General features: G+C 41.4%; 2 protein-coding genes and 2 long non-coding RNA genes across 7 annotated transcripts; 2 read left to right on the forward strand and 2 right to left on the reverse strand.

The window, feature by feature from the left end:
* Positions 1-990: 990 nt before the first annotated feature.
* Positions 991-15,515, reverse strand: ESD (esterase D). 2 transcript variants are annotated; one of them, XM_065678235.1, is made up of 9 exons: positions 15,413-15,515; positions 13,127-13,202; positions 12,100-12,188; positions 9,934-10,032; positions 7,170-7,294; positions 6,412-6,531; positions 4,642-4,740; positions 2,238-2,405; positions 991-1,216 (listed from the first exon to the last, which is right to left on the reverse strand). In XM_065678235.1, exons 2-9 carry the CDS (start codon positions 13,192-13,194, stop codon positions 1,136-1,138), a joined length of 849 nt encoding a protein of 282 aa, XP_065534307.1. In that variant the 5' UTR covers positions 13,195-13,202; positions 15,413-15,515; the 3' UTR covers positions 991-1,135. The 2 variants fall into 2 exon arrangements, with proteins under 2 accessions (XP_065534307.1, XP_065534308.1); XM_065678236.1 differs by lacking the exon at positions 15,413-15,515 and adding an exon at positions 14,982-15,203.
* An 8,884-nt stretch (positions 15,516-24,399) lies between these two features.
* On the reverse strand, positions 24,400-57,788 carry HTR2A (5-hydroxytryptamine receptor 2A). 2 transcript variants are annotated; one of them, XM_065678237.1, is made up of 3 exons: positions 57,156-57,788; positions 52,232-52,432; positions 24,400-29,492 (listed from the first exon to the last, which is right to left on the reverse strand). In XM_065678237.1, the coding sequence occupies exons 1-3, from the start codon at positions 57,568-57,570 to the stop codon at positions 28,693-28,695; spliced, it is 1,416 nt and encodes a 471-aa protein (XP_065534309.1). In that variant the 5' UTR covers positions 57,571-57,788; the 3' UTR covers positions 24,400-28,692. The 2 variants fall into 2 exon arrangements, with proteins under 2 accessions (XP_065534309.1, XP_065534310.1); XM_065678238.1 differs by lacking the exon at positions 52,232-52,432.
* A 748-nt stretch (positions 57,789-58,536) lies between these two features.
* LOC136013816 (uncharacterized) lies at positions 58,537-106,812 on the forward strand. The gene is made up of 3 exons (XR_010612400.1): positions 58,537-58,726; positions 94,792-94,886; positions 106,792-106,812. It is a non-coding gene; the product is annotated as an uncharacterized LOC136013816 (long non-coding RNA).
* On the forward strand, positions 73,060-76,422 carry LOC136012784 (uncharacterized). 2 transcript variants are annotated; one of them, XR_010611961.1, is made up of 3 exons: positions 73,060-73,415; positions 73,841-73,915; positions 75,282-76,422. It is a non-coding gene; the product is annotated as an uncharacterized LOC136012784 (long non-coding RNA). The 2 variants fall into 2 exon arrangements; XR_010611960.1 differs by lacking the exon at positions 73,060-73,415 and having other exon boundaries at positions 73,598-73,915.
* Positions 106,813-144,179: the final 37,367 nt, after the last annotated feature.

The following is a 144,179-nucleotide window of genomic DNA, read 5'->3' on the forward strand; positions in this document are numbered from 1 at the left end:
CCTCCCTGCAACACAATCTAGCAGGGGCCAGAGAAACAGGCGAGCATTCAGTGTTGCTTACAAAAACAATCCTACAGCTACCCTAGAATTTCCTCTGGCAAGAGGGAGCCAGGGTTTGAGCAAGGATGAAGGTTCAACTGAACAACGGGCAAGCGGAATTTACAAGTAATTGTGTGAACGTGAGGTTGACAGCTCACTGGAACAAGCTGTGTTTGTTATAATGGTTTCAAACATCATTTAGTTCCAATGTTCTTGTCCCACACAAGGTAGCAGGCAGAATTCTACCACTGGGAACTAGCTCAGGTCTACAACTGTCAGGCCTGCAAAAATCCTGTTATCTTTTGTCAAATAAGCAACACTCTTTTCCATAATAAGAGAGCATCTAGAGACAGGAACTGCCTTTTTTTTATCTTCAGATGTATTTATCAGTTTCCTTTCAGTCCTGTTAAGTCTAAGAAAGCCAGAAACACAGCACTCAGCAACAATCAAAGGCAAGTGGAGAAAACAACCCCTCCTTTACTACAGCCTGCTTCCTTCAAATGGTTTTTAAGAGGTCTTTTCTTTAAGTATCATCCTTGAAATGCTCTTCAGATCATTTGTTTGATGTTAATAACACACTGGCCAGCAAACCACACTGCACAGCAAGATGTTGTCTGTATGCTCCACCACACATTGTCCTTGGTATGCATTTACACAGGCCAAGGAAAAATAAAGCAGCCACTTCACATTAATGAAGTGGCTTCATTGGCTGTGCCACTAATGACTTCCTTCAGCATTAAGCAATGAAGTGAACCCTGGTATTTAATTAGCTGAAGAAGGACACTTGTTATTCATCTTGAGGTCCCAAATGCACACCTACATTCATAGCTTGAAACTAACTCATCGGCTCATTTCCATTCTGACCTAGAATGCAGCATGCACCTTCATGGTGTTCGGGGATTTTTCAGAGCATGCAAGAACATTCAAAATACTTACTCTAAAGCACACACAGCAAATTAAGTGGGGCTTTTATTTTCCTTAGCAGTACAATCAGAGGAGCTCCATTTTACAGACACTACTCCAGCAAATGATTTTTGTTTAGTTCATCTCTATCCCTTGATTTATAATGGTCAGATGATGCTCACATCCAGAGGATTCAAGCATTGAGGTATTTTGCATGGTGCTTGATATGGTCATTAATAAATGTAGCAATGAAAAAATAGCTGTGATCGTAACCCTAGAAAAAAAACAACAGTAAAGAAATCAGCAAATACACATAGTTCGTGATATAGCAATCATGCTAAGCTCTCTAGGGAAGTTAATGTATCTCCTGGTTTGATCTGTTTTAAGAACTCAAAAATACCTGTATTATATACAGAAAATGCCAAGGATACCTAGCAGATGAAATACCTAGAACACTAGGAAGCTGAAGAAACAGAAACTACCCTAACCTGCCCCAATCTGGGCATGTGAATCAGAGCTGGATAACAGCATCAGCTGCAGAGCAAGGTGTAATCTGAGAGAACAGTTCCCCCTCACCAACATTGACCTACTCATAAAACACATGGTATAAGTAGAACATAGCTCAGGCATGAATTAGTGCTCCAGCACTATGCTATAGTGGCATGTAAACCTCTGAATTACCCCACTCTGTCAGCACTTTCTCTTCTGGTGCAATCCCTCACTCTCTACAACCAGGATCCTCTGGGTCAGGCTGGAAGTTGTCAGTCACTTACAGACTCAAGTGCTGTTCTAGGTCACTCTACCATAGGAAAAAGAAATCCTTCCACCTGGCTCTTTAAATGAATTTAAGATTTCAAGCAGTTCCACACCTTTCCCAATCTACACAAACACATGCAAACTAAATCACAAAGGTTTATGCTAAACACACTACCCACAATACAGGTGAGGAATCCAGCAAAAGCACATCTGTCACTTTGCTCATACAGTGACTGTGATGCTTATGAAAAAGCATTACTACTGCTTCTTCAGGCGACCACCGAGGGATCAGCTTCTCCAAACTAGAGTCGGGACCCCACCTAGTGGTGAAATGCAGCTGAACCTGATGGATACTGCACTCCCGGATAGCATGTATTAAAGAAAACGTCACTTGTCACCCTCTTTTGCACAGGTAGGACAGACTCACAGGTTAAGTGACAGCATGCCCCGCTAAGAGACACTCCCTTCACTACTTGCCACACAGACCCAAAAATCACAAACCAGCAACCTGACAATCAAGCACTGGAGAAGCAACTTGCCTGCTGTAGTCTAAAGACTACTGGGACTTTCTGCTCCGTGCAGGCAGCGATGAAGTTATCAGGCAGTAACTGGCCCGCTGATAGGAACTGGTCATCTTTGCCTTGATCAATCAAGATGTCCAGGGGGGAGCCTGCGTAGGACTTCACTAGTTGTGTAGCATCATATGCCTGCAGAAATACACATACGTTAGATTGGATTAAATTTGCTGACTGCAAGAAAAGGATGGCATATAGAGTACTGGGTGATACTGATCAGGACATCAAATTACACTTCTGAAGAGCAAAAAATTGAGAAAATTCTAGACAACTGAAAAGTCATACCAAATATGAGCTAAGTACTTACCAAGCTAGCAGTTTGACCAAACAGAACATCCAGGCCAGGGCTAAATTCATACAGAACACCACCAATATCATCTAGTACTGATTCATAAGCTTGTACAGAAACTAGATTCTGCCAAAATAACTTGCCACCTTGATGGAACTATTTTGGCAGCTAAAGGTCAAAAGACCGTATGAAGATAGACTGAGAAAGTTGGGGCTGTTCAGCCTGGAGAAGAGAAGGCTGCATGGAGACCTCATAGCAGCCTTCCAGTACCTGAAGGGGGCCTATAGGGATGCTGGGGAGGGACTCTTCATCACGGACTGTAGTGACAGGACAAGGGGTAACGGGTTAAAACTTAAACAGGGGAAGTTTAGATTGGATATAAGGAGGAAATTCTTTCCTGTTAGGGTGGTGAGGCACTGGAATGGGTTGCCCAGGGAGGTTGTGAGTGCTCCATCCCTGGCAGTGTTCAAGGCCAGCTTGGACAAAGCCTTGGGTGTGATGGTTTAGTGTGAGGTGTCCCTGCCCATGGCAGGGGGGGTTGGAACTAGATGATCTTGAGGTCCTTTCCAACCCTAACTATTCTATGATTCTATGACTGGTGTAACACAACTACACTCATAGAAGGCACTGAACCTGAAGGTTACCAAGATAATTTGACCAAGAAAACTTTGTACAACTGAGAAACAAAGTGCCATGCATAGCATAAAGACTATTAACACACATGCATCAAAACGTAATTGTGAGTGGGGAACATGTTTCCTGCAGGGTCCTGTGCTTGTCATGTTCAAAATAAAAAACCCTTAAAAAGGCAGAGAAGTGTTTAAGGCACTGGACAAGACAGATCACCAACAGACAGCAGAATGCAAAATTCTACACCAAGGCATCAGAGCCATGCTTCCAAAATGCCACCAGATCCAGAAATGACACTGCAACAGAAAAGGGAGCTTGGACTCAGCCAAGCACTGTGGCCATGTTATGAAACGATCATTGCACATACCTACCTGACAATGTGAAGCAGAAATACAGAGATCAGAGACTGTACATCTGTGCCAATGGCAGGCTTAAGTCTATTCCTGATGCCTGCTGTTGATCTACTGGACTAGATTTGCAGAAGAGCTCCAAAGCAAGTTAAGCAGCCAGAAAACTTTTGGGTTTATTCATAATGTTAAGCGTAAACAAGTATAATCAGCATTTTCTAAATATACAAACTACTCTATTACCTGTGAAAGCTGCTTTCCATTCCTGTAATGCTTTAATCTGACCTTGATGTCTTCCTAAGAGGGATTTTGATCTAATTTACAAGGGATTAAACTGCAGCTTGTGTTTATTCACAAGGAATTCAGAATACCTGGTCATGAAGATCCCCTCTAACTTAATTCCAGCAATGCAGTGCAATGTTTATGCTGAGACGAGAAATACTGAAAGGCTGCCCACGTAACACAGTGACATGCACACAAACACTCTTCTATCATAGCCATTCATATATGACTACTTGTATTTCAAAATTCAGGCCCTCGAGCTAACACCCAGTGTCACCTGGTTTCATCCTGTTCCACAGGATACCAAATTCCAAGTACCCAATGGCCTCCTCCTCTATCTGCCTCCAACAGACTGACCTTGTAGATGCTGTGAAGTTCATCAGTCTCTACTGATCTCTTGTAGCAGTCCCTCTTTCCTCTTTTCAGGCTCCTACAAAACCCAGCTGTTTCATATATTGTGAAGTTTTGAGAGACAGGCTGTACCCTACATCTCTTTAAAATATCTCACTGCTTTCATGCATTACAGAAAGTCTCAGACTGTTCGTAATTCTTGTTAGCCCAGATTTAAGACCTTCATAAAAAAGGGAGGAATATAGTCAATTTGACAAGAGCCTTCTATCTCATTCCATTTGTTACAAGCACCATCAGGCAATAGCAACTCATACTCACCAGAAACATGCAATGCTTATCCGTGCTTAGGCGTGTAGTAAACCAGCAGTACCAGCTCAGGGGCACACTAGAGTTTTATTCCAGACTCCTGCTGTGATATATTTACCAGAGCATTCACGTGTTATTAAAGGACTGTGGCTGCAACACATACCTCCCACTTGCTTACGTCTGATCCCAGATATCCACCAAGGGCTTTCTTCCCCCACTGACACTGAATCGGGTTGCAGATAGGAGCAAATGCTGACACAGACTATTCAAAAAGAAAATATGAAAAAACCCTGTATGAGTTCAGAAGAGCGATTTCAGGTAACTAAGAAGCAAATGAAAAGCCTTTCCAAAAATGGTTTAAGTCACTGCCAGAACCCAGGACTCCCTCGACACTCCAGGCTAGGTATGCTACCCATTACCCTACTTACCTCTTATTTGTTCTTTCTAGGCCCATAGTTTTGCTTTCCTTTTTGCACATTAGCCAAGCTACAAAACACAGAGCTAGATGCCCCATTCTTTTCTTTGTTGGGAAGTGTTGACTTAAATTCTCTTAAGCAGCAGAAAAGGATCTCAATTCTACTGCTGTGTCAGCATGCTCAGAGTGTGACCATTTCACGTTCAACTGTATTTTGGCAGAGCATAACAAAAGCCTGAGGCATGGTGCTGCTCAGCCAGTCTAACCATGCAACAGTGTCTCATGAATTCGGGTACCTCCAGGATAAGGGGTCAAAAGTGCATTTTGGATCACAACTCCATATGCTGGTGTCAGAAGCCCAAGACCTGTTCCTACATCATTCTTTTTGATTTGTGCATGGGACATCAAAATTTCTACTCATGATTGCAAGAAAAAGCAATAAACCACCCAAGCCACTGCCAGCTCTCCTGGATTTTGCTATTTTCAATTTAAAGTTTCATTCTTTTAGATAATACAATCAGCAGTTAAGTGCCAACAGTGAAAATGGACATTTCTGAACTATTGGCTCCACAAATTAAAACGTGAGACAAAATAAAGCTTTATCTTACATTTAGCTCTCTTACAATGCCAAGCCAATGACACTGAGCAAATACTATGTTATTTTCAAAAATGCAGCTGCATTTTTGCAGCAGCTGACCACAAAGTGCAGGGCCTGGACAGCCCATGGAAGGACTGATCCACATAGGTAGAGCCCCTCATCACCCAAACATCAGTGCCCGATTTGCCCTCAGAAATGCATTTTACATAAGCTTATACCCAAAGAGAGCAACAAAATTTCTCTCAACCCTCCTGAGTGCGAGGAAAGGCAAATCAGTTCCAGCGTGTGCGATTTAGGTTCAAGCAGAATACAGATGAACACAACTTCAGATACCTTGAATATACTGAAAATCAATCTTTAGGAAAGCTGACATGCAGATCTTTGGAGGAGAAAGAACTGGGCGGGGGGTGAAAGGGAGAATCTCCTCCAGATACTATTCCATGTACAGTTTGGGTGCTTAACAGTTACACAATTGGAGTTCACAGACTCTGTAGTAAATTCCAAGCAAACACACATATAATGATTTGCTGGTAATAGAAGATCCAGAATGAGCAAAATAAGATTTGCAAAGATAAAGCACAGCACACAACCAGACTTCTGGTCAATACTGGCAGCATAAATCAACTCCAGAGCTAGAAGAAGCCTGTTTACATTTAAATTTAACAACTGGTTTGGAAGACCTGTAGCGTCATCCAAAAGAAAGTGGCCTTTTGTTAACTTTGAAATTTGAAGGGTTTTCTTAATTTCCCTGATACTCACACTCCAGAGTGTTTTCCATATTCTAATAATAGGTATCAATGGACTGCCACAAGTAAAACTATTTATACACTTAACAGTATAACACAAGTTGGTACTATGATTTTTTTCTTCACTTCTCTAGAAACCTGTATAAGCCTCATAAAAGCCGCATTATATCTTACTTTGTACTTTCCAGGATTCTTCAGAGCAAGAATAAGAGCTCCATGTCCTCCCATGGAATGCCCAAAAATGGACATCCGTTCAGGGTCAGTTGGAAAATTGGCATTTATTAGTTTAGGCAGCTGTAAAGGAACAACAGTGTAATAAAAAAGTTAGAGAAACTCGAATATGTTCAGAGGAAAAAGCAGACAACTAACTAATGTGTTTTAGTGCCAGAAAGCCACTGAAAGCAAAGGCACTTCTTTGTTTCTAGCCTGACATTTGTGATGATGGTCTGAAAGCAATTTGAAACAGGACTGTAAAATCAAAATGAAGCAATTCATCTGAAAATAGGTACCTCAAAGTATCTCTGTAGAAATCTATCACAACCCTGTAACACGGGATGTGGGAATTTCCTAATAGTCCTATTTTAATAGGCACAGAAATATGTATGTGTTCCTGTAAGTGATGAGAATGGCCCACATGCTCCCTATATTCCCATCACCTTTAGTTTGAATCCAGACCACACAAATCCCATGTAAACTGGACTCTCACCTTTCTTATACCTCAAGGATCTCCTTTTACACCTACTTAAAGAAAAGCAAACAACCCAACAACAAAACTACCACCCAGTCTTCCAAGACAGGCAGTATGAACAGTTTAAATGAGCAATCCAACTGAAGTACTGGGGCAGTGAAATGCAGTGGGTTGCTTCAGAAGCAGCAGAGATTACTTCTTTATCTTACCCAACAACACTAGGAGAACCCAGCAGCAAAGTTACCTCATCCTTTATGTAGGAATACATCCTATAGTTTGTTTTCCAAGGCTCTTCAGTGGCATCCACATAAAAACCAGCACCGGTGCCAAAATCCCAGCTTTCATCTTCTCCCTCAATATTGCAGCCACCTACCATGAAAATTCTTTCTGTAGTTACTGTCTTTCATAGAATCATGGAATGTTTTGGGTTGGAAAGGACCTTAAAGCTCATTTAGTTCTAATCCCCTTGCCATGGGCAGGGACACCTTCCACTAGACCAGGTTGCTCAAAGCCCCATCCAATTGGTCCTCAATTGGAGAAACTGCCATAAACATCAGAGACTCTGGACACAAGTTTCTCAATCAACATGACTCTGCTCCTCCAACTATAAGACAATTCAGATTTTCATTTGTTAATACACTATTTGCAAGTTTTATTTCAATAACACTTTCAAAATGCTTATATATTACCTACAGATATACCCAGCTTTCAACTTCTTTCAGTATCCCTTAATAGATAAATATAACATACAGATCTCTCCTAAACTAATTCTGTAAAGCTTCGCCCAAGGTACCCAGGGACTTACTCAAAAGTTGTTACTTATTAGTTGGCGGTATCAGCTTGTTTCAGTTAATAGACCTCATCCTATCAAGTACAAGAAATTGAAAAACAGAAACTGTTTCTTTCCCCTGGAAGGACAGAACCATACCTCACCAAATGGTGCGTCCAGACCAGTTTATGTGCTACAAATAAAGTCTGTTACACCTCCCTTTTTAAGGTTCAACAGCGTAATAACACTTCCTGTTCCTATCATTTTTAAAGTATATAACTCTATATTTTCCACCATTTGTCTCATTGCTCCCACCTATAATTTCCCCATAAAACTTAAGTAATTTCTTCTGTGACTAACTGCAGGGTTGCATCCTTTTTTTCCAAGGCTACACTTTCAAACTAAATTTGCAGATGTCTCCTTGAAAGTCAATACAGCCCATTTAGTCCTCTCTTATTCTCCCTTTGATTATCCTGTGATTTATCAGCTTGGTTTGCAGAACAGAATGCAGTATTTCAAGGTGTATGTGACAGGAAATAATGGCCTCCCCTTCTCCAAAATCTCCCTAGTTTCTGCTATCCCAAATTACATGGTCTTTCACTACTGTCAGATTACACTGCAAACCCACATGTAATCTGACAATCCCTGACAATTTGTGCAGAAATACCTGCCACCCTTTCACAGTGTGAAATCAGATTTTTACAAGGACCAAAGCTGAGTTTGCTGCAGTGATGTGCCCTTGAACACTGAGTGATTTTGTAACTTAACAGTCCAGCAGTCACAGGGACTAGGGATGCTTACACAGCATGCTGGATATAAAAAAGTCTACCTTTGGTTCTTTGGGGGTAGACAAAAACTCAGAAAGTCCTGGCAGACAATGAAGGCAATGCTGATTCTGCTAAACAAAACTTAAGGGTAGCCTTGAAAAAATAAATTTTAAAAGGAAATAACAAAATCCTGGTCAGCACACCTGTCTGGAAAAGCAAACCGCTACAAAGAAGGAAAAGTAAAGTCTATCAGGTCTGACAGAGGGTTTGTAATGACAGGTACTCCAAGCTTTCACGCAGTCTTTTTCCCCATCCAGATACATCTCCTAGCTTCTGGAACACAATTCTTACGTAGTCCTAACTACACAGTTAAAAAGCACTTATAAGCATTTTCACTACATATGCTCCGGTCTCTTAATTTGTGATTACATTTGAACTGCTCTTCACTTGTTTCTCCAGACAGCTCACAGCTTTAAGAACATTTGGGGTCTCTGAGCTAAAACCTAAGTGCATAACATGAAACACATACTGAAATCCATCTAAATAGCTGAGCAATGCTGATCATTGCCTGCTAAAAGGCAAGAGAGAAGCTGGAAAGAGGGTTTTAAAAGAAAATGAATAAGGCAATGAACTATGCAAATTAAGTTGCACATTGAGAGTCAACCTACACAAATAACACTAAACACAAGTCCCAGTATAATTATCCAATGTGTATTTTTGGGTTTTGAACTGACAGAACTTCAAAAACTACATATGAAAACTATTTTCTGGAAAGAACATAAATTCATTTCCGTATTACTCCATGAGACTTCAGCTGAACCCAGCAAATACTAAACATAATACCCTGAATCTCCAAAAGACTGTAACTGCAGATCCACTATTTTCAGTTTTCCCATAGCACACATAAGCTCAGCCTTATAGAGGTAACAGCAAATCACTTAAAAAGGCTATTCATCAGTAGCCTGTTGCAGCTGCAGGGGGGAAGGGCTCCTGGTTTGCTTCTGTAAGTATTGGAATCCTCTGAAGGCATGTATTTAATCAGCTTTAGAAGACAAAATATAATAAAGAGTAAACATTATATCTTTGCATGACAACACAGTTCTGCAGACTCTTTTTAGTCTCAGCAAGTCACAAAGTGCAGGCTAGTGTCTCTGATAGCACATACCTTGTTTTCCCTTTCTTCCCTCTCCTCATTCCTGCTGAACTCAATGGCCCTTTTGTTCTAGTTTCAGTGCCATGACAATAAAAGAATTTCAAATGTCAGACCTTCACTACCACATTATTAAGACAAAGACATACAGCTAGATAATACCACAGACAATATAACCTAGCAAACAGTACAAGAGGAGAGGTCATTTTCTGACTCAGATGGGCAACCTACTTTGTAGTAAACTGCAGCACTCCAATCTTTTGGGATGAAGACAGGGTATTTCAGTGTAACAACTGTTACCATGCCTCTTGTTAAAACTTACGTGGGCTTGTGTCTGGCGCGACTACAATAAGGCCATGTTCAGCTGCAGCTTGCTGAAAACCAGCTTTCGTTATAAAATTCTGCTCTGTACAAGTTAACCCTAGAGAAATAAAAACAGCATTGGTTGCACATTGCTCACAGTATCCCAGTTTCAAAACCCTCTTTCACAGGATGAATCAGAGAATGAATAATCATAGAATGGTTAGGGTTGGAAAGGACCATAAAGCTCATCCAGTACCAATCCCTCTCCCATGGGCTGGGACACCTTCCACTAGATCAGGCTGTCAAAGCGCTGTCAAAGCTGGCCTTGAACTTGGCAGGGATGGGGCAGCCACAACTTTCTTGGGCAGCCTGTGCCAGTGACTCACTACCCTCACGGTAAAGAATGACTTAGAATAGTTAGGGTTGGAAAGGACCTCAAGATCATCTAGTTCCAACCCCCCTGCCATGGGCAGGGACATCTCACACTAAGCCATACCACCCAAGGCTTCATCCAACATGGCCTTGAACACTGCCAGGGATGGAGCATTCACAACTTCCCTGGGCAACCCATTCCAGTGCCTCACCACCCTCACAGTAAATAACTTCTCCTTATATCCAATCTCAACTTCCCCTGTTTAAGTTTTAACCCGTTACCCCGTGTCCTGTCACTACAGTCCCTGACGAAGAGTCCCTCCCCAGCATCCCTATAGGCCCCCTTCAGATACTGGAAGGCTGCTATGAGGTCTCCACACAGCCTTCTCTTCTCCAGGCTGAACAGCCCCAACTTTCTCAGCCTATCTTCATACGGGAGGTGCTTCAGTCCCCTGATCATCCTCGTGGCCCCCCTCCGGACTTGTTCCAACAGTTCCATGTCCTTTTTATGTTGAGGACACCAGAACTGCACACAATACTCCAAGTGAGGTCTCACAAGAGCAGAGTAGAGGGGCAGGATCACCCCCTTTGACCTGCTGGTCACACTCCTTTTGATGGAGTCCAAGATACGGTTGGCTTTCTGAGCGCACACTGAAGCCAGCTCATGTTCAGTTTCTCATTGACCAACACCCCCAAATCCTTCTCTGCAGGGCTGCTCTGAATCTCTTCTCTGCCCAACCTGGAGCTGTGCCTGGGATTGCTCCGACCCAGGTGTAGGACCTTGTACTTGTCATGGTTAAACTTCGTGAGGTTGGCATCAGCCCACCTCACAAGCGTGTCAAGGTCCCTCTGGATGGCATTCCTTCCCTCCAGTGTATGAACTGAATCACACAGCTTGGTGTCATCAGTAAACTCGCTGAGGGCGCACCCAATCTCACTGTCCATGTCAGCAACAAAGATGTTGAACAAGACCAGTCCCAACACCGATCCCTGAGGGACACCACTTGTTACCGGTCTCCAGCCGGACATTGAGCCATTGACCACAACTCTTTGCATGCGGCCATCCAGCCAGTTCTTATCCACCAAGTGGGCCACCTATCAAATTGATGTCTCTCCAATTTAGACACAAGGATGTCGTGTGGAACAGTGTCAAACACTTTGCACAAGTCCAGGTAGATGACATCAACTGCTCTACCCCTGCCCATCAGTTCCGTAGCCCCATCATAAAGAATTGTATTTAACTTGTATCTCCCCTGTTTAAGTTTGAACCTGTTACCCCTTATCTTATCACTATAGTCCCTGATGAAGAGTCCCTCTGGCATCCCTGTACATACCCTTCAGGTACTGGAAGGCTGCTATGAGGTTTTTGACAGAAAAGGTTTTGAAAATCAAGAGGGACAATTTGGCTGGCTCCCATGGGCTAGACTTTGTTCCCAGTCATGTTAACTGAAGCAGTCTGTCACAGACAAACAGAAGCAGGAGGTGTCCCACTCAGAAGGCCTTTAAGGAGAACCTTAAATATATAGATGCTTTAGAACAAAAAGAATGTACGTTCTCGAACAAAAAGGGAGAACATTTTGAACACTGAGCATTTTCGAACACATCCCAGTAGGCTACCCCTGAAGCCAGCTACATCCATCTTTGTCACAAAACACTTAAAGTAAATGTGTGCTCCAGGAGACCATCATCTGTAGACTGCAAGAGCTGACACTGTAGTACCTCTACATTGGATTTTCAGTGACAGCAGCACAGTAGCTTAAACTTAGTAACCTGAAAAAGATAACTTGAAGCAGATAAAATTCCTGTTACTTACCAGAGAGCCAATACAGCACAGGACACTTTGCAGTTTCTGCTTTTGGAGGCAAGTAGATTCCAAATTTCATTTTGCATTTTAGCTCTGCACTGTATTAATAAAATATTCCTTGTCATCACCACTACTAAATCAACAAGGTCACTAACATTAAAAAGAGAAAGTTGAATCAATGCATTTTGTCCAAAGAGAGATTTGTTCGGTGAATTATGACTAAGTTAAACAAAGTGAAAAGCAATTTTAAAAGTCAGCCTTAGCCTTCTGAACTGACAACAGCTAACCTTCTGTCCTGGTTTCAGCTCGTTCTGAATATACTTAAAACAGAGACTTACAAATAAGCCACATTTTTGCAGTGCTGCTAACTGGGAGCAGTTATAAAACTGAATTATGAACCCCAGCAATATTTAACTTGAGCTTTGTCTATTAAACTGGAAAGTTATTTGTACCACATGACTTACAGAACATACCCTGCACAGCATGTCCCAGCAAGATAAGTTTTCAACCTGCTAAATCTACAGATTTTTTGTATTAATTGTCCAATTAATACTAAAGCCTAAAATTTTCAATAAAATCTTATCTAAGCACAAATAATGACTTTTATTTTGAATCAGAAATGCAAGATTTTCTGTTCGCCTTCACCAAACAAGAATCTATCTACTGTGTCTATCTGCCCACAGTATTCTTCAAAAGTGCACAGAATTGAAATACCCAGTAGAGTGAATGGAACTTGGTAAACATGGTGGTTCTCTGTGCTCCAAACAGAACAAACCAAAACAATGGAGCTTCATTTTCAAAGGTGAAAATACTGGCTTCCCATCTCATGTCTGCAGTACTAAGCATACTAGACACATGAAACATTAACACAGAAACAAGAGAACACAGCCAAAGTAGCAGTATACAGGATTCCTTACTGAAATACTGCTATTGGTGAGAACACACCATCTCCCTGCAGGCTGAGAACACTTACAGGAACCATAGTATGGATTCACTGCCCCATGCTAAGCATCTAGTTTGCTTTTGTAGTGTTTACCTGTCATGTTCAAAGACCTTCTGGAAGCCCTCAAAGCACCGGTTGCTGGAAACCTGTTTCAGTGCCATGGCTTCAACTGCAAATCAAAAAACAAGAAAGGAGAAGTTAAATTTGAAAATAAAATATTTCTGGACTTAGCATGAGTTATGAGAACACAAAAGCTGAATACAACTTAAAGCACCTGCAAACACTTTCTGATGTTTCATTAAACTTTTATTTCCCCACAGAAACAGAGGGGAGGGTGAGCTAAACTCTTGCAAGCAGAACTGACAAGCCTTTCTGCTTTCCTACAGATCCATATCGCCAATCACTTTTACTTCTACAGTAACCATAGGTTGCCCCTTATCTACCAATGCTGTGAAACAAGGGGGACAGAAAATCACAAAATGGAATATATAAACCTTTAGAATCAGTTTTAAGCAATGTTAAGTTTGATGGCTTTGTAACAGTAGCAATGGAAAATTACTAAAGTGCATGATACATAGAAAAAAAATAGAGTGCAGCTAGAGAACACACTGAGTATTCTCGTACAAGATAAATTGTTATAGTTGACAGTTTTAAGAAAAACAGGCTAGAAGAACAGGACACAGGGATAAGGAGTATCTGGGAATGGCAGGTGTCCAGGATGGGCTACAGTTAAACTAACTGATAAGTAGGAGGATAGGAGGATTATTATGTCTCCTGTGCTAACGAACCAATTAAACTGGTATGAGCATCTACTGCGCATGCTCCAAAGGCTGCCAGAAGTGATGAAGATTGTTGGAAGAAGTAAACAACCCTCAGAGACCACCACCACAATTCTGTACACATGCGGGGAACTTTCTGGAAAATGACGTAATGTATGTATGCCCAGGGATTATATAAGAACAGCTTGTGGAGCAACAGGGAGACACACGTTAGGAGGAGCTATCCCCCGTGTCTCCCGGCGCCGCAATAAAGAATACCTGCTTGTCAGCTTGAAAACTTTGTTGGCAAGTTTGTTCCTGGAGTTTTCTCCGAATCAGCTGTTACTGGACAAGAAACTTCATGTGCTCTGGTTAGCCTGTAGCTGCCCATGTCAGTGTACAGGTTTAGTATTGGGTCTAGTGTATAGAACATCTGTTTATTCCTTGAAAGTGGAATGTGGGTTAGGAAGTACCTCAGAGTATATAGTAATGGACATAGTACATGCATTGAATGTATTTCCTAGCATTAATGTAATGGGGCAGATAAATTAAAGTATAATTATACATAAGGAAAGGTAGAGGGGGAAGTTAAAGAAATGTTGGGGGGACATGGCATTCTTGTAGCTAAGATTTGCAACTTTTGAGGCCATAGACCTTGTAGAAAAGCCAAATGAAAATCACTACCACTTATGCTGTACTTTTTTCAGTATTATGTTTTGGTTTATGTGGCCAGGCTGCTACTTCTATGATGATCCTGCAGGAGACAAACCTGCCCCACCTCCTCTTCACTGTGTGTGCCAGCATCCAACCCCTAACTACCACAACAATGAGGCCTGTAATCATCTTTGACAGAATTACCCCGCTAAAAGCCTGGGGGATGGCAGAAGCACAGGCCTCACAGAGAACCAGAAGGCTTATTTCCAAAGGAAACAGTATGAAAAATACAAGCAAATGAAGCGTTATGGGAGTTTAAAAAGATCTGGTAGCACGCTCATAGCGAAATGCCAAGGAAACTCGGGAAGCTTGGCACAAATGGAGATGCTGTTGGTTTGCATGGCCAGTAAGGCCAACTGGGCAGCTGAAAGGGGAAGAGGCCTGAAGGGTTGGCACACAAGAAAACCCTGAGGAGAAACCAGGTATCCTCAGACCGGGTAACAAATGTCGAAATGAAAACGTTCCCTCCCTCATACCTGAGCACTTCTTTGGTGCAAGAAACGTCGCGCCCTACGGGCAGCCCTTAGGGCCTGTTCAGTGTCTCCTACCAACCCCGCGGGGCTGGAGTCGAGGAGCGCAGAAGAGCCTTACACCCATCCCGACGGCAGCAGCGAGCCGGGGCCGCCGGAGCAGCGCGCAGGTTCCGGTCTCGGCTCGCCCATGCCGATTTCCACACAACCATTCCTGCCCGCTGCATCGAAGCGCTCCCCTGTGCCTCCATTTTCCCCGCTCGGCTCGCGGGTACACCCACAGGCAGCTTTCCCTCCCCCTCGGCCGCCTGCTGCCCGGGCCTCAGGGCCCACAGGGGCCTCTCGCCGCGCCTCGCTCTCCCCGCAGCGAGACCCCAGCCTCCAAGCTCCCTGCCCCAAGCTGCCCCGGCGGCCTCCTCCCTCCCCTGCTCCCTTACCGAAGAGGAGCAGCGGAGCAGAGCGGCGGTCAGCGCGTACGCGGGGACGGCCCCTGTGCAGGCAGGGCCTCCCACTGCCCCTCCCGCGCTCCCGGCCCGCCTCCAGCCCGCAGCGGGGGCCTGAGGCAGTTGCTTGCGCCGGGCATGGTGTCTGGTGGGCTGCGGGCTCCGCTGAGCTTCAAGTGCACATCCCCTGGGGAGAGCGGGAGGGCTGCTTTGTCCGGAGGGCCGCAGGTGCTGCTGTCCTCCTCCTCAGGCGCTTCTCCGGCCTAGGGGGGAGGAAGGTATGGCTTCCAGCGGCCCTGGCACCTTTGTGGGTCCGGTCTGCAAGGGTTACCTTCCCAGGTCTAGAGAGGAAAATCTTGAACTGTACAATAAAGAAATAAGAAGTTAGTCCAGAGGAACTGATAATAGTGAACCATCCAAAACACCAAGTGTTTCTGTTAGAATTATTTTCCCTCGACCACCGAGACCTAAATGGGGGAGAAAAGTTGTCAAAGTGCCTTGAACTTTGACCACTGCATCACTAAATTTTAAACTTTTTAACTCCCATTGTTGGAAAGAGCAGAATTTTGTATGATAAAACAATTGTATAAAATAGTAAAAATTATTATGTTTGAGAAATTTATAAATTAATAGTGAGGTTTTGTATATTAGAAAATGCTGTGACTTCGTGGTTTTGTATCACGGCGGTTCTAATGTTGCAATATATCACAGCTGTCTTGTACCCAATGCTACAAAAACATAGCATAACCAAATATGGTAAAAGGAGTATAAAAGGATTTAGAAAAGTATGTACTGGAGACTATACCCAAGTGGAACCTGTGTATAAGATAGCTGGAAGAGCATACCAGAAAGAAGATAAGAGGGTGCTAACGTTTTGAATATACTCAAGTGGGGGAAAGGTGAAAAGGACAACCTGAGTAAGACTCTTACTTCATCGGAACGACCACCAGACGACCACCAGAGGGGGCCGCGCAAGCGCAGAAGAGGCTGATGTCGTAATAGATGGGTATGGCAATCCCTAATGCATATGTATTAGTTAAATGTTGTAACCTATGATGAATATGTATTAACTGTGAAACTTTTAGGATATAAATTGCGGACGCGATGTGACGAGGTCGAAGCCAGATTTGGGCGAGTGCCCCTGGTTTCCCAGCGCTGCAATAAAGCACCTCATATAACCATCCCGGTGGTTATGTGTTTATTCTTACGCTAACACCATCAGCACTTCAACATTTTTATAGCAGCTGCCAGCTGATGGATTTTATAATAAAACCAAATTCTAGTTTAAGTAGTTTTTGTCATGACACCTCACTTGGAAGATCATCAATAGAATAAATACTTGGCAGTGCTTTCATCCTATTTATAACCCAAATTCTTCCCACTTCCTGCTGTTAAAGGGTTTGGGGGTTTTTTATATGCACTTAAACATGCCCTCTGGTCTCCAAAATTGTGCCTTCGGCAAAGCTCTCTCACTCTTTTTAGTCTGGTACTATGTACTACCTTAGTGTTAATTATTTTTTCCTGTAACATTTTACAGTCTGATCATCTGTTACTTTGCTGATGTGACAATAATTAGTCTATTTTTAATTCCTAATTCTAGCAAGGAGCAGTACCAACACTTGTCACCCTGTTACTTTCTACTCTTCAGATCCATTTGGACTGTGGCTGCTGGACCCTGGATCTGGGCTACCCATCCTGCCTTCCTGAGTAGCTTTTCTATCCTGTCTCTGTACTTGGATGTAGCTAGTACAAATAGTCTGTCTCTGAGCTGTTTAAGCTTTCTTCTCACAGTTTTTCTACTGCAAGCCAGGTTTAATTAGTCATTAATCTAGTTAAAATGTGTTTCTTCACTCATATTTTTCAAATGATCTTCAAATGGTTCCTTCCATCTCTGTATGTGTTCTGTAACAAACTTTATATCTTACTCTCTCTAGTAAGATACTGCCCAATTAGTTACTTGATCTAAGCTTTAGCCAGTCTGTTTTCTCTCTCCTCTATGTATACTTAGCTGTCATTACACACATCTTACTTTCCATGGTACCTGCAATAGTTTTTAGGTATAAAACCTGTCTACTTCAGCACTGATGCAGATTTTGATGTGTTCCTGTCCACATCTCCTAGATAACCTCTGTCCAGTTTGCTCCCATTTCAGTGACATACTCAGAAGGATCCATCTGGCAGCCTGTCGATGCGTTTGCCTGGCCTCCCCACATCTCTGTGACATAAGAATATCATAAGAATATAACTGTTGTGTTGTAAGTCTTTTCAGTGAAAAATGGCTGAAGTAAATGTGTAGGTAAATAATGTGAGAACTGTGTTGCAGCCATCCAGTGAGCTGTTTTCATGGAAATTAGTATGTGTTGTGTGTAAGATTGTGTGAAGTGGAAAACACACTGGGACAGTGTTGAGGACAGTATAAGACAGAGGGAGCCAAGCTGGTGCAGTGGTATAGATCTTTCTAGTATCTTTGGTTATGCACATTTGTTTAACCTTAATGCCATTTCTGTATCCTTTGAGACAGTGTCTGCAGCTGTCACCAGTGACTTCAGTTTGGTATCATTCTGCCTATCATTTCAGACTATAAAAACCAGATGTGAAATGGGCTTCCTGTTCTTCATCATTAAATGGCTTCTCCTTACATGGTACAGCAGAGCAACCAGTAGAAATAAGGATATTAAAAGAAAAAAAACAAACAAACAAACAAACAAAAAGATGAAAAAAGATGTGTACTTACTTTGGAAAATCTCTTGGCTTATGTACTCTTGCCTTACAAATTGTTGTTGTATTCCAAGTATAACACTTCTCCAGCATACTTTCTCTATGTTCCCTTGTACAGACAGTACTTTCAATTGTTTATTACTGATCTACTCCAGTGGTGAGATAAGATTTCACATCATCTACCTGGCATTTTTTTTTTTTTTGACATGTGTACAAATGGCTTCTTATTCTGTCAGAGAGCTTTTGTCTTTTCACCACACTTTCATCATCCTTTCTGTACTTGGAGAGACATACTGTTAACTTCAACCCACTCGAACACATTTGCTGTAAAGCTTCCAGCAAGAAACTTCCACATTGTAGGAAAGCAACCTGTGTCTTAAGTCTATTATACTAAATTTTTTTTTCCTATTTCCTTTGCAATAAGTATAGTCCTTCCCTCAGACATGCATCTGTGTACATGCTTTTCCAATGTTTTAGTTGCAGGAGTCTTCTACCTAATAGCTGTGGATTCCTCTGCTAGTGCTTTTCAGTCATTTTTTCTCCACTTTTTGTATGTGTTCTTATCTTCACTTTGGTTATTCAGAGCACTGAATTCACACTACATTGTATTTTGCCAGGAGATTATTTTTATGTTGTTCTTTTCTGTAAATAACTTTTCCACTGCTCATTATAATAATTGTTCATAATTAAATGATTTATGATTCTAATGGCATATATATATATAAATTGTTTTAAACTGTCTTGTACCATGCTAGTTATTTCCAAACAATATATATGGCTGGTAACATTATATTTTTATATTATATTCCAAGCAACATATGGCTGGTTTTATCTCTCCATATATTTCATGCTGACTGTATTGACACAATCTGCTTCGCGTCTTCACCATTTCAAAGGAGAAACTTTTTCCAGGGAGGAGGAGAATGTGCTGCCACTTCATTGTTATTGATTTATTTTTGTATTTCCCCTTCTTTACCACATCCATCTATGTTATCTTTTCTCTTAGATGGAAGTTAGATCTTCCAAAGTTTCTTTTCTTTCACTCTGTACTCTCAAGATTTCACCTGGGTGCAACTTGTCATGTCATTTACTGTCCCTTCAAAGCAGTTCCTTACTTTTTCCATGACTTGCCAGAGATGCTTCTTAGCCAACAAAACCCATGGAAGAGACTAAAGACTACACCCACCAAATCATCCCAGAAGCCATTTCCAGGTAACCAAAGAACAAAAAGGTGATTGGGAATCTTTAGCAAGGGCTTTGTAACAACTTCTCTTAGTATGCTTGTCTCCTCTTAGCAAGATGAGTCATAATAAGGTGGGTGGAAAACTGGCTGGATTGCTGGGCTCGGAGGGTATTGATCAGCAGTACAGAGTCCAGCTGGCAGAGTGATACACCTTAGGGATCAATACGAAGGACAAGACTGTTTAGTATCCCTATTAATGGCATAGATGATGAGATGGAGTGCAATCTGAGATATATATAGCAAAGAAAAAAAGATATTGTATTCCCTACGGTAACAGAGATGAAGAGAGAAGGATAATAGATCTCCGTGAGGAGACTTCAAGTCAGAAATGTATTTTGGAGTTTAGTAAAAGAATGCAAGATGCAGTAAGGAAGGAAGATGCTGTTCTGCACTATTGATAATAAAGGTCATTGAAGAAAAAGAGAAAAAAACTTACTTCCATTGACAGTGACCAGGTCCACAATGCAAATCACTGTCCAAAAAAACATTGAAGCAAACCTTCTGACTTGACGAGTCCGCTGTCTACAAGATAAGAAGGGAGGAAAATATTTTCTACACCTTATATGTGGAGAACAGAGATAAAGATTTCCTAAGTCCAGCTATGCTGAGTATTACTCCTGTGGAAACTTCATCCATAAATTTATGTGTGCAATTCAAAATACTTTGGTGGAGTCCAGACCAGTATCTGGACTAGTCTGCTTCTAAATCCTGAGATTTTCCACCTTCATTTGATCTGAATAGTTCATTGCTTTCACAAGCCTATTTCTGAAGTAGATATCCTGCCTTGGATTAATTTTCAGCCCCCTCTGTGCTGCTTCCCAAATGACTACTGTTTCATTCTCAGGGGGAGTATCAAAGAGGAACTTTGGGATAATCTTTCTTTGAATCATTCGGGTTCTCACAACTGCTGTAAGTCAGCTCAGAAAATGCCTTTTAACCTGCTTTTGCTTCCTACTTTTGCTGGTTACTCAAAATACGTAAACCTGACTCATTTCAAACACACAAATCTCAACTGCATTGCTAAGAAGTTGTTGGTTGAGGGGTGTTTTTTAAATGTCAATAAGAACTGCAGATTCCTAGATGTCATCTGGTAACCTCTGTTCCCTCAGCACTGGGAAGCAGAGGCATACAGGTAGGGGACCCTCACCCATGCCCTCAAGTTCTGGGCTCTGCTCATCTTTCATCACCCACCTACCTGGGCAGATCAGAAGATGGCACAGTTCAATCTTTTCACATTCCTCCAGGTGATAGGTGCTCAAAAGAGCCATTCAACAAATAGTCTATGCTCTCCCTCAAGGACCCCAAATGTGACTGTTAATAGTCCTCTTATATTGGGAAATTTGTCCCCTGTCCACATCTTGGGCTTAGCCTCAGCTATATCAGCCTCAAGTATTTGGTTTTGAAAAGCAACATTCCATGGCTACATTTTAGCTATTGTTAGTTGTGAATTAAGCTATTTTATACTCATGGGGTTTGAAGGCTGGGGTTTTCTCCAGTAGCCAATTCAAAGGGTAATTTTTTCCACTTGCCTTCAATGTTCATTTTAGGCTGCCTCTTTCCATTACCTTTAGAAGCTCTGTCAGTTGGCTCAGACCTGGACACCTAAATAACAGACCCATAGCAGTTACAAGCCTTAATGACTCCATGAAAAATGAGTTTTTCAATTTGCACCCCTTTTGCTTTTTCTGCAAAGAGACAGGGATCACCCAGACATCTTTGTTATTTCAAATTATTCAGCAGCAGGCACCTAACAAAACAAGTGTGTCATAAATGTGCTTGGAAACTCAGCAACCATCATTTTAACTACTGTTTTCTTTGCTTCCATTTCCTGCGGCAGTTGTGTGATTGCATGAACACAATTTTTATAATTGGGTTCTTGAGAGCAGTGCTGATGTGTTAAAGGATTTTCAGACTATCAATCTTTTTATTGCCACTGAACACTTAGAAAGGAAACAGCGAACTCACTAATATTTGTATTGTGATTTAAGAATTAGCAAATTATCTCCTTGAAATTTTTTAGGTCAATTGCAAATGCACTTGCAGAAATATTTATGGAAGAGCAGGAACAGAAAAATATCTTAACTTGTGGCTAGTTTTTCTTCAGCCTCTGAGGAGGAGGCAGCATGTTGATGCACATATATGCTGATGCCCTTTACAGAATATATCTGTAGGCTGGTTTATGTTTTTTACGTAATTCCTGTATGGTTTTCATTTTTGTTTCATTATCTTTTTACTGACATTTTGATTTGAGGTAGATTTTCTGACACGTGACTTTAAGGAAGTCTGCTGACATGGGACCATGCCCAAGCATCCCCATGTAAACACAGATTTAAAAAAAAAAAAAAAAAAAAAAAAAAGGAGAAAGTTTTTCTGCTTATATATTAAGATCTCCCAAGGAAAGAATACCAGCTCTGGTTCTCTGCACACTCTGGGTGGTACAACAGTCATATTTTAAATACATTATCTTGCACATTTTACTGAAAAAAACCAAACAAGTCCAGCAGTTGAAAAATTACAGTGTCTGGCCGTGATGAACTCTTTTCTCCATAACCACCTAAAATTCTTTGTCCTGCGAACACTAAGAATATGAGTAACTTTACACATGTAAACTGACACACTGAATTTGGATAAAACTGTTGAGTTTGTCAGCTTTTCTTATATCCTAAAATGAACGTTTCAATCTGACTGAAAAGAATTTAGCTTTTACATAGTCAAATAACTTTGGGCATAATTAGTTGTGGTTTTCAAAGTCATCATTAGAACTGTTTTCAGGGTCAGATAACATTGTATGTCTGTGATTAAATTACATCAAACAGAATATGGTTCAGTAAGGAGGCTTTTGAATTGCTGTGCCTATTTGCCAGGTCTCACATGTCAAAGCTGCAGGTATTTCAGGGAACTTTACTGCATTATATACAATTCCCAGAGACCCTTTTACTGTATTTCAAGGAGTGTCCTCAGAAGATTACACTATAAATCTGAAGACCAAATATCTCCTTTTCCAAATATCTTTGCTTTTATGGCTTGAAGTGCCACATGAATAAGTTAAATGCATTCTCGCTCAGTCGTCAGTGCAAAGTATGTCAAAACAGGTAAATCTGGCAAGTTTTCCAAAGAGCATAAGAAATTATGATATCTTGGAGTCTATGTAAAGTAGTCTAGTACTACAGAGATAAAACTGAGTTGAGTGGATTTTCAGGGATCTTGTCTGGCACGTTTCACCTCACAGATTTGTAGCTAAAACAGTGTGTTTCCCTTTGTTGACTTCTGAAAAATATGCCTTTACATGCTTTTTTCTACACACTGTAAATCTTGATGAAATCTTAAGATTACAGCAGGCTTTTGAGAGGACTTCTTATTAGCAGCCTATACTTCAATATGCACTGCAATTGTAAGCAAGAGCATGTATGCTGTAAGATCTGTTGGAAGATTAAATTTGTTTCAGTTTTAAGATGCAGAAAACAAAAAGGTAACAAAATCCATTTTGTTTTCTGATTTTAATACTCTTTGTGAAAGGAAATACGACCATTAGATGGCTCTGTGGTTCTGTGACTCAGGTGTTATTTATGTCTGTTCAACTGTGCAATGCTATTTATTTATGCTGCTGGTGAGTCCTGGCTGGATGTCAGGTGCCCACCAAAGTTGCTCTATCACTGCCTTCCTCAGCTGGGCAGGGAAGGGAAAATATGACGAAAGGCTTGTAGGTCAAGTTAAGGACAGGGAGATAATTCAACAATTACAGTCATGGGCAAAACAGACTCAGCTTGGGGAAATGAGTTTAATTTATTACTAATCAAAAATCAAATGAGAGTAAGATAATGAGAAGTAAAACCAAATCCTAAAATCACCTTTTGCCCACCCTTCTGTTCTTCCCCAGCTTAACTTTACACCTAGTTTCTCTATCTCCTCCGCCTGCAGCAGTACAGGGGGATGGGGAATGAGGATTACAGTTAGTCCATCACATGATATCTCTGCTGCTCCTTCCTGCTCAAGAGAAGGACTCCTCCCACTCTTTCCCTGCTCTAGCGTGGGCTCCCTCCTCATAAAGTTCCCCATAAACAGTCATAAACTTCAACATGGTCCGTTCCCAGGGGCTTCAGTTCTTCACAAACTGTTCCAGCATGAGCCCCTCACAGGGTCACCAGTCCTGCAGCAAACCTGCTCCAACATGGGCTCCACTCTCCACAGGGCCACAGGTCCTGCCAGGAGCCTGCTCCAGCGCGGGCTGCCCACAGGATCACAGACTCCTTCAGGCATCACCCTGCCCTGGTGTGGGGTCCTCCAGGGGCTGCAGGCGGACATTTGCTCCACTGTGGACCTCCATGGGCTGCAGGGGCACAGCCTGCCTCACCATGGTCTGGGCCACAGGCTGCAGGGAAATCTCTGCCCTGGCACCTGGAGCACCTTGTCACCCTCCTTCTTCACTGCCCTTGATGTCTACAGAGCTGTTGCTCTCACTTACTCGTATTTTCACTCCTTTCTTTAGCTCCAGTTGCCCAGTAACTTTTCCCCCTTCTTAAATACATTATCCCAGAGACTCTACCACTGTCACTAATTGGCTCATCCTTGGACAGTGGTGGATCCATCTTGGAGCTGTCTGGCATTGGCTCTATCGGACACAGGGGAAGCTTCTGCCAGCTTCTCACACAGGGTGCCCTTGTAGCCCCCTCTACCAAAACTCTGGAAACCAAATACAGCTCCTTATTAATCTTAATCTTACAGTGCTCCTTCTTAGGGAAATTAATTGGCTTATTACTATTGCAAATGTGTTGTTTCTGAAACTGAAATGTTTTAAGCTACCTGTACTTATCCAAAGGGTATACGTTTTCAATAGAAGAATGGCTGTCCTTAGAAAAAGAGAATGATTGCAATGGCTCATTTTTGACCAGTTTACTGAGATAGATAAATTTTGCAATATGTCTTTCTGTTTGTCCAGCAAGACACTTAAAAGTACTTTAGCCTTCGGCACACATTGTACTGTGAATATGTATAGGAGAAATTAAACAAAATGAAATAACTACTTCAGACAAATCTCCAGTTTATAAAACAACTGATGGTCTTTAAATATTTTAATCTGCTTTACTAGCAGTGGGATCTGACAAAACAACAAAGCATTGGAGCGCCATTTTACATTAACATTACAAAATACGGCAAATGCTTTTCTCTATGTATTTACATAAGCAAACATTCAGGTATTCAAAATAGAATGCATCTCACCATCTGGCAATAATTACATAAGTACAGTGCATGGTTGGCTGGATAGGATAGATACATAGGACTTTTTACCCTGAAGTGTGTAAAGGATGCACACCAGCTTAGGAGATACATGGTGAGCTTTATGTCTTTGGACATTTTCCAGATGCAATCTTAACTGCAATAAAATGTTGCTCTACTTGAAAAATTGTTGATTAAAATATTTTTTTCAGACCAAGAGGATTTTTTGGATGCAGATACAGCAGACTGACTCAGCATGCTTTTCCTGTAAGGCAGAGGAAGGCCCTAACCTCTGAGCTAGTCTGTGTGAATGTTTTTTGCCTGGAAAATTACAAAAGTCTCCTTCTAGTCTGATGCCTAATGAAAACACTTTTTTTTTTGAAAGATGAATGTGTTGCTCTGGAGCTGGTCATACTAAACTGTAGTGTTCATCCCAAATGTGGGCCCAGTGCTAGAAAATCTCATTTAAAATGGCTGAACTTCATCATCTGTCTGCAGTAGGATGACTCTATTAATTGCTATCTACTGAGGAACAACATCCCACAGGTCTGGCATGGTAGGTAGAATGAACTCAGATGCTGTCTCTGTCATCCTCAATAAGGCAAACCACACAAAAACCAATCTGTTAACATTTTGGTGCAAGGTGGCAGAATCAGGCCTTGCTAAACTGTCTAAGATGTCCATAAAGAGCTGGAGATATTGGTCTTTATCTGCTGTGGATTCCTGTCTTTGAGAGGCTTCTTAGGCAAAATCTGCTGACCATTCAATAAAACCACCTATCTGAGTGCTCACAGAATTAAAATGTCAAGCATCAGATATCCCTGCTTCTGAGCCAAAAATAAGTGTTATCTTACCTCCAGCTGTCAATTAAAGAAGTGCTGTCTAGTCTCTTGGGTCCAAACCATCGGTTTTATTTTAATAAGCTGGAAAAAAGTTATTGTGCAAAGTCATCTTCTAATGAAACATCAAGCAAGTAATTGAAACCATCTTTGTAGTGAAATGCTCCCTGTCAGTATTTGCAACCTGAGCAATCTGACATTGTGAAAGAGGAACAGAAGGTGAAATGAAGAAGAAACAAGGGGGCTGATTTACTCTTCCACGTGGGCGAAATGCAGACAGTAAGCAGAGAGCATAAGCAGTTAATGTTAAATGCTCAGTTTACCAAGCTCAAGCTGGTGAAGGAGACCAGCAGCTAGACCGTCAGGAGTACGGGGAAAAACTGAGCTTTGGAGAAGTTCAGGGTGCTGTATACACCACACTGTATGCAGGCAGGCTCTGCTCCATGGCACTAATGGACAACAGGACCTGAGCTGTCTATCCCACTGGCTTTTTACTCCTGCAGGGCCAGACGCACTTGCATCAAGATGGGCACAAACTGCACACAAAAATGGCAATTCCCACCACTGGTGGAAGCATCTGTGTTTCCTTTCCCCTCAAACACAGTTACAGACCTTTGATCCTGTGTCAATATTCATGACATGAATCCAGGCTGGTTTGGTGGCAGATCCTGAGCCTCATACCTCTACTCATGAAAAGAACTTTGGTTTTGTTACTGCTGCCTTCTTTCCTGAGGTGCCTGATCACAAGGGTAAATCCTCAAAACCATCACTCCCATTGTGGAGAGACATCTGGACACCAGGAGGTACCTGAATACCCTGTATCTTGGATGCCCTGCATCATGTGTGTTTCATCAGTGCTCCATCCCTTTCCTGGCTGGCATGTGTTATGTGAGCTGGCCATTGTCCTTAGTTCAAACCTCATATCTGTTGTTACAGTGGTTCTCATGCTCACCCGCATTTATCAGATTCCCCCTGAAGTCCCTTCTGTGCAATCACTTCTGGACACCCCTCACACGGCAATGTGTAGGAGCAAGGTACGCATAGAGAGGTAGGAGCAGTGAATTCGTTTTTTCCCTCTGCTGAAGCTGTTCAGCGGGACTGGGGTGATCAAGTGTGCCCAGAGCCAGAGAGACCGTATAAGCCACCTTAGTGAGCCCAGCATTTATACCACTTGATTTATCAGGCCATCCTATATTAGCAGTTTTTTTTTTGGAAAACCATAACTGGGCGTAAGCTGATGCATGACACATCACCACAGCGGGGCTGTGGCACAACACACTAATCCAGGCAGGGAAGCTGAGGGATGTGGTATGAATCAGTGTCACCATGTGCATGCAAAGCTCCCATGTGACTTGTGCGCAGTGGCTCTGACCTATCCCACACTGGACAAAACGGCTCATAAAACTGACAGATTTAGTTAGCATACTGGCATAAGAACAGTAACAGCAGTTTCTTGGAAATCAGCCAAATACCCAGACACATTTTAAGTCCTATTCTACCACAGATCAGTAGTTTAAGCTAGAAATCTTCCTCTCACAAAGACCCTCAGCTAGTATGCTGTAATCAGATTCAGTTTGTCTCTCTCTTTCTTTGCCTTAGAGGAAATTTAACTGGTCTATGAAAGCTGAACAGCTTCAGGAGAAGGGCTGATGAAGGCATTGGAGTTTGGCTTCTGGGTAGGCAGTATTTTTTTCAGAGTGCACAGGATCTGGAATTGGAATACATTCTGCTTCTGATAATTTTAGCTGCAAAATTCATGGAACGAATAAAATGCTTGGATTTAGGTTTTGCAGGTGGATGGAAAATTTATATTTCTGCTCTCCAGCAGTATCCCACTGGCTTCTGTGTGATTGTCTATGATGCCCGAAAGGAAACAGTTTTCATGACTAGGCATTTTTCTCAAGAAATGTGTTTAATGTTCTTTATGTAATGCATTCTGCCCTTGGAGTTACAGGTATGCAGGTGAAATACAGTGCCAGTTGTAAGTTATGTTCTTTCTCAAGTGAGCCCCATTTGCCCATGTGTATTTCATTAAGGCTAGTCCTAATAATGCAAGCTACCTACCATTCCTGAGCAATCTATAGTAACAGCAAAACAGCGAAACCAGGTAAAACAATTTTGAGCATCCAACAGTTTTCTAATAACTCTGGCTCTACAAGCCCTAAAACAAAACTTGAAGGACATTCTTCAGAATGGCTTTTTTTAACCAAAGAGAAATGATGAGAGAGGATCTGCTGCAAATTTTACTGGAGGCTTTACTCAAGCAAAACATCCACTGACATTACTTACATCAGACTCTGTTTGAATCAAACACAGGCGTGGATTTGCAATCATTGAATCATAGAATAGTTAGGGTTGGAAAGGACCTTAAGATCACCTAGTTCTAACCTGCCTGCCTGAAATTATTTAACAGTGTTGCCCCTGATTTTCCACTCTTCTCTCACCTCATTTCCCTGTCAACACCAGTGGGAAGGAACACAAAATCAAGCCAAATAATTACTTTTGAAAAAAATAGTTTCAAGTTGTAAACTGAACAGATGAAACTTTCTGAATAGAAATAAAGTACAAGATATGAAATAAAGATCATGAATGGTGGTATAAACAAAGGATCATTCAAGTATAATTTACCTCTGAACTGTAGAGCAAACGGCAGAAATCCCAGTGACATTTCAGAATGGCCACTCAGAAGAAAAAAACGGCCATAAAAACACTTACCAAAATGTCCATATCATTAATCTATACAGGTTTTAATAGATTTTTTCTTTAATTCTTCAAAATTTATTTTAAATATATATTAGCAAATTAACTATCGTTTTATTTAAAATTCTGTAAAGTGCTCATTCAGTTAATGATAACAAAGTTCCATTGTAGCAACACAAATTAGCTGGAGCCTAGTCTGCGAGAACATCAAAGGACAGCTTAGCTTTCATTTGCAAAAAGCAAAGCTTAGGTTTTCTTCACAGCCCATGTTATAATACAAGAAATTGCATTTTTTTCTTTAAGAAATATATCCTTTAGAATATTAAAAAAATAAGTTTAATAAAGCCTGTGCTTAAAACAGCCAAAGTACTGTATGAAAAGAAATTGCACATCTGATACCATTTCAACCCTGCTTTTCACCCACAGGATAATGTGAGGAGTATGTGATGTTCTTGGTGGGTTTCTTGAACAGGACTGATTTCCTCAGCCATTAGAGCTTCTCACAGCCAGGTGAAGCTCCCCAGAGTGTGTATGGTGGTTGTCATGGCAGCCACCGACTGTCACACACCGCTAACCTTTTCGTTTGCTGGGCTGATACTTCCCTTGGAGGTACCATCCAAATGATGTATTCCTATCGTGACCATTGAATAGTCCTTAGCCATCATTTTTGCCTCGTTTTTCAAACTCTTCATTTGTGCTAGCTGGAGCTGGCTGGAATTATATGCAAGCGCTGGGATAGTGTTCACTAAAATCAGCTGGAAGGGTTTCTTCTCCTCCTTGTAGCGACACTGAATGTAACGAGAGAAAGCTGAGCGGTAGGTTTTATTGAACAATGTGTATACGAGTGGGTTGACAGCTGAAGAAAGGTAGCCAATCCAAACAAATACATTAAGTAGTTCTCCAACGACTTCTTGATTGCATGACTCCTTGCAAATTACAGCCATCACATTGGTGATGAAAAACGGGCACCACATCACAACAAACAGAAAGAAGACAATGCCAAGAACCTTGGAAGCCTTCTGCTCGTTGCTGATGGATTGCATGGTTCTTCTTCCAGAAGCTCCCACGTCTCTGTTCAAAGAGCGCTGAAAGAGTTTCTCTGAGGACAGAGAACTCTGAGGGAGGAAGCTAAATGAAGCAAATTTGGTCTTTGGGCCAGTGTCATTCACGCATAGTGTGGCTTCCTTCTGCAGCAACTTGATAGTTAAAAAGTAGGTGACCACCATGATCGTTAGAGGGATAAAGAATGCCACAAAAGAGCCTATTAGGACAAAATTCTCATCTGCAAGTAGGCAGCTGTCTTTCTTAAACACTTTGGAATCATCTTGTAGTCCAAAGACAGGTACAGGCATGGAGATACCTGAAGGTAGATTAGAGAAAGAGAAGGTTAAACACAATAATAAAACACAATAATAACACAATAATAAAAAAATACCATTTCACTTCATACCAAAACACTTCTACCTATACACAGATCATTTCTCAAAGAATAAACAGTTATAGGACACAAATGAACTAATAGATAGAGACACAATTGATAGACATCCCAAAGCAAACTGAACTCCCACGTGTTTCATCAGCAGCACAATGCTAGTCCTGTTCTTGGGACGTTGTGCTGGAGCTACACTAAGAAAAGATACCTTGTGTAACATCAGTCTTGCAGATGCTGAATTTCAGGTCTGTCAGCCTCTTGCATTTGTGCTACCACCACCTCTACAGGGTCCCTGAGAAAGGCAGGGGGAGAGCAGCACTGGAGTTACATGGGATTTTGCATTTGCTCTAATCTAAAGTCCCTCTCTCCTTCAAAGAAACCTTAGCCAGGGGTAGAATACATCTGCTTTCATCCAACTGCTCCATGACAGCTGGTAGCAACAAAAGCGTAACTCCTTATATTCCTGGATTTTGTCCCCCCTGTAACAATATCCAGACTTTCTCCTTTGTTCCTGCCACATTAACAAAGGCTTTTATCAACTTTGATCAAGATGATACCATGTCTTTCTTTGTGGGTGGTGTAAGAGTGATCTTGGGCTGTTTGTTATAAGGGGATTAAATGTGTTCTGGGCACTGCTTTCTGATGAGGCTGTGAAATACTGATTTTAGGAAGGAAGATAAATTTTTTTCCCAGGTCTGACAGTAATCTTTCACTAGGTCTTTTTCTTTTCTCCCTCTGATCTCATTACAGTTGACAGAGTCTAAATGCTAAAAAAAACCTTTCCATGGCAATGGTCAGATGAACGATGGGGACAAATTAAGCACTGAAGGACACCAATATGAGGCAGCCTGAGATGTGGTTCACCCTGAGGGAATGCAAAGGTCATTTCACATCCCTGAAGGCAACAACAGACTTGTGAACTTTGTCTTCCTCTGGAGCATGTGCTGTATCCTTGCCCTGTCGTGAGCAGCAAGGCCAGGTGATGAAGTTCATTCTCCTTGGACTGCTCTGACTGATTCAAGGCCACTCAGCCATTTCCTCAGGGGCTTCTGCAAATGCTGCTAGTGTCTGAGCAAAATCAAACAGCTGCTGTTTCTTTGGCTGTTGGTTTTGGTTTTTTTTAATATTTGTTTCCTCCCCTGCCCCCAGATGGATGCTGTCTCTCCAAGAGAGGCAATGTTCACACAGCGAAAAGGATGATGTAAAGACAGTAGAACTGAAATTGCGAAGCAGGGAAGTGATAAAGCAGTTGGGATAAAAGCAGTTAGGAGTCTGACTCCTGTGGAAAACTAGCATAACCCGGGAGCTGCAGCTCTCTTTACATCTTTGAACCGAAATCCCAGATTCTGTATTTGGCTTTGGGGGGGGGGGGGGGGGGGAAGAGGGAAGAATTTCTTATGATGTGAGGATGATGCTGTGCCCTACTTTGTCTCTTGTGTACCCAAGAATATCCTTACTAGTTCACAGATGAGTCCTGAAACTCATGCTCTCAACAACAACATTTCAGTCATACCTCCCTCTACCTCCTTTCTTTTCTATTCTTCCCTCTCTTGTTCTTAGGCAGGGAACCCTCTAAAATTACAGGTTATGTTTTCATTTCACATGTTTTAGTGTCCAACGTAACAGCTCCAGTCCTAGAGGGAGACTACGGAGTCCGGGCACAGTACAAAACAATAACAGCAATAATAATATTACAATATTATTCTCTTCAAATTTTCCTTTCTTTTGGTGCTTCTGGAGCTTCTACAAAGCTCTTTATTTTTCTAACACCACTGCCCTTTATTTTCCTAACAACACTGTAGCTTATTTTATCTGCACAGCTTTGAACTGAGTCATGGCAATGCCTTGGACCAGTTTACAAAAGTGCTGCTCTTATCTGCCCAGGGCAGAAGCTGGTGGAGAGCTTGTGGTATCACCCTTTCTGTTTCTGCTACACAAGCCCTAAATTGCTTGAACTTGCCCATGAGAAGCCAGTATGTGAGATGCAGATTCATGCCGTGTGTGGGTCAGGCTCATGGAAACTTTCAGTGACTTCAGGAAAGCTGCTGCCTAAAAAGGCTTGAGTCAGTCTGACTGATGGCACAGAGGGAGAGGTCACCTACCAGAGCCACATTGCCCAGCCACAGCTGAGTAATCTGGGGTGCAAAACACCTCCAGGGAGATGGTGAAAGCTTTGAAGCTCCTTTCCTTTGTTTTCTGGATGAGCTGAATGATACTGAAGGCACCCAACACCTCCCAGCATTACACTTCAGCTGCATGAAGGCACAGCACTACTCAGAGCAATACCACAAGTTTCCCATCTGGTTCTGCCCTGTACTGATAACAGCAGGGCTGTTTTTTCTTTTAATTCAAAGACCTAGCGTGAGCTGCAGAGATAAAATAAACAATGGTAGCGACAGAGTAAAAAGATGCTTTTCATTACTACAGACCTAATGGTTCAGCCACATCAGGAGGAATGGGAGGAGAGGCAGCAGCATTAGAAAGAGGAATATTTTTGTTTAATTGCAAACCTTTTCAAGTAAAAGGTGAAAGTCACCTGAAATATAAGGCAGCAGTTCCCCACCTGCTTTATTTTGTTGTTAGCAGCTTCTGGAGCCTGGCATCTAAATCCAGATTGCTGGCTTTAAAAAATAGAAATGAACTTCAGCTTGTAGCTGGAGTTTCCATGTTTCTTTGTCATTCCTTTAGCAAGGGCGAAAATGCCATTCACAGCAGAACTATGGCAGGCACTGCTAGTCGTGTGAGTTTTTTCTGAATGACTGTTCAATGCATCTTTCCCCTGCAGCCACGGGTTACTTGCCTGTGTACAGTTTGAAAATATCAGAGGTACCAGGTTTGGCAGCAGAGAACACTGACAGCTGTGATGTGCTTTTTGGGTACACCTTAGTTCAGCTGATGTAGAGGATCTCACAGATGATACTACAGGGACTAAACTTATTGCTCTCCTCCCCGAAGGAACACAGTTTGTGCCTCTTCAACAGGTAGGTACCTTCAAAAGGTAGCTTCTGGCTTCTGTAGCTTGAGGATAGTAAATCCCTGAGAGGACACAAGGACCAAAGGCAGTCATGTTTAAACTGTAAATAAAGGAGCTTCCATGTGCAACCCTTGTCCATTGTTTTGACGGGATTTTTAGGAAGCATCACACATGGCCAAGAATGTCACTCACACATCACTCAGGTTTGGTCAAGATCAAGCTGGTCCTATAGACACATAACAAAAAGTTATGGTCTACAATGTAGTAGCATTATTGCAGCTGACTGAATTCATTCTTTAAAGACTGAAGCTGACTGATTTCTCCTTCATGATTCAGATGTGTAATTTCTTGCTGTTTTTATTGTCTCTGCTTTCCATCTCTCTGCTCTTGGTGACTGTGGACATTTAAGAAGGCACAAGGCTGTGCCTGTGTATTCAAATATCAAGAGCTTCACAAGAAAGGATCAGAAAGAGCTACCAGCTAGGGATGAGCAGGTATTTGGGAAATGAACTGTGTGCAAACAGTAGATTGGGAGAAAACAACCCAGCAGGGCTGTAACAGAAGAGCTATTCTGCACCCTGCCCATTCCACATCCCTGGCTCAAGGACAATCTGGAAAAAATCTTGATATCCTCGGAGTGCTTTTTTATGGTTTATCTTACTCTGCTTCCAAATCAAACTAAGCTGAGGCACGAGGAAGCACTCAGCACAGAATGGGAGCATTCATTCAAGCACTGGAGGTACATTAGGCACTGTGTTTCCCATAGACATTCCCACTCATATCAGAACATTCTCCCTTGTGGACAAACCCTAAATATTATGTTCCTCTGGCAGAAGGTGGTTTATTTATATAGCTTGATTTATAGACATGTGGCTGTTTCAAACTCTATGGACTTTAATAAACCACAAAACAGAACCCAGACAATAAAGATGAGTAATAAATCCTGCATTAAACCTTAAGCATTTGAGCACAACTTGAGAATGACAACAGGCTCTTGAAAACACCAAAGGTTAAGAAGTAAAGCGATAGCATCCTTCTTGTTCTCTCAAAAAGCCTGGTAAAACTGATAAAGTTTGATTTAGTGGTACACATTGCTGACTTGCAAATCTTCAGACATATACAGTGGCCATAAAACCACTTTAACTGGACAGGTGAATTGGTTTTCCAGCTGTCTTATGCTGCTTAGGTTATCAATAAATCAAAGCTAGAATTTACAATATGCCATGCAGAGTGGCACACTTGAGTTATGCAGGATGAAGAAGAGGAGGGGGGAGTCAACTGATAAAGTCAAGGTTCCTTCTGTGAAATGTCCTTCAAGCAGAGACTGTCAGTCAAAAGCTTTCACGTCACATATCTATTTCAATCGATTTGAATACATTACTGTATACCTTAATAAAAATCCAAGGGATAGAAAATACCTTTTAGAAATGTCATTATAGTTTACCAGCAAAATTCATTTCACCTTCACCTGAAAAAGAAGAAAACTTCCCCAGCGCAAGTTTTAGAAGCCACATTAGTTTAGACATAGTCCTGTTATAGGCCAGACCATGGGCCACTGCACAAAGGTGTGCTGTGGCACTGTGGACATCCGAGAAGATTGCTGCTTAGAGAAGGCCAGTCTCTCCTTCAATGTGGCAATATTGTCTTATTTCTTCAGAAAAGCCCATTCCTGGTATCTGGTGCCTTTATGTATTCAAAGTTCTCCTTTGGTACATCTACACATTCAAACAACAAACAGCTGTGCACATATACTAATATGATACACCCTAAGGCATGCATATACAATGAATAATCTCCGTATCATGTTGCATTAAAAATACTGTTTGGAGGTGAAATGTGGACATCACATTATTTTCAATGTTTTGGACTGAAATAATCACACAAAATACTGTTTATTCCTTTGGGCTACCATGTTGCCCTGTGTGGAAGTTTGCTTGCTCTGGGAACACAAACCACACAAAGGCACTTGCTGGGGGAACCATGCACCATGTCCTCCTCTGGGTATCAAGGATGCAGATGTGTTTGGCCATTATATCACAGGCTGGAGTTTAGTGACAGCTGCTTATGTGCTTTCACTTAATCTGCAGAATACCCATTCAGTCTGGCTCCATGTCTCTGCTTGGCACATGGCATTCACCAGTATGGGACTCACCATTTTCCAAGACCTGAAAGCACTTAGCTGATTTCTGCATGCACCTGAAAATGTTATTTCCCAACTGACCCATTTCCAGTCATGACAAACATTCCACTGTTACAATTTTGCTGCTGCACATATAGTGCCAGCCACATTGCGAATCACAGAATCACAGAATCACAGAATCCCAAGGGTTGGAAGGGACCTAAAAAGATCATCTAGTCCAACCCCCCTGCAAGAGCAGGGTAACCTACAGTACATCACACAGGAACTTGTCCAGGCGGGCCTTGAATATCTCCAGTGTAGGAGACTCCACAACCCCCCTGGGCAGCCTGTTCCAGTGCTCTGTCACTCTTACAGTAAAGAAGTTCTTCCTGATGTTAACGTGGAACTTCCTATGCTCCAGTTTACACCCATTGCCCCTTGTCCTATCACTGGATATCACTGAAAAAAGCCTAGCTCCATCATCCTGACACCTACCCTTCACATATTTGTAAACATTGATGAGGTCACCCCTCAGTCTCCTCTTTTGCAAGCTAAAGAGACCCAGCTCCCTCAGCCTCTCCTCATAAGGGAGATGTTCCACTCCCTTAATCATCTTTGTGGCTCTGCGCTGGACTCCTTCAAGCAATTCCCTGTCCTTCTTGAACAGAGGGGCCCAGAACTGGACGCAATATTCCAGATGCGGCCTCACCAAGGCTGAGTAGAGGGGGAGGAGAACCTCTCTTGACCTACTAACCACTCCCTTTCTAATGCACCCTAAGATGCCATTTGCCTTCTTGGCCACAAGAGCACATTGCTGGCTCATGGTCATCCTCCTATCCACCAGGACCCCCAGGTCCCTTTCCCCTTCACTACTTTCCAGCAGGTCACCCCCCAACCTGTACTGGTACATGGGGTTGTTCTTCCCCAGATGCAAGACTCTACACTTGCCCTTGTTAAATTTCATCCAGTTTCTCCCCGCCCAACTCTCCAGCCTGTCCAGGTCTCGCTGAATATCAGCACAGTCCTCTGGTGTGTCAGCCACTCCTCCCAGTTTTGTGTCATCAGCAAACTTGCTGAGGGTGCACTCAGTTCCCTCATCCAGGTCATTGATGAAAATATTAAACAGCACCGGTCCCAGCACCGACCCCTGAGGAACTCCACTAGTCACAGACCTCCAGCTAGATTCTGCGCCATTGACCACAACTCTCTGCCTTCTTCCTTTCAACCAGTTCTCGATCCACCTCACTACTTGATCGTCAAGCCCACACTTCCTCAGCTTATCTATGAGGATGCTGTGGGAGACAGTATCAAATGCCTTACTGAAATCAAGAAAAACTACATCTACCGCTCTACCATCATCCCTCCACCTAGTCACTTCCTCATAGAAGGCTATAAGGTTGGTCATACATGACTTCCCCCTCATAAAACCATGTTGGCTGTTCTTAATGACCCCCTCATCCTTGATATGCCTAGTGATGGAGTCAAGAATAAGTTGTTCCATCATCTTTCCAGGGATGGAGGTAAGGCTGACCGGTCTATAATTACCCGGGTCCTCCTTCTTGCCCTTCTTATAGATTGGTGTGACCTTTGCCATCCGCCAATCCTCAGGCACCTCGCCCATTTCCCACGACTTACCAAAGATGATGGAAAGTGGCCTAGCAATGACCTCCGCCAGCTCCCTCAGCACCCGTGGGTGCATTCCATCCGGACCCATCGATTTACAGATGTCCAGTTTGCATAGCTGATCCCTAACCCAATCCTCATCTACCAAAGCAAACTCCTCCTTTGTCCTGACTCCTTCTGGGGCTATAGAAATCCGGGGCAATAGCAAGGTTATGCAGTTTGCTGATGGGTAGCAGTGCAAAAGCAGAAATTTCCACCTGGGGAGAGGGGATGTTGAAAAGCTCTGGGTGGATCAGAGGTTTTCAACATCCCCTCTGATCCATCAATCACCACCTGAGGCTGCGTCTGGTTCGCATGAATGTTAAAAAACTTCTGCCTTTCCTAGTCAGCATGACAGTGTTCGCAAAGTCCTAGTCTAGAATTTCTCTTTGCATGTGAGACAAGCACAAACCTCTTCCCTAGTTGCAGGTACAGGAGTTGTTAGTGGAGACAGGAGTGGGTCAGGAGCTTTTTCTCACAAATCCCCAAATAACATCTGCTTTCAGATGGATTTCCTCGAGAGCTAAGTGAGTCACAGTGCTGCTGGAGCTTTGTCTCCTTTCTGCATCCCAAGAGGCCATCTTCACAGGACTGGAGTCAGAGCAGGTCCAGATATTTTCCTTATTACTACCTATACGCCAAATTTAGAATTTTATTTGAGGGCACAGAAAGAGCTGGTTTTCTGTATCTTTCCCTTGGAACACTTTATTTGGTTACATATGTTCTACTTAATGCAAACAACTTCGTATTTAGATTCACATAGGGAGTGCAAGGTAATACTTGGATTACTCCATAAATTTTTGAGATGGCTTTGTTCTTGGCAGCTCAGAAAATCTCTAAGGAAACATATAATTCAATTCTTCTTATGTGAGAGAATTATTGTAAATGATCATTTATAATAGTACAATTCTATAAATCATCTTTTTCACTTTAGAAAAACAAAATCAGAAGAGTCTCTCTTACTGATGTGTTTCTCATTTATGTCCTAAGTCCCAAAGCCTGTTTCTTACAAGAACAGAGATGTGTCTCTCCAAATTAATTTGCAGGACTCTGATAATAAATTAAATAGAAATACGGGAACATTACAGGGAGGACAGAGCAAGAAATGAAGGACAGGTGCCCCTTTTTGACCCAACTAATTAGAAACCCAGGGCTCCAGAGTGAGCTAAGAGAGGAAGCTGCTGATGGAGTCACTTACTGCTTTGGTATAATCCTGTTCACTTACAAAATGTGCATGCAGTCTTATTTCCTCAAGGCAGTAAGAATCCAATAGCAGGAAGCAGTTTCTTTGCTCTTGGCTTTAAGTGCTATTCCTGCCTATACACACCTCAAATCCCCTTTCTTAGCTGTTTACAGCAGCTCTTTGCCCTTCGTGTCTTGTCCTTCTTATTTCTTTGTTCAATTTTTGAATCATTCTGAGTATTTGAGGAAGACACAACCTTTTGCATATCAGTTTCCAGTAGAGCCTCTCCACCAACACTGTCTTTTGTTTTTCAGCTAGTGGCCTTGTCTTTGGTTTGGGCAAAGGCTTCTGCCAAGGTTCTTAATGGCTTCTCACAGCTATCTCAAATTGTTATCCCTCTGTGTAGCATGACTACCCACTAAGGGGCTAACAGAGCCACATAGATGTCTACACTTATCAAATAACTAGGAAAAAAAAAAAAAGAAATATTTATAAATGTCCTGATGAAATTTAATTTGAAAAAGGATTTAGGGACTGGAGATTCCAGATTATGCCATTCATATATGCAGCAAGCCGAAACAGAGAATATTGCTATAGCAACCAACCCCTCTTAGTGCCAGCACAGGTTTGGACAGGCTGCTTTCACCTTCTGCTGGCTGCAGTGGGCAGAGTGGAGGCCTCCAAGGGGGTAAGAAATTGATGGACAAAGATGTGCTGCCACGTCTGGTCTTTCATAAGCAGGAAAGTTACACTTCCCAAAGCTAGTCTTGGTATCTCATTTGAATATTCATAGAATCATAGAACAGTTAGGGTTGGAAAGGACCTTAAGATCATCTAGTTCCAACCCCCCTGCCATAGACAGGGACACCTCACACTAAACCATGTCACCCAAGGCTCTGTCCAACCTGGACTTGAACACCATCAGGGATGGAGCATTCACAACTTCCCTGGGCAACCCATTCCAGTGCCTCACCACCCTTACAGTAAAGAACTTCTTCCTTAGATCCAATCTAAACTTCCCCTGGTGAAGTTTGAACCCATTACCTCTTGTCCTATCACTACAGTCCCTGATGAAGAGTCCCTCCCCAGCATCCCTATAGGCCCTCTTCAGATACTGGAAGGCTGCTGTGAGGTCTCCACGTAGCCTTCACTTCTCCAGGCTGAACAGCCTCAACTTTCTCAGCCTGCCTTCATACGGGAGGTGCTCCAGTCCCCTGATCATCCTCGTGGCCCTCCTCTGGACTTGTTCCAACAGTTCCATGTCCTTTTTATGTTGAGGACACCAGAACTGCACACAATACTCCAGGTGAGGTCTCACGAGAGCAGAGTAGAGGGGCAGGATCACCTCCTTCGACCTGCTGGTCATGCTCCTTTTGATGCAGCCCAGGATACGGTTGGCTATTAAACTTTTTTTTTAGTTATTTCCTAATGTGCTTGTAGTTATTCCCAGGTAATCACCTCCTTGCCCCCTGACTGCATGTGGCCTCATTTTAACTGCAGCTCTGCAGTGCTTCTGTCTTTGTGGGGTAAAAGTCTTTCTGCTTGGAGTTATCATACTGGTGACTTGCTATACAGAACCACCACAGGTAAAACCTTCACCTCTAGGGCCAGCAACTAGAAAGAGTATGCTCTTGATCAGTGGAAACCTCAGAAATTTGAAAGACTTCATAAATGTATACAGAAATTTTCTTATATGTGGCACATGTTTGTGTTCCATCTACTTGTTTACTGTAGCATTTATATCTACTGAGGCACAGAACTTTTCTTAATGAAGAGATACCAAACTGCACAGTAAATAACGTTTTGTACAATATGGCTAAAGAACAAAATAATGTGTATCAAATGCCAGATTCTTCCACAGGACTTAACATGGATGCAGTGATCTCCCTTTTACTGTGCTTGGTTAGACCTCACGGTCTGATTCTGAATATTTTACTGATGTTAAGCCTAGAGAAAGATGTCAAAATATCCCAGCGCTAGACTCAATGTGTCAACTTTTACACAGAATGTAAATCTCTTCACCTTGTGTAGATTACTGTGCAAATAGAAGTCATTATAAATACATCTAGAGGGAGGAAGAGGGAGGCAAGAATGTATCTGTGCTTACTTTTGCAGCAGAAGGCCAGACAGAGCTGTTTAGCTCCAAGATATCCAGGAGGTTAAAAGCTAATAATAGGAAGAGACTAAAATTCTTTTCCTCTTTACTAGTCCAGAGGAATCCAGTCAACCTGATCTCTAGGGAAGAGCATGCCATTTTGCCATGTACAGCAAACTTGTCCAGCTGAGAAAGCACCGTCGTGTTCCCCATGTGAAAGTTTAGTCCATCCTTAGAGATGGGACAAAGAAATGTTTATGGGAGTGATTCAGCGGTGTTTTAGCACCACACTGTCATTTAACATCTGAAATGAAATTGCTCCTCTTTTGCCTAGCTCAGTCCCATAGTTTCCAGATGATGCTGAGAGCACATGGACAGCTAGCATCAGAATAGCAATGCTGAAGGAGCACAGAGGGAAGGGCAAGCCCCACTCCATACCAGTGATCTGTACTGATGTCGTATCTGTCTTCAGCTGGGATCTGGGCTAGGTTAGATTTGCATCTGGCAAGAGGTTTCTCCTTCTCAGTAGCCCTCCCTCAGGCCATCTATTCCTGCAACATTCTCATGGGAAAATGCCCAGAGGAGAGAAGGTCAGGGAGACCTGCCTGCAACCTGAGGTGCATTCTCAAATCTGAGAGTATCAAATATGACAAGGAGTGGAACGTACGGGTGTCTTCTACGTACCAATTTATTTTCAGCCTGATCTTTGGTGAGATTGAGAGTTATCACTGTCTCTGAGTCTAGAAAGAGTAGAGAGTAATGCAGTGTCTGGCTAAACATGAACAGGAGGCCAAGGAAGCAGCTTGCCTGGGAGATGCTGGCTGAGCAGAGACGAAGTCCAAGGTAGCCAGGTAGCAGCTACAATCCTGCTGTCCACTGGGAGACAGGAGGGAGCTGGGCTTAATGTTCTCCTGCAGGGGATGTAAGCTGATGACAGCTGTGTAACCACTTTATCCATGGTGATTAGAAGTGATTAGAAGTGACTGACCTTATGATAAAGAGCTGAATATTTAGTTTGCAAAATTGCAGGAGGTGTCCAAAGTCTCCAGCCTATCTCTGTGCAGAGGGACGAGGTGCTACTCATTCACATTTAAAGCTCATGGATGGGCAAACCTGCTGCTTCTGTGGCTCAGCAAATTGGAGAAAAGCAGGTGAAACACCCATTTTCCTTTCTGTGTTCTCAGTTAATGTTGTTTAGATTGCACTGCTGTTTTTAAGTTCCCTGTAGCAATGGTTTAATTTCTGCTTGAAAGGAGTTACAAATTTATAGTTGTCACTGGCTTAGGTAAATATGTTACTTTAAAAAAGAAAAGACCCTCTAAGAGGGATCAACTCGAGCCACTCATGATATTCCTCCTGTTCGGCACAGAGGATCTTTTTGTATTCCATGTCAAACGGCTTCAGTGTTCACTGTTAAGGCCCCTAGGAGAGTAGATTAGGTATAATTGCACTTTGAGAGAGAAAGAAAGAAAGACCATACGTTTGTAACAGGATCTTCCCAAATCACGTCATCAGTCCACCTTTTTAGCTCCTAAAGTCTCCTCAGGGCTAACTTACTATGTGCTATACATGCCTCATACACAGCAATGCTTGAAAAAAAAAAAAAGAAGAAAATAGTAGTAATAAGCTAGAAATTATGGAAAGATCTTAGATATTCCATTATCATATGCAGCTAATGTGATGGCTCCTGGAGCAATCTAAGTCACAAGATCCTCTGCTATCCCAGTTTTTATACTTCTGGGCTTTTAATTACTGCTTGGTGTGATATGTTGAATGCTGATAATTTCCTTAACTCTGCCTTAATCCTCCACTAAACTGAACAGTGATTTCTGTTGGTATTTCTCTGCGATTGCTTCAGCAGTGCTGCTCGACTTCATTGTGTAGTTTGAAAGGAGACTGAGTGTAACCATCAGATAAGTTGTTTAATTATTATTATGTTTTAGCAACAATTCTGCACTGAGTCCGCAGGGCACAGACAGCCAAAACTGTAATTCCTCCGAATTTTCTAGACCTCAGACCAGGTCCCACTTTAATCCAGACCTTTGTCTTGTCTCTCCATGCCTCCTGTTGTGCTTGCTTGCCAAGTCTGCTGATAAAGGAAATGGTCAGTTTCTTACTAGTTACACAAGGAAACTGCACAAATATCTGGAGAGTTACTGGGGTAGATGTCCTGATGCAATGGATAATTTGGAAGGAAAACCAGGTGAGAAGCAGGTTAGAGACCTGCTTCGGTCTGAACATTATTATTCAGGATCCTGTGCTTTATGATTCCCTGACCACCCAGTGGGCAGTGCCCTTCACCCTGACTGAACTGCTCTTCTGTTAAATCAGTGCCCTGGTCACTTTTAGAAGATGACAGGGTTGAAGAAGAGGTGAAAAAGTGTCTAGGTGGATGCTATAGCATAATCCTTAGGCTTTTCTTTCTGCTAAATGTCACACGCCATCTTGAAAATGAAAAATAAACACATGAACTGCCCTAGCAACAAGAAACAGCTATTCTGAATGCTGGGGGTACCTCCTGCAGTGGTATGCAAGGCAGCACTGTTTTCAGCCCGGGAACATTTGACCTAAAACTTTTGGGCATTTTTATGCTTATAAAGAAAAAGTTATGCTGTTCACTCAGTGCACCTGAGACACAGTATCTCAGGATACTCACAATTCAGCTCAGACTGTGATCCCAGCAATAGTGGTCAACTTGACATTTCAAAACTCAGACCAAATATGAAATCATAACATAAGTTATATTATCATAGAATCATAGAATAGTTAGGGTTGGAAAGGACCTCAAGATCATCTAGTTCCAACCCCCCTGCCATGGACAGGGACACCTCTCACTACCAGAAGGAAACAGGTCTTCCCAGTGGTTGTGATTTACTTGCATCATAAACACAGGGCTGAATACTGTGAAATAAACAGCTCCAGTTTTGATCAGCCAGAAAAGAGAGCCCTTATCACGATGCCTCAGCCTGCTTTCAGGATGTCATAGGAGTTTGACAGTCTGTTTTCCATCAGTGAGTCTGGAGGACATCACAGGAAAAATTATCTGACAGGTATTTCTAAATTTGTTGTAGGTAATTAGGAATATGTTGTCTCAGCTCTGACAAAACCCCAGACTTATTAGCTGGGTTTCTGCTTAGAAATTATGCCAATGGCATGGGCCAGGAAATGCATTGGGAAAGTTAACTGCAGCCTGAGTGTGATACTTTGTAATGATCCTGCTAATCCTGCTAAGGTTTTAGTTTAAAAGCAGAATTCTGTGATACGTTTTCCTTTCTTAACTTTATAAAATGCAAAATCTGGCTTCAATAAAATTTAATTCTTTAAAATACATAAAAGAAGCTGTAAAATTGCTCTGCAAAATTTTAAAAAGAATGAAAATGCCTTTGTTTTTGAAATTTTCTTTTATGTAATACAGTGCTACTTTATCAACACTTTTTAAATTTAGGAGGTGATTAAATGCAGTTACAGTGTACAAATGAAAGAGCTTCTAAATCCCAACACGATGCCTTGTTCACTTCAATTCTGCTCATGTATACTGCATATGGCTTTTGCTATTCAGAAATCCCAGTTCCTCTGATTAGAGATGCTCAAATATTTTCTTGGTCAACATAGGATCCCCTTCTGAGCATGTACTGTTGTAGAGACCTATCGAGAAAAGATCAGAGCAGGCCTGTGAATGTGTCCTTCCTGCATTTCGCAACACTTCACATGGCACTTTCTGCAGAAAACAGCATCCTGTGGTAGGACCTAGAGTCATCCTTTACCGGTAGGACCTAGAGTCATCCTTTACCCTCTGGACAGGGAATCCATTCTGGATCCTTGTATGTATTTCATGCTGTGCTGGGTACATGACTGGCTTAAAATATATAATTTCAGGGAAGGAGAAATAGCTTCTAATAGGCACTGTACTGTTACTGCCTTTTTTCTTGAAACATTCCATTTACTCTGATGCATCTTACAAAGAGAGACTGGCTGATCACGAACAGTTACTTATTCATTCAAAGAATCCTGCTAATAGGACCAGCCTGGTCCAATTGCACCTAATGCTTTTTCACCATTAGATTCAGGAGGAATATGGTCTTCAAAGCAAACTTAAAACCAGAAACCAAAAAAGAATACAGTGAACAAATTCTATTATCGGCACCTTGACTAACCAAGGTCTTTCCACATAGCTCCGCTACTAAAAATACAGGTTTATTGTTTAAAACTTGCACTTAAAAATAAAACCAAAGCAGAAAGAAAAGCCACACATTTATGTTGTCACCACTCATCTTGGTTTTTACCTGTAAAGCAGAATGTTTCTTGCAAAAGAGGTACTCGCAGAATGGGTGTGCCTTTTTAATAGGCAAAACCTTCATCTCATTCTGATAATCAGGTAATTACACAAAGGAAATGGTAAATGTATACACAACTATTATTCTTCATTTGACAATACATATGTACTGTTATAATGTATTGTTCCCCATCCAGAGGTATGCCACGTTGCTCAATGTCTCTAGTTTGGAAATGTGGCCTTATGGAATTTTTTAATGTTGTTTCTTTATATCCATGTTTCCAGACTTGGAGAATTTATAGAGCAGTTCAATAATTACTATTTCTTTAAGCATTTTTTTGTAAAACAATGTGGAAAGTTAATAACACCTCTTTGTCAGGTAATGAAAACAACATACAAGTTCAAAATGCAAGCTGTTTTAACCTTCACAGTTATGAGAGGGAGGTATGTGTGGTAAGCTGTTGGTCTGGTGGATGACAATGTGTTCACTCTTCTGGGAAGAACAAATCAGCCAGAGGATTCTGTTACATGGGAAATACAGGAATAATTTGCAGCAGTGAGGAAAGTAAATATGATATCTATGTCTCTTTCTTGGAACCATCTGAAGTAATCTTTCATAACCAAAATACATGCGCTAGCCAACTTAGAAATGTGCGTCACAGCACTGAATGTTAACTTCCCTTGGACAACCTATGCATTAATTGCTTCTTTAGTCATTAGTTGTTGCTGCTGGCAGTGTTGTTAGTATGGCAATGAACTTTGTACTGGCATAATTGTTGACTACTGAGCCTCACATGTTGTGTCTCTGTACAATAAAACAATGAAGATCCTGCATCTGTGAGATGGGGAAGCTCTCATACTTTTATGAAATGTTGTTCCATGGCCTTTTGTTATATAGCTAATGCAAATTTCTCTATATGTTGTGTCACAGTTTTTGACAATACAGTTATGGAATTTTATTTTTATGGTGGCATCAACATCCACAAATGGAAAAGGTCCCAGGGGATTGCCCAAACACGAAACCTTACAATGGTTGCCCAAACATGAAACCTACAAACACTTCGTTCACTCTTTGGGAGATGATTTCGTAAGTATGATAAAAAAAAAAAAAAAGGAAATGTTAACTAAGAAAATTATTATAAATGCCACTAAGAATGCAAAGCCAGGTTTTTAAAAGAAGAAATTGAAGCAAAGCAAATGACTACATGGTAAAGTGAATAGTGTAGCAGATATTTCAAGTTTAGCTCCAGCACTTCCAAATTTAGGTGCTCAACTTTGAATCCATATTGTTGGAATACAGTGCTTTGTGTAATTGCAATTTTATGTATTTTGGCACTATATTCCGTGTTATAACAAGTGGTCTTTTCCTATGCCAAGCCATACCTAAATTAGACTTGAATGAGCTAGCAAATTATACTTATGTCATCTCAAAGAAATGTAGGATGAGATGGATCCAGAGCAGGGATTCCCAACCTGCTGCCCCTTGGCTATTTGTGCCTTTTGAAAACGGTAAAGGGACTTTCAAATGAAAGCTGGCCTTGGCAGTAGGAGGAGTGAGCTGAGGGAGGCCAGAGCTGTCAATATCCAGACAATCCAGAGACAACAGTAGTCGAACTCTACTAGTCCCAACTGCTTCCCTGTCCCTTCGTACTCTGCAGGTCAAGAGGTCATGCAGAGAAATTGCAGGCTGCCTGTGAGCCTCTGTTTCACCATAAAGCTTTGCACTGCCAAATTATCGAGGGCTCAGTTGCAGTGAGCTTGTTTTGTATATCTGGAGGTAGCTTTTCACATCCTGCACTCTGAAGAACGTTGCTTAACGTGCTGCAGTATTTCTGAATTTTTGAAGCCTCAAAAGCAATAGCAACATTTTAAAGAGTTATGTGGTGGGAGGTATTTCACCAGCTTCATCCAGTTCCACCTGGACTTCTTTTCTGCATGAAAAATACTGAATAAATCCAAGTTAGTGACTGGGGAGAGCAGAGACTGCCTGAAGGCAGTGAACAGATGTGTAGGCTGAGTGAGAAATGATAAGAGAAGCGAAAACTCAGCTAAGAGGATTTGGGCTTCATCAAACTTCACATTACTTAGACCATTAACAGAGGAATAGAGAAAAATAAGGACTGAGGAACGATAGGTGTAGGGGCTTAACATTCATAATTCTTTTATGTGGCATTTTCAAGGATTTTTAAAGGAGAGAATGGTGTATTCTTGGCCACCTGCAGAGCAGTAAGCTTCTCAGGCCAACTTAGCACTCAGAGGTGCTTTACCCTTATTTTTCAGCATAGGCTGAATACATTTCTATAAATTCCAATGAAAGACTATTCAAAAATCAACTTTATTTTTTCTAGGAAGAGGAAATGGGAAATGCTTAGGCTTTTTACACCTGTTTTCAGTAACTACCTCTGTTCTTTAAAACAAATGGAATAATTTTGAGAGTTTAATGGGCTTTTGCCTTCAACAGCTACAAATAATCTAATTATCTAGCCACTCTGGGTACTGGATGATTTAAGAATTAAAGACACGATTAGGATCTGTTACAGCAATTATAATCCATTTTAAACCAATTGCCTGTGGCGTTACATGGTCTGGTGAAAGAAAGACTGCTGGCTAAATGCTTTTCTTCCAGTGAATGCAAAAACAAATGTTGTAATACAAGGTTTTTTGGTTTGTTTTTTTTTTTTGTTTTAAACTAAGAAAGTCAGTATTTCAGAAATGAAGTAAATCAAATTATCTGTGGGGTTTTTATGCTGTTTTTTAAATACTATATGTGTCAGTGAAGTCAACAGAACAAAAACCACTGATTGTTTTTTGGATCAAATTCACTGAATACATTTGTGAATTTAGCAAATAAAAGAAAACTACAAATTTAGTGAATGAAAGTAGTATTACTTCGGTAAATTAAGGTAAATTAAAAGTCATAATGAAAGAGACGTGGTAGACTGGGGAACACTAAGAGAACTTCTGCATGTCCAACGAATCAGCTATAAGTATTTGCAGGAGTCAGTGAGCAGGTGGGTAAGGGTAATCCAGCTGATAAAATGTTCCTGGATTTCCAGAAAGCTCTGACAACACTGTTTTGTAAGAAATTAAGTTCAATAGTAGAAGAGGAAAGATCCTCTTGAAGTAAAAGAATGGGGTGAATGACAGAAAACAAAGGGTAAGATTAAACAGTTTGTTTCTACAGTGAGGGCAGTAGAAGGAAGTGTCCCACAGCCCTCTGTGCTCATCAGTGCTGTTCAGTTCATCCATGACCTGTTTGCATGGACACTAGCACTGAATAAAATGTGCTGGTAACACATGGCTGTTGGCTGTAGAGAACTGCAGAAGGTCCTCATTAATCTCAGCTAATGGATAGCAAAGTAGCAGATGAAATTGTACAGTGTTTGGGGGTAACCCTATTTAGGAATGCAAAACTGTTTGTCATTACTCAGGAAAGAGAGGAGTGCCACAAAAATTGTCAAAGGCCTGGAACACCTCTCCTATGAAAAAAGGCTGATAGAATTGGGGTTTTTCAGTCTGGAGAAGAGAAGGCTCTGGGAGAGTTTACTGTGGTATATATATATATATATATGTATATACAATATATAAAAGGGGCTTATAAGAAGGATGGAGAGGGAATTTTTATCAAGTCCTGTAGTGACAGGACAAGGAAAAATGATCTTAAACTGAAAGAGGGTAGATTTAGGTTGGACAGAAGGAAGAAAGTTTTTTCAATGAGGCTGGTAAGACGTTTGCAGTTTACCCAGAAAGGTTGTGGATGCCCCACTGTTGGAAATGTTTTATATCATGTTGAATGGGGCTTTGAGCAGCTTGAGCCAGTGAAAGATTCCTTGCTCATTGCAAGGTCATTGGAACTAGGTGGTCTTTAAAGGTCACTTCCAACCCAAATCATTCTGTGATTCCCTGAGTTTGAAGTCACTGAGCTGAGCATCCTTAAGCTCAGTGTGCAGGGATGATCTGAAAGACTAAAAGAAAGGTAGGATTTATTAAAGTGGGAATTTATAACAGAGCAGAAAATATTACCACACCACATGAGGTCATGGTGTGTCCATCTCCTGAATGTTGTGGTCTGGCCACCTGTGTATGTAGAAGCACTAGAAAAGATTCAGAGAAAGGTAAAAGATGACCTGGGCACATGTCCCAGTTTCATCTGGGATAGAGTTAATTTTCTTCTTGGTAGCTGGCACAGTGCTGTGTTTTGGATTTAATATGGGACTAATGCTGATAACACCCCAATGTTTTAGTTGTTACTAAGTAGTGTTTACTCTGACCAAGGACTTTTCAGTCTCTCATGCTCTGCCAATGAGGAGGGGCACAGGAAGTTGGGAGGGAGCACAGACAGGACAGCTGACCCAAGTGGGACAAAGGGATATTCCATACTATAGAACATCATGCTCAATATATAAATGGGGGGGTGGGGGTGGGGGTGGGGAGGGGGAGTTAGAATCATTGAATCAAATAGATTGGAAAAGGCCTTTAAGATCATCAAACCCAACCGTTACCCCAGGACTGCCAAGTCCACCACTAAACCATGTCACTAAGTGCCTCACCTACACAGTTTTTGAACACTTCCAGGGACAGTAACTCCACCACTTCCCTGGGCAGCCTGTTCCAATGCCTGAGCACCCTTTCAGTGAAGAAATTTTTCCTAATATCCAATCTAAACCTCCCCTGTTGCAGTTTGAGTCTGTTTCCTCTTTTCCTGTCACTTGTTACGTGGGAGAAGAGACCAACCACCTCCAAGCTCAATCCCCCTTTCAGATAGTGTCAGAGAGTGATAAGGTCCCCCCTGAGCCTTCTGTTCTCCAGACTAAACACCCCCAGTTCTCTCAGTCATTCCTCATCACACTTGTGCTCCAGACCCTTCACCAGCTTCGTTGCCCTTCTCTGGACCCTCTCCAGCACCCAAATGTCTTTCTTGCAGTGAGGGGCCCAGAACTGAACACAGGATTTGAGGTGTGGCCTCACCAGTGCCAGTACAGGGGAAGGATCACTGCCCTGACCCTGCTGGTCACACCATTTCTGACACAGGTCAGGAAGCCACTGGCCTTCTTGGCTGCCTGGGCACACTGCTGCGGTGAGGGCCATGAGGGGCCGATCACTGCTCACGGATGAGATGGACTTTAATCAGTGGGTGGTGAACAACTGTATTGTGCATCACTTGGCTTTTTATCTTCATTTTTATTCCTCTCTTTATTCTTACTCTTATTTTCTTATCCTTATTCTTACTAACTTTATTTCAAATATTAAATTGCTCTTTTCTCAACCAATAGGTTTTACCTTTTCCAATTCTCCTCCGCATCCCATGGGGATGGGGTAGGCGAGTGAGTGAGCAACAGTGGTACTTAATTGCCGTTTGGGATTAAACCATGACAGCATGGGATACTACTGCACAGAGCCTAAATAGATTTGAATTCAGCCTGGTAAAACAATCATTGAAGGGGGCTGTGTAAGAGGATGGACTAAGGACTTTGACAGTGAGGGAGCTATTGAGGGTCTCTGATCAGAAGGTTACCCCCTCTCTCCCTGGTAAAACGAGCCTCTACATAGGGCAACATAATGTCCTTCATTTCTTTCTCTTGCTTTTTACCCTCCATCTCATACACCATGACAGTTCACAGGGTACCAGCTCAGCTGCAGACTGCAGGAGCAAGGGGAAGCCAAAGGCTATCTAACTGATGCTGGAGGGCAAAACCTTGAGAAACAATTCCCCTCTCCAAATTTGCCAGTGCGATGGCAGCCACAGTGTGTGCTGCGGAGAGTGTTGTGCCAGATACTGGTTCTGCTTGTGCCAGCTATAGCTATGGGAAAATGCAAAGAGTTAAATAATTTATATCCCTGCCACTCTAAGTAGCATTGAGAGCCTGGAGACCGGTAAATGATACGCAGAGCACCTCTTAGCTCAGAAAGCATTTCCTATCTGTAAATGTCATAGAAAACACCTCACTCTTCAGAAACCATTTCCTGCCTATTCTGAGATGGATGGTAGGGTACCAGGACAGGGTTGAAGACTGACTGACAGCAAGTTGCATGGGTGATCTGGTATCTATTAAAGTTCCTTATAATACTGGCATTTTTCTTTATTAGTATAGCGTATGCCATGGTGCAAATTCAATTCAGCCTGGCTGTGACTAGCTAAGCAGCTTCCTTACAGCTTGCTGTGCGTTTGCTTCCCTATTTGTCCTTTTGAGCACATCATATTTGCTTTCATGACACAGCTCCCAGGCTGGGAACAGACCCATCTTCGTTCAGCTTATCTCCCCATTCCCCTTGCTTCCATGGGACTAGCAAAGCAGCCCATCACCACTTCATTCCTGCATACCTCAGTGTGCTTGCCTGCATTCATTTATGTCTATTTAACCTGCTCACTGTTTTGATAACAGTTGATGTGTGAATGAGATGGAGTTTACCCTATCAGCCCACTTATTTTCTCAATCCAGTGTTCTCTTACATGTATCTTTATCCAGCTGCAGTAGAGCGGGGATCTGTCCTCTTAAGTCATGGCACACTTCAGTGCTTTTCAATAAAATAAGGAACTGTATTTTTCAGAGTTATATAAATAGGGACCACGTTCCTATCACTTGCCATAGTGATAACAAATAACATTGGCGGTTCATCTGATCACTGTTATAAGAAAATTCTCCAGAGAGCAGAAAAAGTGTTTTTACAAAAGGCAAGTTGTTATTAGTTACTACTGCAAAGAATAGTCCTAACTTATGAAATTTAATAGCAGGATATCAAAGAACTAAATCCTCCTGCTACAGGATATAATCCATGCTGTAACTAATAGGGCTTAAATAATATATTTTTTCTAGATTCGTTTTTATAGTGTTCTAATTCAGATACTCTAGCAGTGAGCCCTTATCTGACGAAAGATGCTGAGTGGCATGGACCACCGGTTTGCCCCTCGAATGGTCATTCTCACCATTCTGTAAATTTATTTGTGTTTCAAAAGAACAGTAGTTCAACACACACTAAGCACGGGCACCACACACACATACAGAAAAGCACAGTGTGTATGAATTAAGGGAATGCTTGCCATTTTTATGTTATATGGAGAATGCACTGAAAATGCTTGCACTTGGCACTGTCCAAAATTGGAAAAACTGGACAGAGTTTTCTAGTGGATTGATGAAAATGTGACTGTAGACATATAAGGTATGATTCATCTAATCTAAATGAAGACATCCACATCTGAGTTGCTTTAGGCTTCCTTTTTAGTTGAAAGGTAGGTATTTTTAGGGTGGAGTTCACATGGCCTGTGCTAGACACCTATATCTGATCAGCTGAATGTACCCCAGGGCCACACGTGATTCCGCTGAACCTCACCAGGTCTTAGAGGATGCGGAATTGTCCTCTTGTTGCGAGAGGGCTCCCACTATTTCTTGCTGTGCAGCAGAAGATACAGCTATTTTAAGGCACAAAAATCTTAGACTGTTTTTTCTCAGCCTGTGAGCCAGGATCAAGAGGAAGGCCAGGAGACAATTCAGAGACAAAGGCAGGCAGAAGTGTTAGGCATCATCTCCTTTCTTTCCCCTCAGAAGAACAGTAATGGATTACAGTTACCACTTGAAATAATGTGTATTAGCCAGGGAAGCGGCTAATTACCTTTCATTGCAGGCAACACTCAGCAAAAGAGTGATTTTTTTCCTACTTCTGAATAAGTGAGATGCCAGTGCTGGGGAAGGGGGAGAGAGGGAGGGGGGCAGGAAATTCCTGGTGCCGTGAGACTGCTCTGGACCCAGGGTGCTGTCACCGTGGGAATGAAACAGCGACATTCCTATGCCTAGTTTTGAGCCTCTGGGTTTTTCTAGTGCAAAAAAAAAAAAAGAGATTTATCCAGCGAATCATTCAGGGCACCTATTTTGGCTGTAACTCTTAACTGTCCTGTGGAGAAACTCCTCTTATTTACAGTGTACACAGAGTGTCTATTAACTCCTAAACAGGATCTATAAATACCCCATCATACATGCCAAGAAAGGCAGAAAAGATCTGCTCGTAAGAAACACCTCTAAGCAAATTATCTTTATGAGAAATTGCGAACAACCAACTTACATAAACCAGGAAAATATTTTTTAAAGTTGAGATAATTTTTTCTTTTTAGATGTTAAGGTGATGATCAGTATGGGAAATAAACACATCTTTACAACAAACTTGAACTCAGTAGTCCTATCACTAATATATATTCTCCTCCATGTCCTGTTGTTGATTTCCATTGCATAATTACTGTGTTACAGCACTTAGGCTGTGGCACACAAAATATTGCAGGCAGAGAATACAGTTTTAGATTGCAGCGTGTATGTCATATCCTCTCAAAGGCCAGAAATCTGCAATTACATGCTGAAATATTGCCTTACTTACCAACTGATATGGTCCAAACAGCAATTATTTTTGCAAAAGCCTTAGTTCTTGAGTTAAACCGGCTGTGATGGATGGGGTTTCGAATGGCAATATAGCGATCCAGTGAGATAGCACAGAGGTGCATGATGGAGGCAGTGGAGAAAAGCACATCCAAGTAGATCCAGACAGCACAGAACTTTGTAGGCAGAGGCCATGTGTATCCTGCACAAGAGAAAGTTGGTATGAGCTAAGAATGTGGCATACGTCTTTTCTTGTGACACATACGTCTTATTGCATGTATCCTTCTAGGAGGAGATAGTCGTAAGTGATGCGTTCAATAGAAGCTGACTGGCACTGTTTTAAGGGCCTTTTTTATCTGCTTGCAACCTTCTAACTCTTTAGCTTTTAGGATTAACTCTCTTCCTTTCCCAGGCTACAGGCAGTGTAAGTTTGTTTCTTTTTAATTCTATTTGCATAACACTAGTGCTTGATGTTCTAGTTAACCATCTCTGGCAGCAAATCTATGGAAAGAGAAGCAATTTTGCCATTGTAAACCTATAAATTCTGTAAGTTCTCAATTTTGTTTTTGGGACTTTTTATCCATGTAATTACTGCATTATTAACGCCTGCTGATATGCACAGCTGCCTAAATTCTGAACCTGAAACTTTAGATTTAGTGGCAGCTGAAGAAAGAAATGTATTTTGTTGTATAACAGTGATATTTATCTCGCCTGTTTTTAGGCAACTACCATGTACTTAGATAAGGATATGCTCTCTATAAAAGAATATTGATAGAGTCCTCCAGAGAGAGCAATCAGAAGCAAACACATTAATGTTTACCAATATCCAATGTCTATCTTTTTTGCTGCAAATTAAGCCTCCCCCTTACCCTTGTTCTTTCCAATAGCCATGAAGAATAATTGATGGCTCTCCTTTCCAGAAACTATTGGAAGATGGCTATCGTGTCTTGCCTAGTTGTTTGGGTTTTTAACACATCCAGACTAAGCAAAGCCAATTCCTTTATCTTTTGCTTACAGACAATGCTTTTTAAACTTTTGTGCTTCTCGTTTCTCTGCCCTGGAATCTATTTAATTTATCCATATCTTGCTTATCATTCAGTGACCAAAGTAGGTCTCGGTACTCTTGCAAAGGCCTCCCAGCTGCTAAGTGAAATACAAGATTGCTTCACAGGTCTTGCAGGGAATGTTCTTACTTACAAAACCTGGAATGATGAGTGGCTTTTGTATAAAGATATTATACTACTGATGCATGCTTAGCTTATGATCCTGTTCAGCATTCCTGAAAGCTGGGCAAATTTCCCCAGCAGCAGTTGGTTTGCTATTGTTTTCCTAAGTTGGTATTTTTGCATTTATCCTCACTGAATGTCGTTTGCTCATTTGACTTTCTCTTCACGGATCCAGATGATTGTTGGTGATTCTGAGCCAGTACCTCTGAGGGCTTGTAACCTCTTCCAGCTTGGAGCTTTCAGACAGCCGTGGAAGCTCATACTCTATTCACTACACAAGCTGTTAGCAGCAGTACTGAGCAGACCCAGGCTAAAGAAAGCCCTCCAGGACCTTCATTCAAAGGCCCTTTTAGTCCTTCAGGGAACGGCTAAGAACTCTCCTTGGAGCAAGTTTTACAATTATACATGCCCTTATCTTGTGGTGATTTAATTTAGAGTATATTACTCAAGCTGTCCATGACAGTGCAGCATTGGGCAATGCCCAACCTGGTATTATGAGAACACACTAGTATTTTTGGGACTGCCTCACCCCTTTGGAGATGCAGTGCAAGATTTGCAACAGCAAGAACACAGGAAAAGGCAGAGGAGTTAGGTCTGTGCCTAATTAAATTTAACCTCAGTAAGCACTGAGAAGATCTGTTTCTTGGTGCTCTTGGACTGCTGTAATATGAGCTGACCTTAACAAGCCATACAATATTTATGGGTATGTTTTATCATGTTTTCTGATCTTCCAGTGGGGAATCTGGTCTCTGAAATGTGTTATGTGCGGGCTGGCTTTCACAGGCATGTCTTCTCTCTGTCGGGACAGGAGAGTTTACACAGGGAAAAGCGATAAAGTATTTTTACACTTGACAACGTGCATCTGTTCTTTTGCTTCAGTGGCCTTTGGGACCAAATTTGTCATATCCTTCTAGATGTCTTGTCCTTGCTCTAAACATGGATGCGGCAGGGATGAAACAGCACCCATTTTCTGTGGCACACATTATGTAGACTTTTTATGTGGAGCATGGCACGGGGCACCTCTGCCTTGTGCCATGCTTTGGCCACTGTCAAATTCACCCCTGAACATATCCAGGGGGAAATAAGAGAAAATAAAACTGGCTGCAACTTAAAGATTGGGTAGGCAGGGCAAGTTTCCATGATTTCATACGGTCCATGGGAGCTCATGCAGTCCGGGAGCTCATGCAGTCCAGGAGCTCATATGAGGCAGTAACATCCAAGGGATAAGGAAATGATGCTTGTGCACCTCTTCATTTTCACATTGAGAGACTGATAGGGAGGGCAGGCAGCCCCTAGGAGAAGATTTTCTTCCTGATGTAGCAAGATAGTAGCAACCAGGAGAGGAGAAACGTTTTCTCACCAGGCCTTTCAGGTGAGGAGGCAAACAAGCCAAGCTGGCCAGGATGGCTGGGCTGCTGCTCTGTTGCTAACAGGAGGTGCAAGAAAACTCTTTTGAGTGAAAGGCTAAGGAACTGCTATGAGGAAAGAAGAGAGGAGAGTCTGTAGGCATGGGCAATTGCTGAGGAGCAACTGTCTGCTTTATCCAAAGCGCATCAGCTGAGACTGTATCTGGGGTCAGCACTGGGGTGGACAGAAGCCCTCTGAAATGACTGGTCCTTCCACTGCAGCAAGGAGTTACGCATCATCTGCCAATAATCCTGACAGCTGCTCCATGCCATTGCTGCTGCTTCACAATGTGGGACGAGCCCCTGAGGCAGGAGCAACAGGCAACCAGCAGCCTGTGTGTTTTGGGGTGGGAACCAGCACTGTTGCTCATCTGTGTGAGTTTTCTGCTCTGTGGGCACATTCACCTTGGTAGCACTTGATGAGTGTCTTTTTCCAGCAAAGGGTGCTACTGCTGAGTGGATGGAGAAGCCTTCTTCCTGGCCCAATGGGCACGGGCTGGGACAGGCACATGGCTGATGTGGCTGGGCAGCTGAACAGGAATTGCCCACAACAGCTGTAAAGCTCTCAAGAAGAAAATCATCTCTCTTCCAAGAAAAACAGTTACAATCGCCCTCCAAGGGGCTGGAGAATGGGTGGTGGAGCACCCTTGTTCCACAGCCTTGGAGGTGCCTCAGCAGAGCAAGGTATGTGCAAAGACCCTCAGTTTGAGCTCAGGACTGTCAACATAAGTGACCTGGCTGAAGTTGGGTGGCTGAGGTTGAGCAAATGCTTCTGTGTAAAGGGAGGTTTCACTCTGTGCCATCGCTGGTTGTCCTTGGAGGTTGATGGTGCACTGTGATGAGGTGATTCTTCTGGTACCTGCGTGCATCACCAGATGATTTCTCACCCCAAGTTACCCTGCAAAGACCTCTTCTCCTTGACCTTGAAAGGCAAAAAAAGCAAAGACAACACACACCCTCCCCTATGGCTGCCTGCCACTCCTCCACACCAGTGACTGCAAAGGAGGTTTCCCTTTCCCCTTTGCAGCATTCTTCCACAACGGTTTCATCTTCACTGTGTGCAGGAAATCCTGTGTCCCGACCTGAATCACTTCCGAGCCGCGGATTTTGGGGGCTCTTTTCCACGGCACAGAGCTTGGCCAGCAGGAGTCCCTGTTGCATGTCGCAGGGAATCACACAGGATTTTAAAGGGTTTGCTCATCTCACACATCGGACGATTTCTGCTCCCGCAGCTCTGTTTCACGCTGTTTTTCCCACCAAAGGTAATTGCATCGGTCATACAATAAATCACAACAATTTTGCATCACCAATGCAAAATGCTGTTTGCAAACGCTGCTGAGGGCAATCTGTGTAGAAATACTGAAACTGGGAAATAAACTTCCAGTTTTCTGGATGAAATCTCTCAAGTCACAGGCTCATGTGTGGACCGTTAGTCCCAAAACAGTGAGGCAATAGAAAGCTTTGTAAACAACCTCACTTTCCTCCTGGCGTTGTCTGGCTTCTCCTTGAACTGTAGCAATTCAGTTGTGGCACTGGAAAACTCATTTCTCTAAGTTTAGGGATTATAACAGCCTGGCAGTATTGGCACTGAACACACAAGCTGCTGCTTTTTTTCTATGTGAGCTCTGCTGCAAATAATTTTGGTGAAAATGAGAAGGAAGATCTGCTATTAATCACCTGCAAGGGTATGAACTGTGAGTCATTATTCACTTAATTCTTAAATAACTTCTCTTAAGAAATCATAGCTTTGCAGTTGTAAATGTTACTGAAAATTAGACAGAATTAATTCCCATCCATTTTTTAAACTCCTACAATATTTATTGCAGCATTTGCTGCTAAGTAGATGTCTAAGCAGGATGTTGGTGTTAAGGGCATTATTTACATTTGTATTACTTCGTTTAAACAAATTGAAGTGGTTGCCTACTTTGAATCTAAAGGTAGTTATTAGTGCTTCTGTGCATATTTGCAGAGCAAAGTAACTGGCAGGAACCCACATTCTCATTGGGAATATTGAAAATTATAAGCCAGGGTTAAAACTGAAAGAATAGAGAGAACATCTGAGTAATGAACTAATATTCTGGACTGTGTTTAAAATGCCTGTAACTAGAAATATAAAGTAGGAAAAGATACAAGTACTTCACCTATTCTTGCATCCATTAACCAATTACATATATTTCAACTTGTAAGGAGTGATTACAATATTTTGTTGTAAGAGAATGAAGTAATAACAACACGTGCATGCAATGTTTAAAGCTTCTCAAAACATGCAGTAGGTTACACAGCTAATACTCACCATAAAGTATGGTTAACATTGACACAGGCATGACAAGGAAACCCAGCAGCATATCAGCTATTGCGAGTGACATTAGAAAATAGTTAGTGGCGTTCTGTAGTTTTTTCTCCAGTGACACAGCCATGATGACAAGAATATTTCCAGCAATGGTTAAAACAATCACTATCACTGTCAGCAAAGCTGGCCAGTTTTTCTGTGAAAGCTGAAACAGGGAAGGGTGGCATGATGGACTCATGTTGCTTTCACAAGAAAGATTGGTTAGGTTTTCAGAGTCCACAGTCAAGTTGAAGAGATGTGATATATTAATCTCTCCAGCTCCATAAACATTTCTGTAGAGTCTTCTCTCATGATTTATCTGTATTAGGGAATGTGTAGTTGGGTTCACAGAGCTCTCCTCATCAGGAAGAATATCCATTGCTAAGTCTGAAACTGGTGAGATAAATAGTGGAAAACAGGAAATTTTCACCCCTTGTCACCATCAGGCTTTATATTCCTCAGTTGTCCATGCCAGAAGTTGAAGGAGCACAATCTTTTGCCACTAGCATGATATAGAAAAACATACCAGAATTACTCCGAAAGCTGAAATGTTTTGTTCTCAGTTCCATAGGAAGTCCATTGTTGGCATACATTGAAAATCCAGCTGAAAAGCAAAACCAAGCTGTAGGACAGAAATTGTGGACTTGAGGCTTCAGAGAGCAAAAACGTTGGAGAAATAAGAAACAAAAACTTTTGCAGCCACTAGAACTCCCCTCTGGAGCTACATCTTATTGCTATTGGTAACTGTAATCACCCAGTTTTAAACACAGCAGTATTAAAATAGCTTGCCATACAAAACAGCAGAGCTCTCACTTCCCTATTAAGAAAGTTGATTAGAGATTCCATCCAGCATCTTTCTCTTGAAATAATTAGATATGCTCTTATTTATAGTTCGTCTTCCATAATATGGTCATAATAAGTCTCTGACTTCTTTTGTATTTCAGTATCATTTTCAGCCTCATATCAGAGATTACACATTCTGCTCCACTCTGATCTTTATAGCTAATTGTACCTTTTGGCCCAGCCTGGCTTCAGAATGGAAATTAAACAACTCGATACTATGATAAAAAAATACAATTTAAGGAAGACTTACATTGTACTTCAGAGCCCACTCTCAGACTGCGGTTAGGTGCACTTTGTACCCTGATTTACCATGTTCTTCACTGTGTTTAGCCAGTTTTGTGTCCTTTTTCTTCAGTCTCCTCCAAGATGGTGGTATTTGGAATAGTTTTTTTGACTTCTAAACTGCACACTTGAGTGAAGCCAGTTCCTGTGCTGTGAGGCTTGCTCTTTTCTTCTGAGAGATAGGCTGCTTGCCGACTCCTTCCTTGTGCGTTTCCCCGCCCCAGGGCAAGCTATATTTAAAGTAATAATAGTATCAGAGCCCTTCTCGAAGTGACACAAAAGCACACACACACACACGAAAAAGCAGCCTGCACAGAGGAATTACTGATTTCAACAGGAATGGAATTTCTTGCTCACTGCCTTGTTCGGTTTGTCAGACCTCCCACTGTCTGGATGTCATAAACTGCAAGGTAGCAACGGCAGGGGAGGGCAGGGGAGGGCAGAGCGAAGAGGGTCTTTTTGGTAAACTAGTAGCTTTTGCAGTGTGTATTTCTGGGGTCCTCTGCTTGCGTACTTTTTCAGTGCACACTTTCCATTTGCAGAGGGTGGCTCGCAAACACATGCAATTACGGTGTTTTACAGGATGCAGGATTAAAAGAGACAAAATCTAATGCTTGCGATGGTAGATACTAGTGAAAAATGTAAGTGTGAAGTTTTACATGTAGAGGGGGAATTATGCCAGCCTGACAAGGAAGGAGTAATAATTAATCCCCTTCTGTTTTAACTCGAGGTCTGTGCTGACATGTTAATCAAATTGGCAATGGGTATTTATAAAAATTGAAGTCACTCTGATGTCACGCTCATTTTTCAGGAGGTGGGTGTAACAGTTAACCCTAGCAGCCCATCCCAAGCAAGTGTCCTAGATGAAGCAGTTCAGCAAAGCAAAGCAGTATAGAGCAGAGGGGGAAACAGCCTTCCACCGTTTCTGCCTTTTACATCTGCTGCCAGGACACGGGTGAAGAAGTAGCCAACTCTTCAATTTGCCACCTTACACAAAACCTACTGCCAGGTTTTTTGAGACTTACGGTTGTGAATATGTCAGCTGAGTGGGGCTGCTGCTCCCTTGCTCATCCTGAAATATATTGCACAGTTACATCATGTAGAGGGCAATGGTTTTACACAGGCAGGCTCAGGCAGTTTGCAGTGAGAGCTCAGGGAGGTGTGAGTGTCACTGAGCACCAGTGGTCCCGGAGTGCCCACAGGAGCTGCAGCATGCACGCATAGCTCAGCTCTATCTGCAGCACCAGTAACCCATGGGGATCCCAGGGGAGTGCAAACACAGGAAGAGTTACTACAGCTCAGCTGACATGTACTCATCTCTTGAGGGGTCAAAACCTTATAAAAGTGAGTCTTGAAGCATGCACCAAAGACTATTCAGATCATTAAGGTACTATTAAAGAAAGTTTTTCACAGTGAGCTCCTTTGGAACCAGTTTTGCTCCCAGCTGAGTGCAGACCAACAGCTGTCACTGCAGGATGGAGCAGCCAGGCAGTAGCTTATACTGATGCCCACATGGGAGTTGGAAATGAGTCCCAGTCCCATAGGAGAGGACAGAAACTATCAGGCAACACAAGCTGGTAAAAAAAGGCTGATAGTGCTGAGGTTAGCAAAAAATACTCCAGCCCTGGCAGTCCTGTCCAGAAGCCAGAAGAGACCGTTTCCCTCTCTCCTTTAACATGACAATCAAATGGGTTACTATATTCACAAAGTCAGCTTTGCATCCATACTCCAGAGGGTTCATCAGCTGTCCCTGTGAAGATGCAATTGACGTGAGAGTGCAGATGTACTGCAGAAGTTGGGCTCTGCTTCTGTCAAAACATGGCTACTGTGCAAAACAAGGCACAAGACCCCTTGGCTAGGTTATAATCCTTTGTGAGGAATCCAGGTGTCCTGTTATTTACTCAGGTGGCTCCCCCTGGGTCTAACAACTCTAATGTAACAGTCATGGGTGTGAGGTACTTTTTTTGCAGGTCAATATCCAAACTGTGGGTCAGAGGTTGTAGCTGCCAGCAAAGCCCAGTTTCACCAAGGAGGGCTGTTTGCACCTTTCTCCCACTCCAAGAATGGGATGGAGGTTTAGGACCCGGTCTTATGCTTTCTTGAATGAATATGCTAAGAAATAGTCTGTGTGTGAAAGGTTTATGAATCCTGATTTCACATCTGCAGCTCCTTATAGACCTGAGGCAGATGTGTAAAGGACCTTCCTGTTCCTTACAGAGTAGCTTCGTCTCCCCTTCATTGCAATGGCATGACTTTTCACTCCTTATTCTGCTCCAATGACTCGTTTAAGACTACAGCTCTACTCTGGACATCAGGAGCATAAAATGTAATTGCAAACAGGCTGAATGTTGCCTGGTTTGAGACCTTTGCAGGTACAATCATAAGCTCTTCAGATAGGTACTGCATCATTTCCTTTGGTCTAGCTGTAGACACATTGCCACAAGGTTTGAGTGCCTTCTGAACAGTACTCTGTCCACCCTGAAAACAATTTGACATATGTGAACCTGAGGCACAGGTAGATTAAATGTCCTTTTTAGGTTGGTACATGAATCATAGAAGAGTCAGGAACAACTTTTGTGCAGCCCATTGTTTCAGAAACTTATCCATGATCTTACAATATCTTCTAGCAAAGTACGTTGGGTATGTTACTGAGCACAAGTATAATGTATTATTTATCTCATGATTTTTTTAAATTTTAACTAAAAGCAATGTCTAAAGCCAGCCTTGGTGATTGCTTTTGCTATAGGTGAGTACCTCTGGAAAACTGTAGGTCCCCTGATCTTCCGTTTTTAAACAAGCAAGCTTGCACTCTGATAGCAGCGGAGCCTCACACATTGCGACCCAGGCAGCATGTCTGCACTAAAAACAGACAGCTGCAGTCTGTCCCAGACAGAGAAGTGAAATCTTAGCTTAAAATGGCAATAATTTGGACTGTGTTAGACATAAAGCATTCTTTAGAAACACAGCTGGCATGGGAACAGTCTATATATTGCTTTTTAATTTCAGGAAGGCACCAACATGTGAGATTCATGAGACCCCTGCCTCTGTTCCCTAGCTCTTATTGGAAGTGTTGTTGGTCATTAATCTGTCCTATTGGGCAGGGTTTTTACGCTTGGTATGGTACACATAATTGTTTCCTGGAAATGCTGCTTTTCAACAATTTCGGCTGAAAGAGAAGGAGTAAAAAAACCTAGTTTGCATAACTCAAGTTTGGTGTTCTCAGGATTATTTCAAGTATAAAAATCCCCAGTTTCTGAGTTTGCCAATGCCTTCCTTGATGTTTTAAGTGAATTCCTTAATCAGTAAATGTATAAAATGCAGAGGTTAATTGTTCACTCTGACATCTGAAACTGAGGCAAGTGGAATATGAAGTGGAATATGAATAATTTGTGCTGTGGTCAAGACTACTTTTATGTATCATGTCTGTTTACATATATCAGGGGCTGTTGGAGCAGTTAATTCTGTGGTGCCTCAAGATGTGAATCAGAGGCTAGTTATTACAAACCAGAACAAATAACTAAACAGCGCTGCTCTCTATTCAGTGTACGCTCCACAGCTGAACTCATTCTGGATCTTTCAATCTTCTTGACCCATGCCATTGCAGTGATGTGAAAACAGGCTGACATGAACTTTCCGAAATCCGCTCAGAAGCAGCATCCCTCAACCTTGCTATCCACAGGTGATGATCACAGAATCATAGAATCATAGAATGGTTAGGGTTGGAAAGGACCTCAAGATCATCAAGTTCCAACCCCCTTGCCATGGGCAGGGACACCTCACACTAAACCATCCCACCCAAGGCTTCGTCCAGCCTGGCCTTGAACACTGCCAGGGATGGAGCATTCACAACTTCCCTGGGCAACCGATTCCAGTGCCTCACCACCCTAACAGGAAAGAATTTCCTCCTTATATCCAATCTAAACTTCCCCTGTTTAAGTTTTAACCCCTTACGCTTGTCCTGTCACTACAGTCCTTGACAAAGAGTCCCTCCCCAGCATCCCTATAGGCCCCCTTCAGGTACTGGAAGGCTGCTATGAGGTCTCCAAGCAGCCTTCTCTTCTCCAGGCTGAACAGCCCCAACTTTCTCAGCCTATCTTCATACGGGAGGTGCTCCAGTCCCCTGATCATCCTCGTGGCCCTCCTCTGGACTTATTCCAGCAGTTCCATGTCCTTTTTATGTTGAGGACACCAGAACTGCACACAATACTCCAGGTGAGGTCTCACGAGAGCAGAGTAGAGGGGCAGGATCACCTCTTTCAACCTGCTGGTCACGCTCCTTTTGATGCAGCCCAGGATACGGTTGGCTTTCTGGGCTGCGAGCAAACACTGAAGCTGTGGGGATGGTGAGACATTGGAACAGGTTTCCCACAGAAGCTGTTGCTGCCCCATCCCTGGCAGTGTTCAAGACCAGTTTGAACAGCTCTTCGAGCAACCTGGTCTAGTGGAAGATGTCCCTGCCCATGGCACGGGGGTTGGAACTGGATGATCCTTAAGGTCCTTTCAAGTACAAAACATTCTATAATTCTAAAAGTAACTGGAACTCTCCAGTCTTTCATGCCTATCCCATATGCAAATGCTAGTTTCAGTCTCTTCTCAATCCCAGGTGAAGCTGTGGTTTATCCCTTACTTTTAAAACCCCGATTGTCTCATTCATCCGTGAGTTTTTGGAAGATACACAGTATTCCTGGTGATTTTTTAAGAGTCTTCCTTTCTAACTACACTTTTCTTTCAGGATATTGCGTATCATAGTCCCAAGAAGGAGGTAAATGTGAGAGGGAACCTAGAGCTACTTAAGGCACATCTTTATCTGCTTAAAGCTGTTCACTGAGATGAGTAACATTGCACTTGCAATGCCTTTTAGGTTGATATGATTCCAGTGTGATTCCAGTGGAGTTCAGTGGAATTGCTATGGTACAAAACTGATGTAATGATTAGACGGCTGGAAATTAGAGACAGAATTCTTTGTCTTGTATGTAATTTTGACACTTATTTTCCCATAGCATTTTTTTTTTCATGGAAGGAAAAATTCTGAAGAAATTCAGTTTGGAAGTATCTAAACATTTTGTTGGCTTAAAAATGTTTTCTTATGAGCCAGCTAACTGGCTGAGGTGCAAATTGTCTTATTCCCTTATTCTCCAGGACAATTGATATCCACCGTAGCAGCAAGCCAGGAGGCAGTTTGAAGTTGAACTGAGTTGAAATAAAATATTCTTGTTCAGATAAAAAATAAACTGAAATGTTTGATTTGGGTCAAGCTCATGTAGTGAAGGGAATATTTTGTTTTGATTTTTCCCAAAGGAAACCTGAATGCTTTGGGCAAAACTAATTGTTTCTTGCATAAAAAGTTGATTCTATGGAAACTTTATTTCCCACTAGAGGCGAAACTGCCGGGGAGTGTCTGTTAAGCTTTGTACTGAAGCAATGAATGGCCTCTGATGCTTTAAGGAGGAATTCTGCACCCTTATTTAAAGAAACCTCTCTAAAAATCTGTTTTTAGTTTAGCTTCATTTTAGTGAAACCTGAAGGGACAGGTTCTTAATGTCTTTCAGCTATTAACTATTAACTTTTTATACACTTGACAACGTATTTTCGATCACCATAGGTCTCTGCAAATATTCAATTTACTAAAACATGTTTGGCTTTAGATATTCTAATTTCAGCTGTGCTAGGAAGATGCTGGCAGGTTAGCTTTTTCTGTGACAATAATATGCTGTGCTCTGATCATCTGAGTTACAAATTAGTCAGCTCCTCTGCAGGTAAAATTTTATTTCATCCAGACACACATCAGTGCAAATCCCATGACATAAAGCTCTATATTCCAGCATTAGCACCAGAGTCTCTTCCACTAATTTTTTACTCAATTTAAACTGCCAAGCAGAGGTGAGCATTTTCCACTTGGTTTGCTTCAGTTTTCTGCATAAATATGAACTTGCAAACTTGCCGCCCAGTATTAACACCCATCATTGCTGGAAGCCTTAGCTGTTATCCAGAGGAACAATGTGATGAAAACCATACACCATATTGCAAAGGTGGCATTGTGGGAACTTTATGCCAAGCCAGCATCATCTGTGGGGCTTGCACTTCTGTTTGTTAAAAGCTGGTTTAGCCTTTTCTCAGGTGATAGACACTGCAGAAGAAGGTGGGTGCCCTTCCTCCTTCCTTCCTTTTCGCTCTTCCAGTAACTTCCATTGCTTCATAACAGATAAAAAAGTTTTCTTTTTTTCCCTACATTCACTGCTGATGCTTACTTGTCATTTTATATCCTTCAGATTCCAGTTAGACTCTTTTTTTTTCCCTCTCAAGGTCAGTATAACACTACAAAAGGAAACCAAAAGCTGTTTCAATTTTTTTTTAGTGTATTCTGGGCATGGATTTGTCCATATTTCTCTAGGGTTTTTTTTCCTTTTTCTCTTGTCCCTGTGGTAGCACATAAGCAAAAAAAGCCGGAGTACGCGGAATTCATGAGGACCTTGCTACATTTCTTCTTGGACATTGATGGATGGAGAGCATTTAAAGGAAAAAATAAATCAATACTGAATCCAAAGAGGTGGGTCACCTTTGCTGATTTAGTAGCATTACCTGATGGAGGGAATAACCCAAACATGTTTATACTTCCCATATCCCCAAAAGCTTGTGGATTCATCAGGGTATGGCAGACACTACCAGAAATCGGTGAAATAGGTAGAGAGCTGCCAAGCCAGCAAGAGTTAAGATCACAAATATTTTCTCTCTGCGTGCCTTTCTCGGTCTTTGAATCTGTCAGAATCAAACAGCTGCAGCCCTGAAGTGATGACGCTAAAAAAATTAATAAATATAGATGCGATTTGTTACTGCTCTCTATTAAAACTGGCAGGTGACTGCTGTTAGGTTTCCCCCCTCTTATTCGTGGGACAGCACATTTACCAACTTGTTGAGTTACAGTATGTAATTTATAACCATCGAAGCAGGAAACATTATGCAGTGCATGAATTAGTGTGAATATGAATGTCTGTTACTGAGCTTGTGCTATATTTCTGGAAATACCCAGTTATTCCTCCTTGGCAAAGCTAAGATTTTTGCTATCAAGTTTTGTTTAATTATATTTAACTGATTAGAACAGCTTTAATAGATGCATGCAAGACTTCTGTGAAGGACAGTCCCCAGTAGGCCTACTTTGTGTGAAATTAGGCAAGGTTGTTGTCTTTATGCAGACATAGTCACACACAGACACACTGGCTGAATCCTTAAATATTAGTCATGATACTGTGACTGTGGCTTATCAGCAGTGTAAGTTAGCATTACAGCCTGGGATCGAGTCTGCCTGTTCAAGATAGATGTTCACCTGAATTGTTAAGTGCACAGGAAAACAGTTGCCTTAATGGAAAAGCAATGGAGTCTTTCCATTGATAGTCAATGAAGCAGCTTCTGTTGAAAGGGCCAGAAAACTAAGGTACTGTGTGTAGTTCTGGTGTCCTCAACATAAAAAGGACATGGAACTGTTGGGCAAATCTGGAGGAGGTCCGTGAGGATGATCAGGGGCTGGAACACCTCCTGTTTAAGACAGGCTGCGAAAGTTGGGGCTGTTCAGCCTGGAGAAGAGAAGGCTGCGTGGAGACCTCATAGCAGCCTTCCAGTACCTGAAGGGGGCCTACAAGGATGCTGGGGAGGGACTCTTCATTAGGGACTGTAGTGACAGGACAGGGGGTAATGGGTTTAAGCTTAAAAAGAGGAAGTTCAGGTTAGGTATAAGGAAGAAGTTCTTTACTGTAAGGGTGGTGAGGCACTGGAACAGTTTGCCCAAAGAAGTGGCAAATGCTTCATCCCTGGCAGTGTTCAAGACCATGTTGGACAGAGCCTTGGGTGACATGGTCTAGCGTGAGGTGTCCCTGTCCCTGTCACACCCTGAGGTGTCAGGGGGGTTGGAACAAGATGATCTTAAGGTTCTTTCCAACCCTAACTATTCTATGATTTTGTGATTCTGTGGGAGTAAATTTAGGGGCACCCATTCACTGGGCTGATGTGCTATATGCCACCCTTTAATAATGTCATGTAAGATGGCAGTTCACATACTAAGCTACAGATTGTATCTTCAGGGCATCTAGTTTTTAAAACAGTGAAAGCTGGGACAGATCTGCAAAATATATTAAAAGAACTGTGTTACCTCTAAGTGTGTAAAGAGTTATTTACATCTAGATGTAGCCTTGTTTGAACTAGGTGACTCAGCGTAACTGACTGTGCTGAGACTTTGCTGTTACTTCCAATGTTTCAAATGCTGTATTTCTTTCAGAACACTTTAACTATAATTTAAGGTGTTGCAGAGGAAATGTAGCATCCTTTTGGCTTAGTGGTACAACTTATTCCCACCTTCTTGTCTGGACACAGGTACTTTTGTGAATAGGTACTCTTTACAGAGCCTGTAAAATTCTGCCATGAATGTCCTGGGAAGATCACAAAAACTTACAACTTGATTTATAAAAGAAGCTCTTACTATTTACCTGGTTTGATAGACACTGCTTTATTTGTGCTCTAGTTCCTCAATATAACTGGAATCCAGATGTTTTTCTTTAGAACACTTAAGGCAATCAAAACTGTTTATTTAAAGCACTGAATCACTTAAGGAAACAAGTGGAATACTTCTGAAAGATAAATATTTTTTCCAGTGAGGTCTGATATCTCTGTAAACATTTTGGCTTTCATTTTCTTCCTACTCATTTTTGAGTCCACCAAGGATCCAAATATCAAGTTTTCTATCACTTTCTACCAGGGATGCACATACTGTAATATGGAATACAAGTGGAGAAGCTGATCACTTTGTGTATTGCTGTCTATACCCTCCCACACTTTATGGCTGAACACCACTGTATTGTGGAGTTCAATAAAAGAAGCACGTATAGTATTTTAGGGAAATCCACACTCCCTGGGCATCTCCATATCTTACACATTGATATTGTATAAACACAGTCTACCGTTGAGCATCAGAGATTTGTGGGTCAGGCACAGAAATCCCTGAGGGCTCTTCTGATCTGAATGTTAAACTAGCTTTATTGAAATATCTCTTTTAAATGAACTGAGCCTGATGTCTTTCTTGTACTGGAATATACCTTCTTAATGATCCTTCCTTGAAAGCTGCTGATGAGAGGCAGGAATCATAGAATCATAGAATAGTTAGGGTTGGAAAGGACCTCAAGATCATCTAGTTCCAACCCCCTGCCATGGGCAGGGACACCTCACACTAAACCATCCCACCCAAGGCTTCATCCAGCCTGGCCTTGAACACCACCAGGGATGGAGCATTCACAACCTCTCTGGGCAACCGATTCCAGTGCCTCACCACCCTAACAGGAAAGAATTTCCTCCTAATATCCAATCTAAACTTCCCCTGTTTAAGTTTTAACCCGTTACCCCTTGTCCTGTCACTACAGTCCCTGATGAAGAGTCCCTCCCCAGCATCCCTATAGGCACCCCTTCAGATACTAGAAGGCTGCTATGAGGTCTCCACGCAGCCTTCTCTTCTCCAGGCTGAACGGCCCCAACTTAAATGCTGGTCTGCTCTGGTTATCTTGCCATGCTTGTGAGGTGGGCTGATGCCAACCTTATGAAGTTCAACCATGACAAGTGCAAGGTCCTACACCTGGGTCGGAGCAATCCCAGGCACAGCTACAGGTTGGGCAGAGAAGAGATTCAGAGCAGCCCTGCTGGGAAGGACTTGGGGGTGTTGGTCGGTGAGAAACTTGACATGAGCCAGCTTCAGTGTGCGCTCGCAGCCCAGAAAGCCAACCGTATCCTGGGCTGCATCAAGAGGAGCGTGACCAGCAGGTCGAAGGAGGTGATCCTGCCCCTCTACTCTGCTCTTGTGAGACCTCACCTGGAGTATTGTGTGCAGTTCTGGTGTCCTCAACATAAAAAGGACATGGAACTGTTGGAACAAGTCCAGAGGAGGGCCACGAGGATGATCAGGGGACTGGAGCATCTCCTGTATGAAGATAGGCTGAGGAAGTTGGGGCTGTTCAGCCTGGAGAAGAAAAGGTTGTGTGGAGACCTCACAGCAGCCTTCCAGTATCTGAAGGGGGGCTATAGGGATGCTGGGGAGGGACTCTTCGTCAAGGACTGTAGTGACAGGACAAGTGTAAGGGGTTAAAACTTAAACAGGGGAAGTTTAGATTGGATATTAGGAGGAAGTTCTTTACTGCAAGGGTGGTGAGGCACTGGAATGGGTTGCCCAGGGAAGCTGTGAATGCTCCATCCTTGGCAGTGTTCAAAGCCCTGTTGGGCAGAGCCTTGGGTGGCATGGTTTAGTGTGAGGTGTCCCTGCCCATGGCAGGGGAGTTGGAACTTGATGATCTTAAGGTCCTTTCCAACCCTAACTATTCTATGAGTCAATTCTATGAATCTATCTGTGAGAAAGTCCTGAGACATGTGAAAGGAAGGTGTTTACGTGTAGGTATAGAACTAGGGTAGATCAGTATACTTCCCACAGCATACATATCCCTCATGAGGATGGCTGCTAGCATATTATGTAGCCTTGGCAGCTATTCCATACATGTTGTCACAGAATACCGTCAATGGAATGCTTCATGAAGATTGTCAGTGCTGCTGCAGCATGGCCAGGGGGGATGTATGAGCATCCTTGGACTGCCCATGGGATGGATGGATGAATGCATGGATGGATGGATGGATGGACGGATGGACAGACAGATGGATGGGTGGATGGATGGATGGAAGGATGGATGGGTGGGTGGGTGTGTGGGTGGATGGATAGATTGATGGATCGATGGAAGGCACACAGGAGACCCCCCAGGGTGACAGTGTTCCCTGGAACATGCTGACAGATACAGGGTGGTGATAGCCCCAGTGCTCCAGTAACTAACTAGGACCTGTACTACAGCTCTCACATGGTGAGTAGAGGCATGGACAAAAAGGAAAGCATTTTTAATTCAGATGTGAAATCAGATGTTCAGGGTGAGGAGGAGGAGAGATACCAGGGGCAGGCGCTGCTGCCATGTGGCAGGACCTGCAGAACAGAATGTGAGTGGTACATAGGAGAATGGAGAAGGATTTGATGTTTGATTGGTGAAAGGAAAATAGTGGATGGTAGGAAGATCTATCTATCTATCTATCTATCTATCTATCTATCTATCTATCTATCTATCTATCTATCTATCATCTATCTATCTATCTATCTGCCTATCTATCGTCTATCATCTCTCTCTCTCTACCTATGTTATGGTATGAAGATTCATTAGAGTCAGGTGTCAGGTATGCCGAGTCAGATGAGTCTTTTTTTGACAAAAACGTCTATCTCCTGTGGTCAGTTAGTTAGATTAATTTGTAAGCCCTGGAGTGACTCCTCCACATCCATGGTTTGAAGTTTGTTACTTCAAATGCAAAAACTCACGAAGTAAAAAACTCCCAAGATCATATCTTTGTCCAAAAGTCTTTAGGCTACTAGAGTGCTCTCTTTAATGTTTTAATCCTTTCTTGGCTTTCATATCCTGTCAAGTCCTTATTTTAATGCCCTTTTTATTCTTCAGTATTTCTTAGACTACCTTATCTCCATGTGTTTGTCAGGCCTGCTGCAGAAAGAAAAACTTCTCCAAGTAACTTAGACCCATGCTCCTGTTTGGACTAAGAAAAGGAAAGCTTGGCAGTGAGTACAGCATCTTTCAAACCACTGGTAAATAAATGTAAATGGAAAATCTTCTGTCCTCATTTCAGCCTTTTTCCAGGTGTGGGAGGGAAATAGCTCATCTGAGCCAGGTCCAGAATCTGGTCTGTAGGGATCTTCTTACTGCCATTTCCCAAGGTGCTGTGCCAATATGCTTTCCTGTCTGAGACTGATTTTAATATCTCTAGCACTGGAAATACAGTGACAGAGAGAGAGAAAACAATGGAGAACCTGCCTTTGTAAGGGAAAGTGGGGCATGGACGAGCAAGCTTTCAGTAGAAACTATGTGTAGTCAAGTCATAATTAGTTTCACAGATTATAACGGAGAGCAAATTCAGAATAGGGATTTTTTGCAGGAGCAAGCTCCTGGTGCTACTGGAAGTCCCACTATGGACTGCTTGGCAGAGGTTAGAAGCTGCATGTTTATATGTGTCTGGATTTATTTATATGGAGATTTTGGACTGCACAATCCGCAGGAGAAAAGGCAGTGGGAAAAGTGCATCTCCTTTCCTGGTTGCCTTGTAGGAAGAGTTATTATGAACACAACTCATTTGTCAGCAACATGCTGTTTATCACAGTCAGGACTTGTGCATAGGGCAGTTTGAAAAAGACACACGTGCCTATAGCATTTTGACTTTGGAGAGACACTTTTGCTATAAGGAGGTCGCTTGTGTTATTTGTGCCTTATAACTTGTCCCCAAGACATACATCAGGAGAGGAACAGAAATCAGACCGTTCTGTGGTGCTGGAAAATTTCAAGGCTGAAAGACATACCTGGCACATGTTAGATGAAATCAATACATGCAGGAGAGCTGCAGGAATTGCACTGAATTGTTTCTTTGATACTCTGTGTGTAACATTTAATGTAATGTGTGACATGAAAATGCAAGATTAAAGCCAGAAGTTTGCCTCTGAAAGTAAATCGGGCATCCACCCAAATGCCTGACAGGAGGTGAGCCTTGTATTGTTTTCTAATGGGCAAAACCCCTGGGCTCTGCCAGCCTGTCAGAGTCCAAGTCCTGAGGCAAGGGCTGCTCAGTGAACGCCTTTTTCCTGTAAATATGTACTTAAATATCAGGCTGCTGAACTGGTGCATCCAGCTTGAATTATCCGGTGCTGGTGAGAGGTGAACAAAGAAAATAGCATCATCCAAGACAAATAAAGGAAGACTTTGCAAAAGTAAGAAGCAGTTTTTCCTAACTGAATTCTCTGAAACCGATAGTGTTCCCACTAATGTCAAGTCACCAGACAATCAAGTTCCCACAAAATGTAAACTGGAGAATGTGGGGCAGAAATTTCTGCATCAAAACCATCTTGGTGACTCTAAGTACTAAAAAGAGGTGACCCAGGCCTCTTTTACAGGCTGTAGTCTGCAAAATGCTTTCTGGGGGGATGCAATGATTGCTGGGACTTGTATGTGGTTTTCCAAAATAAACAAATCGGTGCTACCCTCCACACTGCCCAGGCTATGGAAAATCAGTTATTATAAAGAGCCATAGAAACCAGAATTCAGCCTGGTGCTTTTAGGAAGCTACCCCAGGAAGCCCTGAGCTCTGGGCTAAAGCAAACGTGAAGCAGGAGAGCAGTACATCCCTCCTGCCTGCAACTGTCTGGGACAAGACTCCCCATTTCTCCATCCTGCTGATGATATTTAGATGTTTAGATAAGTTGTTCCAAGTTCCCATAACATCCCTGGCATCCATGTGTGTTGGCGGTGAGAGCAGTTAGATCTGTATCGTCCAAACCAACTGCCAAAGTGCAACCCATAGTCTGCTTTCTGTGTCCCTCTCCCAGCTTCTGGGGTGAGATACTGGTCTGGGTTCACATACACTGTGTAGCTGACTTTTACGAGACAAGCAGTGCAGTGCTTGCACCCTGTGTCTCTGTCTCACTCACGCTCCCTTTTAAAAAGCAGGAATGAGCCATTAGATTCCAAGTTTGAAAATTGGAAGCACTCCAGGGTGTATCATCAGCTGGAGCAAAATCCCATCAGTACGCTGCTACTACAGCATCCACCTTATTTGTGCCTCCAACTAGAACGCATTAAACTTGATTACACAGTAGTACAACTCCAAGACAGATTCAACATATTGGGATAAGAAAAGCTTTTTAAAAAAGACAGTCCTTTGTTAAAAATTCGAGTGGAGTTTCTGCTGGCCACAGGAAAAAGCAAAGTGATTCCGACCTGTGGGACACAGCACAAAGAAGCTGTATGTGTTGATAAACACATACAAATCTTGAGCTCACAGTCATTTACTCCTGAGCATGGAGTCAACAGATGGAAAATCCCCTTAGATCATCTATTGTGTGTCCGTGGCACCGTGAGACTGCTGCAAGCAATGTGCTTCCATTGAATCACTCTAGTTCTCTGCGCCCCAACCACTGGGACACCCACTTCCTAGAATATCTTCCTATGTAAAGACTTGTTTTTCTTCCCTCCACGATGAGCAGTTTAAATTCACTGTGTGATTTCATCTCCAGTTCTTAATTGCATCCTTTCTGTTGAAGGAGGTAACTCCCCTTGGTGCTCACACACTTCAAATACTGATGAGAAAATCACTGTGTCTTTTTTCTGTTACAGGTGTGTTTAAGCCCAGTTCTATGCATAGTTAGGCTTTTGAATCTTTCTTCCTGCAGCACCCACATCCTTTGTGCTGCTCTGCTTTTATAATTTCTCATTGTGCATGCGTCTTAATGTATCAGCTTTGATGGTAATACAGCAGTCAGGAGAGGTTTGCCAAGCCCTTGCCTCCAAAGTGGAAGATAATTAATCATATTGTTCTTCCATTTTACAATTAGAGATAGACATTTTGCTTGGACTCTCTTCCCAACACCTTCTGGGCTGGAACACTCTCCCCTCTGGTGCAATTTCAGCTGCATGCAGTCCTTGAAATTGTATCTGCAGCTTTTTCCTTTAAAAACAAGGTGGGGAGGGAGGGAAACAAAAAGACAGTGTGAATTAGGAGCTTTTGCCCTTCCCATTTCACAGATGTTTCCTTCCATCATTAACCCTGTCAGTGGTTAACCCTTAAAAGAGGGTTGGGAAAAGCCAGGTATGGAAAAAGGCTGGTGACAACCAAAGGGAATAAGGCAAATGCTTTTCAGGATTGATGAGCATCAGTGGGTAAAAGGCACTTTTGAGCAGAATAGCTGCTGAGGGTATAGTGAGGATTACATGGGGAGGTTGACTGGGGAGGCCAAATAGGGATGAGGTGACAGGAGGAAGCGATATGGCAGTAGTGGCTGATGAGATAGAGGGATAGGAGGGGAGAAGGAAGTGCAGTACTGCTGTCAACTATGTTTATCGCCTGCTGGATGCCTAGGGTGAGAAAAGAAGACTTCATGGTGCAGCAGTGAACATGAGGAAGATGGATTTGTAACCTCAAAAAACAGCTAATGCTCTGGGAAAACCTTCTGTACTAAGAGAATGTCTTGATATAGGATGATGTGGTATGGTAAGATGGAGCAGAGTGAATAAGCATTAAGATGGAAAAGTCCTCTACCACCACATGCTTGACATAGCAGGGATTGGCAGAGGTAAGAGGTTTAATGACAAAAATCCCTTCAGAGGAGCAAAAAGAGCCCAAACTCTAAGGGATATCTCTATTCAAGGATTCCTCTTTTAGTTTATGAGCACCAGAAGGGGAATATTCTGCTGTTACAGAAACATCCCTTAGGAGAATCCCAGGGGTGTTCATCTAATGCAGCAGAAGCTACAATATTTGGATAAAGTTGTGAAAACAACCTCATCTTCATGGATCCTGCCTGTTCCCCCAGGATGATAAGTATTCTGAAAAATGTTCACTGTTGCAATTAGTATAAGGAAGCCTCGTGTATCAGTTGGTTTTGGTTTTAGCTCCATGGTTCTTAATGGTCACAGGAATCTCCCAGGGGGATGACAGCCAGAGAAATGTGAAGCAACCAACTGGGCTTTGCAAGCAGCCCACTGGAACAGGTTAGCATGTAAAAATAATGATCGTTTTGTTTCTGCCCTCTTACTCATAGAATTTTATCCACATTTCTGTTTTCTTTCTTCTTTAAATGTGCAATCCAGATTTTCCTGTTGGAAATAGCAGCAAACAAGTATTTAAGTGTTAAGCAAGCTTGACCCTTCTTATTTTAAGAGTTGGCACTGCCACACACATAAGCATCCAGGGGGAAAAAATGAATATATTTTCCCAAAGCATAGTGATAGAATTTCCCAAACAGTAAGTGGGTTTGAGGGAGGAAGTTCCTTTTTTGATTACTTTTGATTACTTTTTGATTACTGATGGCCTGCATTCATTAGTCACAGTGGTGTCACCATCCCTTCTTCCAGCTGCATGTGCTTGGGCAGGGTTTTGGACAGTGCAATCAGTCTCATTTTGCAAGATGCTTTACATTCAGTAGTCCAGCTGGAGGTTCCATGGTATATGGACGGGCATTTTCACACAAGTTAACTGCATGCCTGCTTGAGCACAGAAGCACAGGGCTGGGTGGTTTTAACGTGTGAAGCGATTTAGCAGTCAAAGTTGAAGGTCTGTAAATGATTGCTGTGAATCAGCAAATATTCCCCTTCCTGTTCCAGCAGAAAAATATTTGTAGGAGCTTACCCTGTCCTGTATCTATAAATAAATGAGTAAAACAAAGCAGGACTGCCCCTGAGTGTAATTCTGACGGCTTGCTTATACCCCAGCACCTCAGAAAATGTTAAATGTTCTTGCCTTGTGGGAAGAAAAATGAACCTGTACTTGGGCAGACTCACATGGCAGATTTTGCCCAAGGGGTGCCTGGCCAATGAAATGTTCTTATCTATGTAAGATACTGATCTCAGGCCTATCAGTATGTTTTATAAGTCACTGGACCTGTTTTTCTTGCAGAAGTCTGTGCTTTTGGCCACCCTAGCTTTAACTCCTTTGTTCATTCACTCACCATGCTGTTTTCCTGACTACAGGTAGTCCCTGTCACTAAAGGGTCTTGAGAAATTGCTTCTGAAAACTGCTCTGAAATTGCAAGGAGCCCCACGTCTCTGCTTCCCAGATCGCTTTACAGAATATTATATTGGATCTGGTACTGCATTTTACAAGCCACACAGGAACAGCTTAATACTTTAAGCTTTGTCTTAAATAAAATCTAAAAAATCCCCTTTTGGTTTGAAAAGAAGTCTCATTTCTCACTTAAGATGAAGAGTAAATCTGTTGTCTGCAGCAGCAGCTAGTCAAGCTACAGAACTATGATAGTAACAGAGAATATTTTTCTGCCTTAAGTTTTATTTGGGAGGTAATCGCTTTAACTGGGGTCTGCTTAAGGATTTAAAATTCCCACTCTCTTCATTCTGGCAGAGCCTGATGTGAAGAATGGCAGATCAGCAGAAAGAAGCCAGGCTAGGAAGAGGCAACACCTTCAGTCGTGACTCGTTTTGGCTGCACCGTTGTTTAAAAGAGGGGTACCACCTCATCTTCTCCCATGGTGGTATTAGCTAAGCAGTGGCCCATTCTTGAAGGTGTGTAGGGATGACAATGCTGATGTTGAAGAAGCATTGAGGAGGACACAAAGCACTGAGAAACAGCAAACATGCCCTGAGAGAAGACTGGTTGAGCGGATGCAATCTGAGGAGGACTTAGTGTGAAAAAGGAGGTGCTGACTAGCTTGTCCTTGTGCGATATTTGCTGCAAAGACACAGTGAAGCATTTTTTGCTAAGCAACTCCTGTATGGAGTGATTAGGAAAGAAGAACCTAGACAGGACTCTTTTAATTTTCATCTGTGTAAAAGGCTGGTCCCCCAAAGCTTAAAGTGAAAGCAGGTGTGAATTGTATACAGATTTAAGGGCTGGTAGAGTTTTTTCACCCTGGTTTCGTTGAAATAGTTGGAGGTTCTGTGTTTGTTTTCTCTTGGTGAAATAGGTTAGAGTGAAGATGGGGTATCCCTCTGCAGACATATGTTACTTTTATGCTACTGTACAATGAAAACAGAGCGTATCAGGACTCCCAAAAAAGTAACAAGTAAGTGTAGGGGCTTAACAGGAGAGACTCAATTTAGTTGATTGTTACAGGAGGTATACAAGAAGACATGACAGATAGGATGTATATGTAGTATTCTAAACAGAATAAATGGAATTAGTGAAGTCTAAGCAAGGAAAAGGTTGGAACAGAAACAGATTGATGCTGAGAGACAATTTTTCTTTCACCATCTTGCCTCCTTCTCTTTCTGGAGAAATCCGTCACAAGGAACCTTGTGAATACACAGATGACAGCAGATGTTTTGCACTGAATTAGACTCAATGTCCAGAAAGGTTTTATTTTTCTCATTTCTATCATCCAGCTCTGATTGTGACAGTATAGAAGACGGCAATAAAACCCTAAATCCTGATTAACTTTTACTTGTATAGTCATAGTGACACTTGGTCAGAAAAATATTGGTCTGAGGAAGCACAGAGAATTCCAATTTCAGATGAAGAGCTAAATAAAAAATAAATGTACCGATTACTGTATTAAAGTGTGATTTAAAAAACTGCAGTACCTTCAGTGTAATGTCACAATGGTTTGGTAATGTACATACCTGAATCAGCTGTAGTTTATACAAGTCCATATCCTTATTTGCAGACTTAGTTTTTCACAGTTTGTAGATTTTCCAGGTAAAATATCATCCTCTGGTTTAGAAGATTAATCTTCATCTCATGGCAACAGCTCTGATTTGCATCCTAACACTGCTGTTGCCAAATGATTTTGTGATTTTACACATTCATATTAAGCTAAATTAGCAGTAGGAGTCATGCACTGAAGCTACAGCACATATCATCATCACAGAGTGGGAAATTGTTTGATTGAAACAATTTCCTATTTAGCCACAGTGGGCAGCTCTGAAGCCCTTCAGTGCTTTGCACATGGGAAACATACAAAGGAATTTAGGACTGAAAAAGGAAAACAGTAATAACCATGCCCTCATTGAGCACATAATGTCATGGATCATGCAGCCCTGATCAGAATATTGAAGAACATGGATAAGACTCTACCCATTAGTAATTGCAGGTTCACATGCTGGTGTGGACAGAGAGAGGATGGTGTGGTGCAGTGGTACTGACTTCACAGTATCTTGGAAAATTCACTGCCTGGCCATAACTTTGGACTTCAGCAGAGTTAACCTGAATTACTCGACATCATACCTTGACCTTATATGATAATCAATTACATAGTTAGTCATTGACATAAGATACTCATTAGAGCTGTTTGTAAAAGAAAACATTCTTTAGAAAAACACTGAGATTTTGTTGAAGAAAAGGAGTATCTATTTGATAAAAAAAAAAAAAAGGTTTTCCCTCAGAATCTGAAAATGTTTAAAAGAGAACAAAGCTTTCTGTAGGAAAGTTTTGTTTAATAAACTCCCTAATTTTCCTATTACTGCAAAGTGTAAATGGAAAACACTAGATGAGTCCCAGTGCTTGAGAGCGGATGATCTTACCAGGCTTCTGTATGAGCAGAGCCACAGGCTCCCTTCCCTCCAGGGTCTGCGCTTAGGAGCAGGCAATGAGAAAATCACAGCTGAGGGTTTCAGATGCGACAGCACAAACGTATTTCCACTTACCAGAGAAAATAGTATTTACCTCCATAAATGTGTTTTTGTGCATGTAGCTTAAACAGTATTTACCTCTCTTTTCTTTTTCCTTTTTCCCACCTCTGAAGCCATTTCATTAATGCACATTCGCGTCTAGACTGCTTTTTGTTTTAGAAGGAAGGCTTTACAGTTGTAATTCACAGGGGCTCAGGACCTTACAATAGATATTAAAAACATTATTTTGACCTTTTTAGTATTATACCAAATGCTGCTAAGCAATTAAGGCAATAAATCTATGTAAACTGAATATATAATTCCTCTCTGGAATAGAAATATAAGAAAATGAAATGTCAACAGCTACCTTGGTGTTTACAAGTGCAGCCGTAGAATGTGAATTCATTACCTTACCTGAATTCCAATTTTGTATAAATCACTGTTAGAGGGACCTGGGTTCTTTGTTTTGATTTTATTTCATTTCATGAATTCAGATACATAATCTCTTTGTTAGCACTGAATGTTTCACTTCTGAGGCACTTTCGTTGACACCATTTGCTGCTGGTCCTGTAGAAGCAGATGTGTGGTTTGAAGAGAAGCACAGTGCCAAAGACAGGGTCTCAGGCATGTAAGAGTTGATGACAGTTCCCAGCTCTGGCAGCAGGTAGCCTGGGCCAAATAATTTCAACTCTGTGGTTTGCTTCCTTTTCAAGTATTTCTTGTCTCATTGGACTTAGGAACTTCTGGAGGCTAAAACTATGTCCTGTTCTGTTTTTATACCATCCCTGGTGCCACCAGGGGACCGCATGCTCAGCCCTAGACTCAGCTGAGGCTTATACATGGTACGTAAACACAAACACTAATAATACACGCTGCCCACTCCTGTCTGCCCGTGCATTGGGAAGGAAAGCTAAGAGGAAAGGGGAGCATTTTTTGCATTAATGCACCATGTAGAAGCTCCTGTTTGGAACTGAGATCGTGATAACTATGTGCTTTCCTATCACCAAAGAATTCACCGCAACCAAAAAAGATAAAGAAAAATCCTTGCCAGAATACAAGAGGAGCCTCTTGTTATTTTAGTGTAGACTAGTCTGGCTGTTCTTCACAGTTTACTGAATTTTCTTAGCAAAGGCAACTGACAACCTGTGGACATCAATTCTGTCTCATTTACCAACCTGTGCTCAGGTGGATCAAATGCCACAGTTGCATGATGAAGCTGACAATATTTCCTCACCAAAATGTGAATCTTTTTCGCTTTCATTGAATTTTTTTCTTGTCAGTTGAAGATAACAGCCTGATGATCAAGTTGGTGTCAGCCTAATTAACATTTCCATAATTTAAAAATGTGTTAAAGAGAGGAGAGTTTGATTTTAACATTCAATTTTCTTGCATTTTTATGTTGCTAAATTAATAAAACTGCAGTGGATGCCACTGACTCAGACTGACATCCTCAGAGAGAAATAACCTTGTTTCAGGTGCTAGCTGAAATGGAAGCATAAATAGCATCTGTGAAGCCAAGCCAATAACCTTCTTCTCTTGAGTTTCAGAAAAGTTGAGATTCAGTCAAATCCAATTAAAAGAATAACTCTGTGAATTAATTAAATTGCCCTTCCACTAAAGTTGAGGCTTAAATAGTTTGCTGCGTTTGACAGAAGACAAAAAGAACTTTTATTAAATAAAGGGTGAACTGAAATGGTTTCTGCCTTTGAAGAAAGCTGGGAATTGAGTGCTCAGCTCAGATTAAATGGTAAACTTGACTATCTACGTGCAGTCCCTTGATGGGTTCATCTGTACTTGCAAGTACTTGCATGATTACCTTAGTCATCACCTAGAGGGATGAACTGCCTCTGAACAGATGTACAATGATAACCACCTTGCACACTTTTGAGAGGAGACATTCTCTTTCCAGCAGACTTTCTGGTGACCACACGGCAAGTTCCCCAGATGCTGCTGTACAATACTGTGGTGGCTTGACCTTGGCTAAGAGCCAAACACCCCACTAGCTGCTGCTCACTCCCCCTCCTGAGCAGGACAGGGAGAGAACACTATGTGAAAAATGTCATGGGCCTGGATAAAGACAGAGGAAGTGTCTTTACCATCACGGAAAAAACAGATGCAACTTAGGGAAAATTAATTTATTGCCAATTAAAAATGGAATAGGATGCTAAGAAACAGAGGCAAAAATTAAAACACCTCTTCACTGATAGGACAAGGGGCAATGGGTGTAAACTGGAGCATAGGAAGTTCCACATTAACATCAGGAAGAACTTCTTTACTGTAAGAGTGACAGAGCACTGGAACAGGTTGCCCAGGGGGGTTGTGGAGTCTCCTACACTGGAGATATTCAAGGCCCGCCTGGACAAGTTCCTGTGTGATGTACTGTAGGTTACCCTGCTCTTGCAGGGGGGTTGGACTAGATGATCTTTTTAGGTCCCTTCCAACCCTTGGGATTCTGTGATTCTGTGATTCACTCCCCTTCCCAGGCTCAACTTCACTCCTTCATTCCAAGCTTCTCCATCTCCTGCTCCCCCAAGCGGTGGAAGGGAAACGGGAAATGAGGGGTTCACGTCAGTCTGTAACAGCTCCTCTCTATTGATCCTTCCTTCTCACATTTTCCCCCAGCTTCAGCACGTGTCCTCCCCAGGGGCTGCAGTCCTTCGCAATAAACTTGTGCCAGCATGGGGTCTGCCACAGGCTGTGAATATCTCCTCTGGCATGGGGTCCTCCATGAACTGCAGTGTGAATACCTGCCTTGGTGTGGTCCTCTCCATGGGCTGCAGGGGAATACCTCTTCCAGTGGCTGGAGTGCCTCTTCCCCTCCTTCTTCTGACCTTGGTGTTTGCACTGCTGTTCCTCACTTTTTTTCTCCTCTCCTCCTACCTGTGTGTGGCATTTTCTGCCCTTTTTCAAAGATGCTTTCCTTAAGGCACCACCATCTTGGCTGCGGGGCTCAGCTGTGCCCTGCAGTGGGTTGGTTGGAGCTAGTGGAAACTGCTGTGTCCTGCTCAGAGCAGCCCTGGCTTCTCCTCACAGAGACTGTCCTGTAGCCCCCCACCAACCCCTGGGCACTGACACTGTACCAATGTCCAGTGAAAACCTGAAATTCCAGGAGTTATTCTAGCAATATTCATGGCTTCACACTGAGCAAGGTTCTTTAGGCACCTTCCTAGCTTGATTGGGCAAAGCTGAAGTTAGGTTTGTATCACATTTTTGTCACTCACAGAAGGTATCTCCTTCCCATGCAGTCTCATGAAACTCCAGTTTTGGATGTCTCTTCACTAAGTTTTATTATTTCTCTTCAGAGATGACGAAGAGTTCTGTGTTTGCTGATAGCGGTCCCTACTTCCAGGCATAAGGTGTCCTGTGAAGGTTACCAACAGGAAGGTACTATAAGCATTTTGCACTGGGATAAAAGAGATGCTGTCTTACAGTTTCAATATGCTTCTACTAGCTGGTAGCAAACCTTTTATAAGCACACTTTTGAAAGCTCTGTCAAGAGTTGGTAATTAATAGAGGTACTTCTGTGTGCTGGTATGTTGTTCCCTGTTCAAAGAACTATACTATAATTAGCTGCACTCAAAACAATTTTGAGCTTCAAGTGTTAGTGAAAACAAAATATAATTCTTACCTACATTATGCTGATTCACACGTTCAGTAAAGCTGGGCAATTGCAATGCCCCTTAAAGTTAAGATCATACTTAACTGCGCATCTAATCCTTCCATACTTTTTGCAACATTAACAGATGTTTACACATGAATTGGGCTGTTAGGTATACCATCTGAATCATACAAAGTCAGATACCAAGGTACTGATGTTTTATTAGTGAAATCTAAGAATGGGGAGGAGTGGTTGTGTTGACTTGTTTTTTTCCTGTGTTGTTTTGTTTTTTGTTGGGTTTTGGTGTTGTTTTTTTTTTTTTTTTATCTATTAAAAAAGAGTTTAAAAAAGATATTTTATTTTATTTTTCCTTGCTGAATATGGTTTCCAAAATAACCTGCACAGGTATGCAGAATATTACTGAGAATAGTATCTGAGAGTAGAAGTTCTTGGTAAAGCTGGGAAAGTGCAGTAACAACAAAAGAAGTATTTCCTCATGAAAACACTACCTACATTTTGCCTAAAGAAAAAAATAACCGAAGTACAACAGAAAGGCTGGACTAGAATTTAATTCACAAGTAATAAAGAGATGCAAGATATTTCTCAGTGGTTAACTTTGGAATTAGTGGCTCTGAGGAGTTTTTACTCTATCTTTCTAAAAGATTTTTTCCTTTTTCTGTGGAACTGATGTAGTCTTCTGTCTTAAGAGGTATTACCCTAAAAATATAAGACCCCAACATACATTCTAAAGAGAAACTTAATTTAGGAATTCATGCAGACAAAAGAAAACTACCAGAGGTGAAGTGTGCAGACACTGGTCAATCCTAGGACACTTAGGAAGATGCTATGAAATCTCTCTTTCTATGACTGAAGTCTTTACATGAAGGCTAGCTGAAAGATTACTATAACGGCTTCTATAACTGCTTCTCTAAGGTAGTTGTTCAGTTCTGACTTGTAAAGAAAAGCCACTCACTGAATCACCAGGCCACAGGTCTAGGTGAGAATTAAGCTGTGCTAGAGGCAGTTTGGAAGAGTTGGCTGTTAATTGCAGCCAGTTCTCAGTCTGACTGTCAGCAGGTCCAAGAAGACCTCAGGCCTGCCTGCTGCTGCTCTACTCCCAAGAAATGCAGCCTTAGTGTCTTGTTCACTGAGTGGCTGTTTCTCTCTGACCTGCTCAGCCTTAGATCACAAATTCCTAATCCTGGCTGTATTCTTATATCCTAGTGTCTGGAAACAGACAGTGTTTATTGGGCAGAAGATACGCCTGTTGGCAGTGGGCTAAGGTAGGTTGTTGGGAAAATGCTTAAGAGATTAATAGAGTTGAAAATGAAGGTGTATCAAAATCTGACCCTTCAGACATGCAGTCCCACAAGTGCTTGAAAACCTAAGCCAACTCGACTGGAGCATAGAATCTGTGAGACCATATGGCTTCTTATTAACTCATCAAAACAAGTGCTAACAGCAGCTCATGGGAGGTGTAGGTGTTTGCTCTTTTCTTCCCCTGCCAGTGGTTTTCCGAATGTAGGAAGGAATACATTTCTGAATATACCGCTGGTGCCAGCAGATAGATAGCTGAAATACTGCTATATCTAGGACAGCAAAGATTCTTGGAGAGCTGTTGTCTTCTCCTGGGAAGAATTACTGTTCTTTTCTACATGGTAAGCAGAAACATGTACCTTACATTTTCACTGTAAAATTTTTAGGTTAAGAAGGTTTGGTGCAATATTATGAAAAAAGAAAACCTCTCAGCTTCCAAAATATCTCTCTCAGTTCTGTTTTCTGTCACAGCTAAAGAAGTAACAGTAGCTTTCTATCTTTTCCCCCAAGTGAGACAAATAGAAACTAAGATCTAATTCTTCAGAGGGGTTGAGCCAATTCATGACACTTTTTGGGTTTAGCACTGTAGTCATTTATCGTGACAACGTTCTCTGCTTGCGTAAGGAGAAATGTAGCCATCACCATGCAGTTTGCTGACACTGTCTAATAGAACACACGCCTGTGTTTTGGCAGGGAGATGGCAGATGTCATCCTGTGGGAAGCCTGAGGGAAAAGTGAAGACGTGACCTCAAACTGTACTTCTGCCTTCAGCCTGGCAGCACAAACTTCCCTCTGCACCCACCTCACTACGTGTTGTGCCTAACACCTGTGTCACCCAACGCTAAAGATGCTGCAGTCAATGTGGAATGTAAATAGCCAGAGTTCATTGTTCAGTGATTTTGTGCTCCCGGTTTTCACCATACACTTGTCTGGCATTGTGAGTGGCTGGCAGAGATGCAGGTTTCATAAGGAAAAGGACAACAGGGACCTGTTGGCAGGCCGTTCCCTGATGTGTGATGTGCTCACAAGCAGGTAGCTGTGTTAGCCACAAGTCCGGAGATCAGGAGTGGGATTAAATTTCTGCCCTTCTCTCCTGAAAACGGACTCTTTGACAACCCTCACTCTTCCATAGCTTTTGAAGTTTTCATAGTGCAACAGCTGAATGCAGAACAAATCCATTCTCACACACAGATGCAAGTATCTTCTGATTTAGCAGAGCAGATGCAATTTCTGTGCATGCAGGGAAGCCAAAGAGCCTTCTGAAATAAAGAGGTGAAATCCCTGGGGAGATGTGTCATGCTGCAAAGAGCTGAGGGCAAACTGAATCTGAGAAAAGAGGCAGAGGGTAAAAGCTGCATGAATATGTAAGTCGGGGATTTCTGCAGAAGACATTACTGCAGACTCAGCTGTAATTAAACTGCCACAGCTGCTATTTCTCTGTCACCTTTGGAAGTTAAAGATGCTTTAGCCAGCAGCAAAGTCAAAGGAAAACTTTAGGTATAACCTAAGATCCCAAGTTGGTCACTGTGACCTAAGACAAAACCATTTCATTTTACCTTGTCACTTTACAGACATCCATAAACAGAACTGAATAAACTGCTTTACTTTGGATCTACTCTGGAGTAGATTGCCTTGAAAATGTGAAAACTCCCTTCATTTTATATGTGCATCTTGGTCATTTATCCCCCTTCACAGTGAGATGTCAGAGGGAACATTAAAAAGAAAAGGAAAAGTTTCAGCGGTTTTCAGAGTTTCTTTTACTTTCTTGCTTTCTGTTTAAAAAGTCTGCTTGTGAAAGAGGAAGGCAGATGGGGCAAGAAGTCTAGCTTAAAGATACACTAGTGGAAATGGGTGCTATTCTTGTTGACACCAAACAGGTCTCTCTGAGGTAAGGAGATAAGCAGAGCACTGTAATGCTGCAAAAACTGTTTGGGAATACACAGTCGCCAAGTGAAGTGAAACAGGTTAATTCAGGGAAGCTCATACTGAATTTCAAACGTAGCACTCAAAAAGCACATCCGAAGAACAAAGTCTACATATGTGAAAGAAAAAAAAAAGAACAAGGAGTGTGGGTTTGCAGGCAGGAAATACAAAGCAAATTGATAGCCGTGCCATAAAGGCTGCGGGTATAAAGGACAACCATAGAATAGAAGGGAAGAAAGTACAGAGTTTCACAGACCGTTGTCTTTAAAGGCAAGAATTGCAGAGTGTGAGAAGCAACTGACTTTTGTGTCTTTTAAGGAAGAATTAGATATAGGAAGACAAAACAATAACCCAAGGGAAAGGGGACTAGCCCGGTTGCAGGCATCATTTCACACCAGCAATGCTGTAAGCCCTTCAGCACTCTTCCAGTTACAAACCTGTAAGGGTAGAGTTCAGCTGCAGGCTGCCACATTGCTCTATGGTAAATAACACCAGTAGAAAATACATTTGTGATATGACTGTTCCTCAAAGGCAGTCCCAGAAACTGCTTTGTTAAATGGTCACTCTCCTCTTGTAAATGTTTTGCTTTTATCTGTCCTATTCTTACGAACTTCCAAATGGGACAATAGTCATTTTCTTAATTAAAGGTATCGGGTCTGAACACAATGTTGGTAGGTTATTAAATTTATATCAGACTATTCTTCAAATGCTGTACTTTGCTTCTTGAGGGACCTGCAGCGACGTGGGATACTATGATCTCCTTAATCAGAGACTCTAGGGCATCAGAGTTAAAGCTAAATTAGGATTTATTTGACATTGGGGGGAATATAATTTGTATGTGAACACTATAGGTGATAAGGGGTTTCAGATGATGACTATAGATCTCAGCTGAGCATGGGTACCACAGTTTGACAGCATAAATCATTAGTGAATTACACATTATTCTTCCATTTCTTCGTATTTTCAGCCAGAAGGCTAAGGCAGGGAAAATACTGTGAATGTGACACAATTTTGTGGTCCCACATTTTGTTAAAATCTAGGCTGGGACTGAAGCAGCAATCAATACCTCCTGTTTAAAAAGCATTTCTTTTCAGTAAAGTCTTAGCCACTGAAAGAGCAGTTCCCTGTTCAGATGTCCATCCTGTTTGCCTCTTAACACTTGGATTGTATCACATCATGAGTAGCCGTGTGCTTGCTGAGTGTTCACTGGAGACTATCACAGGAATACAAACCTGTTCCAGTGATTTTAGAGTAAGTGCTCTTCAGGGCAATTTGAACCAATCCCACTATAGCCAGGACAGCTGTTCCGTTATGAAAATCAGCTTAACATATGGTTTGTGGTGATCATATACTTATATAGAGTATGAAATAAAACTAAAGATGCTTGAATTCTATGAAGACAGCAAAATACTATAAACCAGAAATGGAGAGAGAACAGTGATTATATACAATCTGTACTTAGACTAGCAGGAAACATTACCACTAAAAGGAGAAGAACCATGAAAGGGAGGACTTCACTACTAGGACAGCTGTCTCCTTGGCAGCTAATACCAATGGCTACTTGAACAAAATCTGTCTTGGAGCCTCAGGTGATGACATTAATGTTATTTTGCATTTCGCATGCTGTTTCCATTTTGGGAGAGCTTGGTGGGAAAGCTCTGAAAGTTGACTGTGTAGGATTTCTGTTGTGCGCATGTATGAATTTATGAATTACAGAAATCATCAATCCTGGAAGGGATGTGAAGAAATTCTTTTAGCTGTCTCCCTTTGCTGGGGAAGGGTAAGTGGCCTTGGCACTGCTTGTAGCCTTGTTAAAATCGCCAAATATTCCCAAGATCAATGTTTCCACTTATCACTATATAAGGTTTAGTCTCATATCTGGATTATTTATCTCTTGTGGTAAAGAATTTTCTGTTCCAGACCTGGTGCAAAATGAAACCATGGATTGCAGTCCTCTTTAAAAAAATTCTGTGTATGTTTGAAGACACGTGGTGGACATGGGAAACATTTGACCTCTTTTCTCTTTCAGTAGTATTTTCATTGCTGAGAGGTATATTTTCATGTCCTTCTTCCAATGTCTCTGTTCTAAATGGAAGAAACAAAAATCCTTGACAACCATTTCTCATCAGGCTGTTTTCTAAAGGTCTCAAAAATAGTGTTATGTTCTTCTGGGCTTCTCAAATTATTTTTCATTTGTTTTCAGACAGGTTCTGAACAGTGCTGTGCAGAGGCAGGAAAATCACTCTCTTTGCCGCTTACAAAACCTCTGTTTGTACATCCCACAATTGCACTGAAGTTTCTTGCAGTAGCATGTTCTTGAAGTATAATTGGCTTCTAATCTACTATAAACTCCAGGTACTTTTTTTCTGTAATGTACTTCCTTTGTTAGCAGAGGCAGTGGCAGCTAGCTGAGATACTACCTAGAGGTACCAACAAGTGCTCTGTTTACAAACTGCTTCCTAGTCTACACGGCTATATATGCTGGTACAATCTCCAGTCATGATCTTAAAAGGCAAAGCTATAACGAAGCCCTTAGGCTGGGAATGGAGATTCATGACACAGGAAACTCTGAAAGCTGAAAAATAGCTAACAGAGAAATAATTCTGGGGTCAATTTAAAAAATGTAAGGCTCACCAAGTCTCCTAATCATAGTTCTCATAGAAGAAAACAAGTTATATTTAGGACACATGATCAAAAGTGGCAGTGATGATTTTGGAGCTGTTAACATTTCAATCAACTGTAAATTACTTGAGGAATCAAAGTCATCAGTAGTAGGTACTGTCAGTGTTCTTGGCTTGTTACTGCACTATTTTGGGATAGGTGTGGAGAAAAGAGGGTATCACACAGAGTCAGTGCTAATACCCCATCTCTCATATGGAGGTCTCTGTATTTCTCCCTGACGGTCTTGTATGAACCTCAAATTTACTCCAGAAAATTAGAGCTGCAACTCATCAGTTTTACTCTGTTTCCTGCCATCACAAGGAACTGAACAGTCATAACCAAAGGAAGAAAATTCTGAGTTATTTTGAGACAAGAACAAGACTGTGGCTTTTTTAATGAGAAAGGCATCTTCCAGTGAAGGAAACAGACTTCTGTGACAGAGCTGTGGAACTGTTGTTTCTTCTGCAGAGAGTTTCAGGCTGCATTTCTATTTAATTGGCATCAAGCCTGCTTTCAGTTACACTTTCTTCTGAGTTTTAATTTGCACTGAAAACTACACTCCAGTCACTGAACACTGTCTTACTATTACTATTTTCTCACCTACAACTTTTCCTTTTAGAAAGAAACTCTGTCCTCGCCTAAGTTCTTCCTCTTCTGGTCCCTCACCATTTTATTCTGCTTTGCTGCCACCACTGTAACTAAAGAGACAAACTCAGATAACAGCAATCAAACAGTTGGCAGTGAAGGTGAAGACAGTGCAAGTCTAATGGGAAAACTTAGTGGGAACAAACAAAACTAGTCAGTGATATGTAGTCCTTTTTGATATGTTAAATCATAAAATGTCCTTCATCTTACCTCTTCATTGCTCTTAGGCTGAGCAGCATTTCCTAGGTTATCATGAAGTAAGTCTGGGGTACAACTTAGCAAGAAACTTTAATAGGAAACAGCTATTCCAGTTCAAATTGATCTCAGTAAACATACACAGAGAACAACAATATATATCCCAAGGCCTGGGAGTTATTGTTTTCCCAAACCATGGCTCCACAAGAAAACGTATGTTAAACAGAACCTGGCCTTAGCTTGAAATGAAGTCACAGACCTGCTTTCTGCCTCTCTGGGTACCTAAGTAAGTCAAAGGTATGGTTGCTGTCAGATTTGGGGAATGTATTTCTCCTTACATGAAAAGCTTTGAAATCTCTATTCTTGACTTTCTTTCATGCATGTACCCAAGATCTCCTTGGGGAACTTATTCTGTCAGGAACTTGGAGGACAATCATAGAATCATGGAATCAAACGGGTTGGAAAAGACCTTGAGGATCATCTAGTCCAGCCATTCACAGCACTGCCAAAGCCACCCATGGCACTGAGGACCTCGTCTACACAGTGTGCAAAAAATGCTGCTGGCTATCATAGAATCATAGAGCAGTTAGGGTTGGAAAGGACCTTAAGATCATCTAGTTCCAACCCCCCTGCCATAGGGAGGGATGCCTCACACTAGACCATGCCAGCACAGCTAAAAGAAGAGAGGTAGTACCGGAACTGTTCTGCTAGGGAAAAGGCATGATGGAACAGCTATTGCCATGAGGTTGTCATCAAGTTAAGTCTCTCATAATGGATGATTACAGGATGCTACTTGCTTCTCTGTCACTTTTGCTAGAATCCCGTGGTATCTGCAGGGAGGCAGGCAGAAAATCCTCCCCACACAATTTTGAGCATGCTCCCTGAGCCCAACACACAGCACTGGGCTTTGTCCTGAGCAGTTGGAGCTGGAGTATTGCTGTTAGTGAAGGAAGCTGGCTAACACCTTCAGAGGAACTAAAATCAGAAATCCAAGATAGATCATTCCTTCTATTTCTCTTTATTCATGAGAAATATGTGTCTTTACACATATATACGAGTGTGCTAACATGTGCAAATAGAGGGAGGGAAAGGAGAGAGAATGCAATTTATCCCATTTGACGTTTTATTCTATTACCTACAACAGAAGCTGGCAAATGTAATGGTCAATTGCCATAAATAAAGATTAAAAGATTGTTACACAGAAATAGGTGATTTTGTACACAGCTAATTGAAATGAATATACATTTTTCCCAACCATGTGGCAGCAAAATAAGAACACATGTTTAGGAGCCATTTTCGTTTAACATTAGTTTGCTTTTATGCCTGCGCATTTCACGCTCCATTAACTGTCAGTACCTTGTATGGAATTTGTCAGTGTAAAATCTCTTCTTTTTCCCCGTATGCAATGAAAAGCTAATGAAGATGTTTTATAGAAAGAAATCGATGGGTCCGGATGGAATGCACCCACGGGTGCTGAGGGAGCTGGCGGAGGTCATTGCTAGGCCACTTTCCATCATCTTTGGTAAGTCGTGGGAAACGGGCGAGGTGCCTGAGGATTGGCGGATGGCAAAGGTCACACCAATCTATAAGAAGGGCAAGAAGGAGGACCCGGGTAATTATAGACCGGTCAGCCTTACCTCCATCCCTGGAAAGGTGATGGAACAACTTATTCTTGACTCCATCACTAGGCATATCAAGGATGAGGGGGTCATTAAGAACAGCCAACATGGTTTTATGAGGGGGAAGTCATGTATGACCAACCTTATAGCCTTCTATGAGGAAGTGACTAGGTGGAGGGATGATGGTAGAGCGGTAGATGTAGTTTTTCTTGATTTCAGTAAGGCATTTGATACTGTCTCCCACAGCATCCTCATAGATAAGCTAAGGAAGTGTGGGCTTGACGATCAAGTAGTGAGGTGGATCGAGAACTGGTTGAAAGGAAGAAGGCAGAGAGTTGTGGTCAATGGCGCAGAATCTAGCTGGAGGTCTGTGACTAGTGGAGTTCCTCAGGGGTCGGTGCTGGGACCGGTGCTGTTTAATATTTTCATCAATGACCTGGATGAGGGAACTGAGTGCACCCTCAGCAAGTTTGCTGATGACACAAAACTGGGAGGAGTGGCTGACACACCAGAGGACTGTGCTGCCATTCAGCGAGACCTGGACAGGCTGGAGAGTTGGGCGGGGAGAAACTTGATGAAATTTAACAAGGGCAAGTGTAGAGTCTTGCATCTGGGGAAGAACAACCCCATGTACCAGTACAGGTTGGGGGTTGACCTGCTGGAAAGTAGTGAAGGGGAAAGGGACCTGGGGGTCCTGGTGGATAGGAGGATGACCATGAGCCAGCAATGTGCTCTTGTGGCCAAGAAGGCAAATGGCATCTTAGGGTGCATTAGAAAGGGAGTGGTTAGTAGGTCAAGAGAGGTTCTCCTCCCCCTCTACTCAGCCTTGGTGAGGCCGCATCTGGAATATTGTGTCCAGTTCTGGGCCCCTCAATTCAAGAAGGACAGGGAATTGCTTGAAGGAGTCCAGCGCAGAGCCACAAAGATGATTAAGGGAGTGGAACATCTCCCTTATGAGGAGAGGCTGAGGGAGCTGGGTCTCTTTAGCTTGCAAAAGAGGAGACTGAGGGGTGACCTCATCAATGTTTACAAATATGTAAAGGGTAGGTGTCAGGATGATGGAGCTAGGCTTTTTTCAGTGATATCCAGTGATAGGACAAGGGGCAATGGGTGTAAACTGGAGCATAGGAAGTTCCACATTAACATCAGGAAGAACTTCTTTACTGTAAGAGTGACAGAGCACTGGAACAGGTTGCCCAGGGGGGTTGTGGAGTCTCCTACACTGGAGATATTCAAGGCCCGCCTGGACAAGTTCCTGTGTGATGTACTGTAGGTTACCCTGCTCTTGCAGGGGGGTTGGACTAGATGATCTTTTTAGGTCCCTTCCAACCCTTGGGATTCTGTGATTCTGTGATTCTGTGAATAGGTTTTCTTAAAAACATTCTTGACTCTAGAGACAATATTTCTAATGGGGAAACTGGTGTCAGTGAAAAACTTATTGATGATAATAATGAAAAAGAGTAGGATAAACATGTTTATGAATATCTAAAAACCAGAAAGAAGCTAGCTCACTTAACCTGCTCAAAATTGGAAGAGCCTGTCTAGGTACAATTTAAAGTGCGTGTGATCATGAGTGAGTGGTAGGTGGCCACGAGGGGTGAAACTCCTGGTTTCTCAAGAACGGGATCTGTCAGAGCACAGCAAACATAACAGCAGCTGTGCTAGCAATGAGATGCCTTGCTGGACCTCCTGGTGTGGTATGCAGTTAGAGAACACACGTACATACATTTGGGTGTCTAACATGAGCCTGGTCCTAAACTATCCTTGTGTTCTGTCCTTGCAGATGATATGATGTGAGAAACTAGTCATCTCTCCCTAACAGACATATACGTTTGGTCAACTAAAATTCATTGTAGGCTCCATTGACTATGGTGACCAGGGACTTGAAGAAGTAGCCCACACATAGGTCAACTGCCAGTAAGGTCGCCCTAGGATATCTTAGCTTATCTCCAGATGCAGATCTGCTATCATATCTGCCCATCCTATGTGGACACCTTGGAGGTTCTAGATTATTTTAAGTGTCAATAAATGGTTGTGTTAAGTCAATTAAAGTCTTAGTGATAATGACAGCAGTTCTGTGTCATTTACTTCTGCCCACACAAGATTTGCATGTTCTCTTGTTTTTTTAGTGCCCCATAAACTTTAGCATAAACACTTTCAAATCCTTTTGAGGCAGGGAAGATCTTCTGTGCTCTTGAAATGTGAAAACTGCATCTAGAACTGCCCTGTTGGAGTATACTGGCACTGCACGATGACACTCACCTGGCTGAATTGCATCTAGTTCATTTTTCCTGTTTCCTTTGCATTGGGTCAGGAACATTTCAGCTTTGAAAAAGAGAGAGAAAAAAAAAAAAAGAGTAGAACTGTCAGGGATACATAGAAACCTACATGATGAGAGAGTGGGTTGTTCACGAACCTTTAAGGAAAAAAGAAGCAATAGTGTCAAGTTCCATTTGACATTATTATTGCAGAAATGTTATTGGAAGGCTAACCAAATGACCTATAATTTGAGGACCTCAGTAAACAAGTTCAGATATAAACAAACATGAGTAATGGGGTTTGGAGATTAGGGAGTTGTATCAGATGACACAGATGGGCACAGAGCAGAACACTTCTATTTGGTCACCATCTTTGGCCTCATTGCTCATGTAGAAAGCTTCAACTCAGACAGAGTATTCTTGAGTATTATTTACCTAGCCCTGGGGATTTGATGGCAGGTGTGATAGATAAACACCATTTCTTTACTCTCTATCCTTTCAACAACAATTACGCAGGGCACCAGAATATGCCATCTACAATATTTGAGAGAAATAAGGAAAAATGGCATGAAAACAAAAAACGGTAATGTATTATTTAGAGAAACTTTATGAAAATACCATTTTCCTTCAGCAAGTCATGTGCTTTTCACACAAGTGTACATGTCTACTATTTTAAAATATTCAAATTTTTGAAGACTTAATTTACTATTAAAATGGTGCTTATTAATAGGTTTAATATGTTTCAATATCTATTTGCTTTCTGAGACAAGCTTATTAAGGTCTTCAGAAATTAACTTTATATGAAACTCTGAAAAGATTATCAGTATTTAGTAGGATTCTGCAATCTGCTCAGTCTTCTTAATAATGAAAATATTATTTGCAGAGTTGCATGTGAGTTAAAACTGGACTGAGTAAAGTGGTTCTTAATCCATGTGGTCTGACAAACTGAAAAAATGATGATTTTAAGGTAGAGTAGTACCAATTTCCAAATCTAAAACTCCTGAAATATGTATAAATAGGCTATTGAATTGTTCAGTACACAAAAATTTTATACATATATATTTTTTTATGACCTAGCCTTTTGTCAGGTTTCAACCTTTCAGTATTGCTTATGATTTCCTAAAAAAATACCTGTTGCTTTTTTTTTAAAAAAAGGAGCTAGATACAGCTAAGATATTGTTGTTCCCCAATTCAAGCAGAAATTCGTATGAATTTCATGATTCTGAATAATGTGCCACTTCTACTTTTACCTGTTTTGTTATGTCATGCTCTTAAGTAAGAATGGCATTCCTGACCAACAAATCTGTTTCTATTTTATTTTACTTTTCAGGAGGTCATAAACTTCAGCACATATTAAATATTCTAATTTTGAGAGGGTTGTAAAAAGTCTTCAGCTGTTGAGAGAAATAAAAATCACCAAAAGACATACTTTTCATCTTCACAAAATTCATTGTTCTTAAAGAACTTTAAAATTTCAGTGGGCAATTCTCAACCGTTCTCTAGGAACTTCTCGTAACAGAAACATTTTGTGATTCTTTCAATCACAAGACATGGAAAGAGCCACTGAGCAGGCTACCCTACCGCACTGCTTCAGACTGGCAGAGTTTAGGATCTTCAGTAGTTTTGAAACCTTGAATACAGAAAAACTGTCAAAATTATTGCTATGCACTCCCCAAGCTTATCTATTGATTTATCTTTTGAATGCTTTGCTGTATTGTATAGGCAAAGACAATTGGCAAGAAGCAGCTAATCATTATCCTTTTCCATTTTTCTGTGGGCAGAAAGGTGTCATCATTAGTACTACAGTGATATGTTGTCACAAATGATGCATTGCCAAATTCAAGCTGGTTGGCTGCAGTACACACTTTACATCTGGAAGCAGTTCTTACTGTTGAAAGTCTTCAGGTGTCTTGAAAATATTTTCCACCATGCAGCTGCAAACAGTTTATCAAAAATATTTTTGTATCTATCTCCATGGTTTTCATCATCAGTGACTATAGGAAAATGTTTGTCATTTTCTACATTGGCTTTGAAGTCAATCTCAATTGAAAGGCAAGTTAATATTTTGTGAATGATGACTGAAGCTGTTGTCTTAAGATAAAACATTTTAGCTATTGGAAATCTTGGAATGACAGTATTCATTTTGTTGTCAAATTAGAATGATCTGCATTTAAAAATTGTATGCAACTTGTGGCAGAGTGCTGTAGTGGCCATTTTCTTTTCTTAGGAAGCAATGTTTCAAAGATTTTCTTCTGTCTCATATCAGAAATTATTATAATCATTTACATTGCTTACAAGCAATTGAGAAAATGTGTCTCTGTGAAGTACAGTAAGTCTTATGGCAACTATTGTTTTCTCTACTGAACCATGAAAAGTAATTTCTGTACTCATTCCAGGAATACTTATTCTTCTGTTTTGTCTTACAAACTGTCTTGACTTTTTCATAAAATGCTATTATCACAATCTCTACTGTATCATCAACCACATGAAGTATTGTTAACAACTACTTCTAAATCAATAATTCGCAGATTCCCACTTGGGTATAATCAGTCACTCTATCTCACAAAGTTTTGGTCTAATAAACACTTCATGTGATACAGTCAATAGTTAGCTCTGCTTTTGATAAACATTTTAGATAAAGTCCTGTCAGAATTGGAAAAGGCTCCATGCGTAGTATAATTCCAGGGGCACTTCTTTGCTTTTTGCATTGCTACAGCAGCTGGAATGATTTCCGTGAACAAAGTATACAGAAATTTTACATCCTTTGTTTTTAAGAGTGCTCTGTAGATGTAAACTGATGCCTGAGATTCTGTTAACAGCTCCCCTGCCCCTCAGACACCAGTGTGGCTTGGGGGAATGAGACCCATCTTAGGGAAAAGATAGTTTCACCCCAACTGTAGAAAGTCCCCATGGTGTAATACTTCTCTCCACTCTTCCCAGCTCCTTGATGGGTTTCTTGATTTGCCAGCAAGATTCTAAGGCAGTTTCTAACTTTTTTCTTCTTCATGGCATCTTCTGCCCTAGTTCTCTCTGAAATGCTTTGCCTTGAGGTTGAGTGTGAAATGAGCCTATCTCTTTCCCTATCTCCAGGCTTCTCGTCAGCCAAGTGTACAGAGCCCAGTGGGGTTGGAGTCCTTCTCTTCTCATAGCTGAAGAAACTGGATGAAAATATCAGGAAATTTGTGGTAAATCATCTGCTTCCAGCTTCTGCAAATAGGAGGGCTTATTCCCAGGTTCAAAGTTCTGCCTTGCACACACTACGTACTAAATCTTTGCAATAAAATACGCCAGAATCTACATCTAAGGCAACTGTTGCTTTTTATATAAGCAACAATGACCTTTCTAGAACTTTCTCACTGCATGAAATCTACCTGAGCTGTAAGCGAAGGGGCGTTATGTACATAAATACCATAAAATGTTTTAAAGGTTCTCAAACACAAATTCGCATCTATGATTTTTTTTAATTCTAAGTGTGCATTTCAGAGCAGTATTAAATAACACAGATTTCCATTTTGGGGTCTCTGTGGTTATTTTCATTGAAAAGCTATGTTTTATGATGCTGAATTCAGTTGCCTGTAAAAATCTTCGATCTGCTGGAGCAGGTTGCAGTGGTACTCAGCTGTAGATGAAATCAGATTTTTGTATGCTCTGAAGCTAAATCACACAGCTCAGATCAATTGTTCATTAGAACTCAGCAGTGTCTGAGAGCCTGCAACAGAATGCCCGATACCTAGGAGAAAATATAAGGGGAGATAAATGTTTTTAAGTTGTGTATGTGCCAACGAACTGAAAACTTTACTGCCTTCGAATATTTGAGCAACGGAGCTGGTGAAGGTGTTTAAAAAAGACATACTTAGTAACAAAGGCACGGAATTATCAGCCATAAATGTAATAGGTGAATGGTTTTTTTTAATGAAACTATCCTTGTCAAGCAAAAATTTCCATCAGTAGAATCTGAGAGGGGAATAATCTCACTGTATAAATTCTGTTAGCCCATCACGTAAGATAGCTGCAACAATCCTACACCTGCTAGCAGAGGGAAAAATGCAATAACAGAAACATTTTTATGGTAATGGGGCATTGATTAAATGACACAATAGGTTTTCTGACTGTAATGAAATTTGCTGACAAAATTAAAGGAAACAAAATAACTCCTTGGCACCATCACAAACAGGAAGGTAGAAAAAAATGGTCAGAAAGTAAAAAAGAATGTTTTTAAAATCCACATCAGTTTAACAATATTTCATCTGTGTTGTAAGTGGGAAAAAAACTTATCGGCATTACAAGACCACAAAAATGAAGGAAAAATCATACCATGGTTGCATGTGCAATCACTATTCTTTCCCCTCTGCAAGGAATATCATTACACTGTGTGGGATGAATTGGATCACAACAGGGGAAAAAATAGCACAGAGGAATATAAGTAGTCTGTATCAGGTTGGATATGGAGAATTAATCAGAGAAGCAAGATTGTTCAGGCACTTACAAATTTAACTTTTCTCTTTTAAAGGAAAAGCTTGTAGGAAATCTTTGTCTCCATCACCATAATAATCTCCTCCTCAAGAGCAGGTTTTCCAGACATGCCAGCAGAAAGGTCCAGCACATCAGCCGCTGTATTAGCTGTTGGCCACGTGTATTGGGTGTGCATGGCAAGATTTTGTTGTGGAGGGCTACAGGGGTAGCTTCTGTGAGGAGCTGCCAGAAGCTTTCCCGATGTCTGATACAATCAGTGGCAGCTGGCTCCAAGACAGACCCACCGCTGGTCAAGGCCGAGCCCATCAGTGATGGTGGTAGCACCTCTGGGATAACACATTGAAGAAGGGGGAAAAGTTATTGTGCAACTGTAGCTGAAGAAAGGAGTGAGAATATGCGAGAGCAACAGCTCTGCAGACAGCAAGGAGAGTGCAGGAGGAGAGGAGGAGGTGATCCAGGTGCTGCCAGTGGAGCAGATATCTGGAGGACCACGCACCAGAGCAGGGGAATGCCCAAAGGAGGATGTGACCCTGTGGGAAGCCCATGCTGGAGCAGGCTCCTGGCAGGACTTGTGGCCCTGAGGAGAGAGGAGCCCACACTGGAGTAGGTTTGCTGCAGGACTTGTGACACTGTGGGGCACCCACACTGGAGCAGTCTGTTCCTGAAGGGCTGCACCCTGTGAAAGGACCCACACTGGAGAAGTCTGTTCCTGAAGGACTGCACCCGTGGAAGGGACCCACACTGGAGCAGTTCATGAAGAACTGCATCCTGTGGGAGGACTCCTGTTGGAGAAGTTAATAGAGGACTGTCTTCATGGGAGGGTCCCCATGCTGGAGCAGGGGAAAAGTGTGAGGAATCCTTCCCTGAGGAGGATGGGGCAGCAGAAATAACATTTGATTATACTTTGAACAATCTGGGCTAGTGGAAGCTGTCCCTGCCCAGAGCAGGGGGGTTGGAACTAAATGGTCTTCAAAGTCTCTTCCAATCCAAACCTTTCTATGATTCTCTGATGAACTGATCACAACCCTCCATTCCCTGTCCCCATGCACTGCTAGGGGAAAAGAAGCAAAGAATTCAGGAATGAAGTTGAGATGGGAAGAAGGGAGTGGTGGAGGAAAAGTGTTTTAAAGATTTGGTTTTATTTCTCATTATCCTACTCTGATTTATCTGGTAATAAATTAATTTCCCCAAGTTGAGTCTGTTGCCCATGACGGTAATTACTGAGTGATCTCCCCTTGTCCTTATCTTGATCCACAAGCCTTTGGTTGTATTTTCTTTCCCCTGGTCATCTGAGCAGGGCAGTGATAGAGCAGCTTTGGTGGAAACCTGGCATCCACAAGGGTCAACCCCCCAAACCAGAGATGACTGCCATCCAGAATGGAGATGGATGGCTGATGTCCAATGCCATATTTTTAGAATCTTGTTAAAGATGTCTGACCCTGATGAATTGGACAGATTTTTCTTTATGTGCCAGGATTTGCTGGGGCTATGCATAGGTGTAAGGAGAAGTATGGCCAGATCAACCTGGCTGGGTCCCTCATTTCGTAGGATCTTCAAGAACTTCCTGGTGCTGCTTGGTAGTGCTATAAACCAAAGTGTAAATCCTCTTCCCTCTTTTTTTACTTGTTTTGGATCTTTGACAGCAGTACTTTTTCTTGAGGATTTCAAGTGGGAAAGTTTGTGGGTTTTAAAGGTTTGTAACTCAGCCATAGTTAAATGCAATTCATTGGACAAAATATTTCTTTAGCCTGAGGGCTTTCTCCTTGCTACATTTTCAGGCTGTTTCTGCAAACGGCTGGGATGAATTAGAGCAGCTTTAAAAAGCAAGAAGGGTCTAGGTAGAATGGGATGTGTTATCATCTCTTATAGAGGTCACTACCAGCTTCCTCGCAAAGGGACCTGTGGCCGTTTTAATCACCTCCTGTGGTCTACCAGCATTGATATACAACCTCATGTATGGAATACCAAAGTAAAAATTCAATTACCAGTGACAATAAAACCTGCATTCCCAGCCTCTGTATTCCCAGAAGTTGTGTTACGCACCAGGAATGAATATCAGCTGTATGGGCCACAAAGAAAGAAAAGAGGTGTCATCCTGGCGCCTGGTGGTCGGTGAGGGAAGTGAGGTGGGCTTTTTGCCTCATTCTAGGAAAAAAAAATCATCTTGTCTTCAAGTGTTAATACCACAATAGATTTGTCCCATCTGCATTTTAGCTTCTGCTACATATGTAGGGTGAGTCATCACACATGATGATTATGTCTGAACACCGTAGGTTCTCCTTCCAGTCAGTTGAGAGAAATAGACACTTTTAGGGCAGAGTACATCTTAAAATGTGCCTGCATACACTACAATGAAGTCTACTTCAGACTCTACTGAAGTCTGAAGTACCTTCCTTATCTGCTTCTCACCTCTTCCCTGTCCTGCTGCTACCTTGGCAGTGGTATGTGGCAGAATTCCTGGTATGGGCATGCAAAAAGAGTCTGATGTGCAAATAAAATTATAAACTTTTGTTGAATCTGGTGGAATGAGCTGGGAGCGGCTCTGATGGCAGATGTGAGGCAGCAGGAGGAGGGTTGTGAACAGCTGGGGGAGAGATCCTGAGCAGTCTTACGTGCCACTGACACAGCTGTTTGTTGAATGCACATTTGTCTATGTCTCACTGAAAAAGAAATTTTGGCAAAATCATATCACTATCACTCCAAGTCAGAGCAGTTTTAGTTCAGAGTATACAGTTGGGGATTTATATTAGCGTCTCACTTGTATAGAACTTCTAAAATTCTCATGCAATGAATTAGATATGCCACACATAGACAGGTGTTGAAAATAATAATTCAAAACATATGTAGATATTTGTGCCCTATGCCCAAAGTCTTTCCTTTACTGGGGAGGACAAAAGCAGCTTACCCTTTTAAGAAGCATCTGACCATCTCTGCTTTCTCATACATTTTTTTTATTATTGACTGACCATCTGTAATTTCATAATACTCTCTATTAAATAATTTTTCTTTATCCACTCTTTCTATTAGCAGTTTAACAGTTCATCTTGCATGGTATTTCTTCCACATAATTGTAATACATCTGACAGTGCTTAATTGAAAAGTTTAATAATTTCTCATTTTGTTTACTTAGAAGACCTTAATGACACAAGCTCTCCAAAAATGAATAGGCTTGATGACCTTCATTTACCTTTGAGTGCCCTTTCCTGAACAAGTGTGTATAAGAGGATTCTCAGTGTTAAAAGTGTGCTATAATGCCTCATATCTCATAGTATTTCAAAGACATGGTTAGTAGCTTCTTTTTGGAATATTGCAGTTACTTAAATAATCATCATTATGCCCATTCTACATGGTTATTTTATCTGATTGCTCTTTTTTCTTAGGATAAAAATGAGCCACAGAATTTTATATTTGTAAGCCAGGGCTCCCTCCTAGAAAAATTCCAGTCACTGCTCAGGAATATCTGAATTAGGTTATCAGTCCCTACCTACCTACCTTCCCTTTTAAGGTCCACAGTGACATATAATGTTGGAGGGATCTCTTTAACCTCTCATTAGAAGGAAGATAATTAGGACCATATCTGAGTCTTCCTCAGCTACCTCAGTAGACTATATTGCTTGAAGATGTGAGCTTCCTGCTATAGGAAAAGTGTGTTACATGCTATTGTGGAGATTAATATCTATCTTCCTGTGGTTTACAGTGCTACAAGTGTACCAATCTGGCCAACAGTCTGAACCTTCTACTTTACTGACTTGGTGAAAATCAGTGAAATCTGATGTCTTTTCATGTTTCTGATTAAGATTAAAGTGTTAGGTACATTGATCTACTCCTGGCTAACATGAAAACCTCTTGACACCAGTTTCCCAGCTTTTTGTTATTTATGGTGTTGCCTTAAGTGCATCACGATTCTTTATTGTAGACAAACACTCATTTGAATTAGTTTATTCCATAGTACAGAAAGATCATGAACTTTCATCATAAATTCTTGCCCTGTGATCTCAAAAATGTTATACATGCCTAAAAAGAGACGATACCTAAGGATTTGGGAGCAACTGTCTCTGTGTGCTAGATTTTGTAGAATACAGAAGATTGAATGTTTTAGGAGACAATGTTGATAACATCATGTAAATTGTCAGGGACCATCTGCTGTGAAATTGATTGACCATGATTCAGACAAATATTCAGAGATTTAGCAACGTTTAGGAAATCGTGTAAAAGTTTTATTTTCTTCTTCTCTGCTTTCCTTTCCCAGAGGTCATCTTTTCTACTAGATTTTAAGTGGATTTAATTTAAATTACTGTTTATGCAAAAAGGAAGTCAATGCAATATTGACCTTTCAGTTTCATGGTAATAATATCATGGTATTCAGGATAAGATATTCTTTGGACATAAATAAATAGAAAACATTTATTCCAAACATATAGAATTGAAAAAACAAATTGAATCACATATAATTATAAATATGGGGTTTAGATGTTTATTAAAATGTCTCCTATTTTTGTGAATGGCAAAAAAGTTTTGATGAAACCTTTTTTTTAAGATGCTTTTCCTACTTACTGCATATGTGATCCCCTCTATTCAGCACTGATGAGACACATCTGGAGTGCTGGGTCTGGTCCTGAGCTCCCCAGTGCGTAACATAACTGAGTGAGTCCAGTGCAGGGCCACAGATTTGATTAAAGGAATCTTATTCATGTGGAAAAATACCTGATGAAAGGGAATGAAGAGACAGAGCCAGGCTTTTCTCAGTGGTAATCATTGAACACAAGGTAATGGGCACAAACTGAAATATGGAAAATTCAATTTAAACATAGGAAAAAAACTTTTCACTCATGAGTTGTTGAATGCTGGCACAGGCTGACCACAGAGGCTGTGAAGTCTCCATCCTTGGAGATACTCAAAGCACAATCGGACAAAGTCGTGAACAAACTGCTCTAGCTCACCCTGCTTTGACCAAACAACCTCCAGAGATGCCTTCCAATCTCAGCTGCCCTTTAAAAACCAATAATTTCCTTTTTTTTCCTATTTCTTAGGTTTTATTCAACCACACTGATATTGTTTACCACCCTTGGAAAGATATTAACATAATAAGCTCACTGAAAACTGTCAATTCTTTTGTCTAATTGAAGAGAATCTGGGAGAGAATTTTCCCAGTAATCTCCATTTTGAAGCTGTGATAGTCTTCAGTAAACTCAGCCACTACTTAGTAGTCTGTGGGCTTCTGTTGAGACTTCTGCTTGTAAGCCTGAAACCCGTGGACTTGGGTTTAACAGAGAGATTAAGGTTTCACTACTGAACAGTAGTGCTGCAAATCATCCTTAGAAAAGTCATTACAGTGTAAACAGTAGTGCAGTACATGCACTAATGTCTCAGTTGTGGGAGCTGCCTCAGCCATCCAGGGAAGGAAAAACAAGAGTCACACTTAGGATTGGATTTTCCCTGTACTCTCCTCATATAATTTATTTTCCCATATTATTGGGCATTCACGATTCACAAGGGCTGAAAGGGGAACTTGGAACTTGGTCAGAAGCTACTGTCTCTTGCATGTGCACAAAGTCAGTTTCGATGTCCTCTCCTGACCAGCAATTTTATTCTGACTAGGGGAAGAGAGCCGCTCAGAGAATTTTAAGTGTGTTCATGGTGAACACCAGCCGTCCAGACTTGTCTCAGATAGTTCATGTACTGAGGGCCAGACTGTAGGCCACCCTTGACTCCCATACCATCCTCTTGCAGGTGTGTTGAAGTGCAGAATTTAGCACAAGGAGAATGCCACCATTACCTTTTCAATACCCTTTTGGTTCCTCATGTATGCAGAAAGAGAGAAAGAGCATCTGCCATAAAGCTGTATTACAGCACCACTTTGGTAAGAAGTACTGTGTAGACAGAGGTAATGTGGGTAAAAGGTTTGATACATACCTGGGAGTCCTTGAAGATACCTTTAAAGCTGACCCTAATAACCAGCATAGTTACATGTCTAAAGATGGGTCTTTTTAAATCAAGGAGTAAAAAGAAGCAGTAGCCAAACTCAGATCACACAGTTTTAAGCTGCGTGTATTCCTGCTGGCAAAATTTTTATCTGTGTATAAGAGATGTAAGCAGGCAGATAAATCTAATTTCAATGAAACTGGAAGCTATAAGAATTGAAAATATCATTTATATTCCCTACCATAGTGGTATGGCTACCTCTAAATACAAATACGTGTGCAGATACTTAAAGGACGGCTTAGATACATGATTGAAATCCCTGTTTGAGTAAAAATGCAAAAAGTTACATAATTTTTCCACAAAATCAAGTTATGCACCTAAGATTTTTAGAAATATATGTGCTGCTAACATTTCAGTACGAGCACTTTAAAATTATTTTCTGCTAGTCTCCCCTATCATGTTCCCTTGTGCATAGAGAAAAACTTGACCAATTTCATATTAAAAGGTTTACCTGAAAACATTTGTGCTTGCTTTTATGAAACAATCATTTTGTGACTGCATTGAGAGGCATGGCTGTAAGTGACAATACCAGACATAGCTTCCTACTCCCAGATCTAAGCCCAAGAGACCTATTAAGCTGGTTTTCTTCCCAGGCTGCAGAAATGTGGCCTTCGAGAGCACAGGACTGGAGAGAAGTCAAATCTTTTGTTTTGTACACCTCCCTTTGGTGCCCCAACAACCATCTCTCACTGACTGTGTAGGCAGACCAGGTACCAGAGAGAAAGAGCTCTGTAGCTTTTTTCCTGGATTAACATGCCAGACTATGTGGTGTCTATAAAGTCCTGCACCACGTGAGAGAGGATAAGCGGACAGGACCTTGTACACCTACAGAAGGAGCCATGAGTGTTATATGAGTCCTGTGACAGATATACACATCCTTCCTCTCACCTGCAAATACTGTGTGACAACACAGCAAAAGTTTTTCCTTCCAGAGATACTAATACTTAAACCAATTTCTGCTGATGACTTAGCACAATTTAGGGATAAAGTGACATAAGGTGAAGCTAGGAGAAACCAGATCAACTTTACATTCATTTTGGTGACATAATTTGAAGAAAGAGCAGCTGAAGGCTCTCAGCGAATGCAACTCAGCGTATTCTTCCTTATTATGAGTCTTAGCAGGTGAACTCATTTAAGTATGGGGAAATACATTCTGTCTGGGTTAGCCTGGACTGTAGAAAGTGCTTAGGTTATACATGAGACCAGTGGCAAGCAAGATGAGCATTTACCAGTGAAAAGAGATCTCTGGCTGAAAAGTGTATTACTATCTGTCTGATGGCAAGGAGAGTGGGTTTCTGCATGCTAAAATGATATATCTTATTCACCTTGGTGGCACACCAGGACCAGCCACATTGCACTGAAAGATAGCAAAGCTCAGGGTATGCCCTGACAGACAGGGTTATAGTGCTGTTGGGACCAGAATGCATGAACGAGTAAATGAAAAGCTGTGCCCATACTAAAGAGTCATGTATACCTAGGTTCTTCTCATCCAGACAGAAGAACTTGTGATTCAAAGTCTGTTTTAACAATTTCCTCTGTTTAACTCATTTTGCATTGTCAGTGAGACAGCTATACTGAACAAACAGGCACAAATAATCATAATAGTCTCTTTGCACAGCTACATCAAACCCCTCATGCAGTATAATGAACTGTAGCATGTGCAGATACACCACTACAGCCAGGGAAAGAAGCCAAAGTGGACAGAAAGAAAAGATTCTCTCTACTGGTGGAACAGCTAGTTTCAATACATACTTAACAGTAATAAGATCAGCTATTTGACAGAGAAATGAGGTTTAAAGTTAAGCCAATGAAGAAAGGAGGAAGGTATATTATGAATTGTATTTATTTTTCATTATCCTGCTATGATTTGTTTAGTAATAAATTAAACTTTTCCCCAAGTCAAGTCTGTTTTGCCCATGACAGTAATTTCTGAGTGATCTCTCCTTGTCCTTAACTTGACCCACAAGCCTCTCATTATCTTTTATATTCCCTGTCCAGCTGAGGAGGGAAATGATAGAGCAACACTAGTGGGCACCTGGTGTCTAACTAAGGACAGCCCACCACCCCAGAGAAGACTGTCATCCCAGATATGACATGAAAGGCTGGTGTCCAATGCCACATATTTAGAGTCTAGTTAAAGGTGCCTGACCATGATGGATTGAGCAAATTTTGCTTTATATGCCAGGATCTGATGGAACTATGTATAGGTGTAAGGAGAAGTATGGCCAGACCAACTCAGACCTGTCTGGGTCTCCCATTTTCTAGGATCTTCCAGAACACCCTGGTGCTGCTTGGCATTGCTATAAATCAATGTGCAAATCCTCTTCCCTCTTTTTTAACTTGTTTTGGCACTTTGTCAAGAATACCTTTCCTTGAAGGTTTCAAGCTTTAGCAGGGTGTTTGTGTTCTCAACACTTCCAGGATCAACTCACCATAGCTGGACAGGATCAGTCATTACCACAAGCAAAAGTAGGTGCTGAGGACCCAAGTCACTGGTGCTTTTGGAATAACTGTGAACTAATGGAAAATCTTGAGAAGGGGCCAAAATAAACAGCACTAGTCACCAGGGTGCAAACCTGCCAGGGAATTGTTAAGATGTGATCCCTAAAACTCACCTGAAGAAAGAGGAAATGCATTTGAGTTTGTCTTTTTCAGCTGAGACTGTCGCTGGGAATCTTCAGCTTGCATTGAGGAATACTGTCTTCACAGTGAGAAAGTGAACATATAAACATGAACAGAAGGGTTCTGGAATTGGACTGGTGCCTCTTGGTACTTAAAATGTAGTCATAGCAATCAAAAAAAATTAAAAAGGTTGAGAACATTTTTTACTTCATTATCTGGTGCATAACAACATCATTCAGATACCATGCGCAGCCATCAACACCCCCAGAGAATGCCCCATGTAAGTACAGAATAGTCAAGAAAGATATTTTATATGGGATCAGAATTACACAATGCAATGAGAGGAATATTCATCACCAGTAGGCACTGGTGGGGTAGTGCCTACTAGCAGAGTGTTGCAGCTGGAGAGACTCGCATTTTCTCAGTAATGTACATTGCTCAGTTTTCTAACCAGAATTCCAACCTGCAAAAAGATGTAATGCTTTTTCCCCTCATGGGAAGGGGCAATTTAAAGGCAGGTGCTGAAAGTATAAAATATAATAAAAGCTCTGAGTTGCTGAAATATCACACAATGAAGTATGTGCAAGTATTTAAATGATATCTTTACTGTAAAGAGCTTTTTTTCCCAGCGGCTTCTCACTCTCCATGCTGCCTCCAAAATCATAACTTCAATGCTGATGAATTAGAGGAATGAGATGCACATTCATACAGTCTCAGATTTGGTGGAAGCTGCATTCCCAAGTCTACCCAGCAATAAATTCTTATTCAACAGAATGGAATCTTTTTGACAAGAGCATGCCCTATGATTTGTAGAAGAATTCTGAAGACAGGATATCAGAGAGCACATGGCAAGTACATGTTACTTTTGTGAGGGGAAGGGAGTTAGTCCGAATTAAGCAGTTCCCAGAAATACATAATGTGCCCTGGGGCTGATGCAGGATGTTGGTGTGAGGTGTCAGATAAAGAAGGATTTAAATAGAGCCAGTAGAATCGATCTGAGCAAGGCTTTCTGACAATATTTCTTTGCCCTCTGGCCTTGAGTTTTAATTGCTTCATTCACACTGCTCTCACACAATTATCCACAAAACTGGTTAAGAGATTTCAGAGAGGATTAGCAAGATAACCCTTAGAACATACTATGGGTTTGTCCAACTTATTGTACTCTGAAGGGGTTGAGGAGGGATCTCTAAAGATATCATGCAGTCCATCAATCTGTGTTGGGGAAGAATCAGGTCTTAAATTTTCTTCAGTAGCTGTTTGGTGGAGACATAGCAAACCGTACTGTGAATCATCACCACCCCTACAGTAATCTTTTGCATAATCAAAGATTCTTAAAACAAACCCAGTTCTTTCCTCCTAAATCATGTTTTCTAAGTCTCTTATCCTTCTTGTAAGCTCCAATAGTTTTACGTTTCTTCAGGGTATACGGCTCACAACTGGACCAATTATTCCAGTTGTGACTTCCTCCATATGAAACAGAGCAGAATAATTACTTCCTGTGATTATTCTTCCTGAGTCTTATGTGTAACCCCTCTGTTACTAAGGATCTAGAGTCCTCTTTTTCACCTTGCAGATTCACATAGTTGACTCCTACTGACCCATTGTACCCTGTAGTACTGCTACCTGCAACACCATTTCCCGTTTTGGACTCATTCATACGATGTCTCCTTTAATTGAGCACTTTGCTCTCCTCCTCTCAGAATTCTACCTTTCGGATTTCACACTATTTTTTTTCATAATTAATTAATTTTAATTTTGAACCTGTCCTCCAGAGTGCCTGCACACTTTTCTGCTTCATGTCATCTGCAAATTTATATGTACTCTAAGTTCATTAACAGTTCATAAAAAAAACATAATCAGTGGAATCAGGGTGGGTTTCTAGAGGACTCCATGTGACAAAAAGACAATGATAACTACTCTTTCAAGTCAGTTTAAATTGAGTTCTTCCAGCCTCCTCTTGCAGCTCCCTTCTTTTTACAACCCTCAGACATTTTTATTCCACTCTCTTTACAGATTGCTCTGTCTCACATGCAGGTCAAAAGGACGGTGAGAAGGAGACTGAATTGATAGTGAAGTTCAACAGATGTTTTCGCTAAACAGTCAGAACTTCAACAAGAAGAAAGCAGTTTTACGTCCTCACTGAAGTAAAGTCACCACAGAACTGGGCAAAGAAAAGATCATCTCTGAAATCCAAAAGGACACAATAGTCAGATGAGATCACTGTTCTTTGCTTGAAAGCATTAGTCCAGTGTTGTGATGTTTGGTTGGGCAATATGTGATCAGTACTTGAGTAGCTGCAATTCCATTACAAATAAGAGGGTGAAAAAAAAGGAGGTGTTGGCTATTTATAGAACATTTAAGGTGCATTTCACATAATCATGGAAATACTGGAAGGGACCTCAGGAGGTCATATAGCCTTGTCTCCCACTCAAGATAGGACCTAAACCAGCGCAGAATTAGTACTTCTTGCTTCATCCAGCTAAATTCTGAAAATCTCCAAGGTTAGAGATTGCACATTTCAGACATCTGTTTCAGCATTGTGACATATTCCTACTAACAGAGTATTTCCTAATGTCCTGTCCCATTTGCTTGGTCCCATGATGTTGATATCTCCACTTCAGGTAGATAGACTGCACAAGGAAACCATGATGGAGGTTGGTATTGATCTCTGAACAAAACCAACATATTCACAGATGGTAAAAGCTTGTAGGGTTAAAGTTGTAACAACAGCTGTTAAAGTAAAGGCAAGTTGCTTCATAGGGCTCTGTCATGAAACATGGTGACTGAGCCCTGCTCCATCCTATCTATCATCTCTATAGCCCCTAAGCCCACTCATCTAGACCTGCTATCACACTGCTGTCTTTAACTGCAGGAAGCTCATGACACCACAAAGTTGTGGTAGTTGACTGATAGGTTGGAACACTAGGCAACATCTTATAAGTGGTAACTACAGTGAAGGTGGCTGTAATGTTGTACTCAGGACAGTGACAGCCCCATTGCCCTGGTGATTTGAGCATATCTGTTTTCCAGAAGCAAAATTCTTCTTAAAGACAGAGGGGCTAAAACCACAAGGTATATTTGTATGTGTGACCTACAGCAGTATCTGACATTTCCCTATCATATCATAGTGGCATCATTGATCTTTATGGTATTGACAGTACTGTCAAGGTCTTTCTTTACTCTAGGTTCTCATAATCTTTTACTGCAATTTTGTCTGAGATTAAATGGTTAGCAGCTGATTAGCCTCTTTTATCTCACCCCTCCACCCCCCAAAAAAATCCCAAACCCAGCCTCTTTCATTTAATGTTGTTCTTTTTTCCTTCCACAGTGCTGAGAAAAACAACAATTACACTGTAAATAATATGAATAATTCATTCCAAATGTACAATAATAATTTTAAAATATAAATATTTCATTTTTAAAGTTTCATAAAACTACCAAGCAATTCCAGTGGCTATAGGTTTTAAGTATATCATATATAGCAGAAGACAAAGTATAACTTGATAATACAGAATAAAAAAAAATCTATTTTGAAGCATCCAATATAGATAGGTATGCGATATAGGTACCTCCTTTTTTCATTTTCTCCAAGAAAAGGAATAAAGTTATAAATAAAATAATCACAGATATTCAAAGGTGCTGGCTTCTTCTTACGAGGTGTATAATGCCCTCAGATATGACTTTTGGCAGTAGGTACTCATGGGAGCTTTGTGCCTTGTATGAAATTTGCTGTTCACTTCTCAGGATTTTCTTAATATTTCCCAGATTCAAAATGACATTTTTCTGATGAAGTCTGTAGAGCCTGTTTGAGGCTTACTTAGAAGAGGTAGGAAACAGTCATTCCTCAGCCTCACGAAGAAGGTGGGGCGGGGGGGGTGGGGGTGTGGGGGAAACTCCAGATTGACCAGAATGAAAGTTTTATATTTTCCAACATAAAGTAATTTCCTATTAAAATTGGTAACATGTCAAAACTGTGAATTTGATTCCCTCATATTTTGGGAGGCAGATGGAATTATAACGTGCTCAGGTTAAAGTAGCAAAAATTGTGTTTTTTCTGGCAAATAGGCTAACACTAGCCCCAAGTTTGCTTTTCCTCTTCTACTTGCACTGACAAGACTGGGGGTATCTCTGCCAAAACCCAGAAAATTACAGTCATACCATAGCGCATAAGGACAAGGAGACAAAGGGTCTATTCCTTGATTTCAATTTTAAAATGCTCATGCAGTGCAGGTCTGCCTTCTGGCTGTTCCGCCACTAAAGGAGCTAGCAGGAGGGGTGCTCACACTGTTTTTCAGAATGCTGTCATTGCAATTGGTGCAAGCATGGTGGATATTTAACCTCTGTGAAGAAATCCACTGGTTCTCCTTGTGTATGCTGTTCATTAACATTTAGGAAATGGGCAAAGTTTTTTTCTCAGTAAATGCCAAGAAAAACATATATCTGATCTTTCCCTTACAACACATACCTCCCACCCTAGTACTTCATGCTATAATTGCACTTCAAATGAAAGCATGGAACAGGTCACCATATTGAAAATGCCTCCTCGGAAATCAATGAGTGTTTCCTATTCTGGATTGCATTAGAGATAAGAATGCTGCAGTAATTCTTTTCATGAGGGAAAAATATGGAGACCTTTATATAGCACTGTAAATGATGTCTCTCCAGGGTAAGCAGCAGCATTTCTCAAATAGCTGCTAATAAGACTAAATATGGTAGAACATTGCAGTGAATCAGAGTGTTGGGTTGGGTTATGCAACCCTCTAAGGTCACTTACATAAAGAATTGAACAACTGAACTGCAAGCAAGCTCCTATGTTAATTAATTTGTAAGGCACACAAGTGGCATTTAAAGAGAAAACTTCTTCTGGATGGCTGTTGCAATGGGATGTGAGACTGACAACTAGTGTTAATTGCTCTCTGAGTTTCCTGAGCTCATCTGAAACAACCACTGGGTGCAATCACTGCTGGGAATAATGCTAGTAGAACATTTGGATTTCCACTGGCCTTCTGGCAGAAGGTGGATTGCTGCTATGGGTCAAATGGCTCAAATTATGCAGCTGATTGTAAAATTTGGGGGATGGGAATCAGGAAAAACTAGGAAGTAAGTAATCCAAGAAATGTCATACTATGAAATGTAAAAGCCTCTTCCTGTAAGTTTAAAAAGTCTTGCCCTTCCCTGTCCCTCAATATTACCAACCTAGTTGCACCTCTAAAAATAATATTGCTATACACATTTGTGCCGATAATAAAAGGAGCCAATTTCTGGGATTTTCATGGCAACTGAATTGCTCTTCTGTGTTTTCTGTGTTTCCAAGCCATTCAGAATTTTCCACTGGCATAGGAAAAGGGGATCCATAATGTTCAATAATAGGTATAACTTGAGAGCTTATGAAAAAAGGGAATATGTGTGTGTGCAACATTTCATTTTTGCCCTTTAAGGAATTTATATACAGAGGCATTTGTGTAAAATGATTCAGATTCTGTGCAGGAAGGAAATTTATCAAAGACCAGCTGATTATTTAACATGGAAAAGTTTCATCTTACATACACTAGTTGCAACTAAGATTACAAGAAACTAGCCAGTGAGTTAATTACTGGCATTGTGGTCAATGTAAACTGAATGCTTGCTTTACTAGCACTGTGGTACTTCCCCATATGATCAAAAGGGAAGAGAACCACTATACTGAGTTTTTTCAGCTTAGGCTCTGTACTCACAATCTGTCTAGTCACTACTACATTTCAGAGGCATAGCAGATGCCCAGAAGGACTGAGGGAAGATTTTTTTATTCTGTGGCAAAGATTAGCAGTTTCAGACCTTCTCTGCGCTCTGAGAGGTGTTGAGGAGGATGCAGCTCACTGAAGAAGAGCTAGATAGACTTTGTATTAAAAAATGTGAGTCACTGAAGAGTTTTAAAGGTGCTGTTTCCATGCTAGACCAGGGAAAAGTATCTTTAGAGCCTAGTTCAGCTCTTCAGAGGGATGCGGGCAGCTGCTACTATTGATCCAAGCCATGAGTGAAGGGATAACACAGAAAAAGTCATGAGCCTTATCCCATAGACATCCATAAGATAGAAGAGAAAGGCACAACATGGGCTTCTGCTAGACCCTCTCAAAGAATCAGCGTATAACTGCTCTTCATACAGCATGTTCTGTTGCATTTTCCTTAGTTTCCAGCTGTGCTATCTTTCACGTGTTTTGCAGAAAGCTTCAAATGCTTGTGAGTGGAGTGACTCTTTCTGGTGAAGAGTGCCCGGAGATAATGCATTGATTCTTTCAGGTGCTAAAAGATGGGACAAGGACCCTCTGGGATGTTTGTGCTATTTGTCAGGGCAGATCCTGAATACCCATTCCTCAGTCCTTTTTGTTACTGTCAGCCACAACAGAAGGGTTTAGTATGGTTTATTCACTGATTGCAATTTAGATTCATCCAAGCTACTGCAAGCACCCTCATAATATTTTCCTCTCTCTGGTAAACACTGTGGCGCTTTGCTTTTACTTTTGTAAAGAGCCCTCCTTGCCTGGAGATCTCATGGCTTGCTCCTCTGTAGAGGGTGTCTCTGATTCTTCCAACAGCTCAGAGACTTCCCTACAAAAATTTAGCAGGTTTTCACACATTATTTTCATCACCACCAGAAAAGCTAATCAGTCAGCAGTCCAGGGAAACAGGAGGAAAGTCAAATTTCTAGGTTATTTTCCTTGATGCCAAATGTGTACAATGTACAGAATCATAGAATCATAGGACAGTTAGGGTTGGAAAGGACCTTAAGATCATCTAGTTCCAACTCCCCTGCCATGGGCAGGGACACCTCACACTAAACCATACCACCCAAGGCTCTGTCCAACCTGGCCCTGAACACCGCCAGGGATGGAGCATTCACAACTTCCCTGGGCAACCCATTCCAGTGCCTCACCACCCTCACAGTAAATAACTTCTTCCTTAGATCCAATCTAAATTTCTCCTGTTCTAGTTTTAACCCATTACCCCTTGTCCTATCGCTACAGTCCCTAGGTGTCGTGGTTTAAACCGATCCACACAGCTCGTCCACTCTCACACCCCCCCCCCCCCCCCCCGACCCTCCCCACTCCCGGAGGGGTGGGGAGGAGAATCAGGAGAATGTAACTCCCACGGGTTGAGATAAGAACAGCCCAGTAACTAAGGTGTAACACAAACCACTACTGCTACCACCAATGATAATATTGATAAGAGAAAGTAACAAGAGAATACGATACCATCGCCGAACAAGTTCGACCCCCCCCCCGAAGAGAGAGAGTGCCCTTCCAGGTAACTCCTAGTTACCTCCCTGGGCATGACGTGCTGTGGTATGGAATACCTCTTTGGCTAGTTTGGGTCAGGTGTCCTGTCTCTGCTTCCTCCCGGCCTCCCCTCGTCCCCAGCAGAGCATGAGACTCACAAAGTCCTTGGCCAGAATAAACATTACTTAATAACAATTAAAAACAATCGGTGTTATCAGCTCTCTGCCCAGGCTGGAAGTCAAAACACAGAGCTTGCGCCAGTTACTAAGAAGGAGCAAAACGGCTCCTGGTAAACCCAGGACACTAAGGAATAGTCCCTCCCCAGCATTCCTATAGCCCTCCTTCAGATACTGAAAGGACGCCATGAGGTCTCCACGCAGCCTTCTCTTCTCCAGGCTGAACAGTCCCAATTTTCTCAGCCTATCTTCATATGGGAGGTGCTCCAGTCCCTTGATCATCCTTGTGGCCCTCCTCTGGACTTGTTCCAACAGTTCCATGTCCTTTTTATATTGAGGACACCAGAACTGCACACAATACTGCAGGTGAGGTCTCACGAGAGCAGAGTAGAGGGGCAGGATCACCTCCTTCGACCTGCTGGCCACGCTCCTTTTGATGCAGCCCAGGATACGGTTGGCTTTCCGGGCTGCGAGCGCAAACTGAAGCCAGATCATGTTCATTTTCTCATTGATCAACACCCCCAAGTCCTTCTCAGCAGGGCCGCTCTGAATCTCTTCTTTGCCCAGCCTGTAGCTGTGCCTGGGATTGCTCCGACCCAGGTGTAGGACCTTGCACTTGTCATGGCTAACCTCAGTAAGGCTGGCATCAGCCCACCTCACAAGCGTGTCAGCAACAAAGATGTTGAATAAGACTGGTCCCAACACCGATCCCTGAGGGACATCACTCGTTATAATAGATGTTAGTTTTGAGTGAGAAACCCCAAACTAAGCCAACAGGATCAGCTATTTGTTTATAGGAAACTGTGGCTTGTCACATCTCTCCACTCTGTTCAAAGGGTTCTACTACAAAGAAGTTAGAGAAAGCATTGGTAAGCACACAGTTGTATGTTGATATGGTGCCTGAAGGTACTGGGGCAGGATTTACAACTGAAATGTTTAACAGTATAAATGCTTTCATACACAAACTATAAAGTCTTTCAGGTTAGAGTCTGGCACTGTGTGTTACTGATCATGGTATAGGCCAGAACTGCAGTATATACTTTAAAAAAGAAAGGGTTTATAAAAAAATGCCTGAGTAGTGTGAAAATATAACATAGCAATGGACTATGACAAACTATTTGTCATAAACTGTCTGTCATAGTTTATTACTGTACAGTGATTAATCCAATATCATCATGTGGTAAGATACACCTTTCAGTATTTCTGCCCGCAAGAGGTTGGAGAGGGTATGGGTCTCTGAGGAGAGACTGCCATAAGGAAACAGTCTCAGGCAGAATGATAGAAATGCTGCTGGAGATACCAGTTTCCAAATTTCTCTTTTACTATAGTTTGCTTAAAAGAAAGTGTTTATTGACTACTTTCTTATAAGCACCCTGCTGGCTCTTGCCCAGGCCTTGAGATGTGGCTTAAATCATTTATATTCTGAAAGGACTAAATAAAAGTTTGTTTTGGCAAAGTCACCCCCATGAGCAAGCCCAACAGTCTGGGTGATTTGTTTTCCTAAGTTTTAAATATAAGTTAGTCTAGATAGAAAGGAGAAATTCAAGAGAGGGAGCTAATGAGAAGAGAAAGAATCTGCATGAGCAATAAAAAGGTAAGAAAAGCTGAAATTCAATTAGTTTACTTAGTTTTTTTCCACTTGAAAAAGAGGTTTTGTTATGATTTTCTGTTGTTTAAAAACTGTGCTGAAAGGCGTGAAACAGCATGAATCCATTTTTCACAATTTCATGTTGCCTGAGAACCATTACAGCAACAGATCTGGATGAAGGATGGCAAGAAAGAAGTGCAAACAGCAAAAAACAAGCAGGGGGTGACCAGGAAGAATCAACTGCTAACAGTTTTGCGCCACAGAATTAAAGAAGGAAAGGTGAAGAAGGGACAGGACACAAGATGTGTCCCTTCCTTCTCCCAGGCACCATGGCCAGGGTGTAAGAAATCATGATTATTAACCTTAAATCTGTGAAAAATACTTGTGATGAGGGTCACTTGTAGGCATTTATCAACACTAGCAATCAGGATTTCTTTCACTTTTAAACATCCTCAAAGAATGCTGTGACTCAAGTGAGAAAAAGTATTATTCTGAAGCTCTGTAAGAAATACAGAGAAAAAGTCTCCTTTTCTGTATGGAAAGTAAAGGGAAAACTCTAAGGTCTGATTTAGCAGAGTCCTGCAGTAATGAATAAAAGATTAAAAAATGCTTGGCAGAGAGTTTGTGTTAATCAGTGTCTTCTCATGTGGGCACGTTTCCTCCAGCAAGTCTGTAAACTTTGATTTTGTGTAATTGGGAGGTTAAAAGTTATTCTAATTAGCATCCACTTCTATGGGGAATGTAGCACCTAGTTCGCAATCATAAAGGTGAGGGGTTTTTGAAATGCTGCTAATTATGAAGTAAATTTGGCATGTCAAGCAAAATTTAAGTGTGGAGCCAAATGAAGCCTCAGAATCACCATCTTTGTCAATGTAAAAGGAAATATCAGACGGCTACATTTTAAAATCTTTTATGACTTTAGAGACAGTAAAATGGATATTAAGAATATGTGGTCAAATGTGTCCATTTAACAAATCATTTCATGATTGTAATGACTGTGATCAAACTTTTTCCTAGGGTGGTATTAGTGGCTTTACTTGACACACAAAGTCAGTAGAGAAACCCTTAAAATCAAATCTCTTGCCTTAAAATGTAGGGGAATAAAGGTGAAATTGCAGTCTCTTCTGGAAGAGTCAGCTAGAACGCCAATAAAATGTGTGATTAAAGATGATTGCCTGAAATACATTTTTTGACTTGTACTCTGAGTCTGGCTGCTAGGGACAGAGAAACAGAGACTTCTCCATGGGACACCAGAAGACCACCTGCTGAATAAAGATTAGGGTTAGTGAGGTTCACTACAAATAGCCCTCAACAGAGATTTATTAGCTTTTATTTCTTATATTCAGCACATGATTAGAGAGCTCTGTCTTCTGCACATTAAAATTGATCATACTGGGCTTTTTCTTTTACATGTATTTCTCCTCTCTGGAGTACAGCTGTAGTTAAAGGAATTATATATGTAAGTCATTGAGTGACATAATTATTTTCCCTTTTATATATCATATGGACTTCTTTTCTAGAGTCATACATCATAGATAAGAGCATTTCTTTGCAGAATAACGTATACCAATACTGTGGCTGATTTACAGAGTTATTTGATGGATCTGACATGGAATTAAAATATAATTTCAGAACTGCACAACTCAAATCTGAACACAAATTTATGGACTAAACTCTGCCTATCTCTAGTTGTATTGATTATGAGGGATGCAGGGTTAGACAATTGCAGTAATTTCACTTTTTGTTCAAGACCAAAATAGGAGGTGTTTTGCAAAAGCAGATTTTCCAGAGGCAGAGGGTTTGGGGGAAAGAACTAGAAATGGGTTCCATCTTGCAGACAGTAGGCCTTACGCTGAAATAATTTTCATGTTCATGTGACAAATCCAATGCAAATGACCAATGAATTTGTAAATGAAAAGTTAGTGTTACACTTTGTTTTATGACCATGCAGTAAGATAAGAAGTTCCACTTTTCATCTGAGTGGTGACAGCCAGGCTTTTATACTTGGCTGTATTACATGTGATCCCAGTATAGCAACATATTTTGGTTGCTCCCAAAATCTTTAGCCCTCAATAGCAGCAGACATGGGCAAAAATGCATGCACTAAATGCAAAAAGACATCATGCCTACAACACATGCTATCACAATCTCATCAGACTTATTCTCTGTCCCACTATACAAGAAGTATCACATCCTGACCTTCCAGGAGCTCAGTCCCCTGATCTCAGGGAGCCCTAAACACAAAATGCAACAGATTAGATACTATGTGATTGGTGTCTCCACTCTTCTAGCTCTGTGGAGGTGTTTAAAGCAAGGTATTCTGTCATATAGAAGACATAACCTGTGACGGATCGGGTAAAGGCAGTCTCAAGGAACTGAGATCAAAGTCTGCAGATAATAAGGGTGACTGTACAGGACACCCCATTTCAAGTGTAAAGCTCAATTCTTTGTCCCTGTCTGGGGACAAACAACATACAACAAGGACTAGCAAGAGAAAAAAGTGCAATGTCTAATGGGTTATTAGTATGACATCACACATGAGATCGATGCCTGATAGAAGAAACTAAAAAGATGTTTTCATCACCAAGAAGATAAATGGACTTAGATTTAAAACTTTTCCAGTGCATTATGTTATTCTAGGAGATAATTTGACAATTGTGGTTTAACAATAGAGGAATTGTCAAAGTCTGTGATGAGTGACCTTATGGACTGAAGACCAAACTTCTCTTTTAATGGCAGTTGTTTTTATGAGCTACATCTGCTGCCATGGTACAAAGAAGGAATTGAATGTTTGAAGTCCCTTGACTCAAACAATTGAAAAAAAATTGAGACTTTGCCTCAGACTCTTAGGTGCTACTGAGTAGAGCTGAAGAAGGGTAAAATTAACACTGCTTTAATCTTGGGGGTAAAAGTAAGTAGCTAAAATGCTTCAAAGCATATTGAGGATGAGAAGTTTTATTGAAAGAAAAAAAGATACCACCACTGTGAGATTGAAGAGTTTCAAGGGACTACAGAGATCTGTCAACCAAAGTTTCTAAATCCTACACAGTTAAAAAGCAGCACTTTTGCCTCAGAGGACTAACCTATCTTGGCAAGTAACTCAGTATGAGAGGACAAGATTCTAAAATAAACATTAAAAAAAATAAAAAGGCTCAGTTCCAGGCCGACACGAAGGAATCAGAAAGGTGGGATTCTGTTCAAAATCAAGACATTTTAATTTAGCTGTTCATAACCAAAATGCCTTAATTAAGATGCTTATGCATAACTTGATTGTCTAAGCTCCTGTTAAATTCAGTGAGAAGCCTTATAATTGGTGAAGCCTGGAGAATGACTCCTCTGACCAGCTACCTAGAATGATTCAACTGCCTGAACTACTGCTGTTTGAAATGCCCCAGGGTATCCAAGATCCTCGAATCATAGAATGGTTTGGGTTGGAAGGGACCTTAATGATCACCTAGTCCAACATCCCTGCCGTGGGCAGGGACACCTTCCACTAGACCAGATTAGTCAAAGCCCTTCCCTATCTTGCCTTGAACACTTCCAGGGATGGGGCAGCCACAGCTTCTTGGGGCAACCTGTGTCAGTGTCTCACCACCCTCACAGAAAAGAATTTCTTCCTTATATCTAATCTAAAGCTATCCTGTTTGAGTTTCAAGCTATTACCTTGTCCTATCCCCATATTCCCTTCTAAAAAGTCCCTCTTCAGCTTCTCCTGTGGAGACCTTTGGGACTGGTAGGTGGATACCAGGCAGGACACACCATCTTGAATGTCACTAGACACCCCTGTTGAGACATGTGAGTCCATCCAGGACAGATGTCCTGCCTTGTGAGGTCTTGTCCTCATCTCTGCTAGCAGTACTAAACAGAGCTGGTCCATATGCAGTTACTTGAACTGCATATGTTCAGGTGCCTTTTGGGATGGCTGGAGTAAACTGGCAGCCTCTGGCCGCTGGTGTGGGAGGACTAAGTCTCCCTAAGGTCCTGTGTCATATCTGTGGCAATATCTCAGCTACTGCATGTGAAATGGCACTGGATGTTAAAGCATGGGCAGCACCCATTGTACTGGGAGCTTTGATGCCTCAGGCACTTCTATGTGGACACATGCGTTAGAGTATCATGATTGGCAACTGAATCCCTCCCTACTGGTCAGTTCAGTTCAGACCCTTGATCAAATTGTCATGGTGTAATGAGCAACCTAAAAATTCTGTGTGGCAATGTGTTTCAGGTTAGCTAAAGTCTCTGTCACAAAGTGGTAAACTAAGTTAAATACCCACCATTTGGCATGGTTCCTTGCACAAAACATACACAGGTAGCAGATATTAGTGCTTGTCTGATAACTCCAGTATGCATTTGAGGCTGATGTGCCATCATTTATCACCCTATCAAAAGAACAGGTTCAATCATGAGGTTCTATGGGTTCCTGAAATTTGCTTTCATGTGTGCCGCTGAAAACTTTTGCAATATATGGCAAGAATAGGCAACCAGTAAAAAGCAGTAGGTGTTGGGGAAAGTCTGTATCTGTCTGAGTTAGAGGACAGCATCAAGGAATTAACATATTTGGCATAAAAGAAGCCCTGGCACTGGTATATATTACATGCTAGATGGCAATTTTAATAGTGATGCTAAAAACGCAAAGATGCTAAAAAAAACACAGACTCTGTTCAGAAAGAGCAGAGTGAGGTCTTTGAATTATAAAGTGTATGTTGCTGAAGTAAGTTGCATTCCCTTATTTAATGGATGATAGATGACAAATATTTCTATAACTGTCAGTCCTGCACTACTTGCAATCAAAAGACAGTAACTGTATATTACATTTGTCAGCAGTGTAATTTCCCACTCAGTCTCTCAAATGTGCAAAATCCTGAAAGTGCTTCTTCTGTGCCAGTATTCAGAAGTGCAGCAAGCTGACCTGAAAGTTGTACAGCCACTTAAGTGCATCTGCTACAGGACAGCTAACCTAGGAATAAGTATATAGAGAATTAAGATATAAGAATGCAAGTAATTAATGAGAGTCAGTGTATTCTAAGGCTCTAGCTGTTATCAGACAACTCTGATTTAATTTTTTAATGAGATTACAAGTTCTGTTGGCAATGGTAACTACAAAGATATAGTATCGTTCAGACCTCTACAAAGTCTTTGGTTTAGTATTTCACAATATTGTGAATAACAAAGGAGCTCTCTAGGGTATCAATACACTACATGTCAAGTAGCTTAATATCTGGCTGTCTCAAAGATCTCAAAAAAATATTGCCATCAATATCTTTATCAGTGTTAATTCTAGGAGTTTTTGTAGACTTTGGTGAGAAATTCCATGATATTTGACAGTCTCACCTGTTCAGGAAGCTAATACAAAATTCCTATTGATGCAATACAAAAAACTATCAGAGTAACAGGACTGTCAAAGAAAGAGAGAGGCTGATCTCATGGTATGGTAGGCTACAGCCTTGCCATACCAAATGATCCATTTTAAAGCAGGTGATGCAGACCATTCTTGCAGAAAGAAGTTCTGTACCCTGGAAAGCATCGCCTGAAAATAGAATTGAGTTCTAAGGGAAAATACACGAGCATGAGCTCCTGTATGATACAGAGGCAAAAAGTGCTAATTCAATTCTTGTCAGTATAAACAACAGAATAGTGAGTAGGAGGAGGAAATTGACTTTTCTTTCTGTGTGACATTATTGGGACTGATGTGGAATAATGTATACAGTCCCGACGTCAACATTTTAAAAGGGATGTTGAAATACTACAGAGGATATAGAAATAAGCTGCAGATATGTTTTGATAGCTGGAAGGGGAAAAAAAGAGAGAGAACAGTGAGAGCTCAATCTGTTTATCTTATCAAACAGATAAGAAGACAGCTTAATTACAGCATGTAAGAACCTTCACAGGGAGTAAATACCAGTTACTTGAATGGCTCTTTAATCTAGCAGAGAAAGGCACATCAAGAACTAGTGGCTGGATGTAAAGCCAAATTCAAATGAGAAGTTAGACACAAACTTCTAACAGAGAGCCTGATTAGCCACTGGGTACAAAAGAGCTAATAAATTCTCTATGACCTGATTTTTTGAAGTCAAGGATAGATTCTTTTCTCAAAGTGTATGTTTAATAAGACCAAAGTGGTCCAGCTTAATATGGAGGTAATGATGTTAAAGTTACTGACTCAGGAAATAGACCATGGTAGAAGGTCAGATTGTCTCTTCCAGCCTTGATCACTGTAAATCTTGGGAGTACGTCTTCAAGTATTGAGTTCAACCCTATTCTTAATTCTTCTATGATTTCCTCTATAAACCATGGTGAGGTTCACTTCTGGTACTGTTAGCAGATATCTGGGGTTACCACATCACCCTAGCAGAACAGCAGAAAGGTGATGCATAAGGAAAGATGGAGGACCAGTTCACCCAGGTGTTCCGCCTGGGGAAAGAGCAGAGGGCAAGGAGACACGTGACAGAGGTCTGACCACTTCCCAGTGCTCCCAGTAAGATAGTCACAACACAGAAGGGCCTTTAGCAGTTTACTAGTTAAGTACTGATCTCTGTAGAAAAGGGAATAAGACTGCTGCTGCTGGAACTCAGGGATATACAGATAGGGATATACAGTGTTGACCCAGCAAGGAGGTTTTATTGCCTGCTTATTAACAATCTGTTCATTTCCCCAGGACAGAGGTTTCGCAAGCCAGAAGTGAGGAATATAAACATGTAGATTCAAAAAATTGGCATGAATAAAATTAATATGTTAATCATATTGTGGCAGTTACCTAGCACTTCATTGCAAGAGAATTCCAGAGCTCTTTATATTAACTCATGGATGATAATAAAGAAATTAGTTCTAGGTCAGGTTCTGACACTTTCACCAACATTCAGTGTACTTCCCTCTGTGAATATTTCAACCAAATTAAAGAGAATATTTGCATAACGTGATAGTTTCCATGCAGTTATAGTAATACCAGACTTTCATGGAGTTACAGCAGTGCCAGGCTTTAAAATACATTTCTTGTGCTGTTTTGGGGCATTTCTGTACCCTGTAAGTGTTGATGAAGATGGAGGTTTGACAAGAAAGCAACTTTTAAAGTAACTTTCATAGCCCTGAAATCCCCTTCTGCTCAGCATAACAGTTCTTCCTCTCTGTGGGGTGCCTGAATTTCTTGAGCAGAAGGAGAGAAAGCACAGATGTGTCATAGACAGTTTGCTCCCTTGAAACAAATAGAGATATTCTTCCTCTGAGAAAGAAAACCTTTGTGAATATAGTTGTGTGATAGCCCTCCAACACATAACTTCAATCTGGAATGTGTATCACAATTTGTAATCCAATTATTTGGAATGAAAACTTCCTAAATTATCATCCGACAGATGTTACTCTAAAAATTGTTTTATTAAGTCCCCGCACCTCAAAAATATTCCTACTAAATCTTCCTCACAGCAACACAAGCTTTGACACCTTGTTGGATAAAATGACTGCAGCAAGAGGAAAGCAGATGTGCCAAGTCAGCTAAAGCTCAGTGTGCAAAGCAAGAGGGCAACAGTTGGCAAGTATGCAAATACTGTATCTGCTAAATATACCCTCTTAAGATTGCTTGTGTGCAAGGTGATATATCCTCGGGACTGCCTTTATGTAGAAACCAACGCTGCTCCAGACTACAAAATCTCTTTACTGTGCAACACTGAATCTTAATGTGGTGGCTTTGTGGTTTTAACACCTTTGACTCTACAACTAACATACAATGAAGAAGCAGATTACTTAACTCAGGACTCAATTAAAAGATTTCTTCCTAATATGGTCTGACTCAATACCATTGCACAAGCTAGCAAAAAAGTAGTAAAAAACCCCCATATTTACAATATTGCAAGGGTTATTCAGTATTAATGAAGAGAAGCAGGATAGATTGTGGTACTTTCTTGAGCTCAATATTGTATATTCATGGAACCAGATAAGAATATATCCAACACAACTTTAAGCCATATGTTTAATTTTCAAGCATTTTACTTAACAAGAGTATCATAGGATTTAGGGATTAAAATGATTATTAGATTATCATGATCACACATTTCCCTTTTCTTTTGGAGTGCCAGGGTAAGGAACTCACAGTTACTCTCTGCATTTTTCCAATGTTCTGTCCAGGCAATTTCTATATTCCTAAACAATAAAGCTTACACTACTTTCTTTAGGACATTATTCCTCAGACTAATGATCTTCATCATTAAAACATTCCTTCCCCACTTGTCCCAAATTCTTTTTTTTTTTTTTCTAGTTTCATAGAACCAAGTGCTGAATGCAACAAAATAATAATGAACACCATATAAAAATTAGTAAGGATTAAGTTGCAATACTTCTGTAATGAATGTGATTGCATTTTAACTACCAATTGTTAGCAACACTGTTGGGAATTGTGCAATTATATTTCTGCCCACTTAGTTAAAAGTTTCCTCCATTGCCATCTAGTTGACATGCTGATTTATTGATGGGTGAGAGAGAGAATAACCCAATCAGTTCAGCTAGCATATTCCAGTGGGAGAAGGTCAGCAGAACATCTGCTTTGCAATTTGCAGTTGTCTACTTATTCATTTGCAGAGTTCTGTCGTCCCAGGAGTAGTTCAATCATATACTATGCAGACTTCTAATAAAAGTGAAAAATCTGGTTTTACTGAGTTCTCAGAAAGTTATTTTTTGCTCCACTTAAGTTGAGAATTCTTAATTTTCCACCACAATATGGAAGTGAGTTTGTCGTGTCAAATTTACTGAAAAGATTCTTATGTGCCTAAAGAATTATCTCCTGTTATGGCATGAGTACAAATTATTATTTTCTTTCTGTTAATTACTCATTGAAATTAATTGGTTGACAGCTGTTACTCAAGTTGTGGCTATGAATGGGCCTGGATCAAGACATAGATCAGAGCATCCTTAAATGGCAAGAAATCTTGGATGCACATGTGAGGCTTACAAACAGCCTTTCTCTGCATAGGAAGGTAATGTAGTAAACAGCTGCTCATTTTCTCCCAGTTCCAAAAGCCGCCAAATGCCTGAGCAAGCCGCATCTGAACTTGCATTTTCCACTTCCTGACCCCTTGCACCTCTAATAGTAGGATGTAGACATCTATTTACAGCGGTAGTAATAGGGCTATATGACATAACATTTGACATTTTGAATTAGGCAAATCACAGATGTCATGTTATAAGGAGGAAATTTTTTCCTGTTAGGGTGGTGAGACACTGGAATGCGTTGCCCAGGGAGGTTGTGAGTGCTCCATCCCTGGCAGTGTTCAAGGCCAGGTTGGACGAAGCCTTCTGTTGGATGGTTTAGTGAGAGGTGTCCCTGTCCATGGCAGGGTGGTTGGAACTAGATGATCTTGAGGTCCTTTCCAACCCTAACCATTCTATGATTCTATGATTCTGATTCTGGATACTGTAGCACTGACAAGTATTAGATGACTGTGCAAAAGTATGGGGGAAAAAAGTGAAGTTTCAAATTAAAACCTGAGTGGGACAGGGGAGGCAAACAGCTGCCTATGTGTCCCACAGTATCCAGCAAGTTATGTCTTATGAAGAGCTTTTGTCCTTAAGTACTTCATGCTTCTCTCCCTATTGTGTTTACTGCCAAAGACACTGAGTAGCTTCTCTGCTGGTGGAAACATTGCAACTTCACAGAGCACAAATAACCAGCATGTGCCTTACATAAAGCTGTCCTGTTGATTGCCTGGGCTCTCAGATAAGAGGGACTTCTATAGGACCCCTCATCCCACAGAGTTTTCTGTGTTTTATGAGATCAGCTCAGGGCACAGGCAGGATTAGGGGATCAGATAACAGCACACACTGCAGTAAAATGGACTCTGATAACTTGCCTAAAAGCATTCAGATTTTTGTCTCTTGGCTCTCTGTCATCCTGAACTTGAATTTAATTACAGATATCTCCTCTGGCTGGCTGCCCATGCATTATTATCCTGTATATCATCCACTATTTGACATTTATTTGTTCAAAATGAAAATGACCTTTGCTCCTGGAAGATAATAAATTATTTTTAGAATTATAGTAATTCCCTGTCACTTGAAATAATGCTCACCTGGAAAGACATGTTAGCACCAAAGGCAGGAGAAATAAAAGCAAGAGCTTCAGATATGTGAGCAATCAAGGTTGATAGATGTTTCATACTGGTGGCCTGCCAACCCTGTTTGGGAAGCAAAATTTGCCTAATGCTCCACAAACTTCTTTAATATTCAATATCTTCCCACTTCCCATTGCTGTTCTTTTACAGTCTGTGTCACAGACTGCCATACATAACCCACAGAGCAGCTGGCCAGCTTGCAGGAATTTGAGTGGGTGAGAAGACTTACTAAGGCACACAACCAGGTGCCCTTAACTGTTGTAATTTTATTGCAGAGAAATGATGTCAATGTAAGTGGGACATTCCATTGTAATGAACACTCTCCAAACATGCCTAAGGTGATGAAAAATATTAAAAGTAGCCCATATCAGAGATGGATTATTAGAGACTCTAATTTCCTGTTATTCACTAAGTACATCACTTTTCACAGTGGTCTGCCTAAAAAGGGAAGTATTTGCATCCCACCTCTTAAAACGGCATAATGCCAGCAGGAAATGTATTTATCACATTGAACAGGAATTCCAGTTTAGAACAATATCTGAATTTTCTTCTCCTGTCTAAGTGAGGAAACTATCCTCAAAAATTATTTTCAGAGCTCTGAAAAACTTATAGAGTAGATTGGTGATAAATCCTCTCTTTGCATGCTCTAAGGAGTCACATAATAAATAATAAATGCTGAAGCCAAGTGCCTCAGCTGTTTCTGAGCCTTTCTGGATCATACTCAGAGGCAAATCAAGAAGTGAAAAGGGAAAACCTGCATATAGAAACTTTTGCAGGCTTACTATTATATGTAATTGAAGAGGTTTAAGCACAGTTTCTTAAGTACTTATTGCAGGACATATATAGGGCGAATATCTGGAGATTGTTACTCAGAATATCCTTGGTGTAACAAAGCCATCTTTTTCTTGCTGAAGCAAAAGTAAATCAGATGGGGCTAAAAAAAAGGGAAGTGTGTGAGGAAGCTCAGCAGTCCATAAACCACAAGCTGAAAGAGCTGAAGCCAGCTTTCCACCTGTGCAAAATCTGGAGGGGAATAAGGTCCAGCAGCAGCCAGCTTTAACCTTCTGTTCCAGCTTTGGCACAGCATGGGTCATTTTGACTTACGTACAAAATAGAAGCTGTACAGATGGAGAGATCATTTTCCTAATGCCATGCAACAAATATTTTTCCTTTCAAGCAGAAGACGTTTCTGACCGCTCCCAAGGCACTTTGAGCTGTGTGTGCTGTTGACAGAGAACTGGAGCACTGTGGGAGAACTTCCCTGGTGCTGAGGAGCAGCACAAAGCTTTTATTCCACTGAAGTCCCACTTTAACATGCAAAATAGGATTGACACAGTGCTCAAGAGCTATCTGCAATTAACATTTTTTTATTCTGTTTCAATATCAACGGGTGTATCCAGCTCTTTCTAATTGTGAATAAAGACAATAGCTTTAACAAAAAAGTTAGGAAATGAATGCCATGGCTCCCACAGAAGCAAGAGCCAGCAGTATTAGTGAGGTACCTCAAACTAAAATTTTAGTTTATGTCAGGCTAACAGGCCCGCTATGGTCAGCTGGGACTAGGTCTGGGGGCTCTGAGGGACACAGAGCTCTTGGGAATGGGAAAGGCAGAGCCTGGGAGAATGGAGAAGCACACAGAAAAACAGCTGAAGCCTGGACAAACCCAGCAGTGTGGTCACCTGTAGTCTGGTCCCAAGAACAGCAGTGCAGGGCTGAGAGCCCTCTCATTTTTCTCAGCCTGTCAGGAAAATTAGGGTAAGCTCAAATCCTTCTTTCAGAATTGGGGCAGACAGTTCTAGGAAGGCAGTTCTGCAACAGTTTTTTCCCAGGCTGAGGGGAACAATCTGGGATCATCCCAGCCTTGCCTTCAAGTGCACTGGCAAATAAATATCCCACAGAGACCTCTGAGAAGTAAAGGGTGCATTACTTATGAGCATTTTATCTATTGAAAGAGCGTTGGATGAGAATAATGTAAAGGTCTATCTGTGAGAAGCCAGCTCTAGGTTGTTGCCTAATAGAAGGTTCGGCCAGTCCATTTTTATACCACTTTGGTGAAGAATCTCTTTCTGTGCCTAACCTTTACTCCTCCTTTTCCAGGATGTTTCTATAAGCCGTATTTTTGTTTCCACTACTACCAATGAACAGATTCTCAAATATGAGATCTTGGAGAAACAAAAACTATAATTAGATGACAGAATTATGTGGATCCATGTAAAGAGATCTTTTAGGAGAAACAAACTGATTCAGGAATAGTCTTTATATTACTAAAAGGGTAGTATAGACATCTAATAATTGGTGTGACAGATTATAGTTAGTCTAAATTATTATTTCTGTAGTCTGTGTCTACTCATTATGGTTCTTTCCAGACACTGAGAATTTCTATGAAATCTTTCTGGCTCAGAGTCTTTTCTGGGATCTCTCTATTTTCCTAAGTCAACAGCATCTAAAAACTCTGATATGCATCTGGTCTTTAAAATGCCACTGTAAATCCATCACTCAGAATACCTAAAAAGCTTCTCATGTTTTATGCTGGGAACACTTTATGCTTGCATAAATTGCTAGTTTTATGTGGAAAGCTTCCTTGGAGAACCTCACAAGCAAGGATTAACCTGGCCATAATTTTGCATCATACTTCCACAACATGCCCTCTCCTTTCTCTTGAAAGTATTTCCACTCTTGCTTCTTGGTATATTGATATGTGTTAACAATAACAGATAATAAATTACTGCTTTGTTGGCCAGAAAACACGTAATACAATGATTAAAATACCAAGATTTTGTGAAAGTCAGCATTCTTGGACCAGACATGGGAGCTAACCTCAGTATGCTAGACATCCATGGCTGCTGAATAACAGCTTTAGAAAGGAAAGAAAATGCTTCAGAGAGATTGGTTCTTAGAGAAAGGAAGATTTCATGATCTGTTCCACACATCCTCAAACTTTGCCTCCTGGAAAGGCAGACTTGAAGAATCAGATTAGCAGCTTGAATAAGGTTGGAATAAGTGTTATAACTTTATTTCATAAGTGCCCTTCCCCAACAATAACGTCAATCTCCCCCAAACGCTATATCAGACTGAGCACAGTAGATCTTGTTCTCACCTTTCCCACTTCTAGACCATACAATCTTTTCATATTCTTACCCCTCTTATTGCATTTTCATCTCTCATCAATTTTCCTTTTTCTCCATGCTTCAGCTTCAGCTCCTCCACTGTATTTCTTTAAGTCCCCACTTCATTCACCTGATACACTTCAATTTTACCTGTTCCTGGACTTACGTAAAGGTGAGTAAAGACTCAATGACTGCTGTGAAGATGCTGGAGGTACCATGCATTAGTGGGTTGGTTGGTTCCAGGCAGAAGGGGTCACATGTGAATTCTTCATTTTGTATCCTGAGAGTGGACATTACTAAATGGTGACCTTCGCTTATCTAGCCATCAATGCCATGAAGAAAAACTTGGTAGCTGTGACATGTCAAACTTGCTTTCAAATTAGGTAGAAATTGGCCAGTAGGTTCACTAAGTGTGAATTGGCAGAAACAGAAGCAGATAAATAAGGTAAGCATATCTACTTTTATCATCAGGAAATTGGGGTAAAGAAGTTGTAAAGGAGTCCAGCTTTAAGAACACATTTTCCTCACGAAAATTATCAGCTGTACCCACTGTGAAGCTGTACTCCAAATGTGAAGGAGTGGACATCAGATAGATAGTCTAACTTCCAGAAACAGTACCCTAACACCAGTCAGAAAACTGGCAGCCATAAAATGCCCATAAAGTAAATCAGACAGCTATTAAGGTGAAAATCACTTCCTACAAAATAAACCTGTTATTAATGTAGAAACACCACATCAAATTATACATGCATTTTTTTACTATCTTCTTGGCCCTTTTGAATATCATTGTTTTAAATACAGATTAGGAATATCAGGCATGTATTAGGAGTATTATCATTCAGTTCAGTGGCTACATGTGTTCACTTCAAAGTTTCATTGTGCAGATCTGTTCTATTAAATTTTATGGCTATTCTGTGTGTCAGAAAAAAAAATCTGCAAATGCATATTTGCTTTGACTCTTGCGAAGTTCATGTTGAAAGGAAAATAAGTCACTCCTTCACCTGGTTTCTCGGCCTGAAAAACTGCACGGAAATAGAGGAAGTAATGTACTGCAGGGGAGAAGCCACAAGCTGTGGATGTGAGTTATATTAAGAGCTCATACACTACCATTAATCATTTTATTTCACAGATTCTCCATTAAAGCCAGGGGCATAAGAAGACCTGAGCATACCCTCTTTTCAAGATATATAATGCCATGAATTCACACGAATTAGCCCCAGCAGGTATCTACCAAAGTAAGGGAGAATCAAGTCTTAAGGCAGCAACTTTATTTCATGTATAATGATGGAAAGGCACATAGAAAAGCACTTAGTAGAAAATTTGTGCTGGTCTTGTGTGTCATCCTGGCTTTACTTTGGAAGGGCTGCTTTGTGCCTGAGGGAAGAGTCAGGCACCTAGCAGTGACATTTATGGAAATATTTTGTATGTGTTGTGATCAGAATATATACCTGGAGGCTGGTTGTGCAGTTCAGAGTGGAGAATTGTGCATGCCAGGGATATGTTTCCTCCTAAATGCATGCATGTTTTTCCCATCTTTGTCATGGGAATTGCAAGAAACATTTGTAGATGCAGGAGTCTTGAAAGAAAGCTAACAAGACAGAGTGTGGACAAGATACCGTGGGGGGAAAATGGCACGGATGCACTGAAATCATTAAAGCTACTCTGATTTATGCTAGCTGAAGGCCTTATGTGGAAATGAACACATTTGAAAAACATTAGAAAAGCAAAATGCTAACCTCAGCTAAACTAAGGACTGAAACTTTAGCCTGTTCATTTTGCATGAATTTCAAGGAATTTATAGTTAGTAGTAGTCAATGTTACTGAAGCATATCTGCAATTGTCAAAATGTTGATGTTAATAAAATATGTGGTTAGTAAGATAGGGAAAGCTCCCTGGGCACCTCCTCACCACTCAATATGTTTCACTTAAAAATGAAACACAGAATTATTTAAAATTAACTGAATGCAAATATGAAGTGTGCTTTGCAGGAGATCTGACTCTGCTTGCTCTATTGAGGATGAATAGAAGAGGGCTCATTAAGGGAATCATTATGTCCTGCTTCTCCCATTAAAACAATTTTAAGAAACACCAGGTGCTGTTCATAGCTGTGACAATATCTTGCTACTCATTGCAGGCCCGAAATAAGGAGCCATTTGAGGCATTTGCTGTCTCTCCACCTCCCAGGGCTGGGCAGCAACTGAGATCCTCTGCACATTCTGCTCTGAGAAAGTAAAAGAAACTTTGTGTGTCTGCCTGTGATGCTGCAAGGGGTGGCATTAGCCCCACTTACTTGTTACTATGGAGATCCATTCTGTCATCCTACTATAATAATTTTGTCAATGACATTTTGTTGTTTGCTTATGAGCCTGCTGTTCAGACAAAGCATTTTTGTCAGAGATTAAGAAGAGCTGTTTGAGACTCCTGCTTGTACATCATGCAGAAAAGGGCTGAACCAGTGAGTCTAGAAGTGCATCAGCAGTGACCTTCCTCTGCCAGAACTGAGCAGGACTGCAATGAGGCTTATCTCAAAGACCCCATATGGAAGGTGTGGGTTCATTTACAAGTGACTACAGCAGCACCTACAAGATTAACCATGTGGAAATTATCTGAATAGCTGTACCCACATTAAAATCAACTAATGAGTTACGTGAGACCAAAGGCATGGTATTCATCTTTGTATTTTGTTCATGTTCGATATTTTTATGTCTTGAACAAAATAAAGCAGTATCTTACTTCCCCATTCTCACCCTATGAATTTGACATTCCTGGGGAGTTGTTTGTCCTAACGTCCCAAGTTAGGATTGACTCCACTAGCACTGCAGATATTTGTAATAGAAATATGAAGATTGGTATCAACAGAGTAAGAATGGAAATGTGTGTACAACAGAGTGCAACAGAGGAAGCAGGAGAATGATGATTAAAGGGAGAGGCATGTGTTAATCACTGCAAAGCTCATAAGTCTGATTTCCTTCTAATAGAAAGGAGGAACAGACTGAGCTAAAGTCGAAGCTGCCAAGTAGATGAGAAACAGGACTAGAGCTTATCAGGCAAGGAAAATAAAAGTTGTGAAATTCAGGAATTTTGTCTTTGACACACAAGGGGTGAGTCAAAATCACAAGGCAAGCTAACCAAAACAGCATCTACTCCTAAAATGTACAAAAGGCAAGTCAAACACTCAAGAAACATGTTAAGTCCTCAACTGCTGATGTCCTTTATCCTCTACGTTGCATACAAGCAGTCCAAGCCTGCTTGTGCATATGCGTCTTGATATTTGCGAGTAGATGGGTCAGAGGAAAGTGCGTGAATGGAACTTACGAGAGACTGAGTGCCTTAGAGATTTTTGATTTTCAAAATGAAAGCTCCATAAGATCTCTTGCAGAGTTCTGTTACAGTAATTTCTTACAAAGGCCATAGAGTAATATGAGTACAAAGGTCTGAAACAAAGATTTTTCTAAAGATTAGTATTCCTGGGATGTTTTTGTAGTTGTGACCCTTTTCTACTGAGCAGGACAATCTTTTATTAGACTAAGCAGTACAACTGGGAAAAAAATATACAGGCTTTTCTGCAGAGTGCATGCTTTCTTAGGATTAGAAAAGGAAAAAAGACAAGTTAAGCATTTTGCAGGAAGGGAACTACTGCTTTGAATTTATCTTAATTACATTAATTTCTTAGACACTTCTACAGTTACCTGAATATATGCCTACTGGAAGATTTATTTGATGTAGATCCGACCCCAACCTGTTCACAGCAGTATTGTATGAGGGCTGTGCCATAAACCAGATCAGCAAAATGAGCTGGTGTTAAAATAGCAGCTAGAAAAAAAAAAGCTTCTTTTTCATCTTTTTGTTTGCCAGAACATTTTCTTGGTTTGGTTTAAAGCACCTAAGCCCTCAGAGAATCAGTGTGGGCAACGGTGGAGACAGGAAAGAGGAACATAAGTATAAAAAATGGGGTCTCCAAAGGGCACCAAGAACTACCTTACTTTCCCTGACTGCCTTTGGAGCAGAGCCATCCTGCTCAGCAGTGTGTGCTTTGCTTCACTTGTCCCTTGGGCTTGTATTTATTTAGAGGTGCTAGAGAAAAGAAAGGAGAGGTCAGAGGTCTGGGAACAGCTAATTTGGGGCATGATGCTGGTGGATTTGCTACCCATCACCATCTGGCACAGATAAGCTACAAATGCTGCAGGCAGGAACTAAGCACAGCTGAACTGTTTTGGAGACCAAATGGTTGGTTCAAGGGTGACCTTAAAGCTGCCGTAAGTACTGCCATGATGGAGCTGTGTTTGCCACATGGCAAATTACAAACCTCCTGGAGTATGGTCTTCCACAGTGGACCTTCTTCACAGGGATATTAGCACACCTAATAATCAGTGATCTTGACTTTGATGGAAAGGTAGCAGTCCTCATATTCCTTCCGAATTTGCCATATATGTTTGAAAATCCTTAGAATGGGAAAAAAAAATAATCAAAGAGCAGCCTAAGAAACTGCACACCCAGCCAGCAGGCAAGAGAAAGGGATTCTATGATTCTATTTTATGATTCCCTGGCAGATTTCTTCAGAAACTCTGAGAGGAGACTTCTCAAGCCTTGAAACAGAGACAAAACATCTCCAGGCCCAGTTAAATGACAGCCTGAAAGAACTGCACCAAAAAGAGCTGCGAATTCATCAGTTAAACAGCAAGGTACTGATTACATTTTATACCTGCTTGCAGTCTGGGATAAGGAGTGTGGGGAGGAAGGTAGGCTTGAATAGGGCTTGGGTAGCATGAATGAATCTTTCTGTTCTTGTGGACATTCAGTGAAGTAACACAAAATCAGAAATATTAGTTGGAAGAGACTTCTGGAGATGATCTAATACATCATTCTGATGCTCAAAGCAGCACTGTCACAAATACTAGATCAAGTCAGCCATGCTGGATGGCTGCACACAAAGAGTTGTGGTCAATGGCTCGATGTCTGGCTGGAGACCGGTAATGAGTGGTGTCCCTCAGGGATCGGTGTTGGGACTGGTCTTGTTTAACATCTTCGTCGCTGACATGGACAGTGGGATTGAGTGCGCCCTCAGCAAGTGTTCAAGGCCAGGTTGGATGAAGCCTTGTGTGGGATGGTTTAGTGTGAGGTGTCCCTGCCCATGGCAGGGGGGTTGGAACTAGATGATCTTGAGGTCCTTTCCAACCCTAACTATTCTATGATTCTATGATTCTACGATTCTATGATTCTATTCTATGAAAACAGGGCTGTGCAAATCCTGCCTGACTGACATGGTATGCCCTTCATTTTGTGTTTTCCAGGACAGCTACAGCTTTTTCATTGGGGTAATTGATTTTTTAAATGATGGTCTAGTGTTGGGGGACTTGAACGGGACTGGGATTATTTCTCTGTACAATCACTGACAAGTACACAAGGACATTATAACAGCTACAAAGTGAAAGCAGACAGGCTGTAAGAAGAACTGCATGGCATGACAAAGGGATGACTTTTGCTCTGACCATTTTCAGCTAAGTCAAATTTCTCTTTTCTGGTCACTGAAGATCCTCTAAGATTTACTGGTAGGCTAAAAGGTCAGGCCAGTGTCAGCTCTCTCTTTACGTGTAAGAATTTTCCTTTATAAAGCAAAATAGCCTTTGATTTGTCAAACTAAGCATGCCAGACTTTTTCAGACCTAGAAACACTGATTGACGTACAACTAACACAGGGTATATTCCTTGCCCTAAGCTTTTCATGCTCACTGTGACTATAGGATGTATGTGGTTCAGCTTCATAAGAAAACTATAGTACTTTGTGGCGAGTAAGGCCACCACCTTCTGGGAAGGAGCCCACTGATTTAAGTACCTCATCTCAGCCATGACATGACTGACCAGTCTTTTCTGCAGGTTAGGGCACAATGCGGTCTATGTTAAGCAGTACAGTGGAACCAAAGTCTAAGTCAAGCACTCACCCTACATGAACTATGGTTCATATAAACTCTGCATTTGTATGGATATGATCATATAGATGCTTTAATTGTAAAGTATCTTTAGCACCATCCCAGCCTGCCACTTCCCCTGGAAAGTCTGTAAGTGGACAATTTCCAGCATCTGCTCTGCTTTTGTTGTCTTAAGCATGGATGTTCTGATTATATGCAAGATTCAAGAGGACTGTCACTGTCATCTAAAACTATGGAAGTGATAATTCCCTATCCTTTTCTGGAGACATCTCACTTAAATCCAAGTTAGCTTTGAAACTGTCTTTCAGTGGCTGCCTCACAAAGGGCCTGAGTCACCCTGGGGCTGAGCAGTGTGCTCTGATCACTGTTATTTCTGGCTGCTATTTCTTCACCCCATCCTGCAAAATTTCTTCTTACAGTATCCCCCCACAATGCCCCATGTAGCTTTTTCCCATCAATCCACAAATTAATCTGCAGTCTCTAGTTTAACTGCAGTACCAAATGCTTTGCAGAAGTGCAAATGCATGAGCTGTATTGCTTGCCCTCTAAAACTGAGTCAGGGATTAAGACAACCTTTCACAGGAAAAGCTTTAGTTTAGAGTGTCTTTTTTACATCAGTAGCATCAAATGTTTTACTGCTTAAATTTACAGCTAAGCAGTGGTTGCCAAAGCTTTACATTGGAAAATTAGTTTTAGTGTAAATGAATTTTAGAAAACCTGAATGTCTATACTTTATGATTCTTGAAAGATTTTCATTTCCCATCATGTTTCTTCACTCACACTTTGCATCAGGCTCATTAACTTTCAGCCCGAATACAGAAATTGCTTCCCTCTGATTGTACCCTCTGGTTTGTTGAAAACATTTTTTTTTTCTCCATGTCAGCTCTTTCATACAAATCACATGATTTTCTGTCATTAGTGTACCATTTGCATGGTTTGTAATCAGGCTGATTTTCTGGTTTCATTGCAGTTCCATTAGCTGCACGAGCCTGTGTAACAGAGGAAGAGACTGCACAACAAGCTAACACAAACATACCGGTGTAATTTGTAGCTATTCTGAGTGTGATCCACTGCTATACCTGTCCAGTTTTATCACACTATTAAAGACAGCCTTGACCATGAGGGTCCCATATGGGAGTGGGAGGCAGCACACTGATTGCTGCTGGGCTTGTTCCCCAAAGGAAGCATGGCTGAAACTTGCGTCCTCACGGTGCACAACACCAGTGCTAGTTGTGCACCCTCAGGCCAAGGCAAGGCAGGGGAAGCCCACAAGCCCCCACTCTGGACACAGCTTTTCAAAGGGAAAGGCAAAGATCATGTGCTTGGGATTGGGCACATCCTTCATGTTCTTCTCAGTTTGTTTTTAATCTGAGCTTTGGTCTCACTGCCTCTACCCTGCAGTCTAATGAAATATGCCTTTATAAAAGAGAAAATAGTTCAGAAACTCAGATGTAGGAAATCATATTAGGTCCAGAATTGCAGTTTGCAGATTGTATATCTCCAGCAAGTGACAGCTCTCAGTGGAGAGCCCTTAAAACAGTGGACATCATTTTTAAAGAAGAATCCCATACATTGCTCTGTGCTGCGTAGCTTATTGCAAAGCCAACACCTGTTGTAGGCAATTGGGTGCCCCTCTAGACACCAAACGTTTGAACAGGACTAGTAGCTGCACAGTATTTTTTATTCAAAAATGAAAAATAAGGGAGCGAGCAGGAATTTGTTAGCAGAAAATGTTGTCTTTTCCACCACACCGCTCACACTCTCTGTGTCTTTCTAATAACTCTGTGTCTACATGATGAATCTTTAATGCAGAAAGGAAATTCTGCATGCTTCAAAAGTCATTACGTGGACTGATGTTCATGAGAGGCTTTAAATAAAAAAGAAATATTTTTAAGCTGAACATTTCTGAAAATATTGTTTGTGTAGTCAGCACTGCAGTCCTGCCAAAAAACTTTCTGCACTATTATTACTTTGTTTACTTAGTAGAGATAGAGCTTTGATCATTTCACTAATACTTTTTGTGAAATTCTGCATACAGATTTCATAAAAAATTAAGAAACAACTTATGAAAATGCACTCAGTTATTAGAAGAAAACAAACAAAAACTTCCAGAAAAATAAATGCCTTTTTTTTTTTTATTTTAATGTTTTGTATGTTTTGGTTGGCTCTTCACTGTAATATTTGAGAAGTTATGGCTGTCATCTTTTCTTATTGAAGATCCCAGGTTGTTTTCCAAACACCTTTTTCCCTTTGACTATTTCAGTTTATTAAGTTCCCGTGTCCTGAGATACGTAGTAAATACTCCATGCCGATGACTTATATAGATTTCATAGATGGGTAAAATGAGTCTTAAGGAAACAATAACTTTCTCAAAGTTACAAAACAAGGTCAAAGTAAAACGGCAGAAGTGTGACGGCTTGTCTCTGTGGAGAAGATTGTCATAGTAATTGTTTGAAAGATTAATCTTTGTCACAAATGATTGTCACACAAATTAATCTAGAGCAGAAAGAATTAATCAGAGTGACAAGAATTGTCACTCATAAGCCTCAAAATGTACTCCTTGCAATAGTAAAATTAGTAAAAATGAGTCGAAGAAACACAACATAAAATTAATTATTGGCAATTTGATGGCAACTTCATGTCAAACTTTCTGCTGAGAAGCTGGGAGAAGGGGCCCACGGTACCTGTGGGAAAAGTTTGGGAGCATAAACCTTCCTCAGCTAGGAAAACCTGCACTGATAGCTCCAGACTCTAGTTTGTCTCTGCCTCTGGCTGATGGAAGAGTATTTGTTTAGGTTGAACTAGGTCATACAAGAAACACGTTTATTCCTTGCCTGGTGTGCACTGCAGCACTGTGTCTATTTTACATGGACACATGCCTACTGAGTGGATGGTATGGCTGCTCTTGGCCAGATGCAGTGCTACCCTGGCATGGACCTATGTGCAGGTCTCACCACATCTCCATCTCTGACTGGGATATGTGGCTTTACGGTTCTTCCCACCCACCACTGCGTGGAAAAGGAAGGATGGTCTGTTGGCCTCTTCTGAGCATCTCTCCTTTTGCATAAGCAAGAGGAGACATAACTGGTGTTCTTGGAGTAAGAATTAAAAGCTTTAAAATTCCCTCATATGTGATACAGTAAATCTGAGCTGTGATTCTTGATCCACTCACTTCTAGTGGAGATAAAAAGACTGAATGAATGTCTAATGCTCCCTCCCTGAGGAAGCTCACAGCAGAGTATCTAAGATGAGAATTAGAGCTCCAAATTCCACAACCTATCCACCTTTAATCAAAAGCCTGCAAATCTTACGCTGGCAACATTTCCTTCCAGATACCTGTGGATTTAGCTGACTAAAGGCCAATAATTTAGTAGGAATGCCTGCAAGGTCCTTGGGGTCTCCTGCTACCCTAAATAGCCACTTCAAAAAAATCCCCTGGGCAAGCACATCATGCTTCTTCATGAAGGGGTTGTGTTGCCTGTGCCTGTGTTACTTGGTACTCTGCCCCAGGAGCTTCCCTTGCAGAGCATCTTATATACTTTTTTTGCCAAGGGAAGCAGACAGAGATCTTTGCAACTCTCTTCAGCATCTTATCATCTTTGAAATTTACCTCCAACTTGAATTTCCATGTCCCCTTTTACCTTTTCTTTCTTTGGCCAAGAAGGTTTTTCTGCTTAGATCCTCTTATCCCATTGATATTTATAGTGAGTGACTATATAAAGGATAAATGGCTGGTTTGTGTCATACTCCAGGTATAAGCCTCTTTGATTTACCATACTCGTCTGTTCCTGTCTACTGGAAATATCATTCCTGATACATCCTACAACTGCATCAACCTTTGTGTGGCTGAATCATGCTGATGACTCATGGCCATACTGTGAATGATTATTTCCAGTCTGGGCTTTCTCCTCTCCTTGTATTATCACAGTTCAGTCCCCAGCTTACAGCAGATCTTTTTATTAGTCTCTGTGTGCCTGACCTGACACTTCAGGCTGTTAAATTTAATTTGATATTTATTGCTTCATTGCTCAAGATTATCAGGTTCCTTGTATATGATATTCTAACCTTCCTCTCTATTAACATTGTCTCTCAAATCTGTGTCATTAACTATTCTTATTAGTTATTTTCTTCCTTGATATTGTGACCAACTGATGTAATGGCTGATCCAGAATATTCAACTTAAAACCTGCCTTTTACTGGCTTTATCTTCATTCAGTGTTAGCTGTTGTTACCTACCCTGAAGCCAGATCTTTTCCTAAAACTAATTGCAATAATCCCCCTTGTCTTTGCCTTTAGTATTAATAATTTTTCCTTAGAATGTATGTGAGGCTTAGCAGAACTCCAGGTGGGTTGTGTTTATTACATTCTTTTATCTAAACATAGACCAATATATCACAGAAAGATAGCAAGCTTATCTGTCAAAATTCATTGTTGTAAATTCAGGTTGTATTTCATCCCTATTCCTGCTTATCTAAATTTTGTTAGGTAGTCTTTCTTTTGAAATTTGTTCCAACACTTTGTATACACTGGAAACCAGGCTGATAGTCCTGAAACTGCACAAGTAATTTTTCTCTTTTCAAAACATAAGAGCTGTGTTTGTTAATTCTGAATGCTAATGCACTAGCCACAGATGAATAAGTTCATTTGGAAAAGCTTTGCTGCAGGACTTGCAATTTCACATGCTAGTACTTCCTGGCTAGAAGATTAATCTGCTACAGAAGTTTCAGCACACTGAACCTAGATATTTTTTTCACCTTTGCCTGCTGGAATTCTCCTTTTTGAATATTAATTCTTATTAAGGGTAAATAAGGGATATAAATAAGCCTAGTTATTTTCTGTCTCAAGCACCCATTTTAGATACGGATCCTCCCAGCTTTAGTCTTTTCCCTTTTCCATAGGCTGATTTTAGCATATTTTAATTGCTACAATTTTAGATTTATAGCCATAAACCCCTATATATTTATTTCAGATTCTAGCAGAATTTTCACATAGAACTTCTGTCCTCCATTGGTATGACCTAGCCCACAAAGCTGTAGGCAAATATCATAATGTCATTGAGGTCTATCTGGGTGCATCCATACTGATCCACTTTGCAGTGGACTAGTAATACCTATTTCTTGATTCACCTAATATTATTTTGATGTGTTTACATTTTTGTTCTGATCAGATCCCAAGCTTTTAATCAACTATTCAGGAAGAGAACTCATTATCTTCTATTTAATTAATCTTAAATTGTTCTTTATCATTTAGTTAAGCTTAATTTTTGTCTTACGCATTAACAGATAACAAATCTAAGTTTGGAATATTGGTTTACATAACAGATGCCATTATATAGTCAAATGTGACTCTGCATCTGGACACATTCCCCCTAAGGTGAACTACATTTTGACAGTTTACAGTGCCAGATGTTGCATCTGATCAGGTTAGACTGGGGACCTCTTTCCTGTATAGAGTTGCTATTCCTCTGAAAGTTCCTTGAAAAGGAATTTTTATCAGAAAATTCTGATACGGCAAAAGCAACACTGTTCAGGAATAAAGGTCAATATCTACTCATTTCCAGTTTGAAAGAAGTTCTGACAAGAAAAAAAATAAATCCAGAAGGCTTATTTTTGTCAGAAGTTCAACTAATTGCAATAATGATACAAGTAATAATTATAAAGTCAATTTTATCTGAAAATTAGTGCCACGAATTCTCAATTTTTTGTCAGGTCTTTTCTTCCTTATTTTGACTTATTTTTAATGTCAATTTCTGACAGAATAGAGAATGGGGAAAATGTTTTCAACCCAATTCTGTTTCATAAAAAAAAATAAAAAAATCTTCATACTCATGCAAAAACCTCCTCAAGTTCCTTCTGCTCAAGCTGTCGTAAGGAGAAGCACATTGGACAAGCAACATACAATACTCTGTGTGGATCCTGAGCTGCATTGGTCCTGCATTGCTGCTGATACTAATACAGTCTGCTATTGTAGACTGTCATGGAAAGTGGCCTGGATCTTGTGACTTGTCATTGCTGTATATGACTAACATTTGCTGAGTCCCTCCCAAGAGCTACTTTGTAACCAAAGCCATAAGAAAACTGAATTTCATGGTTAACTCTTCTCAGAATTTACTTGGTTTCAATCAGTAACACCTGGTAGCTTCTCTCTGAGATGGTTTTTGGTGCCACTGCTTTAGTTTTATTACTGAAGGGCAAACTGAAGTAGTCGTTTGGTTGGATCTGCTTAGAAACAGTAAAAAAAAAAAAAAAAAAGGCATAAATTAACAGCTAACACTAAACTTCAAGACACGAGTGAATATACGCACACATGAAATACTTTAAGGCATGAAATAACAACCTGCAGCTTTGGTGGAGAGACTAAGGTGATTTTTTGTATTCCTGTATCATACATATGTATAGGAGGTAAAATTCTTTCAAGCTCAGTCTCTGCCCCAAAGCTCACTGACTTTTTCTTGTCCTTTTCTTTGCTCTTGTACAGCTCAGTGCCCAGCTTCCTAAGCAGATGGCAATACCATGACAGCTGTGAACTGGATGTTTCTGACAGGTACCATCGCAGGGACATATTATGAAACCTCATGACATGCATCAAGAGTACTGTGGATAACTAGGCATGATCAATACATAATGAAATGATGAAAACATAGCGGCTTTCCACAGGATCTTTATCCTAAAGGAGCCTTAATGTGCTGTAAGCATGTAGGAACAAATGCAGCAGTCCCATCCCTATTTCTGAATGTTGAGTGGCACACTGAAATACAAAAAAGCTACTTAGGCTAGGAATTAATGCAGTTACTTCACCTACTTGAAACTGCAGAATTACTTGGCAGTGGGCAGAGTATCACTGCTGTAATGAAAATTTACCTAGAGCAACTGGAGTTGACTTTGGCAGCCTTAAAGGCATGAAGATGGCACCAAACACTCAGGATGGGAGCTTCCTGCTTCACTTGAACATATCTACCTTTAGCACCCAGTGTTTTCCTTATGTCCACCATTCCAGGCTTGTGAGGATGTATGCTTACTCTAGGGCATTTGAAGTAGCACTAGATGTCTGTGTTCATACACCTGACTTGTGCCTCAGACACCAGTCTACCAAGGGATTACTCCTACCTCAGAGATGTCTACCTTCATTGACTGGAGGAACTCTGGGAATGGGATGCACCATATCTGCACAGGGCTGGCAGGTCTGATGTTACAGATGAGTCACATTCCCTAGAGGCGGCTGCAGGAGGTAAGGCAGGATGCCTGACATAGCATTTATGCTTGTATGTAGGAAAATGAATCATGCCACGAATGATTACCTGTGCTTGAACACTGTACTGCACTGCTGATTGCTTGAACAAGGTGAAGCCAACACTAAAATTCCCTTGCCTTCACTTTAGGAGTTTTGTCCTTTCCAGGCCAGGTTGGTCGGACAATATTTCAAAGCCCTATGGTTTATATCTGCCAAGAACCCATAATGATTTTGCTGCATTGCCTTGTAGACACACCACAGTGGCTTTATACTACTGCTTGGATCTTATTTCCACTGCTTTGTATTTAAGTCGGAGACATGGACAGTGGGATTGAGTGTGCTCTCAGCAAGCCTGCCGATGACGCCAAGCTGTGTAGTGTGGTCAAGGCACTGGAGGGAAGAGGTATCTTGAGAAGGACCTTGACAGGCCTGAGAAGTGGTCCCATGCGAACCTCATGTTCAACAAGGCCAAGTGCAAGGTCCTGCACCTCGGCTGGAGCAATCTCAAGCACAAACACAGGCTAGGTAGAGAATGGATTGAGAGCAGCCCTGAGAAGAAGGACTTTTTTTGAGTTGACGAGAAGCTCAACACGAGCCAGCAGTGTGTGCTCACAGCCCAGAAAGCCAAGCGTATGCTAGGCTGTGTCAAAAGAAGCGTGACCAGCAGGCTGAGAGAGGTGATTCTCCTCTCCTACTCTGCTCTTGTGAGACCCCACCTGGAGTATTGCATTCAGCTCTGGGGCCTCCAACAAAAGACTTGTAGAAGGGTGCACCTGCTGGACTGAGCCCAGAGGAGGGCCACAGAGATGACCAGAATGCTGGAGCACCTCTCCTATGAAGACAGGCTGGTGAAGAGAAGGCTCCAGGGAAACCTTAGAGCAGCTTCCAGTACCTGAAGGGTACCCACAAGAAACCTAGAGAGGGACTTTTTACAAAGGCATGTACTGACAAGACAATGGGAAATGGCTTTAAACTAAAAAAAGGTAGATTTAGATTAAATATTAGGAAAAAAATTCTTCACTATGAGGGTCATGAGGCACTGTCACTGGTTGCTCAGAGAAACTGTGGATGCCCCCTCACTGTAAGTGTTCAAGGACAGGTTGGATGGGGCTTTGAGCAACCTGCTCTAGTGGAAGGCATCCCTGCCCATGGCAGAGGGGCTGGAACTATATGAGCTTTAAGGTCCCTTCCAACCCAAACCATTCTATGATTCTATGATACAGAGAAGGAAGCTGTGTTGTTAATGATTTCCTGTTTGTACTAGCTCTTTGCAGTGGTGCTGGACTGCTACCTGAACTGGATTGTATGACTCAAATTCAAGTACCTCCATACTCTGCAGCAGCCGCCTGCATTGCAAACACACCCACTGGGACTTCCTATGACATGAGAATGAAAGCAAATGAGCTTCACTGATGTTAGTAATCATTTCATATAATGCCAGCTTCGTACAGTGAAATGTTTAATGAATGCTTATTCTTGATGTGCTGAAAAAGAAACACAATTACTCTGTAATTTTTGCTATCAAACACAGTTTATGTATTCATGGGAAAAGTAGATGGGATGTGGAAGTTTAATATTTCCCAGATGAAGAATGAAGGGAAACATGGTCAAAGATGTAACTCATTTCCACACACACACACTCACTGCCCACATATCCTCCCTCTCCCACTGATTTTGTCTCTTGCTAATAGCTTCCTGAGGTTGCTTTTCCCAGTGGTCTAAATACAACTCCTTGAGTTATGCTTGCTGTCTGTCACCAGCTCTTCTTGCCTCATGTTAGCCTAATTACAAGCTCAGGAGTGTTGTGTCCTGACTAGAAGGAAGTGAAGCAGGAGAGCCAGGAGACCTCCTTGGATGGATAAGGAGCTGCTGAGGAAACTTTGAGGGAAAAAAGAGGTTTAGAAAAGATGGAAGCAAGGACAGGCAGCCAGAGAAGAGTACAGGGATGTTGTCCGGGAAGCTAGGGACCAGGTTAGGAAAGCTAAGGCCCAGTTAGAATTAAACTTGGCTAGGGATGTTAAGGATAACAGGAAGGGATTCTATAGGTACGTTGCAAAAAAAGAAAGACTGGGGATAATGTGGGCCCTCTCTGGAAGCTATCAGGAGAACTGGCTACGCAGGATTTGGAGAAGGCTGAGGCTCTCAATGACTTTTTTGCCTCGGTCTTCACTGGCAAATGCTATGACCACACCACCCAAGTCCTGGAAGGCAGATGCAGGGACTGTGAGAATGAAGACCTTGGGCCCACTGTAGGAGAGGAGCTGGTTTGAGACCATCTTAAGAACCTGAACGTACACAAGTCCATGGGAAATGATGAAATCCATCTGCAGGTCCTGAAGGAGCTGGCAAATGAAGTTGCTAAGCCACCGGCCATCATATTTGAAAAATCATGGCAGTCAGGTGAAGTTCCCGACGACTGGAAAAAGGGAAATATAGCCCCCATTTTCAAGAAGGGGAAATGGAAGACCCAGGGAATTACAGACCAGTCAGTCTCACCTCTGTGCCTGGCAAAATCTTGGAGCACATTCTCCTGGAAGGCATGCTAAGGCACATGAAAGACAACAAGGTGCTTGGTGACTGCCAGCATGGCTTCACTAAGGGGAAATCCTTCCTGACCAATTTGGTGGCCTTCTATGATGGGGCTACAGAACTGATGGACAGGGGTAGAGCTGTTGATGTCATCTACCTGGACTTGTGCAAAGCGTTTGACACTGTCCCCCATGAAAAAAATTGCAAGTGCAAGGTCCTACACCTGGGTCAGAGCAATCCTGGGCACAGCTACAGGTTGGGCAGAGAAGAGATTCAGAGCGGCCCTGCAGAGAAGGACTTGGGGGTGTTGGTCGGTGAGAAACTTGACATGAGCCGGCTTCAGTGTGCGCTCGCAGCCCAGAAAGCCAACTGTATCCTGGGCTGCATCAAAAGGAGTGTGACCAGCAGGTCGAAGGAGGTGATCCTGCCCCTCTACTCTGCTCTTGTGAGACCTCACCTGGAGTATTGTGTGCAGTTCTGGTGTCCTCAACACAAAAAGGACATGGAACTGCTGGAACAAGTCCAGAGGAGGGCCACGAGGATGATCAGGGGACTGGAGCACCTCCCGTATGAAGACAGGCTGAGGAAGTTGGGGCTGTTCAACCTGGAGAACAGAAGGCTGCGTGGAGACCTCATAGCAGCCTTCCAGTATCTGAAGGGGGCCTATAGGGATGCTGGGGATGGACTCTCCATCAGGGACTATAGTGATGGGACAAGGAATAACGGTTTCAGACTTAAACAGGGAAGTTTAGTTTGGATATAATGAAGAAGTTATTTACTGTGAGGGTGGTGAAGCACTGGAATGGGTTGCCCAGGGAAGTTGTGAGTGTTCCATCCCCAATGGTTTTGAAGGCTGGGCTGGACAGAGTAGCCTTGGGTGACATGGTTTAGTGTGAGGTGTCCCTGCCCATGGCAGGGGGTTTGGAACTAGATGATCTTAAGGTTTTTTCCAACCCTAACTATTCTATGATTCTGCTATTCAATAATACATGCATCAGTAAGATCACAGTCTGGATTATGCATAGTACTCAACACACTATATGAACCACATTACTAAAAGCGAATGGCATCCTCCCTGAATCATAATAAAACAGATTCAAACTTTACTCTGAACATTCACTGAATTTTTTAGAGATTCATATTTGTGTGTTCAAAGACAAAGGAGAAGTCCAAAAAATGCAACTTCATAGAGTGTATGAAACCATATACTTCTGTTTAAACCCAGATCTTTTGGGTGGACATGAGAGTCTTACTGGTTTTCTCTGTCCTATATAGTAATGACAGTTTCAAAGGGAATGAGTTAGCTTCTTATTACTGGATATGGCTGAGAAGTTTATTCCTGGAATAAACTCTTGGATGCCTTTGTTCTTGGAACAAATGATCAGCCGTTTCTTAGAAGAAAGAATTTATTCAAAATGCCCCAATAATATTTTAGGTCCCAGAGACTGATGAAACTAAGCACTCTCACTTCAGCTAGACCTCTTGGTATCTTGTGGGG

This window comes from Lathamus discolor, chromosome 4 (assembly GCF_037157495.1).
Source record: "Lathamus discolor isolate bLatDis1 chromosome 4, bLatDis1.hap1, whole genome shotgun sequence".
NCBI lineage: Eukaryota > Metazoa > Chordata > Aves > Psittaciformes > Psittacidae > Lathamus > Lathamus discolor.

Coding starts and splice junctions, on each gene's coding strand:
- ESD (XM_065678235.1), bottom strand. CDS start 13,194: ATGGCACTGAAACAGGTTTCCAGCAACCGGTGCTTTGAGGGCTTCCAG. Junction 6,532..7,169: donor ATTCCTACATAAAGGATGAG/GTAACTTTGCTG, acceptor GTTCCTTTACAG/CTGCCTAAACTAATAAATGC. Junction 2,406..4,641: donor CAGACGTAAGCAAGTGGGAG/GTATGTGTTGCA, acceptor GTATTTCTGCAG/GCATATGATGCTACACAACT.
- HTR2A (XM_065678237.1), bottom strand. CDS start 57,570: ATGGATATTCTTCCTGATGAGGAGAGCTCTGTGAACCCAACTACACAT. Junction 52,433..57,155: donor AATGTTAACCATACTTTATG/GTGAGTATTAGC, acceptor TCTCTTGTGCAG/GATACACATGGCCTCTGCCT. Junction 29,493..52,231: donor TGTTTGGACCATATCAGTTG/GTAAGTAAGGCA, acceptor ATCTACCTTCAG/GTATCTCCATGCCTGTACCT.